Genomic DNA, 144,179 nt, shown 5'->3' with positions numbered 1-144,179 from the left:
CCACATTACAGATGGCGGTGAAGGATGCAGCTAGGTCAACCTTGGGAGTACCTAGGCAAGGAACGCGATCGGCGATGGGAGCGACAACTCGACTGAGCACGCCACCGGCCACTGCAGCGCAAAGGACAAGCGACGGATGGGTCGAGCACCAAGGCCCAACGACAGTGCTGGTTGTAGAGGGAGACCAGGAGTCACCCACACAGCACATGGAGCAAGTACGGCTGAAGAGATGAGCCTTTGCCACATCATTCCATGCTTCCAACATGTAAGTATTTGTAACCTTGATGTAAGCTAGCAATTTGCATTGAATATGATTGCCTTCTGAACTTATCTCGGATGTACTAGCTCGGCGTCCACCGAAAGTCCGGACTAGCTAGCCGAAAGCGACGTGGCGCCGCCAATAAGTGCAGAGCAGACTGCCCAGCAGCCGACCATTGAGGAACCCATAGCAGAAGATCCGTTGGGGCCTCAGCAAACAAATAGTCATACAACAGTCCCCGAGCAGGGGGTCGAGGGAAGAGCTGAGCCGAGCACGAGTGCTCCGAGCGATAAACCTACTGAGGGCAACACCTTAGCATCAAGGGTAATGGAATAGACCGAAGAGCAGTGGCCGGAGGTGAGAGCACAGACCACGTTTGTCGATGCTACAGCCCGTGGGAAGGCCATGGTGATCGCAGAAGCCGCTAACGCCGGACCAGCACCGAGACCCGAAGAAGAGCCCGAAGAGGACGAAGTGGAGGAGGTCCTGGGCCGTCCACAGGACAAGTGACAACATGTGTATGTGTTGCGTTGGCGGAACGACCAATGGGTTGTCCATGAGGAAATCCCGGAGGTCAAAGAAACCAAGAAAGTTGAACGGGTGGCGAAACGGCTGGTGACGAAAGTGCAGGTAAGCTTTGCTTCACCCCCTGATCTCGCTGTCTAGTCATAGCTGTCTTACTTAGCTATCTGCACACAGGACTTAATGAAGACCACAAGGTACCGCAAGAAATGCTTCGACCAGATCGAGGGGATCGCTGCAAGCAACAAGGAGCTGACGGCGGAGGTGGAATGCTTGCGCCAGCGACTTGAAGCCGCCAACCATGAAAAGACGGTGCAAGAGTCCCAAAATCAGAACCTGGTCGTCCAGCTCAGTAATAAAGAGCGGGAAAGAACAAGTAAGTAGCCACTTTATCACAACGACTACTGACAAGTGCTGTTGCGTTGTTGGAAGTAACAGCTGTAGTGTGCCACAATTTGCCATCGACGAGCAGATACTGCTTACTATGACACATCAGGCGTTCGTTTTCTATCCAATCGGTGTAACCGCTACCATCTGTCAGGTACTTGATGAAAGGTACTCTCCAGTCAGGCTCCTTAGTGGTCGGAGGTGGTTCGGTGGTGTTTGACGCCGGAACCGCAGCCACCAATAGCTGGTCTGGAGGCTTGTCGACCACGGGATCTTCTTCTTTGATGGAAGGCGTGAGCAGGTCTTGAACAAATACGCCATGTGGGACTTTGGCTCGGGATGATCCTAACTTTGACTGTAACAACCCAAAAATCCACACACTAAAAATACCAACTACAAAATTTTTCTTAGAACTCCCATGCGATGATGAGTGTCATGTATAGTAAACCAACCTAAGAGATGCATTAGGTCTAACCCCAACCCAAGTTTACACATAAGCATGGCATGTCATTAGTTAATGGTGTTTATTTAAATTCTAACAAATAAAGTGTTGCATACATTGATTATTCAAAGTGTGATATGGATTTCCATTTGAGATATGATATGCTTAACAACTCCAATAAATTAGGTGCACCAATTTGGAATTCAAATTCTAGGACCAAATTCGAATTGAAACAAAAGAGATGAAATGAAAAACAAAATAGAAAAAGAAGAGAAAGGATGTAGGCCTCGCAAACTGCCTCGGCCTGCTCGGCCCGTGCCAGCCAGCCAGCCCAACCGGCCTGCCAACCCTTCCCGTCTTCCCAGCACACGCATACGGCCCACGAGCCAGCCCAGCGCGTCACCCACGCCCGCGCACCCATCTGCCTCGCTCGCAGCCACTGCCCGTGGGACCCCGCATGTCAGCCACCCCTATCTATAGTGTCGTCTTCCTCACCCACGCCCCAACTGCCTACGCGACCGGCGCCCGATAGCAGTGGCAGGGGTGGGCCAGGGGGTCACGCCCGGGGCATGACCCTGTCCCCTTGCGCCGCGCCCATGCAACCCCGCAACACCATCTGATGCGATGCACATGCCTCCACCGCACGATGCCATCCGCCATGGGAGGCATGGCGCTCAGCTATAAAGCCAGCCCACACGCCGCTCACGCCCAGCGCCCTAGCCTCTCCCTCAGCCTCCGCCACCGCTTGGTGCCCAGTAGCCGCACCACACCGAGAGTAGAGGGCTGAGAAGGAGATCATGAGAGGAGGATCGGAGCCTCCGCGCACTGCCGAAGTCGCTGGAGCCGAGGGCGACGCCGTCGTCGTCATCACGGTCGCGGACAACACTACACGGCACTGCTTCCGGAGCTACACGGCCGCAACTCGTCACTGCACTGCCATCCTTTCTTCCACAGCACCCACGGTGAGCCCCCGATTTTTCCCCTACTCGCCACCGGACCCTGCTACTCCGGCCATGGCGCTCCATACCGTGAGCGCATAGGCCAAGACCATCCCCGGTCTCTAGGCACACAAGCACAGCACACTCACGCGCACGTCGCGACCACCCCCGAGCCTTTGGACACTGTAGGCCTCTCCAAATCCCATGGTCACCGTAGCTGAGCACGCATGCCACGCTCACGACGCCGCCGACATGGCACAGCCACCACTGGAGCACCAAACCACCTCTGAGCACTAGACCCCCAGTTCGAGCACCGGACCACCAGTCCGAGCACCGGACAACTAGTCCGAGCACCCGATCACCAGTCCGAGCACCGGACCACCAGTCTGAGCACCCGATCACCAGTCCGAGCACCCGATCACCAGCCCAAGCACCAGACCACCGATCTGAGCACCAGACCATCGGCCAGAGCACCGACCACCGTGGCCAGTACTACTGGGAGCACCTGGCGCCTCCTTGACTCGCCCGTCCTGTTCGCTGAAGCCACGGGTAACTCACGTGCACGCTGTGACCACCCCGCTGGAACCCCATAGTGACCCGTGTGCCTCGCCGTCGTCACCAGGTCGCCGTGAACTTGGGTCCACCGTGAGCCGCGCTCACGCCCACAGCCAGGAAACGAAGCCCAGTAAGAGCCCAACTGTGCCATGTGGCAGCGCCATAGCACGCCACGTGTCCGGGTCAGCCCAGCCCAGACCAGCCCAAATCCAGCCCTGTCTAGGCCCAGTTTGAACCCGGCCCGTATTGACCGTTGACCGGTCAACGTTGACCGTTGACCTAGCCCCACATGTCAGTGACACGGACACTCTGGACCCACACGTCATGCTGACGTCAGCTGGGCCCCACCTGCCAGTACCAGAATTGAGACGATGATGCCATGCTGACGTCATCATGACGCGTGGACCAGTCACAGCGTGACACGTGTCAGCCCAGAATTAATTCGGCCTTTTCCATTTTTAGAAATGAATTAAACTTCGGAAATTCATAACTAATTCATACGACCTCAGAAAAATACGAAACTAGGACCAAAATTCATCTAAAATCGAGCTCTACGCAATGAACCCCTGTTTGAGTGCATTTGGCTCTTTTGAATTTTCATTGCTTCTTTGTGCTATTCTATAGACGTCGCTAACGCGACTATAATGCGATCGTTTGTAGACTCGGAGGAGGACCAGACAGACGAGGATCGTGAGTACCATGAGGAGAACGGAGATGACTACACTGAAGGTGCCACATCCCACCCAATCTCGTAGCACCTATTACGCATGGCTAAAATAGAAATGCTAGTGCTTTACTTTATTGTCGTGATTACACTATGGTAGGACTTGCATGGTAGTATGCTTTCTTGATGGCCTTTACCTTGACGCAACCTTATCCCTGCTCACCCTACTGTTAGGCTAGTCACACGCCTGCTATTATATTTCATTGCTTATTACTTCTACTACGCTTGCACTACATTGATGCGTGGTGGAAACTGGTGTTAACTGGACCATGGGGAGAGTGCTGCATGTGTGACTTGGGTGCGTGGAAGGTGAGGGTTGTGTCGACCAAGTTGGGGTATACGACGAGCCTGGGGCAAGTCTTGCTATGGGATGCTACATGGGCACCCCTGGAAATGGATACCTGTGGTGGGTAAATGGTATATGAGGTGGTCCTGGGTGTGAACCTGTGATGGGAGGAGCCCGGGATGGAGGTGCTATGGTGGCATGATAAATGGAAACCCTGATGGAGACATTCTAGCTTGGTCATCCCTAAGGACTTACTAGTACTCAGATTCACCGGGAAGCCTTACGTACCACTCGCCCTATATGGTGAGGGACGACCGGACTACTTGGTAGGATATTGCCACTACTGCTAGGTTGATAGCGGACAGTGTAAGGAGGTACGGGGTGCGGTGGATTTCCCCCACACCCTTCTGAGACTTCATGGAGACCTTGTGGACCCGGCTCATGACTCATAGTTTCAGCCACCTCAGACTAGACTTGGGGTGTACCAGGGCTGAATGGTAGGGTGGCATTATCCTAGGCTAGCAAGCGGCCGGAATCAGCCTAGTTGATGACGGTCAGCGAGGAAGGCGGATCTTGTGGTTATGTAAAACCTCTGCAGAGTGTATGGTTGATCGATCGATACATGTGCCGACTTGTTGGCAATGGACCTTTCCTAGGTTTTGCTTAAATTGGATAGTGAGATGAGTCCTTCTCTTCTTCCCCCATGAGAGAGTGTCGGTCGTAGCCAGGGGCTATGGGCCTTGAGATAGAGCCGAGAGGGAGTTGGCCTGTCGACTGAGCGATGGTATGATTATAGTGATGGTATGGAGATGGTGGTATATCGATCCTAGGATTGAAACCTGGCTAGGGAAAAGGGAATGGAGTGGAATGTGTGTGGGAATGGTGTTAAAACTTGACAAAACTATTATTATTTACTTGATATGCTAATGCATAGGAAACCCCAGCTTTATAGGTTCCCTTTTGACTATATCCAACTTGCATCCAATATCCACAAAGCAATGCACATAGGGTTGGGAGTGGCCAGTACAAATCGTACTGATAAATTTTGGCACACAGGTTCTGCTAAGGAGTATAGCTCCGAGGAGATTGACGGTTGAGGGGTTCATGCCTACGCTCGAGTTTGGCGATCTTATCTTCAAGCTGTTCTGAATGAATGCTACTTTTGATTCCGCCAATGCGGCGATGTAATAATTTATGTAATTCCGCACTACTTGTACTCTGATATTATCATGGTATGGATGTGATATTCGACTAGAATTTGAGTAATATGATCTACAACGGTCTTATTACACTATGACGCTGTGGATTTCCCTTCATGGAAATCAGGGTCGTTTTAGTTGGTATTAGAGCCATACTTGACCTTAGGACGAAACCCTCAGAAATGGATGATAGAATAAGACGTGAACAGCCCTTCTTTCGGTTATATACCGACCCTGCATTTACTTTTATGCAAGGCTTATCTATTATGGATCTGCTAACACCTGTTCCTTAAACCTGCAGATGGCAACAAACGTTGACTGACCGCCTCTAGGACCGCTACCTCTGGACCACGCCAAGCTTACCTTCGATCTACGTGAGCTCGGGGGTTTTGCACAAACCCTCTGCCGAGTTCTTATCGCGTTAGGTGTCCCCGACGAGCTTGTCAAGGTCACCTGCACCGGGAAGCCAGCTCAGGGAGGAGGAATCGAAGGACCGATTGTCGCCTCAGTCAAGTTCCCAGCTAGCACTACCTTACCTTCTGTCCCAGCTTTTACCAAGTTGACTATAGAGGACACAGTCGAGGAGGGACTGCAAGCTATCTCACATAAGGCACTTCGCAGAGTGATGAGGGACCACTACGAGCGCCTGAAGATGACAGAGTTCCGTCTACTTCCCCAGGCCCTCGACCTCAGCCTTACCCCTAGTGAGCAGAGTTTCGCAGCCGGCAGAGTTATCCTTGCCGAGGAGGATAGATGCCTTTGCATCTCAGCTATTCACCTACTAGAGCAGGATAGGTACATGACCCAGTTGGAGCAGAGGAGATGTTAGGACCAGGTCCTTCGGTGGGAGTACCAGGAGCAAGACTCGTAGGGGGGCATAGGAGCGAGCTAGTCTACTAGAGACAGTTGCCAAGCTACAGGACGAGCTCAACCATCATGAGGAGGTCCACAGAGCCAAGGTCGCTGACTTATAGGACAAAGCAGCCGACCTAGGCAACAGGAACTGCTACCTTGACAGCAAGGTCTTGGAGTTGCAGAGTGAGTTGGATGACAAGAAGGCTAAATTCAGCCACAGAGGAGACAGAGAGAGATCCAAGGGGATTGATATGGTGAAGATCTAATCTCGGAATAAGACCATGACTCGAGAGCTAGAGGAGTTCTGGAAGAAGGCTGTTCATAACCAAGGTCACCTGATCGAGGCACTCAGGCAGACCGAGTACCTACGGGACAAGTGTGAGAGGACATGGCAGGCTTGGTAGAAGTCTAACAGGAAGCGCCTCAGGGAGATGAAGGGTATGTGGGATCAGCTACCCAAGGAGATTCGCAGCAAGACGAAGCCTAGGATAGAGGAGTTTGAGTTAACTCCGACTCGCCTTAACCTAGATGCCTGCCCTACCCTACCTGGAGCCAAGCCTACTGAGGAGCTCGCCGAGGCCTTGAAGTACGTGTCCCAACTTCACAAGTCTGACGAGGAGATCGAGATCGAGAATAGTCGCATCCTAGCTACGGTGTACGAGTTAGAGTAGAAGACCCTGCGCGGTCATGAGTCATGTCAGTGGCTTCCGTAAGTTGTACCCCGTGATGTACCCCTTATGAGATGTATTATGAGTCATTATGCGTAGTACGATTCTCGCACGTCTTCAAGTGTAGCTACTGGAGATGATGCTATGTAATAAAACCCATGTAATGAGTGTTTTGGATCTTATTGCATCTTATGGATATTATTGCATCTTTGTAATGAGTGTTGGATAGTATAAATGTTTTTCTTTAAATCGTCAAAAAAATCAAGTAATCATATCAAATTATAAGCACTTATGGCACAAGCACTAAAGATTCCTATGATTCGTGTTGCAGATGCCGAACCGCTGATCTAATCGCCTGATGAACCGTGGACGTGCGCCCACCCCTGACCCAGTTGAACCAAATGGGGGATGTGGTGGCAACAACCATGGCCGTGGTCGTGGCCGTGGAGGGATACCCTTCCACTTGGAGAATACTCCACCGCCTGAGGAGAACATTCCACCACCACCACCACCAAACCTGGCAGAAGTGATGGCACAACAGACCCAGCTTCTTGCAGCTCTTGTTGAAGGAGCAAACCATCGCCAGGGAGGTCAGCAGTATGACTTCCAAAGGAAGCTAGAAGGATTCCTGAAGCTAAGACCACCTACCTATGATGGCACCGACCCTGACCCGCTTGTAGCCGATGACTGGCTCAAGGAGATGGAGAAGAAGCTTGACCTCACTACTTTCACCGACGATGAGTGTGTTGGAGCAGCCACACACCAACTCACAGGTGCAGCACGCGCCTGGTGGGACAGTTTCAGTGATTCCCATGAGGACCCTGCCAACCTCTTATGGGATGAGTTCACTAAAGCATTCACTGAGTATCACATTCCCAAGGGTATCATGGAGGCCAAAGCTAAGGAGTTCCGCAACATCAAGATGGGAAAGGATAGGGTGACTGAGTACACTACTCGTTTCACCAACCTTCTACGCTATGCACCTTCTTATGTTGTGAACTCTGAGAAGGAGAAGCTATACTATTACCGCAAGGGACTTAACCCGCACATCAAGTTAAAGTTTGGCGGTATTGAGAGCAACACATTGCGTGCTCTGGTGGATCGCTGCATCCAGATCGAGAAGGATCATGCTGAAGCTAGAGAAGAGTACAGAGAGAGGAAGCATAAGCCTGAGGAGTCTCTCCGTGGACGTGATCGCAAGAGGTTCCGTAGATATGCACCATCCAGGGAACGCTCTTGCCACAACAGGGATGACAACCCTAGATCGAATAGGGGAAGTGGAGGCTACACCGCCAAATACTCCCGCCCTGCTCAGGATCGATACACCCGGGACTGTTACACTCAGGACCACAACACTCAGGACCATTTCAACCGTCCCTGCTCAGTGAATGAATGCCCAGCACAGAACTGCTCCGCACCAAGCACTAGAAACTGGAAGGCAACCGCGCCAACCCCTACAGGCGGTATGCCTTTCACCTGCTTTGCTTGTGGCCAGCTAGGTCACAAGGCCACTGAGTGCCCACAGAACTCAGCTACTCAAAAGTCTCAGTTCAAGGGATCTGCTACTTGTGGACGTCTCAACCATCTGGATGCCGAGGAAGCACAGGCTGCCCCTGACATTGTGTATGGTATGTTTTTAGTTAATGGCAATACTGCATCAATTCTATTTGACTCTGGAGCAACTTGTTCTTACATATCATCCAAGTTTGCACATGAACATGACCTACCTATAACCCCACGTGAAAAGCCTATCATCACCAGCTCACCTTTAGGAGACCTAAAATGCACTCACATCTGTAAGGGAGTGAGTCTTACCATTGAGGGTCTTATCTTTAGAGCCGACCTAACCCTGCTACCTTCCACTAACCTAGATGTCATCTTAGGTATGGATTGGTTAACCATTCACTGAGGTATCATATCATGTTCACCTAGATATGTCCAAGTGACCCACCTATCAGGCCAAGTCATTAGATGTGAACCCCAGTCCAGAAAGTCCACCTCTATCCTATGTGCCCTTAAAGCCAGTTTAGAATCACAGAAAGAGGAGAAGACAGTACATGATGTGCCTATGGTCAGAGACTATCCCGATGTATTCCCTGAAGAATTACCGGGTATGCCACCAGACCATGATGTAGAGTTCATCATTGATCTTTTGCCAGGAACGGGGCCTATTGCCAAGAGACCATATCGCATGTCAGTTGATGAACTGGCCGAGCTCAAGAAACAGCTTGATGAGCTCATATCAAAGGGGTATATCAGACCCAGTGCTTCACCCTGGGGATCCCCTGTTCTGTTTGTCAAAAAGAAGGATGGCTCAATGAGAATGTGCATTGATTACCAGAACCTGAACGCAGTCACCATCAAGAATAAGTATCCCCTACCAAGGATTGATGATCTGCTTGATCAGCTTCGAGGTGCCAAGTATTTCTCCAAGATTGATCTCAGATCCGGTTATTATCAGATGAAGATTCGAGAGAGTGACATCCCAAAGACAGCTTTTGTGACTAGGTATGGGCAGTTTGAGTTCACCGTGGTGTCCTTTGGACTCACGAACGCTCCCGCCTACTTCATGAACATGATGAATAAGGTTTTCATGGATGATCTGGATAAGTTTGTGGTGATATTCATCGATGGCATCCTTGTCTATTCATCCACCGCTAAAGAACACGAACATCATCTGAGAACGGTGCTTGAGAAACTAGCCCAACATCAGCTCTACGCAAAGTTCAGCAAATGCGAGTTTTGGCTATAGGAAGTTGCCTTCTTAGGCCATGTACTATCAGTTGAAGGTGTTGCGGTTGACCCAGCCAAAATTGAAGCCATGAAAGAATGGGATCAACCCCGTAATGTGACAGAAATCAGAAGTTTCTTGGGATTGGCTGGATATTATCGCCGATTCATTGAGAACTTCTCCAAGATCGCCCGTCCAATGACCAATCTTCTGAAGAAGACTAAGGAGTTTGAATGGATGCCTGAGTGTGAACAAAGCTTCCAGGAACTGAAGCTAAAGCTTACCACAACTCCTATGCTAGCATTGCCTGATATCGGTAAAGATTTCGTAGTCTATTGTGATGCGTCCCGTCAAGGACTTGGTTGTGTACTAATGCAAGATGGGAGAGTGATAGCATATGTGTCTCGACAGTTGAAAGAACACGAGAACCGTTACCCTACTCATGATCTCGAGTTAGCAGCAGTTGTGCATGCCTTGAAGATCTAGAGACGCTACTTGATAGGCAACAAGTGTGATATCTATGCGGATCATAAGAGCTTGAAGTACTTTTTCACTCAGGAAGACCTAAATATGAGGCAACGCCAATGGCTAGAGTTGATCAAGGACTATGACCTAGAAATTCACTATCATCCGGGAAAAGCTAATGTAGTCGTAGATGCTCTCAGTCGCAAGAGTTACTGTCACACTTTGATCACTGAATCCGTACCACCTGAGCTCAAGGAAGAGATTGATGATTTCCAACTTGAGATACTACCGCATGACTTGTTGAATGAGCTTCGCATACAGTATGATCTCACAGATCGCATTTGTCAAGCTCAGAAAGGTTGTGAAGAGATCGAATATCTTCATGGTCTGATGAAACTAGGCTACAAGACCAACCACCAAGAAGATGAACAAGGAACCATCTGGTTCAGGAATAGAATATGTGTTCCATCTGACCCAGTACTACGAGAGGAAATTCTGTCAGAAGCCCACGATTCCAAGTACTGTATTCATCCTGGAGGTTCAAAGATGTATCAAGACTTGAAGAAACACTTCTGGTGGAAAGGCATGAAAACAGACATTGCAGGACATGTGGCATGATGTGACACCTGCAATAGAGTCAAGGCTGAACATCAAAGGCCTGCAGGATTGCTAAAGCCTCTGGATGTGCCCAAGTGGAAATGGGAGAGCATATCCATGGATTTCATAGTTGGATTGCCCCGTTCACAGAAAGGCAATGATTCCATCTGGGTGATTGTCGATCGTTTGACCAAGATTGCTCACTTTGTACCAGTTAAGACCAAGACCAATGCTGAAAAATTAGCGGATCTATATGTTGAGCATATTCTCAGACTGCATGGAGCTCCCTCTAGCATTGTATCTGATCATGGTCCTCAGTTTGTGTCCCAATTCTAGGAAGCTCTGCACAAGTCCATTGGAACCAAACTTGATTTCAGTACCGCTTATCACCCATAGACAGATGGACAGATAGAACAAGTAAATCAGATCTTAGAAGACATGCTTCACGCTAGTGTACTGAATTATGGCTCTGATAGGGAGAAATGCTTACCTTATGCAGAGTTCTCTCACAACAACAGCTACCAAGCCAGTATCAAGATGTCGCCATTGGAAGCTCTGTATGGCAGACCTTGTAAGACACCTTTGATGTGGTCCCAACCAGGGGAAAGAATGTTCTTTGACTTCGCTAAGATTCAAGATGCAGAAGGAGTTGCGCAAGTAAAGGAAAATTTGAGAATTGCTCAAAGTCGATACAAGAGCTATGCGGACAAAAGGAGAAGAGAACTTGAGTTCAATGTGGGAGATTTTGTCTATCTCAAGGTATCCCTGTTACGTGGAACTGTCAGATTCCATATGAAAGGAAAGCTTGCCCCTAGATTTGTTGGCCCATACAAGATTTGCAAGAGGATTGGAAAGCTCGCCTACAAACTTGAGCTACCCGAGGAATTGATGGGTATACATCCCGTATTCCATGTCTCATAGCTACGCAAGTGTTTGAGAGTGCCCGATGAAGTAATTCCAACTGATACACTTGACATTCAAGATACACTTGAGTATAAAGAACATCCTATTAGAATTCTAGGCAGAGATACCAAAGAGACCCGAAGCAAGACTATTCCTATGTGCAAGATCCAATGGAGCAATCACATAGAGAGAGAAGCAACATGGGAGAAGGAGTCTGACCTCCGGCTACGATATCCTTACCTCTTCGAAGAGTACGTTACGCTTTAATCTCGGGGACGCGATTCTGTTAAGGGGGTAGGACTGTAACAACCCAAAAATCCACACACCAAAAATACCAACTACAAAATTTTTCTTAGAACTCCCATGCGATGATGAGTGTCATGTATAGTAAACCAACCTAAGAGATGCATTAGGTCTAACCCCAACCCAAGTTTACACATAAGCATGGCATGTCATTAGTTAATGGTGTTTATTTAAATTCTAACAAATAAAGTGTTGCATACATTGATTATTCAAAGTGTGATATGGATTTCCATTTGAGATATGATATGCTTAACAACTCCAATAAATTAGGTGCACCAATTTGGAATTCAAATTCTAGGACCAAATTCGAATTCAAACAAAAAAGATGAAATGAAAAACAAAATAGAAAAAGAAGAGAAAGGATGTAGGCCTCGCAAACCGCCTCGGCCTGCTCGGCCCGCGCCAGCCAGCCAGCCCAACCGGCCTACCAACCCTTCCCGTCTTCCCAGCACGCGCGCGCAGCCCACGAGCCGGCCCAGCGTGTCGCCCACGCCCACGCACCCATCTGCCTCGCTCGCAGCCACTGCCCGTGGGACCCCGCATGTCAACCACCCCCATCTATAGTGTCATCTTCCTCACCCACGCCCCAACCGCCTATGTGACCGGCGCCCGACAGTAGTGGCAGGGGCAGGCCAGGGGGTCACACCCAGGGCATGACCCTGTCCCCTTGCGCCGTGCCCACGCAACCCCGCACCACCGTCTGATGCGATGCACACGCCTCCACCACATGATGCCATCTGCCATGGGAGGCATGGCGCTCGGCTATAAAGCCAGCCTGCACACCGCTCATGCCTGGTGCCTTAGCCTCTCCCTCAACCTCCGCCACTGCTTGGTGGCCCAGTAGCCGCACCACACCGAGAGTAGAGGGCCGAGAAGGAGATCATGAGAGGAGGATCGGAGCCCCCGTGCACTGCCGAAGTCGCCAGAGCCGAGGGCGACACTGTCGTCGTCATCACGGTCGTGGATGACACTGCATGGCACTGCTTCCGGAGCTACACGGCCGCAACTCGTCACTGCACCGCCATCCTTTCTTCCACAGCTCCCACGGTGAGCCCCCGATTTTTCCCCTACTCGCCACCGGACCCTGCTACTCCAGCCATGGCGCTCCATACCGTGAGCGCATAGGCCAAGACCATCCCCGGTCTCTAGGCACACAAGCACAGCACACTCACGCACACGTCGCGACCACCCCCGAGCCTTTGGACACTGTAGGCCTCTCCAAGTCCCACGGTCGCCGTAGCCAAGCACGCATGCCACGCTCACGACGCCGCCACCATGGCGCAGCCACCACCGGAGCACCAGACCACCTCCGAGCACTAGACCCCTAGTTCGAGCACCAGACCACCAGTCCGAGCACTGGACCACCAGTCCGAGAACCCGATCACCAGTCCGAGCATCGGACCACCAGTCCGAGCACCTGATCACCAGTCCAAGCACCCGATCACCAGCTCGAGCACTAGACCACCGGTCCGAGCACCAGACCACCGGCCAGAGCACCGACCACCATGGCCAGTACTACTGGGAGCACCTGGCACCTCCTTGACTCGCCCATCCTGTTCGCTGAAGCCACGGGTAACTCACGTGCATGCCGTGACCACCCCGCTGGAACCCCGTAGTGACCCGCGCGCCTCGCCGTCGTCACCAGGTCGCCGTGGCCGCCGGAAACACCCTACCGGCCACCTGGAAACCAAAAGTCCTACCCTGAGCTCTGGATGCCCTCGCCGCGTCCACACAGATCCGTAGGAGCCTACACTCCCCACTGTGACGCCCCTCCGAGGCCATAGCCCCCACACCGACACCGCCAACGTGATCGGAAGACCGCCGCCATGGCCAAAGCCACCAGAGGCCCTAGAGGACCCCTCGACCTGCCCAATATGCCCGCTGGAGCATTGTGACGCCCACGCGCGCCACAGAACCAGCCAATGCCACTGCACCTGCGCCATCCCCGCACGTCGGTTGTGCTCGAGCCACCGTTCACCATGACCAGTGACTTAGGAAGCACCATCCGTCGCCCTGACCCCACCGTTGTAGTTGCCATGGTGCAGGGAGGTTTTCCCCACCTCAATTGGATGCCTGAGCCGTTGCGGGAGCTCACCGATGAGCACGTTGCCGGCGGGAGCGCGCCGTGGAAGAAACAGAGAAGAAGGGGCAAGTTGAGCGGCGCAGCCCTGCACCCGATGCACATGAGCCGAGCCGAGGGGAAATGGAAATGGACTCGGTACACCATGGACCCTGCTTTGGGTCCATGGACCGTGAACTTGGGTCCACGTGAGCTGCGCTCACGCCCACAGCTAGGAAACGAAGCCCAGTAAGAGCCCAACTGTGCCATGTGGCAGCGCCACAGCACGCCACGTGTCCGGGTCAGCCCGGCCCAGACCAGCCCAAATCCAGCCCTGTCCAGGCCTAGTTTGAACCCAGCCTGTATTGACCATTGACCGGTCAATGTTGACCGTTGACCTAGCCCCACATGTCAGTGGCATGGACACTCTAGACCCACACGTTAGACGCTGATGTCATGCTGACGTCAGCTGGGCCTCACCTACCAGTACCAGAACCAAGACGATGACACCATGCTGACGTCATCATGACGCGTGGACCAGTCACAGCGTGACACGTGTTAGCCCAGAATTAATTCAGCCTTTTCCATTTTCAGAAATGAATTAAACTTCGGAAATTCATAACTAATTCATACGACCTCAGAAAAATACGAAACCAGGACCAAAATTCATCTAAAATCAAGCTCTACGCAATGAACCCCTGTTTGAGTGCATTTGGCTCTTTTGAATTTTCATTGCTTCTTTGTGCTATTCTATAGACGTCGCTAACGCGACTATAATGCGATCGTTTGCAGACTCGGAGGAGGACCAGACAGACGAGGATCGTGAGTACCGTGAGGAGAACGAAGATGACTACACTGAAGGTGCCACATCCCACCCAATCTCGTAGCACCTATTACGCATGGCTAAAATAGAAATGCTAGTGCTTTACTTTATTATCGTGATTACACTATGGTAGGACTTGCATGGTAGTATGCTTTCTGGATGGCCTTTACCTTGACGCAACCTTATCCCTGCTCACCCTGCTGTTAGGCTAGTCACACGCCTGCTATTATATTTCATTGCTTATTACTTCTACTACGCTTGCACTACATTGATGCGTGGTGGAAACTGGTGTTAACTGGACCATGGGGAGAGTGCTGCGTGTGTGACTTGGGTGCGTGGAGGGTGAGGGTTGTGTCGACCAAGTTGGGGTATACGATGATCCTAGGGCAAGTCTTGCTATGGGATGCTACCTGGGCACCCCTAGAAATAGATACCTGTGGTGGGTAAATGGTATATGAGGTGGTCCTGGGTGTGAACCTGTGATGGGAGGAGCCCAGGATGGAGGTGCTATGGTGGCACGATAAATGGAAACCCTGATGGAGACATTCTGGCTTGGTCATCCCTAAGGACTTACTAGTACTCAGATTCACCGGGAAGCCTTATGTACCACTCGCCCTATATGGTGCGGGACGGCCGAACTACTTGGTAGGATATTGCCACTACTGCTAGGTTGATAGCAGACAGTGTAAGGAGGTACGGGGCGCGGTGGATTTCCCCCACACCCTTCCGAGACTTCATGGAGACCTTATGGACCCGGCTCATGACTCACAGTTTCAGCCACCCCAGACTAGACTTGGGGTGTACCAGGGCTGAATGGTAGGGTGGCATTATCCTAGGCTAACAAGCGGCCAGAATCAGCCTAGTTGACGATGGTCAGCGAGGAAGGCGGATCTTGTGGTTATGTAAAACCTCTGCAGAGTGTATGGTTGATCGATCGATACATGTGCCGACTTGTCGGCTATGGACCTTTCCTGGGTTTCGCTTAAACTGGATAGTGAGATGAGTCCTTCTCTTCTTCCCCCATGAGAGTGTCGGTCGTAGCTAGGGGCTACGGGCCTTGAGACAGAGCCGAGAGGGAGTTGGCCTATCGACTGAGCGATGGTATGATTATAGTGATGGTATGGAGGTGGTGGTATATCGATCCCAGCATCGAAACCTGGCTAGGGAAAAGGGAATGGAGTGGAATGTGTGTGGGAATGGTGTTAAAACTTGACAAAACTATTATTATTTACTTGATATGCTAATGCATAGGAAACCCCAGCTTTATAGGTTCCCTTTTGACTATATCCAACTTGCATCCAATATCCACAAAGCAATGCACATAGGGTTGGGAGTGGCCAGTACAAATCGTACTGATAAATTTTGGCACACAGGTTCTGCTAAGGAGTATAGCTCTGAGGAGATTGACGGTTGAGGGGTTCATGCCTACGCTCGAGTTTGGCGATCTTATCTTCAAGCTGTTCTGAATGAATGCTACTTTTGATTCCGCCAATGCGGCGATGTAATAATTTATGTAATTCTGCACTACTTGTACTCTGATATTATCATGGTATGGATGTGATATTCGACTGGAATTTGGGTAATATGATCTACAACGGTCTTATTACACTATGACGCTGTGGATTTCCCTTCGTGGAAATCGGAGTCGTTTCATTGACAGCGCATCTGCTGCTTGATTTTTGTCCTGGACCACATGTGTGTACTCGATGCCGTAGAACTTGCCTTCTAGCTTTCTGATCGATTTGTAGTATGCGTCCATCTTTTTGCTGGTCGTATCCCAGTCCTTGTTGAGTTGGTTGATGACTAGAGCCGAGTCTCCATAGACATAGAGACGTTTGACATCGAGCTCGACCGCAATGCGTAGACCATGTAGGCATGCTTCATACTCGGCGACATTATTAGACGCCGGGAAATAAATCATGAGGACATATCGGAGCTGCTCCTTGGATGGTGATACGAAAAGGACTCCTACTCCTGCGCTATTGATGTTGAGAGAGCCATCAAAGTACATCTTCCAATACTCAGCAGGCCCCTGAGAGGCAGGTGTGCTTAAGTCTGTCCACTCGACGATGAAATCGACAAGTGCCTGAGACTTAATTGTAGTACGGCTTGCAAATTCCAAGGAGAAAGGGCATAGCTCCATTGCCTATTTGACGATGCACCCATTCGTATCCTTGTTGCGAATGATGTCTCCCAGAGAGTACTCGGTCATGACCACCACACGATATCCGTCGAAGTAATGTTTCCTTTCGAGATGTTTCAGTATGGCGTAGATCAGTTTCTGAATCTATGGGTACCTGGTCTTGGATTCATTGAGTAGCTGACTAATGAAATAGATTGGTCGCTGTACCTTGTAGACGTGGCCGAGCTCGTCGCGCTCGACCACCATGGCAGTGGAGACCACTCGATTAGTTGCCGCAATGTAAAGCAGGAGGGTTTCGTCTTCTCTGGGAGCAGTAAGGACCGGAGGTGATGTAAGGAATTGCTTCAGCTGTGTAAAGGCAGCGTTTGCTTCCTCCAACCACTCAAACTTCTCGGTTGCTTTGAGCAGCTTGAAAAACGGCAGTCCCTTTTCGCCTAATCTTGATATAAAATGACTAAGGGCTGCCATGCATCCGATGAGCTTCTGAACATCCTTCACCTTTTTAGTTGGCTTCATGTCCAAGATGGCTTTTACCTTCTCTAGGTTAGGGCATATGCCGTCGTGACTGATGACGTTGCCGAGCAATATACCAGATGGAACACCAAAGATACACTTCTTTGGGTTTAATTTCCATTGGAATGTGTTAAGAGCTGCAAAGGTACGTTCAAGGTTGTCAACAAGGGTGTATGCTTCCTTGGTTTTAATAACTACATCATCAACATAAGCCTCGACAAGGTCATCTTTTATCTTGTCTTTGAGGTAGGCCTGTATGGCGCGTTGATAGGTAGCCCCGGTGTTCTTAAGCCCAAACGACATGGTCATGTAGCAGTAGTCACCAAAGGGCGTGATGAATGATGTCTTGATCTAGTCGTCCTTTTTGAGAGCGATCTGGTGATAACCAGAGTAGCAATCAAGAAAGGAAAGCAACTCACAACCAGCAGTTGAATCTACGACCTTGTCTATGTGAGGTAAGCCGAAGGGGTCTTTAGGGCAGTGTTTGTTGAGATCAGTGTAATCAACGCACATTCTCCATTCATTATTCTTTTTGCGTACAAGAACCGGGTTGGCTAACCACTCCGGATGATACACTTCTTTGATAAATCCGGCTGCCAAAAGCCGTGTAACTTCTACCCTAATAGCCTCCTTTTTATCGCGAGCGAGCCGTCGTAGCTTCTGCTTGATAGGTTTGGCCTTGCCATCGACATTTAAGGAGTGCTCGATCAAGTTCCGAGGTACACCAGGCATGTTAGCGGGTTTCCATGTGAACACACTCACATTGCTCCTCAAGAACCTGACGAGCGCGTCTTCCTATTTAGGATCCAGGCTGGCCCTGATAAGGGCCGTTTTGCTGGGATCACCATCGACCAGCTGGATCGCTTTGTGCTCTTTGGACTTGATGTTCTTGCATGGGGCCTCGAGCTCTGGGATCTCCAGGTGGTCGGCTGGGGTCTTCTTAGCGTCGAGCGTGGTCTCGGCCATGCGAATAGAGAGGTCGTGACCCTCTGCTATTTTGAAGCTGTCATCCTCGCAGGTGTAAGCTGCGTATACGTTGCCCCTGAGAGTTAGAACCCCTTTCTCAGTAGGCATCTTGAGCACCAAATACCTGTAATGAGGTATGGCCATGAACTTGGTGAGCGCTGGTCTGCCAAGGATAGCATGGTAGGTGCCTTCGAAGTCAGCGACCACGAAGTTGACGTAGTCGGTGCGGAAGTAGTCTGGGGTACCAAATTGCACAGGCAGCGTGATCTGCACGAGAGGTGTGGAGCTCTATCCAGGGAGAACACCCTAGAATTGTGCCTCATATGGCTTGAGATCAGCCTAGGTTATCTTCAAGGCTGGCAAACTGTTCTTGAACAGTATATCGATGGAACTGCCGCCGTCAATCAGCACTCTGTCGAACTAAACCTTGTTGATACAAGGATCGAGAACCAAAGGAAAACATCCTGGCTCAGGTATTGCAGCCCATTGGTCCTTTCTGCTGAAGGAGATCTTGCGATGAGACCAAGGAGGGAGCCGTGGATCGGCGATGAGGTTGTCAACGTTGGCCATGTTCAAGCAAGTGTGGGCGAGCAGCTTGCGTTCTTGTTTGGTCTCAATGGACACTTTGCCCCTAATGATGGTGTGGACGTGATCGGTTGGCTTGACGTACTTGTGACGGGGATCTGTGTCTTCATCATTGTTGTCCTTGTTATGCTGCTCCCCTACGTCGTTAGGCTTGTCGGATGTATTCGGAGCCTGTTGGCGCGTGTAGATAGATTTGAGAACATGGCAATTCTCCATGGTATGGTTTGACTTGGGATGGAGCTGGCAGGGTCCTTTCAATGCTTTGGTGTAGTCTTCTTCGTAGTTGCGACGTCCACCACCTTTTTTAATGATGTTGACCTCACCGTCGTCTTCCCAAGCATGCTTGCCCCTGTAATCATCACGGCGATTACGCCGCTGATTACGCTGGTCGCGGTGGTCGCGGGAATCATTGCGCTGGTTGTGGTGATCAAAATTGTCGTTCCGACCACGGTTGCCGCAGTAGTCGTCGCGGTGTGGGGGGTGGTCGGAGCGTGGAACCCTTGCTGCTTCTTCGATGATTATCTTTTTAGCATCATCGGCATCCGCATATTTTTTTAGCAGTGGCTAGGAGCGCTGTGACTGATTCAGGTCACTTACGGAGGAGCTTGTCCCTTAGGGCATCGTGGAAGCAGAGACCAGTGATGAAAGCCTCGATTGCCTCGTTGTCGGAGATTGACGAGACCTTGATGCGCATCTCCGAAAAGCGTCGGACATACTCGCGCAGTGGCTCATCTTTGCGATCTCGAATCCACTGTAGATCATATTTGTTGCTGGGTTGCTCGTAGGTAGCAATGAAGTTATCAATGAATGCTTGCTTGAGCTCTTGCCAAGAATCAAAGTAGTTCGCCGGCAAGCTGACCAGCCATTGGTGGCCTGCATGGTCGACGGTGACTGGGAAGTAATTAGACATGACGTGCTCATCAGCCATGGCTGATCTGCATGCAGTTTCGTAGAGCATGACCCATAATTCGGGGTTCTCCTTGCCATCGTACTTCTAAAGTTTTTTGAGCTTGAAGTTCTTGGGCCATATGACTTGGCGAAGGTGTGGAGTAAACTGCTTCAAACCCGAAGGGCCGTGGGTATTATCATATTCCATACGGCGATAGCTTTCGTGGGATGCACGATCGTTGGCTCTTTGGTTAATGCGATCGCGCAGATCGTGTTCTCCGAGGGAATGGCGGAGATCGTTATTGCCATCACGACGACCCCGATTGACACCCTGGTTAACCCTGCGACCGTGGTTATCACGATGATTGTCGCGGTTGTCTCGGCGGTTGTCATCCTAGTAGTCGCGGCGGTTGTCATCCCAACCACCATCATGACCACCGTTTCTGCCTTAACGATTGTCTGATGGGTCGTTGTTGCGCGAGCCACGTTGGTTGGGTGGCTGTGAGTGACTTGAGTACTGGCGGCTATGGCTTGATTCGACTGAGATGGATGGAGCCCGGGATTGATTTATAATCTCTGCGGTCTGGGCCATAGCAGCCGTCAGGTAAGCTTATATATCATCACGAACTGCCTAGATTTCCGGGGTATTGGGTAGTTATTGCATTGTCGCCATAGCAACAGCTACGTTGGCACTTGGAGTCCTGAAGACCTGCTTGTCCCCCACCCTATCGAAGGCATTGTTAAGGTCGCGTGGCTGGACCCTTATGCATCGTGCCTCCTCTTCTGCCTCGGCTTCGACTTGTCGACGATTAAACCAATCAATATTGCGTGCTTCGTGTGCCAGCCTTTCTTGTTCTATTTCGCCAACTACCGATGGTTCGTCATTACTGACAACATTGATCAAGTCTCCTCGCCTTGGTGGGAAGGATGGGAATTGTGGAAACCCCGGGGCATGGTCTGGGATGTATGCTTCCTTGGTTTTAATAACTACATCATCAACATAAGCCTCGACAAGGTCATCTTTTATCTTGTCTTTGAGGTAGGCCTGTATGGCGCGTTGATAGGTAGCCCCGGTGTTCTTAAGCCCAAACGACATGGTCATGTAGCAGTAGTCACCAAAGGGCGTGATGAATGATGTCTTGATCTAGTCGTCCTTTTTGAGAGCGATCTGGTGATAACCAGAGTAGCAATCAAGAAAGGAAAGCAACTCACAACCAGCAGTTGAATCTACGACCTTGTCTATGTGAGGTAAGCCGAAGGGGTCTTTAGGGCAGTGTTTGTTGAGATCAGTGTAATCAACGCACATTCTCCATTCATTATTCTTTTTGCGTACAAGAACCGGGTTGGCTAACCACTCCGGATGATACACTTCTTTGATAAATCCGGCTGCCAAAAGCCGTGTAACTTCTACCCTAATAGCCTCCTTTTTATCGCGAGCGAGCCGTCGTAGCTTCTGCTTGATAGGTTTGGCCTTGCCATCGACATTTAAGGAGTGCTCGATCAAGTTCCGAGGTACACCAGGCATGTTAGCGGGTTTCCATGTGAACACACTCACATTGCTCCTCAAGAACCTGACGAGCGCGTCTTCCTATTTAGGATCCAGGCTGGCCCTGATAAGGGCCGTTTTGCTGGGATCACCATCGACCAGCTGGATCGCTTTGTGCTCTTTGGACTTGATGTTCTTGCATGGGGCCTCGAGCTCTGGGATCTCCAGGTGGTCGGCTGGGGTCTTCTTAGCGTCGAGCGTGGTCTCGGCCATGCGAATAGAGAGGTCGTGACCCTCTGCTATTTTGAAGCTGTCATCCTCGCAGGTGTAAGCTGCGTATACGTTGCCCCTGAGAGTTAGAACCCCTTTCTCAGTAGGCATCTTGAGCACCAAATACCTGTAATGAGGTATGGCCATGAACTTGGTGAGCGCTGGTCTGCCAAGGATAGCATGGTAGGTGCCTTCGAAGTCAGCGACCACGAAGTTGACGTAGTCGGTGCGGAAGTAGTCTGGGGTACCAAATTGCACAGGCAGCGTGATCTGCACGAGAGGTGTGGAGCTCTATCCAGGGAGAACACCCTAGAATTGTGCCTCATATGGCTTGAGATCAGCCTAGGTTATCTTCAAGGCTGGCAAACTGTTCTTGAACAGTATATCGATGGAACTGCCGCCGTCAATCAGCACTCTGTCGAACTAAACCTTGTTGATACAAGGATCGAGAACCAAAGGAAAACATCCTGGCTCAGGTATTGCAGCCCATTGGTCCTTTCTGCTGAAGGAGATCTTGCGATGAGACCAAGGAGGGAGCCGTGGATCGGCGATGAGGTTGTCAACGTTGGCCATGTTCAAGCAAGTGTGGGCGAGCAGCTTGCGTTCTTGTTTGGTCTCAATGGACACTTTGCCCCTAATGATGGTGTGGACGTGATCGGTTGGCTTGACGTACTTGTGACGGGGATCTGTGTCTTCATCATTGTTGTCCTTGTTATGCTGCTCCCCTACGTCGTTAGGCTTGTCGGATGTATTCGGAGCCTGTTGGCGCGTGTAGATAGATTTGAGAACATGGCAATTCTCCATGGTATGGTTTGACTTGGGATGGAGCTGGCAGGGTCCTTTCAATGCTTTGGTGTAGTCTTCTTCGTAGTTGCGACGTCCACCACCTTTTTTAATGATGTTGACCTCACCGTCGTCTTCCCAAGCATGCTTGCCCCTGTAATCATCACGGCGATTACGCCGCTGATTACGCTGGTCGCGGTGGTCGCGGGAATCATTGCGCTGGTTGTGGTGATCAAAATTGTCGTTCCGACCACGGTTGCCGCAGTAGTCGTCGCGGTGTGGGGGGTGGTCGGAGCGTGGAACCCTTGCTGCTTCTTCGATGATTATCTTTTTAGCATCATCGGCATCCGCATATTTTTTTAGCAGTGGCTAGGAGCGCTGTGACTGATTCAGGTCACTTACGGAGGAGCTTGTCCCTTAGGGCATCGTGGAAGCAGAGACCAGTGATGAAAGCCTCGATTGCCTCGTTGTCGGAGATTGACGAGACCTTGATGCGCATCTCCGAAAAGCGTCGGACATACTCGCGCAGTGGCTCATCTTTGCGATCTCGAATCCACTGTAGATCATATTTGTTGCTGGGTTGCTCGTAGGTAGCAATGAAGTTATCAATGAATGCTTGCTTGAGCTCTTGCCAAGAATCAAAGTAGTTCGCCGGCAAGCTGACCAGCCATTGGTGGCCTGCATGGTCGACGGTGACTGGGAAGTAATTAGACATGACGTGCTCATCAGCCATGGCTGATCTGCATGCAGTTTCGTAGAGCATGACCCATAATTCGGGGTTCTCCTTGCCATCGTACTTCTAAAGTTTTTTGAGCTTGAAGTTCTTGGGCCATATGACTTGGCGAAGGTGTGGAGTAAACTGCTTCAAACCCGAAGGGCCGTGGGTATTATCATATTCCATACGGCGATAGCTTTCGTGGGATGCACGATCGTTGGCTCTTTGGTTAATGCGATCGCGCAGATCGTGTTCTCCGAGGGAATGGCGGAGATCGTTATTGCCATCACGACGACCCCGATTGACACCCTGGTTAACCCTGCGACCGTGGTTATCACGATGATTGTCGCGGTTGTCTCGGCGGTTGTCATCCTAGTAGTCGCGGCGGTTGTCATCCCAACCACCATCATGACCACCGTTTCTGCCTTAACGATTGTCTGATGGGTCGTTGTTGCGCGAGCCACGTTGGTTGGGTGGCTGTGAGTGACTTGAGTACTGGCGGCTATGGCTTGATTCGACTGAGATGGATGGAGCCCGGGATTGATTTATAATCTCTGCGGTCTGGGCCATAGCAGCCGTCAGGTAAGCTTATATATCATCACGAACTGCCTAGATTTCCGGGGTATTGGGTAGTTATTGCATTGTCGCCATAGCAACAGCTACGTTGGCACTTGGAGTCCTGAAGACCTGCTTGTCCCCCACCCTATCGAAGGCATTGTTAAGGTCGCGTGGCTGGACCCTTATGCATCGTGCCTCCTCTTCTGCCTCGGCTTCGACTTGTCGACGATTAAACCAATCAATATTGCGTGCTTCGTGTGCCAGCCTTTCTTGTTCTATTTCGCCAACTACCGATGGTTCGTCATTACTGACAACATTGATCAAGTCTCCTCGCCTTGGTGGGAAGGATGGGAATTGTGGAAACCCCGGGGCATGGTCTGGGATATCTAGATCATATTCAACGCCTTCATTGTCATGATGCTAGAGCTCGGTGTGGACGGAGCCATTAGATGCGATGCTGGATGGGGAGCTTGAGCCACCCTCTTGAACTGTGTGGATCGATCCTTCTTGATACTCCTCAATCCGGACCATGTTGATGAAGTTGCGCAGGCCGTAGGGCTGGGCCTGGTAGTTCTCCATCGAGGCTTCGTATTCAGAGAGCCGGAGACCCATCGCGGGGCTGGCCGGCGACGAATGGAGCGCCCTTCAGGAGTAGATGTGACTATGAGATCCGTACCGAGTCGTGCAGGACGACTGGCCCGAGTTGGTCGGGTAGATCTATTGTGGGTAGTGGTTACCTGCTCATTAGGTTGACTTTGAATCGAACTTACCAGAGCTAGGGTTTCAGCAAGTTTGGTGCTGACCCGATCGATGGAGTCGAGCAGGTCGGTGTTGTCGATCTGCCTCCCGTTGTAGCGAGGAAGCGGACGATGGGTTGTTGGCGTGGCTGAAGACGATGTTGGCATGGCCGGAGCCAGATCCACCGTGGTCGGAGCCGTAGCCAATGCAAATGAAGCAGTGGTCGACGCAGATTGAATCCGCGCCTCCTCTATGGTCATGGCGATGTAGTCGTCGGAGCCAGTGGTCCAGGTGATCTGGCCGATGGTGAACGTGGGGCCGTTCGGCGTAGCCATGGAACCAGGGATGATGACCATCTTGTTCGTCTGGAGAGCAGTACGCACACCCCCTACCTGGCGCGCCACTGTCGACGAAATATGGTCGGCAGTCTACCTAGGGGTATGCCCAAGGTAGTAGATTATCGGCAGACAGATGCGCAAGCTACAAACAAGATTGTGACGCAAGACAGACACGAGGTTTTATCCAGGTTCGGCCGCGAAGGCGTAATACCTACGTCCTGCGTCTGATTGTATTGCTGTATGTCAATGAGAGATATTTTTTAGAGGGGTCCCCTGCCCGCCTTATATAGTCCGGGGTGCAGGGTTATAGATCTGGAAACTAATCCTAACCAGTTACAATTGCTATAGGTGGCCGAATAAGGATTCCTATTCTAACCGACCAGGATCTTGCTTGATCTCCAAATCTGCCTTGATTCCTTGCGCGGGACTCCAAACAGATTGGTCGGGCCACGCGTCGTCTTCTAGTGGGCCAGACCCCTGGTTCGGGCCGGCCCAAGCCTAGCCGTAAGGGTATAGGGGTTAATACCCCCACAGCCACCGGATGTAATCGCACACAAAGTAAGTACTAGCTACATTTATATATATATATAATTCAATTAACACCATGCATGCTTTCAATTCACTGGATCTTTTTTCTCGTAAAAGTGGGTTCTGAGGCAAGAACAGGGGAACAACTACTGCGGATACTATGTTTGCGAGTTCATCATGGTGTACTAAAAAAGAACTCCTGAAGAGAACCTCAAAGTACGTTATATAAATATATTCATATATTTACAATTTTATTTTATTGCTCATATATATAAGTAATCACGTGACCAACACACACACACATATATATATATATATTAATACTTTTTTTTAACTTTTATTGAAGACTCTATGGTTGAAGGAAAAAGTCATACGACGTGATCAACTGAAAGCAATTCAAGAGACCATAGCAGGATTTCTTAATGACCAGGTCCTCAACCCCGCCGGCGAGTTCTACAATGACGTCAATGAAACATGAAAGCCAAACCAGATGTAGTGAATTTGTTATCCCAAGGATATGATAGAATAAACAATACAAGCTTTATTTGTATTATATATATATATATATATATATATATATATATATATATATATATATATATATTATATGTACATAAAATAGCGTACAATATATGTATATGCATGTAATATATACGTTAGTTTCATACTTTAGTTTGTACAAAATGTTCGAACATTATAAACGCGTAGAATACGTATATTATTAGCAGGGTAGAATGCGTATTCGAAAACCTATTCGAAAACCAAAACGAATCATCAATTGAAAATAGAAAAAAAAGAAACCTTTAGTCCCGGTTGGTAATACCAACCGGGACTAAAGTGCCGCCCCACGTGGCCAGACCAGGAGGCCTCTTTAGTCCTGGTTGGTCTTACCAACCGGGACTAAAGGTGCATCTTTAGTCCCGGGTAAGAAACCGGGACTAAATGAGGGGCCCTTTAGTCCCAGATTAGTGCTCCTGGTTGGGAAACCGGGACTGAAGGGGTTTCCCAACCGAAAGTAAAACCCGTTTCTGTACTAGTGACCACTGGCCTGTCCATAGAAATGGTTGATTTCTACATACGCTTTGTTAGAGCCGGTTGGGAAAACCTGCCTAGAAATCATTTTTAACCTCCCCAAAATGTCGTGTGTAGTAGTGACCCGACTTGAAAAAAAAATGCTTGATGAGACTTGCTAGTAGAGATCAGACGAGACTTGTTAATTAGGCCATGTTTAGTTGGCCACCGAATCGGCGCCGACGGATTTCCTGGCGCTACTGTAGCTACAGTAGCGTTTTGTTTTTATTTAGTAATAATTGTCTGATCGTTGACTAATTAGGTTCAAAACGTTCGTCTCGCAAAGTACAACCAAACTGTGCAATTAGTTTTTGATTTCGTCAACATTTAGTACTCCATGCATGTACCGCAAGTTTGATATGACGGGGAATCTTCTTTTTGCATAGTACCAAATTCAAAAATTGGGGGAACTAAACATGACATTAGTAGAGATCAGATGAGACAGTAGGATCTCGATGGTTGGCTTGATGTATATATCTCTCCATTTAAAAAAAAAAATCTGTGGCTATAACTTGGATTTGTATGAGTTGTCATTTGCTTGTGCGTTTTAATTTAAACTTGGTACTGGCTCTAGTTAGCTAGAACTGGGGCCACATGCTAACATGCATGTGATCTCCACTAGGCAATATCTAGGTGACTAGGTGTATGTGTGTATGCTAGCCCATTAGGAACACTACCAGCGCTGCTGCTGCTGGTACTGTGAAATTGTTGTGCTCCGGAAATAGGAATTGGCTTGTTCTGTACAAATTGCTAAACCAGGCTTGTCATGGGCCGGCCGGCCATGATAGATTAGCGTCAACTGTAAAGCTGAAGCTAGCTAGCGTTATCCATTGCTTAACTTAGACATAGTAGGAAAAAAAGAAGAAGTTAAAGAGAAACATATATACCGACAAAGCACCCTGCTTTTTGAGTTAAAACAAAAGAACAAATGCCCTGTTCACTTGATTGATAAGCCATGGCTGAAAGTACCGTTGGCTGATTTGTTGTGAGAGAAAAATAATGTTCATTGACTGAAAAAGTATGTCTTATAAGTCAAGCGAACAGAGCCAAAGCCATGTGGAAAAGAAAGGTAGGTAGCTACAGAGTATGTTTCTCTAAAAAAAAGGAAAAAGCTAGCCATGTTCATGCATGAAAGCAAATGCATAAACTAGCTAGTAGACGTATAAACTGCGTGCATCATGCAATCACGCGTCTCGATTAGACAAGATAAAGCTGCTGCCTGCACATATCGTAACAGTGTATTGTTTGCCTGCTTGCACTGTGGACCTTGTGGTGCATATGGTCAAGTTTTTTTTGACTCGAGCAAGTGTGCATCCCTGCTGACACATGTTGGCGCCCCGGCAGAGCACTACTGATCTTGAGACGCGATTTGCTCCTCTGCTCATCCGTTTTGGCGACTTCCCTTTCCATCAGTAAGAAAAAAGAAAGCCTGTCTTTTGATCGACCTATCAAACCAAAACAGTCCTTTTTAGCAGAAATGTCATGATAGAGTTGATGTACAATTTTACACATTCAACTAGTACAATTACAAGAACAACTCGCAATAGCCAAACAATGACAAAGTTCTATATATGCGGTATAACAGAAGTGATATAACAATGTTGTGTATATGTATATATACAGTTAGATGATGGGGAGCTAAAAGGAGGTATCATGGCATATGGCATGATGATGCACACGCTTCGGGCATATTGGTGTGGACCGGATAGATGTGTGCAGGTGCAGCACACCTTTTCACCTTTTGCAAGGTGAGGCATCGCTTTATTTCCATCTGTATATTTGGTTGCTGTGGCGTCAGCGTTGAGAGCAACTAGCTAAGGCGATTTTTTTTATTTTTAACACTTCTTTTAACTATTTTTAAAACTAACGATGTTTAATTTTTTTTAAACTAACACTTTTGGACGCGTCTGTTTACACGGCGCGGCTAATTTACGCCATGCATGGTGGCGTGGCAGGGTGCAGTCAACGGCTGCGGCAATCGCTGACGTGGCAGGTCTGACGCGCCACCCGTCACGGCGCGGCGGGCCTGCCGCGCCACGCATCACGGCGCGGCAGACCCCTTGTTAAGTGTCTCCGTCCTTAGATGAGAAAACGCGCCGCCGCGACTCCCGCCCGCCGCGCCGCCGCCACGCCGCGCCCGCCGCGGCCACCCCGCCCAGCGCGCCCGACGCGACCCCGGCTGCTGCGCCCCCCGCTCGTGCCCGGCGCCGTGTGCCCGTCCTCCCTCACTCCATCTCCATCTCCCCCGGTCTCGTTGCCTCCCTTACTGCCGCCGCCGCCCCTCATCTCCCCACTGCCGCGTGCCGCCCATCCTCGTCGCCGCCCCTCCATCTCTCCGCACTGTCTCGAGCCGTGAAGGACATTGCTGCGCTGCCCATCGTCGTCCTCCAGAAGGGGGGATCACCATCGGCCGGCCGGCCATTGCCGTCGCCCTCCAGAAGTAGGCCGCTGCCGACCGGCCATTGCCGTCACCGGCCATCTCCTTTCCATTGGTGGATTGTGGTGGCCCATAAGGGTGTATAGGCAGTTCAAAAGATTGCAGCCATGCCCACCGCCGTTGTACACAACCAACAGAAAGTTGTACGGGTGCAACGACTATAACATAATAATTTAGCAGTCATGTACATACATACAACCACTAACTTACATTAAACTTATAGGTACGATCGAAGGAATATGTACAAGGAGAAGAATTGGGCTGTGACGCACGTGGGTACATCCACGACTGGGAGAATAGGCAAAGGATCCTGATCGTCGAGAAACCGCCGCACGACCAACGCAACTTCGACCGCTACCTCCAATGGTTGCATAGGAGTACCCGCACACATATGCAGGCCCCCTACACTAACAAGCCAATTGATGAGGACGAAGACGAGGATGACACCGCTGATGCATACGACGAGGCCACAAGGATGGAGAGACAGCTTCAGAGAGCCCCACTACAGAGATACGTGGTAAGAAATTTGAATTTCAATACAACTGCACATCGGCGTTCCTAAGAATTGTAGTGATACGAACTTACCTCGATTGTGTATGCAAGCAACACAGTTGACAAGTCTGTCCAACGAAGCAGTCGTGTGACTTCACGAGACCAGAGGGGAACCGAACGGCATTCTACACGACTTCGTCGATGTACATTCTATTCTCAAAGCCATGACAGTAGTTAAATGGTTCCCATGACTCATCCATTCGTGTTTTTTGTAGAAAGTGAGGAGGAGCTGCAAGAAGCTGGCATAGAAGCTCAGCTGCGTGGATACTTCGTGGGAGATGCCCTATCACTCGAACCTATCTAGTTCTTTACGCTCAAGCACTATACCGACACGAGCAGGTTCCTCCGACACGATGGTTGCTGGGACCTCTTATGTTCGTACTCCCGGCAATGTAGGCAAGGGTCATGTGAAGCACGATGTTGAGGAGGACGAGGATGAGAAGGACGAGGACGAGAACGAGGAGGAGGACTACGATGAGATTGGGATGTCTCAGCTTGGTGATGCACCATTTTCTACATAGTTCGATGAACAGGTACTTGAAACAATTCTTCACCATATATGTCACAATTACTTAAACATTGTAAGTAACGATGCCTATATTGTAATTGCAGGGTCCTAGTTACACTCAGTAGTACCGCCGGATGTACCGTTAGCAAGACCGTACTGATGTTGGGTTCACCCCTAACGTGCTGCCTTCACGTCCGTAGAGGCAGCGGCGTCCGCGGTACCCATATACTCCTGGGTTGTAGGAGTTCTTTAGGATGACATGATGCACTTGTACTTGGACACCCATATACTGATGGAACATGTAGTATGCCGAGTAATGTCGAACTTATGTATTGACAAACTTGTGTCGTAGTTATGACTTGCTGAACTTATGTCAAACAGAGGTATTGTCGAACTTGCGATGAACTTGGGACGTGTACAAGTTAGTATTGCTGAACTTGTGTATTGATTGTCTTATGCACTTAACCTTCCTGCTAACTTATTCGTTATACCGACACGATGAAATAACTTGGCTCATGTGAGAACATAACAGAAGTGCCTTGTTCCATTTGCTGCCGCTTTGACCGCCGCGCCATGGCTGGGGGCGCGTCAGCCTTGCGGCACCATGGCAGCTAGCGCGTCAGTCTAGCCGCGCCGTGGACGGTGGCGCGGCAAACCCATGCTGGGCGCTGGCCAGACTCCCTTCTGAGCGCATCAGCAGCAACAAGATTTTGATGCATATAATTTAGGGGGTTTCGAAAGATCGCAATGGTGAGAACAACTTTTTATTTATCTTTTAAAAAAACAGAGCATAGACATGACACAAGGTCATTAGTGATTGGTACAGTCTTCTAGATAATGTTTGGACAAGATGGGCACCAAACTAAGACCCAAAAGTAATACCCAAATGTGTGACAATGAGAAAAGCAAAAGCATTATATACCGAGAACGTAACAAATACATGCAAATTGCAGCATTGTAATACCATTTTTTGTGGCGAAAGTTTTATGAGGTAACACAATGTTCGTTACAAAAATTAAACAATGTTTGTTATATAAACAGTGTTTGTTACATGGGTACAATACATAAATAGTTCAAATGAAACACAATGCAGCACCGAGAAAGTTCTACTACAATACAAATACCAAATCTAAAGCATTGAACTAGCACACATGTACCAATCCTCTACCACACCTCTATCAATCCTCAGTCTGAAACATACTGAGTAAGCAACTCGTCGTCCGAGTACCAGTCCTCTACCACTACCTCGTTGTTATGGCTAGGCTCACATGCATTGCCCTGGTCTGCCTGTCGCCTGTAGTAAGCTACCTCCGCTTCACCTGTGGCCTCTGCGGCCTGAGTCAAGAACGCGTCCTCCTCTATCTGGCTCATGTGGCTAGGCTCACCTGCATTGCCCTGACCTGTCTATCGCCTGTAGTAAGCGACCTTCGCTTCATCTGCGGCCTCTGAGGACTAAGAGAAGAATGTATCATCCTCCGCCTGTAAGCCCACATCTACTTGAGCAATAAGCTCACTAAGTCTGCCAGTGTCTTCCTCAGCCTCCTTCGCCTGCAAGCCCGCCTTCACTAGAGCGATAAGATCGCTCAACCTGGCAGTGTCGTCCTCATCCTCGTCCCCATCATCAGCCAACACAATCGGAGATTGGACGGTGCGACCAGCTCATGTTCTGTGCTCATCTAACTTCTCTTCCTCATACCTTGCATGGGCCACCTCTGCGGCATGATCCTCGCTGCATCCAATCCCTTCATGTATAAAATCCAACCAGTTAGCAACGCGATTATATTATATTTAAAATCAGGCAATGAAAATAAAAAGGCTTTCAAGCACTCACTGGCACACAATGCAACAACATGGTCATTCAAGACCTGCATCTGTACTCTTGTCTCCTCCCTTTCCTTCTTCCTTGCCCTCTCCTCCTCTAACGCCCTACGTCTCTCCAACCCCTATTTGTCAAGCCTAACGTCGATCGGGTTACAAATACCGCGCTGTCTAGCAAACTCACGCATCTTCTTTTTGTGATGTTTAATGAATAGGTTGACGTAGTCAGGTCTATATCCCCTCTTCCATGCAATTACTTGCCTCCCCTTCAGTTCATCCAAGAACTTAGCTTGACCATCATAACATTCCCACCTGCATTTCCTAGTGCTCTGTTCAAATAAAAAATTATATCATATATGTCCTAGCAAAAGAAACAAAATACGATTTCATGTTTACCACAAAAATAACCAACCTCATCATAGTCAACCATATAGCCGCAATAATGGCTTATTCCAAGCTTCAAATGGACTAGACCATAGTTGGATTTAACACCATATTCGCACATGACTGGAGGTGTTTTGTAAATTAACCTTTCTTTCTTCTTTTCCTTTACCTTTGGTGGCACCAGCCATTAATTCTTAGGACCGTAGAGCCACTCATTGAAATGACACTTCACAAATCCATAACGCTATAAGAGAATACATTAGTACAAGCACATATATAGAGATAAACATTTAAACAAATACACTTTCCACTTACTTCGTGCTTGTTGGGACACACAAATTCCAACGTATTCTTAGGGTTTATCACAGCTCGATCTCCGCAATCGCACAGAGGAAGTTCCTTGAGTCGCCTAACTGCGGCTAGGTGCTTCTCCTTAGCCATCATTGGCGGGGGTTAGGGGGGTGGAACCCACCGCTCGAAGTGATCACATGGATGTCTTCCTCTCCACCAATCGTCAAAAAGGAGGTACCTTAGGTCAAACTTGTCTGCACCATCGATCCACTGAAAGAAAAAACACCTCTCATGGGCCTACACAATAAGATTCCAACAAAATATTAGTAGCCTACTTACACAAATGAAGAAAAAAATATAGTGGAAATAATTACTTATATTAAAACAACTGCATGTGTAGAAACAACACGTCACTGCGTCTGGATGTCTCGATTGAAACACGTCGACTGGGAAATCACAGTCACAGTTAGGGACAGGGAGGTCAGGAGGGACAGGGGCATGTTTGCTAGACGCGTCGGGGTATAATTCTCTAGGACGACCCCGTTTTCGCCAAAACTCCTCCCGATTCATGTCTTTCATCTAACAAAACGGTTGTAATTTAACAAACAAAAATCAAAACATCATAAATTAATGTCAATGAGAACCATTTGCATTACAACAAATAAAATATAACCTACACTTTGGTGCAAACTCTCTTAGAGGTAAACATACAAACTATATAAAAACTATACTTTGGTCACTAAAAAATAAATTTTGGTACATCAACAGTGTGTCCATATATTTATTCACATATAAAAGTTGAGATGCAAACTCAAACAAGCAAAATTCATATAAAAATTGATATTAGAATACATGGTAATCATAATTCTAAATAACCAATTAACCTTAACATTGGTAATCCTAATCCTAATCCCCCAATCCAAAGTTCTAACGAACTCATATTTTTCTCCATACCCTAACTACTCATTCAAATCCTTCGATCCACCGTGGAGGCTGAGGAGGAGCTTCATTACCTTGACAAGGCTGAGGAGGAGCTTCGGAGAAGGTAGGGAAGAGGCCGGCAAGGGAGGGAAAGTCGGCGGCCGACCGTGGGGGAGCCGGGAGGCAATGGCGCGGGTGCTCGAGTTGGGCAGACAGACAGAGGGAGGGAGCTAGCGCCGCAACGGGTAAGTAAAGCCTCGCCACGCCATGATGCACGGCATGTTGGCCCCGCTACGTCAGCGGTCGCCGCGGCCGTTGACCGCCCCATGCCGCGCCGCCATGCATAGCACAACAGTGTGAATTTGCCGCGCCATGCAAACAGGCGCGTCCAAAAGTTTTAGTTTTGAAAAAAAAAATTAAACAGTGTCAATTTTAAAATAGTTTTAAAAAAGTGTTAAAAATAAAAAAAATCTGCTAAGGCTAGGCCGGGCCGGGGTTGGGCGTGGGCGTGCACTCACACTCACTCACGCCAGCAGAGATGCTCAGCTGCATGGTGGAGTAAGGTAGGATTGGGTAGCTAGCTTGGGCAAATCAGGAAGAGCTGTCGTGGCACAAGTGTCGGTCACAACTAGTTCCGAGTTCATTCTGGAGTGCAGTGCAGCAGTGTGGCATGCACCGTACCGCCAATTAGCTGCCCAATCCATTCTAAGGGCGCCCTGCGAAGTTTCCAGATCATCCTGAAACCTTTCAATTTAGAAACGTTGATCGCATGCATGGGAAAAAAAATACAATAAATCTTTTACATTACAGGACCCCTTTTTGTCTTCTTTTGTATCTCTCAAGCAGGCCAGAGTACTACTCCGTAAATCCGTCCCAAATCACTACTACACCCAGGCCTTTTAAGGGTGGCTGATAATTATTTGCAGAGGCGGTTTGGCCGGTCGGCTTTACGGAAGCGTTGCTACAAATGGATGATTCGTAGGTGCAGTCCGTTTTCAAAAATTATCGAATCTGGGTCAAAAAAATTGCAATTTTTTTTATCTAAAATAGTAAGTCACGGCATTTTTCACGTGAAAATCGCGCGCTTCGTGGCCGGCAAGATTCAAATCTGCGACCTCCCCCTCGCACGCGCTTCGTGGCCAGAAAGATTCAAACCCGCGACCTCCCCTCACACGTACCTTTCTCAACCACTGCACCTCACACTTACTTATGTCTATATTGGATTTTCTTTCCCCATGTATTATCCAAAATCAAGTTTAAATTGATTGTTTGAGGCCATAAATGAATTCAAATGAAAAAATTGTCAACTACAAAGTTGTATAACTTTTTGAGATCGACAACTTCTATTTTTGTAGTTTCTCCATCCGAGATCGTTTACAAAATATGAATTTCAAATTTAAGACATTCAAACTACAAGATGATCAAGAATCAAAAAGTTAGTGCCTCGTGTAAAAGATGTCACAAAGAAAATCAAGCCCACGTTGGTGCCACCCTGCTGGCCTCCCGCCTCCCACAGTCCCACATGTTCACAGCAGCAGGCCGCAGCCCACATGGTCACGAGCGCTATGAGTTTGAATTGGGCCATGCAAATCTCATTGTCGTCTTAGTGCAACTTACGCACGTGGGCCAGGATTTGGGCCACCAAACTACATAAGCCGTCCGTTAGCCTACCCTTGAGATTTTGGGCCTCACATAAGCCCACCAGGGCAGCCTAACAAAGAGGCCGAGCCTGTCAAGAAAAAAAGAGACCGAGCCCAACAACGCCAGAACCGCCTTACCAGCACGAGCCCAAATAGCCCGAGTCGCTCGCTGCTGCCGCTTCGCTTCAACTCATTTGCAATCGCAAAACGCTTCTTCTTCTTCTTCTTCCAGGCTCCTCCAGCTCGCCCAAACCCCTCGCCGCCTTCTGCGAACCTTCCGGCGATGAGCTCCCCAACCGCCGCCGCCGCCTCCGCGGAGGCGCCGCGGACGGTGGCCTCGGCGGTGCTCCGCATCCAGATGGCGCTCCTCGACGGCGCCGCGGCGTCCAACGAGGCGCTCCTCCACGCGGCCGCCTCCGCGCTGCTCTCCCGCGCCGACTACGACGACGTTGTCACCGAGCGCACCATCGCGGACGCCTGCGGCAACCCCGCGTGCCCCAACCCTCTCCCCTCCGCCGCCGCCTCCGCTACGGGGCCCCGCTTCCACATCGCCCTCAGCGAGCACCGCGTCTACGACCTCGAGGAGGCGCGCAAGTTCTGCTCCGAGCGCTGCCTCGTCGCCTCCAAGGCCCTGGCCGCCTCGCTCCCGCACGACCGGCCCTACGGGGTCCCGCTCGACCGCCTCGCTGCGGTCGTCGCGCTCGTCGCCGCCGCCGCCGCCGGGGACGGGAGCGGGTTAGGGTTTCAGGGCGTGGATGGGAGGAACGAGGACGAGGGAAGGAAGGTGGAGATCAAGGAGAAGGAGGTCGCCGGAGGTGGGGAGGTCTCGCTGCAGGACTGGATTGGGCCCTCCGATGCCATTGAGGGTTATGTGCCGCGCCGTGACCGCAGTGCCCAAGGTTTGTGTTCCATACTTTGCTTGCCCATACTTGCATTTCAATGAGAGAAGGACGAGAACAGCTTGATGGTATTACTGTCCTGTCCGCATGCTGAAGTATTGCATGGCGATATGTTGCTTTAGCTGATACATATTGCCATAGGTATTTGGTCATACATATTGCCATAAAGGGCGTACCTAGTGCAGAGAGCTCCCGCTCTGTGCGGGGTCTGGGGAAGGGTGTTAGTGGCCAGCCTTACCCTCGCCTGTGCAATGCGAGGAGACCACGACTCGAACCCGGGACCTTCCGGTCACAGGCAGTAAGACTCTACCGCTTGCACCAGGCCCGCCCTTCATGAATATTGCCATAGCTCATGAATAAATTGGGAAGGTTGGATTGGTTTCCAAAATAAGATATGAATCTAGGTTGATCTTGTTACTTTTAACATACAAATAATCTTTACCTGTGGTCGGAATTAGTAAGTTCACTTGCAACCTGTCAGTACCTCTAGTTATCAACCTCTTCGTATATACATGAAAACTATGCGGGTGAAAGGAATCAAACTCAACGCTACCTGTATATTGTCGATATGATTGCGTCTATGGTGTTTGACGCGTGCAATCCGCAGATGTAGGTGGTTTTGTTTTAAGTGTATCAACTAGTAGAAGTTAAAGAGAATAATTGAGCTTGTTGGTCAAGGATTTTCTGATTCTTACTCCATTCCTTTGAATGGAGATGTTGTAAATCTGCAAAACAGTAGGAAAAAATTGAGCAGGTCACTTCACCCTTGGGAGTTTTAGTCAGTACCCTTGACTTAGTATCTCTACTGCTGCATTTACACATCATAACTTTGCTACTGATGCAGTTCAACCTGCACCTTGCAGCACACTGACAATTTATACGGTCCTCAGCTTTGCTTAAGAGTGTTGTATTATTTTTCTTAGCAAACTTGCACACTAAAACTTAATCTGGGTTCTGCAAGCATCTTTGGGTTGATATAGATTTCACACACTAATTTTCTAGTCACTGGTGTAAGTAACAATGTTTATCAGAGTAACGGTAGTTTTACTTGCAGGCACATTTCTGTACATGAAAGATCATCTATTCCTTTGTTCGACCTGTCTTAAATTTCGAACAATTGAAGATACAGTGAGCTTATGTTCTGTTTTCAGGGCAAAAGCCACAGCCTCAGCAGAACAAAGTTGCTGGACCTGAGCTGTCCAGAACTGAAATTGTGGATTCTAGGACTGCTGCTTCTGGTGAAGATGGCATGACAAGTTCACCTTCATTGGTTGAAACACACATGAGCGCCGAAGTAATAGCTGAGAGAATGGGTGACCTGGTTCTTGGTGAGAATACCACACCTAGAAAGAAGAAAAATAAAACCCCATCAAAGATGTTGGAGCAAGAGGAAGATAACAGGATGCTGTCATCTTGCATATCTGATTCCATTGCAAAGCAGCTCGAGGATGTAGTTTTGGAAGAGAGAAAAGGCAGTAAGAAAAATAAAGTGAGTAAAGCATCATCGAGGACACAGAAGAGTAAGTCTAGAAAAAGGCCTGCTGGAAGCGATGGCCATGAGGTGGACTTTACGAGTACCATCATTATTGGGGATGCTTCGACAAACAGGGAGGAAAGTGCTATGAATCAGTATAACTACTTGTCAAGTTCTGTATTGGTAGACAATCATCCCTCATCATCTCAATCTTCAGCAAAAGATTCAACGCAAGCTTATGCTGAACAACTGTGCGAAGAATTCAGTGAAGCAATGAACATTGGAAATGATGAGACAACTGATGAAAAGATGAGGCCTGCATTGAAGTCTTCGTTGAAAGTTACTGGGTCTAAGAGCGGTAGACAGTCTGTTACATGGGCAGATGAGAATGGAAGTGTCCTAGAAACAAGCAAAGCATATGAAAGCCCTTCAAGTAGCATAAAACAACCCGAGGATGTCATAGACAGTTCACTAAGGCGTGCATCTGCAGAGGCATGTGCTGCAGCACTTATTGAGGCAGCAGAAGCTATTTCTTCAGGCACAGTAGAAGCAGAAGATGCAGGTGAGCATGTATTCATTATATTCCCACGGTTGCTATTCTTTGAGGCACACAACTTTTGTTATTGATTGGTACTCACGCAAGCCTCTCTAACGTCAGTTTCAAAGGCTGGAATCATCATTCTGCCTGACGTGCTTAACCAGAAAGAATATGACAATGCCAAAAACACTGCCGGAGATGATGACCCTGAGATAGATAGGGATGTTATCAAGTGGCCTAAGAAACCTGTACTTCTGGATACAGACATGTTTGAAGTTGACGATTCTTGGCATGACACGCCTCCAGAAGGTTTTAGTCTAACTGTAAGTATTATTATTAAGGAAAAAAGAAGAAATACCAGTTTTGCTTGTTTTAATCCTGTCTCGGCATAATGTACATTTCTTTTCAGCTGTCTGCTTTCGGAACAATGTGGGCTGCACTATTCGGATGGATATCCAGGTCGTCTTTGGCCTATGTGTATGGACTTGAAAGGGGTTCAGTGGAAGAGTTGTTGATTGCCAATGGGAGGGAATATCCTGAGAAGATAGTTCTGAAGGATGGGCTCTCATCGGAGATTAGAAGAGCTCTAGATTCTTGTGTTTGTAATGCTGTGCCAGTACTCATATCAAACTTGAGGATGCAGATCCCGGTTTCAAAATTGGAGATTACTCTGGTATGCTTGATGCTGCTAATATCATACCCTTTCAAAATTAGACTGATAGGTTAGCTCGATGCTGGTGGCTGACAGTTATATTGGTCTTAACACATGAAACTACACTGTATGTGCTTGCTTTTGGATTATCTAATGTGAGCTTTGCTTTGCCACCAGGGCTACTTGATTGACACAATGTCGTTTGTTGACGCCCTGCCTTCTCTGCGATCAAGGCAGTGGCAGGCTGTGGTTCTGGTAATGCTTGATGTGCTCTCTGTTCACCAGCTTCCTGCCCTTGCTCCAGTCTTTTCAAATTCAAAGCTTGTGCAAAAGGTGAGTAACCAATTTCACTTATCACTGACGATTTCTGTGCTTAGTTGAAGAATGTATCTTATTTTGCTTTGGTGACATCTGATTTGTTTCCCCCATCAATGATGTGTGTTGCAGATGTTGAATGCTGCTCAGGTTAGCAGAGAGGAGTATGACTCCATGGTGGACCTGTTTCTCCCTTTTGGAAGATCCGTCCTGGCAGCCACACCCATGTAGCCCAAAAACGAGAAGCCGTGTGAATCGGTATTCTGAAAGATGCGTGAATCGTCTGCTACTGTTCGTAGGATCTGATCTGATGTTTGGCTGAACTGACAGAGTAAATACAAGGCGCTGTCTAGCACGAGTCATGGTTATCTCTTCATCAAACTGCCCACTGGCAATTTCAGTGAAGCTGAAATACTTGCGACCTTGACGCCTGCTTGTCAGCTTGAGATATTCCTTCAGCGTCTGCTTAGGCTGTGAGAACAGACAATCTTTGCTGTCATTCGCACAGACTGTTAGCTTTAGTGTGGGGAGAGCAAAAGATGACTTACACGGATGTTTGGCAGTAATTCACAAGCTTTGAGACCTGAACTCTAACCTCCACTCCTGTTTATCCCTGCGTTTTTACTTTTATATACTCCATTCCAAATTATAAGACGTTTTAGTTTTTCTAGATAAATAGCTTTTGCTATATCGTATAATTATAAAACTTCTTATAATTTGAAATAGAATGAGTATGTAAATAATTGTGGATTTGGCAGCCAAACATATCCTGTCTCCTATACGACTTGTCTAACCCAGTTTGTCGCCGGAATTGCGTGCCCAGTGTCGCTGTGCCTGAAACTATGCTCAGCAGTTGGTCAAATGCAGTGGCTGTGCCCGCTCTGCCCTCCTTTTCTCACTGACCGAAGTTGGCGGCTCAGGTATAAACACATCCAGCCATAGAAAGGAACTTTGCTTGAAAGGCGCCTCTGTGGTTGGTGCAATGGTGCCATTGGCATTACTGAAACGCATGATCTTACGGCTTCACGTCGCCTCAAGGCTGTTCACTGTTTCTAGTTAACCCCCAAACTCTTAGCCTCATGTATGAGCCATGTCTGTTCAGCAGCCCCAACGGCCAACGGCCAATCTGCTGCAGTTCCAGCATTACAACAGAACCAACTTGGAAGAAGGTAGTGGCAATGGAGCATGTCATCAACATCATCAATACATATATGTACAACAGAGAGGTGGTGCTAACAATAACATCAACGGCTAAATAAAGGGTGAAAGAAAAAAAGAAAGAACGAACGAACGAAGCGAAAAATAACCTACAAAACTGCTGGCTGCTGCTACAGCTGACCTGCCTACGTAATCCGCAGCCGCCTCTCAACAAATGGCCCAGCGCTCATCATGCGTCAACCAGTGTTGTCAGCATAGTATTTACACATCCTGAACCCAACCTCCTCGGCACTCAAGCTGCCGCCACCAACGCCCTCTAGCGGTGGTCGGTCTCCAGCCAGCTCCTCAGGTTGCACAGCGCCTCCGTTGACAGGCCCTTGCAGCTCCTCGGCCTCGCGGGCTGCTCCTGCTGCTGCGACCCCAGCTCCGACGCGAAGCATACCACGATGACCGTGAGGTTGTCTGCCGTCTCCAGCCGCTTGGCCTCCATCACGAGCTCCCTCGCGCACCGCGCGGGGTCGTCGTGCTGCTGCAGGCCCCGCCGCACGAGGCTCACCGCGTGCTGGCTCGTCATCACGTCCCAGATCCCGTCGCAGCCCATGATGAGGAACTCGTCGTCCTCGCCCAGCGTGGCCTGCCGGAACTCGGGCTCCGCGATGAGCGGGGACACCGACGCGTTGGGCGTCTTCATGTCCCAGTCGCCCAAGGCCCGCATCACCGAGAGGACCCCGTTGAGGTAGCCGTCCTCGATGTATCCCCCCGACGCGGCGACCCTCTCGCACTCCTCCACGTAGTTTGCGCGGTGGTCTCGAGACATCTCCATCGCGACTCCTTTTCGGCATAAGACCGCACGGCAGTCCCCGGCGTTCGCAACCAGTAGTTGCCTGCAAGGAGGGGAAGGCACAGGAATGTTTGACAAGATCAATGTGGCTCAAGTGACTCGAAATGTTGTCACTGCTCTACAGTTTATTATACCTCCCAAAGACTAATGCAGTAAGCGCCGTGGTTCCAGAAGAGCGGCTGATGTCCAAATCATCGGCCAGAGCAAGATCCGCCTGCAAGAAAGCTCTGCGAACAGAGCTCTCAACAGACTGAAGGTACATCCCATCAACTTGAGATGCTTGTGGGAACTCACTATCCTCGAATAAGAACCTCATTGCATGCCTTTTCATGTAGGCTGCGGCATCCGGACCGCCATGGCCATCAAAAACCTAAAACACAGAGGGATACAATCAGTTGTGGCAATGTTTTAACATTAGGTGCTGGAGAAGTAATTTACAGAGAAAATGACTTACCCCATAGAAGGCACTAGGCAAAGGGCAGACCAACAGTGAGCCGAGATGAGCGGAAAGATCATCTATCCGGATGTGTTCGTCCTCCATGTACCTCCTAGGACCAATATCGGCAAAGCTACCAGACCGAATGGTGGGCACAAACTGTAGCACGTCCATAGACACACTTGGTGCAGCATCAGGCTGCTCCAACCCCTATATCACCACAAAAAAATAAAAGACAATTAGTCCCTTGATCATTGAATGGTAGAAAGCAGTAAGAAGAACAGTCCATTGTTGCATCCTGATTAGTAAGAAGAACAGCCCATTGTTGCTTCCTATTGCCTCCGATAATTAAAAAAATTAGCACCCTGTGTCCAGGCCAAACTATCTCAGTTTCCACAAAAAGTTCTTCGGGTCTACGCAGTTGACAAATTAATCACCTAAACAGGTGAGACATGCCACAGACTGTAACATATAGTTCACCCACTAATAACCCACTATACGCTGAATCAGGTTAAGAAACTAGAAGTGTATGTAGACCATCAAATTTTCTATTGCAGTAACAGGCACACAGTATATAAATGCCCAGATTAAGAACCCACTAAGAGCAACTCCAGCAGGGCCCCTACTCGAGCCCCCATAGCTAAATATGGGGGCTCAGGTCAAAAATCCAACTCCAGCAGGGCCCCTACTACGGACCCCAAATTTGTGTGGGCACCCAAATCTCTCCCTCGGACCCCATTCCTGTTGGCCCAACAGCTCGGCCCCCATCCACGCGGGCGCTACTCCTCGCCTCCTTCCGCATGCGCTGCTCCGCCTTCCGTTGCGTGGGCCGCTGCACCGACGCGCCGTCCGTTGCTCCGCCGCGCGCGCTGCCTCCCCTTCCCACGATGGTGCTCCCTCCCCTTCCCTCCCTGCGACACGCGACGGCGTTCCCTCCCCTTCCCTGCTCATCCATGCCCTATGTGTGTGGAGAGGATGAGGGGAAGAAAGGCATGGCTCAATGACACGCGGGTCCCAATTGTCATTGGCTGCTGATATGGATTTGGGGGCTTTGTTTTGGGGCTGCTGTTGGAGTAGAAGAGATTTATTGGGCCAATAAAAGTTGGGGTCAGCACCCAAATAAAAAGTAGGGGCTCTGTTTTTGGGGCTAGTGCTGGAGATGCTCTAAGCCAAACTCATCTGGTAATCTGAACTAGTGCGAAAGCACGCATAAACTCAACCACCACCAAACACTACTACAGATATGTATGGGTCCAATAATTCACCACCCACTTTTCTGAACCCTGATGAGGCCTACAACTGTGCAACCACCACACTAGAGCTCCTCCCCCCAAGAAAGAAAGGAGCTACTACTTTTTGGCAAGCAAGTGTATCAGCCTTTTGCATCCACAAGCAGATCTTTTTCCCCAAATCGAAAAGGGGATGGAAAGAGGACTCCAGAGCTTGTCCTACACACTTGAAGAACAGTATCACAACAGTAGTAGTAATTAATTGGTAGTAACAACACCTGACACGAAATTTGATTTGCAAACTTGCAAGCAATCTTCCAAAGAAAGGCTAAAATGTTCCCAGTCCGAGACAGAATTTTTTTCACCAGTAGCCTGAGCATGAGGAACTCACCATGAGAGGCACCTCCACGGCGACCTCGACCTCGACCTCAACCCCGACCTCCGCGGGCGTGGCTACGGCCGCCGCCGCCGCCGCAGCCGCGGACATCCCGACGACGTCCTCAACCCCCTTGGTCGTCACGCACCGGTGGTACTGCACCTCCAGCACTGGCACGGGAGCTTGATGCATCACCTCCGCCTCAGCCACCATCTCCGCACCTCTCAGCAGGCCAAACGACTCAACGACTCCCGATCCAAGACGAACGCCGCCGCCGCTGGCTCGCCGTCAACCAAACACCGCCCGATCCGCGAACTGACCGACCCGTCGCGCCGAAAAGAGCACGGAGACCTCCGAAGGCCGCCGTCGTTGGACGATCTGAGGTGCGGGTAAGGGCGATCGATCCCCCGACCGTTCCCAGGGGCAGGAGCAGGACACGGTTTCTTGATCTGAGGAGGTGGAGGACGCGACGAACAAGCGAGGGGGGAGAAGAGATGAAATGCGGAGACGGGAGGGGGGTGATTGTTATTTATCCGTGGCGTAGCGTGTGCGTGCGCGGAGGCGGAGGTGACCGGCGGCGACCGGTGGGGGTGGTTTGGTGACCGGGTGGTGGCAGTGCGTTCCGGGCGCGCGCACGCGGCTGCCGCACGGACACGTGGCCGTCGCGTGCCCGTGTGATTGGCTGCCGTTGCCGACCACGCCACGGTTTTCTTTTCTTTTCCGTTTTGTAGGAGGTCTATTTATGATAAATATTAGTGCTGGACTTATAAATAAAAAATCTGCATTTAAATTTTTAGTTATGGATATTGGTGGTTTAATGAAATGAAATGTTTACGTTGTTAGAGTTTGTGGTTGTCGAAGTGTTTTAAGGGCGTGTTTGGTTGGTAGCCAAAACACGCCACGCCTAAACTACGACCGTCACACTAACCGAAGCTGTTGTTTGGTTCTCCTCCACGTTTTGGCAGCCACAGATTTTTCTTCTTTCGTTTTGCTCCTCTTGCTCGTCGTTTAATGTGTGCTAATTATGGCGAGAGTGGCACATTTTTTTGGGCGCCATGGTTGCAGCGGCGCCACACCGAGCGTGGCTGTGCATGGCGGTTGGGAACCAAGCAACCCCTAACTTTGGTAAAAAAAAAAATGTGTTTCTGGTTCGATGAGAACATGTTTTTCTTTTTTTTAACTCCTTACAAAGGGAAAAAAAAGTCTATCTCGGTGTGGTTACTGGAGTTACACCATCCTCGTGGACTCGTGGTAACAGCATCAGCATGTCACTGTGCTTGTTTCCGTTCTTAACAAGGAACTAGCTAGCTAGCTGCTGGCCGGCTAATTAATTAATAATAATATAAATAATAAAATAAAATGCAGATCGCCAGGTCATATACATGCCCTTGGTTTTTGGCGGGAAAAGAGTGGCCGAGTGAGCACTAGCTGAGCGTGCTGTAGAAGCGAAGTGTTTCTTGCACGGCAACGAGTGAATCGCTCGGCTAGCCCCCTAATCTGGGTTTAATTTTGAGATAACTGAGAAAATGAGTCTGAGTTAAGTTGCATTTGTTGATTTCCTATAATGATTAATCTAAATTTTTTACCTTTGGCTTGTACTTCCTCTATTCTAAATTAGATGTGTTGACATTTCTAGATACATAGATTTAAATACATAGTAAAAATCAATACGTCTAGAAAACTCAAAACGTTTTATAATTTAGAATAGAAGGAGTAGTTTTTTTAATTCCATTTTACACGTTCTTCGGCCCTACTTTAGCAGTATTTTTCAGCGAACGAACATTATTTTTCTCTCACAATAAATCGGCATAAGCGTCAGCATTAGCCAAATTTCAACGAAACGAACAGGGCAAAACGGTCGAAAAACCTCTCAATCGTTTTCTACTTCTACATTTGAATACGAAAACGAAAACGAAAGCGATAAAGCCGGACACGAAAACGATTACAAACTTACGGAATATCAAGAATTTCGAAAACGAATTAACTCGGGCGGAATTATGTCGAACACGATTGGTATACGAAAAATCAATACGAAATATTGACCCGTAGGACAAAGTGCATAACAATTAACAAGTGAATAATAATTAACAAGTCCTACAACTTTCTTAAAAAGTATCTCCATTCAATACCATGTAAGGAAGATATGATTTTTCTAAGGCAACAAACTCTTGTACGCGATTAATATGCCGCTGAAACTTTGTTTAATTTTTTTGAACATCTTAAAGACTTAAATGAAAAAATTAAAAACTAGAAAGTTGTAGATCTCGTCGAAAGCTACAATTTTTTTTTCTAAGGTTGGACTTTTAGTGGGCCAAATTTGGTTTAAACCGAATTTCGAATTCGAGATATTCCGAATTAAAAGTAGAAAAGTAGAAAACGGTCGAAAAAATGTCTAAACCGTTTTCGTTCTGATTTCGAATTTGGTGTTTCGAATTTCAAACCGAATTCAAATTTGTCCGAAAATACGAATTCGATCGGATTAAATGTAGAAAACGATACGGTTTCGTACGGCGTTTTCATCCCTGCTTAGGAGATCGTACTTGTAAGTTGTAACTCTCAATGTACGTCAGCTGCATTCAGTTCAGTCAAAAAAGTGCACGTCAGCTGCGATGTATTACGTACGTCAACATATGGTAATGGCCATTTTTTTTTCAAAATTGTCGACCACACGGCCACATACAAGTACAGTACGGAGCAGGACACGCTGGTGGACGCACCAAGAGCACACATGCATGTCACTCTTTTGTTTTTTTTTTTTTTGTTTTTTTTGCATAAACAAAGTCAAAACGGCGACAAGAATTCTACTACGATCGATGCCTATCTCTTTTTTTTTTATCTCAGTAATCAATGCAGTCATGCTGCTGGATGGCATGAATTTCTTAGAATGGACCTTTGTAGACATTAGTTTTTAGTGGGAGGTTTCTCCCCAACTCGTGCCGAAAATACTCTTGTCGTGCTGATAACAAAGGTGTTATGTCTCCGTCAAAAAAAAATACAATTCTAGGCATGGACACTCACATTTGAGTATGCTTATGATGATTTCTGTCCACAAACACTGTACTATCTTGTTTTGTTAGTGGGGCACACATGCTATTTAAGATTGAACTTTTTAGTCACTACCACAAATTTTTTTGGGGTCCATGATTTCTTTGAGTGCCAAATCCAACCGCCAAGGAATTAATCACTTCCTTGGGGTCTAGTAAACTGCCAAGGTAATTTGTATCATTGGCGGTTTCACCTTAGCCTCCAAGTAAATGTGTAATTTTTCTTGAGTTTTATTGTGAACCGCCAAGGAAACAACCATTTCCTTAAGTGCTATTGTAAACCGCCAGGGAAAATTAATATTTTTATAAACTTTTTTAATGACTTCGGATGGAGAAGTGACCTAAACAAAAATTGTAGTACTCAAAGATTTCCAGTTCAATTTTTTTCATTTAAATTTGTTTAGGGTCTCAAATATGCATTATAAAATTCACTAAAGTGAATACAAAATAATGCATTAGGCATTTAGTCACATATTACTTTGAGGTACAGTGGTAAGGATGCAACACACGAAGGCTGAGGTTGTGTGTGGCCGTAGGGTTTCTAGGATTTTTAACTTTTTTGTAACATTTTCTTGGCGGTTTTAACATTTCCTTGGAGGTTTGAGGCCCTCAAGAAAAAAATATATACTTGACAGTTCACTAATTTTCTTGATGCTTTATAACTTCTACTATGGCCCAATTTACCTTAGCAGCCAAACCACCAAGAAATTTATCCTTGGGGGTGGACCACCAAGGAAATTGAATTTCCCTTGCTCTCTATACTTGGCGGCCATTGCTTGACGGTCAGCCCCCACGAAACATTTCCTTGGTGGTTTTTATATTTTTCTTGGCGGTTTTTGACCCTCAAGGAATTTTTGCTTTAGTGTAGCGAATCTTTATTAATGAAAAGTCTTAAATTTATATACTATACTCTATAATTTTGGTTATTGGATTCTTCTCCGCAAAGGTCTTTGTAGTCATGAAACATTATAATATAGGAGATATTATTAATGGTCAAAATTTGACATTAGAGACCCCATGTCAAACCATGCTCACAGAAAAAAGGACGGAATATAGTACATGGCCTAAATTAAGAGTTAAGCTGAATCAAATTACATCTTACTACATTATACGTATTATATTTTGAATTGGCAGACCTGCCTGTATGCCTTGGCGGCGGAGGGACTGCCACACTTGGATGACACAAAAATGATGGTATTCATCCAAATGGCCTTAAGAGTACTTCAGAACCCTTCCATTATTCAACTTATAGTATTTTATATATTCTCTCCTTTTTGGCCGGGACCAATGAGAGGCCAACAAGTGTATATCACCAAAGAATAGCGGCGGGTGACAGGTGAAGAAGAAAGATGCGCTTTCCCTCTTTTGGAGTTGCTTCCCTTTAATGACTACAGTGTTGGTTGAGAAAGATCGCCAAGCACAATTGTGTCGTCATCAACATCACAACTGTTTTCTTTTTCTTTTCCTTTTTTTTTTGGTCATTTTGTGCAAAAGGAGAAATAGCTAGGCGACGTGGCACTACTCCCTCTAGCATGATTTTGTCCCCTTCTAGCAATCTCTGATTCCATTGTTTGTGGTGACAAATCCAAGAAGAAACTTCTAGATGTTTGTCTTTATGTACAGGAAGGTTCTAGGATATTCTGCCCTGATTGTGGGAGAAGATATGAGCAAGTTCATCGTATTGGCTTGAATTTTTCTGATCACTGAAACATCAAGTTTGAGTGCATGATTATAGATTAGGTAACTGGATAGGAACAATGATTATAGTGTTTTTTGTAAGCAAACTCTGTTTTTTTTTACTTATGTACTTCCCTCCGTTTGTGTTTACTTGTCAGCAATTTTTTACTGTAGCAAATTTGACCATCTGTTTTTCCTTCTAAAAAAATCTTAGATACTTCAATGTATATAACACTAATGAAGTATGTTCAATAAAGAATCATATATGTGAAAACTTGATGTATCTAAAAATCTTTTGCAGAAAAAATCGTTTGGTCAAAATTGCTACAGTAAAATTTCGGTGACAAGTAAACAAAAACGGAGGCAGTAGAACTGTAATTTGTAACAAGCCTATGCAGCTGTTTTTTTGGCATAATAATACATATGTTGCTGAACCATGCAGGAATTAATTACCTGGTTCCTGAACTAGTACTACTATTATTGTTTGGGCCCTCGGTTGCGTCTTTACTAAACATTAGTGTTAAGCCATAAGAAATTTTGAGGTCAGTTCTATTATGGACTGCATCAGAGGCGCATCACCAGTTTCCTCCTTGTATTGTACAAGCTCCTTTGATCCAATGAACTTGCCTGACACTGACAGCAACTCAGGCAAATCTCTAATGGACATCATCTGACAACGCAATTTAACAACCCTGGCGAAAATGACACTGCAAATGGGATCAGTGTGGACGGCTACAATGGATTATGGTGGATAAGAACAACAATATAGAAGGGGCAGACCGCCGTGCTAGGCCTAGCCCAGCCCAAATGTCCACAATTGGCTCACGAAAAAGTTTAGTACCTGTGCTCAGCTCTCTAGTCTAGAATAAATTGAAGTACATGTACATGGATAATATTTTTGGGGGCAAGTATACAATCCAATTAAATCTAGTCTACATAATCTTAACAATAAAGCTACCCGTGACGGCCTCCCTTAAAAAAATTAGTCTACTCCTATATGGAGGGTTGCTTCATTTTTTATGTTTGTTTATTCACGTGGTATTCTTCTTCTTCTTTTGTGAATGTCACTAGCAATGCACGTATACTCACCCCTATAAGCACGTACGCAGGCCCCTCGCTGTCGATAAGAACGTCACCTACCACTGAAAACACAACGCCGTTAAATCCTGAAAATTCGCTCCCATGGAGAGTCAAGCACAGGACGTGAGGTGCTACTTAGGCTCTCGTAACCACTACGCTATAGGTCCTTCAGCAACTTAGGGCCTGTTCGCTTGGAGAAATTCTGGAGGAATTTGGATGGTTTGGAGGAATGCTGGAGGAATTTGTGAGAGAAAAACGCTGTTCCGGATGAAAAAAGAAACGGATCAAACCGGATTTAAGGGCACGCGATGTTATTGGACTGCTTAAGGGCTCCGAGCATGCTTAGGTCAAGCCCGTCCCTTTCACATTCTTACTTGCTAACTCCTTAACAACCTAATCCATTAAGAGCATGAGAAACACAGACACACACACACCAAAAGTTCAATGCATAGCCCCCTTTGTCAACTGTCGTGTCTTTTTGATGTGAAAGTATAACTACCTAAGATGCTGGTAGCTACTAGTATAGTATAGTAATCTGGAGTGGTTTTTTGGACCAAATAAATGCATTTGATAAACAAATCATACTAATAATAAGAAATCAGAAATTGAAAATCCTTTGTGTGATACGCTTGTTTATCAAAGTCACACACACATATGTATATTTTAGAGTGAGAAGACTGTACAACTCAGGCCACCCTCAGCAAGAAATAGCTAAAAGGAAAATTAGCCCTGTATTATATTGAGATGATCTCCGAGAGGTGTTCTGCTCCTGCCATACACCTGAGTGCCGCCTCTTTATCGACGTCGCTTCCGGTGTTCAAAGACAGATTGTTTTACTCAGACATCCCATCGCACCCCTTTCACTTTTGTTGACGAGGGCTGAGCAACTCCACCAGAAACCCTTAAATTAGGATTTCTATTTTAATTTAAGAATTCTTTCTACTCAAGTTTTTTTTTGCATCTATTCTAATAAAAGCCCTAAAATTAGGGCCTTTAAATTTACTCTAGTATACACTAATGTAACACATCTTGTGTTACGGGCTTGCTTAGCACCGAGATTGAGGCCCAAGAGGGATTAGTCAAACAAGTTTTCAGGTTTTAAAAATTTATAAGGCACATGAAATGATAAGCGAATCATATGTGACTCACTTTTGTGGACTCAAATAAATGTCCAAGTTGACTTACTTAGTGTATAAAAGTGCTAATAAAAATCTTAACGAGAAAAATGTGATAAATCGTTTTAATTGTTTGGCACGAAAAAAAATTATATAAACAAAAATAAAGTATAACTTGTGTGTAGTACTTAAGTAAAGATGATGAGCAAGTGATGCAACTTTAACTTTTGAAAACAAACGTTGTTAACTATTGTTCTTGAGAGCTCAAAAATCGAATCTGAAACTAAAAATCAGCCTTTTCGTTGAATCGACAAGAATTTGAACTTATGTTTAAAATGTCATTTTTGGCAAATTATATTGAGCAAAATAGTTAAATGGTGCTTAAGTATTTTATTCCTATAGTTTAGTATAAAGTATGGGCTATCGCATGTAGTATTTTTTGGTTGAAGTTACTAAGGTATAGACCTCTTAAAAATTGTGGCAACAAGTGTTCATGGATGTTAAGTCCAAATTGAACCATTGTCTTTTCTAAGTCGGAAAAGAGTGTTGGACAATACTATTTTGGCATTTGAATTCTAACATAATTTCTTAAACACTAGCTTCATGCTTTGGTATGGTTGGTTGCCTCTAAGAGAGTACTTGGGCATGGTATAGGTTGTAGTGGTGCTGGGCGGCACGTTGTTCTCTTAAAAATTTCCCAAACTTCCTTAGAACGTGCGGCGAGGCGTTGTCGTGATGCCGTGTGTCTTGGTCACAACCGCCCTCTCGTGCGCACGCGCTCTCGGCCATGCAGCTCACCTACCGCCGCGCCGCTGCTGTGTCCGGTGGCATGATCCCAGCCGCTCATTCCTTCTACCTCTGTTGCCACGACTGCACGTACCGCCTCGCCTATGAGATAGGGAGGAGAGGACGGGTTGTGTATGTCGGTAGTGCCAAGCCAGCACGTGGCCGGAATCGCTGTCGCATGCGAGGCACCACGCTCTCCGCCCCTTCAATTCGCCTAGCTCAAGGCTTCTCAGTCCAATTCCTCGCACTAGTGAGTGGCATAGGTAGTCAGCTAGACGCTCGATTCCCCTCAAGCCCGGCCAGTCACTACCCACCAACAAATTGGCGTTTTTGCTCGTCGCTGGTCAGGTGCGCCGCCAAATTGGTAGGTTGGGTGGTAAGGCACGTAGGAGTGGTAATAGTTCAATTGCTCGTAACCCTGAGCTCGCCTTGACTCCCTCCATCCGGTGCTCGCGCTATTTTGGCCAGGATGCTCGTCGATGGCGTGGTGACGCATCGGTGTCCATCGCGGAGCGCCGTCGTTCCGCTCGGTCGTACGTGGCCAGCACTGCACGGGGTCTCTCCCACTTCACGGATGGATTGGCTGTACTCGTGGTATGTCATTGGTGCTCGCGCACCACTTTTTCTCCCCCTCTATCCTCCTCTCTCGTCGGAACAATCGCGTCGCCGCCGCGGATAGCCTCTTGCTGCTACAGCTCGCACTAGTGCACCTCCGAGCCCCTGACCGCCACCCATCTTGGCGCATTTAGCCGTACATGGCGACCGACCCAATAAATGGACGCCACGCCACCATGCACGGGGTGGACGGGGTTGCGCGCGAGGAAATTTGGAAAATCCAGGGGGTTAAGTGAATTCGCTAGAGAGAGGAATAAATAGTATTAGGGCTCAGGTGTAGTTTGGGAAAAGTTTGAGGGCTCTTTTGCTAAAGTGCCAGCGCGGGGGCTCCCCGCTGTGGGCCGTCTCGTGCGTGGGCCGCGCGCCCACGCTGGGCCGCTGGGTTGTCGGACCGATTTGGATGTCGTCGGCCATTTTCCTTTTCTAAGCATTTTCTAAATTAGTTTCTAGGGCAAACTTGTAAATTCAAAATAAATTTGTGTAGTTGACCAAAAATTATGAAATCAATTTTGTTCGGTTCCTAAAATCATGATTTATCTGAGTATATTTTGTTCGCATGGTTTCATAGCATGTTCAAGAGTAATCTAATTAATTGGAAGCACTTAATATTGTGAAAGCATCAACTTGTAGGAATTATTGTGTGGAATTGGTAGTAGTGTTGGCTCTAGAATTTTTACAAAAAATTCCAAACATTATTAGATGCTCACTGTAATTTTTGTAGCTCCATAATAATTAATTTGCTAAAGTAGCTAAATGAGTCCTAGTTCAAATATATAAATTTAATCAATAAGAAGCCTCACCTTGGGATTGTAGAACTAAAATATTTTCTGAAAATAAAGCCTTACTTGATGGCGTGGATACGTAGACTAGTACGCTAGTCATTAGAGCTAGCTCGTTAGCTTGTGAGGCGTAATCGTGTTCTTAGAGTTACGGTTGCCGTTGGTTAATTATGTTTTCTGCGTTGCGTCTACATATATCATAATAGGGACAACGATGGATCGTGAAGTCGACCGAAAAAGTAGAAAAGATGGAGCCTTGGTGATCGTGTCGCCCCGACCGAATGTTAATCCTTGGTTATATCTTGCCCAAGCAAGCCCCGGTGCATAACTCCTATTATTCTGTACTTTATTTTATGTGTGTGCATTAAGTTTTAAGGAGTTGAATGAAAACCACTTGCATATATATAACCTTATCATATGAGTCCTACTAGTATGTCAGGATCATGTAGATTGCTATGCTAAAGGATTCCGGTAGAAGTCGAGTGATTACCTGTCACTCGCGGAAGATATGAAAGATATTATTGTTCTTATTATCCTATAACTATCACATGGAATATATATGAATGATAATTGGAGACTGGACGGGACTGTGCTTTGGATTTGGATTTGGATTTGGGCTTGGTTAGGCAACCGAGCGAGGCTCTGGTTGCATTTGTTCCATCTATGTCGATTGAGGACCGTTCGTTGCTGTGGATGGTAGTCAGGTCACAGACTTATTATCCTAAGCACATACCTGCTTATGGGAGCGGGAAGACTTATTACTCTCTTGTCATGGGTTCTGGCTCTTTCTGGACCGACTGATTAGAGGCGGGAAAAGATGGAGGTCTAAGCACCATATTGAGACCGGGTCTCAAGTGTGGGGGCTTGAAGTCCAAGTTTGGACGGAGACCTGGACCCCGTGACAAGAGTGGAATAGGTTGGTCTTGTTTGTGCCTAGGGTACAAACATGACGTGTGTTTTGGGGTACCCAGCTGGGATACATTGATTCGCAAATTGTCGTTTCTCTGAGACGGTACCGACTTGGCTATGGTCTAGCACCATAGTAAGAACTGGAATATGAAAGATGGTAAAATAATTCTGATTGCTTACATAGAATGGTTAGTTAATGAACTAATGATAACTGCTTATAAAATTGAATATAAGGACACACGTTTAGTAATGCTTCCTGTAGATGTTATAACCCACAAGCCAGATAGCCTTGCATATCTTTGGAGTCTTTTATTTTCCCCCTGTCGGGTAAGTCTTGCTGAGTACAATCGAGTACTCAGGGTTTATTCCCCCTGTTGTAGGTGACCGATGGATGGTAGACGACTTTTGTATGTGGAAACCTCCTGGTGGGCTCAGAGAGGATTCCTTCCGCACTACGGTCGTGGTGTTTATTTATAACCCTCACTAAAAGTTTTTAGAAAAAAAGTTTTATGAACTACCATCATATCTGGTTTATAAATGTTCACTATGTTAATGATTCACCATTAATCTTTATTTCCGTTGTAACTCTAATCATATGTTGTTCTCCGCTGCAAGATAAAAATGTAAACCTAAAATGTATAAACTCTTCTACATGTAAAACTGTCTTAATTCCGCTATTCCATTCAACTTGTTTAAGTACTCTAATATTGTAATAAAGTGATGTAAGAAATGGTTAAGAATGTTGTAAGCTTTCTTCTCTCATTTATGATCCTGATGGAAAAATATGGATTTTTTAGTTCTCCCTCGGGGTGTGCTTGACAGAACTGCATAGTTTTATATCCTCGCTTAGGTACTTAGTGTTTAGTGGAAGACAAGTACCTTTGAGAGAGCATTAGATTAGGCGGTTCTACCACAACTAACATATGGGATCCACTCACAATTTGGTCATATCCATTGCCATTTCTATCGACTGAGCTATGGGAACGGAGGAGAGGAGAGGGAGGAGCATCGATCGTTCCAATCGACTTGAGCTATGGGGACGGAAGAGAGGAGAGGGAGGAGCACCAGAGATGACAGAGACATTCTAATCTACTGAGCTATGGAGTCGGAGGAGAGGAGAGGGAGGAGCACCAGTCGTTCCAATCGACTGAGCTATGGGAACAGAAGAGAGGAGAGAGAAGAGCATCGTTCTAATCGACTAAGCTATGGGGACAAAGGAGAGAAGAGGGAGGGCACTGGAGATGGCAAGGAGAGGCCGGGCATGCGGAACGAGCCCTAGCAGGGTTGAGTACCTCTTGGAGAGGAGCCGCGCTAGGACAAGGGGCTTCGCAGGGGAGAGTTGAGATGAAAAACTGATGCGTGGAAGTGAGTTGGTGTGGGGATAATTTTACCAGAAAGAAGAAGGGAGCTCCCTACACGCCTTAAAAGATGGGACCGAAGGAGGAGATTTAGATACCTCCATAAAGTAGGGGTTGAGTTAAGGTCTTGTTGGATTAGGACAACCTCAATAGTATGAGCTGGTTACTTACTCTAAAACATCTATTCTAATAGTATTAACTTTTAGTACATGGGTCATAACATGAAGTGAAATTTTGCTATGGGAGAAACATGTTATTGCCCAATTCACACAGCAAACAACAAAATTTGCTGAGTACCATTATAAAAGTGTGATTATTTGTTGTAAGACACCACAATGATTACTTTATTCATTTCTCATATTTCAAGAGAGAGAAGACGATGAGAAAAATATGTTTTGTACCCTTATCTTCAACCTCCATCCGTGATCACCATCGTCCTCCGCCTCGGGCATGTCCTAGCTTGAAAAGACATTTCCCCGGTGTCCGCCACCACACCTCGACCGAATGAAAGCTTTGCCATTGTGCTGGGCTACTATGAAGACCTTCCCAAATTCTCAATCTGAATGGACAATTACAATGGACGAGGAGATGCACCGCGCAAGCTCGTCGTCCGTTGTCCCAAATTAATTGAAACTCACTGATTTGAAGCCGATTCACTGAAGATAAGCTGGAAATGGACGTGGAAACAAATCAAATCCATCAAGTGGTTGAGGATACTTCAAGTTGCTTGATTGGTTCAATTTGAAGAACTCATACACGGCCCCACGTACCAACATGGATGCGTTCTCGTACCAACGAAATGTCAGCATCCTCGATCGCTGCAGTCTGCTGTACCCTGTACGTACGTCATAAAATGCGGCCGGGTCTTCATTATGTCCCCCACGTACCAACTGTGCATGCAGCTGACAAATTAAACCAACGCTTTGGCCCAGCTGCATGCTGAAAATTTCAAAACGATGCATGGGACTCAAGTTGAAATGTAAGCTACCATGCCCTTCAAACTTCAAACTTTGAGGACTGCATGCTTGCCAGGGCAGGCCAGTATGATCTAATTTTCCATCAGGGCAAATTGTTGTTTGTACTAATACTAATAAATAAATAAATAAACAGAACAATTTAAGAACACGGACGTACTTCTCTGCCGTGTTCTGATTTGTGAATGAATTCTTTGATCCGGTCCACCGGCCGCCGTTCCGGCCGTGAGCGGCCGCCGGTGACGAACAGCTGCTGCACTGTCCACGTCGGCCCGGGTCCCCTGGTCTCCTGCCTGCCTCTCCTACGTGCTTCCTGATTCGTTTCCAAATTTTAAATTCACAGCTTCGGCCGGATTTATATTTAGAATTTAAGATTAGACCATGTTCACTAGTACTAGTTTAGTGCTGCGTGATTGGACAGTTAGTTACGCTGGCAGCAGAAGAATCCGTGCTGGTTTAATTTTATCGAGATTATTATTATGATCGGTGATGATGGTTAGTAGGGAGTGTAGCTAGTATACATACATACATATAAATTTCCAGCAAGAAACAGTGTTTTTCTCTCACACCAAACCAGCCAGCAGTAAATAATCCACGATCGTTTACGACCTCCCGAACAGGCTAAGGGACAATTGTCAGGCGGACATCCAAAGTGATGGCCGTTTGCTGACGGACACCCCGTTTTGAGCAGTTTGTCAGAAAACACTCTGGCTCGGTGAAATTAGGCCGCAAGACACCGCGGACCGGTTGCAGCCAGTTGAGGAGAGAGAAAATTTCGTTTTGGACATCCGGTGCCCCTGAGCCACAGGTGGGTCCGCCCCTCTCCCTCTCACTTGACGCGTAGGGCCAATCCACACAGCAATCCACGTAGGACGGAGCTGGGCCGGGTGCTCGGGCGGAAGCCGCTCGCACGCTGGCGCCCTCAGCGACGCTTTCGGCGGACCTCGCCCTCCCCTCCCCTCCCCCCGTCCCCAACCTTGTCGCGGACGAACCTTGGACGGGACCTGGCGCGGGCAGCATGGCGGTGCAGCGTGAGTGGGCGAGCACGACAACAGGCCTGGTGAGGACGGAAGGAGACCGATGAGCGAGAGTGGGCAACGTGGCCCACGCCAATGCGGCGCGAGCGGCGAGCGCGACGGCGGCAGTACAATGGCGAGCTCGACGGCCAAGCGGGGCCTCACCGAGGCGAGCTTGACCAAGCGCAACGGCGCGGTGAGGCGGGCGGCTCAGCGGATCCCTCGCCGAATCGGGCGGCGCGCCGGGGAGGAGGGATGTGAAGGTGGCCGGAGCGGTACGGACTCTACAGAGATCTTGCGACACCGCCGCAGACCACGTCGCCGCGCGGCCAAGGGATCTTGTGACACCGCCGCAGACCACGTCGAGCAGAAGCGGCGAGGACACAACCGCTCACGCGGGGCAGGCGAGGGCCGCTCCTCCAGCGCGGCGACACGGGAGGCCGCGAAGCCCAAGCGAAGCCGGGAGACGAGCGCGTCTTCCGCGGCGGAACAGGAGGCGGCGGAGGAGGAGGATGGGGCCGGCGCGGGCGCGGAGGCGAGGAGGCACGCGTCGCCGGCGGCCTGGGAGAGCGAGGCGGCGGTGGAGGAGTGGAGCGCGGCGGAATAGGAGGCGGCGGCGGAGGAGGATGGGGCCAGCACGGGCACGGAGACGAGGAGGCACGCGTCGGCGACGAGCTGGGAGAGCGAGGCGGCGGTGGAGGAGAGCGGCACGACGGAACAGGAGGCGGCGGCGGAGGAGGATGGGGTCGGCGTGGGCGCGGAGGTGAGGAGGCACTCGTCGGCGACGAGCTGGGAGAGCGAGGCGGCGGTGGAGGAGAGCAGCGAGACGGTGTGGAGGTGGCCGAGCCTGGGCAGGTACATCCCCTGCGGCGGACAGGAAATAGAAAAAAGAGAAAGAGAGAGGAAGAAGAAAGCGGTAGGGGCAAGAATGTCATTCCACCGCTGTTCTCTCTCCTCAACCTGCTGCAACCGGTCTGCGGTGTCCTGTAACCTAATTTCACCGAATCAGAGTGTCTTCTGGTAAACTGCTCAAAACGAGGTGTCCGCCAGCAAACGACCATCACTTTAGATGTCCACAGACAATTTTCCCATAAAAATATCATGAAGTTGTTTAACTCTGTCGGACACCGTGTCATGCATCCATGTACGTATAGTATAAGTATACTAATACAGACGAATCGTATTCTCACCTGATGTATGTACATGTAGGTGAGGCAGAAGTGGATGGCACGGGACGTGCCCTGCCCATATAGTTGTTTGGAAATTAAAAATAAAGAGGAAATTTAAAATTTCGCGGTGATGCTTGCTTGAACCTTCGAGATTTTGTTGCATTTATCAAATAAACAGGGAGATAATAATCAAGGTTAGTAAGGGTCTGTTTAGATCTAGAAAAAGTTAATTATTGTTAGCTGCTATAGTATAAGTAGTTTTTCTCTCACAATAAATTAGCGAACAATACTTTTCAGCCTGACTTTTCAGCGAAACGAACATGTCCTAAACCCGGCTGACCTATTAGCTGAGTCGGTTTGTATCCTCTAGCTAATATATGGTTAGTAGTAAAAACCAGCTAATAACTTTTCATTAGCTAAATAGTCCATTTTGAGATATTAGTTGGGCTATTAGTTGTAGTATTGATCACTAAAACTGATCTTAGCAGCTAACTATTAACTTATATGGGATTCAAATAGGGTCTAACTTTGTATAACCGAAGAGGAGCATGGGCGACCAGCTAGCTCATTTTGTGAACAAAAGGTTTATGAACACAAGCAAAAGTGCCATGAGAAAACGTGTATGCAGGAGTATAATATCCCAACCTTTTCCTCGACAGCCATGATCGCCAAGCATCAATGAGTAGATGCACTCGCAGGATGGCTTTACAACACATAGAAGATATAAGATTGCAAGGCCCAATAAACTAGTAGCAAAGAAAAGAGAGAGCCAAAAGGCTGTTTCAAGATTTTTCTGATAATTAGTGATGAGTCTGGTGGCTGGCCTACCTAGCTACTATATATCTATATATATTTATACAGGCAGTATTTGATGGAATGCCTCTTTTTTTTATCTCTGGATTAGTAGTATCTAATGGATTGTTTTTTTTTTTTTTTTTGTCTTTGAGCTGAGCTGCTTGCAGGCAGGAAGGAAGAGGAGAGGAAGAGGCCGAGTGGGGTGCATGCCCATGCCCCGACCATTACAGCCTGTGCCGGACCGCCAATCATTTGGTTTCTTCTTCACTTCAGCTTCAACTTCAAACCCCCTGCCCTGACTCAATCATGTAGTATGTGTATGAGTCTTCAACATACAAAATATACCCCCGTTTCATGGAGATTTACGCTCTACGGTAGTTTTTGTCAACAATTTTGCATAAAATGTTCTCAAGTTTATTTCGAATGGGAAGATGAGATGATAACGAGGGCGGATTTGCCCGTAAACCTACAAATAGACCGGTTCACCGACAAACCTGCCTGTGGATAATTTGATTTGGCTTAAGATGATACTTAAGAATGTACTATAGGTGCCACTACTTTTCTTTATTTTTCTAGAATGTATGTCATGATTTGAGGAATTGAGGAAGATGGCTCAATTTGCCGTCTCTTTCAGTGACACAAGTCCCAACATAAAAGTTTGGGAATACATACATATCTCAACGCATTGAATAGGTGAGCTGGAAACATGCTTTCAATTTACGTTGTTATACAAGATGGGACATATATGCTATACTCCTACTTTTTTCTAGATATAAATTGAGTAATCTCCTCCCATGAACTAGCATCGAGACTGGCCTTAGATTGGAAAGCTAGACGTCCAATAATTGCACAATAAAAACAAAAATGCATCCCTATTTTTTTTTAAAAAAAAGAGTAGGCAAAGTTATTACTATCAATGTCAGAGGGAACTTGACATTATTTTAGTTTTATTATAAATCAGAACTATTATAATTTCGGATCAAATTTATTAAAAGATAACTATATCTGTATTATATTACTCCCTTCATTTATTACAAGTCATTCGGCATTTTAGGCACGTAGATTTTACTACGTATTTAAATATAGGCTTAAATAAATAGATTCAAAATATGTATGCTTAGATTAATTATAGAACATATCTTTATAATATAATTATTTGGTACTATAATGTTGATAACCTTGCCATCAATTCGATCAAATTTAACATAGAACAAACTAGTACAACATTTAGTTTTTTTTTTTTGGAATCAAGTTCATTCATAATAAGTATAAAAGAAAAAGAGTTAGTAATTAATACTAAAAAGAAAAAGAAAAAGAAAAAGAAAAAGGAAAGAGGCGCCAGAACAAATCAAGGAGAGGATGAATGCAATGGCGCCGCTGGAACGAACCTTTCAACGGTCAAACAGACAAGATAATAATATATCAGTAAAAACTCCATCTTTTTCCGCTCTAATTAAATAAATTAACCAATTAATAATGAATTTATTGCTGCCTTGCAATTTTCTTGTGCGTTATAACTTGTCTTTCCCTCCCCGGCGTCGCCTCCCTTCTTCTTCCTCCATTCCGCCCCCACCTCTCTTCTTCAATCCTCCCTCCCCGCGCCGGAGTTGGAGGGAGAGGGGAGAAGCTTTCCGTCCCCGACTCCCAACCGCCGCCGATCCGCGCGCCGAGAAGATGCGGTAATCCTCCTCTTCGTGCTCGCACTCTGCGTCTCTTCTTGGATCCGGCGATTGAGGTGCGGGCGGTGGTGGGGGAGGGCGTTTGATTCCGCAGAGGTGCCTTCCGTCCCGCTGGCGATTCGTGAGATCGAGAGGCGGTGGCGTGGTGGGGCGGGTAGGCGCGCGCTTTCGCCGTTTCGGGCGTCTGGTTCGCTCGATTCGGGACGAGCAGACGAGACGCCAGAGTTTTCTTCTTTTTTTCTTGTTTTTTTTTGTTTCTTTTCTTTTATATATCGTTTTTTGCTTGTGATTTCCCGAACAGCGGTAGTTTTGGCTCTCATGGTTTCCTCTTGTTCGTTTCGTGTTGATTTTCCTCGTTCTCCGCCAACGTGAAAATAAATAAATGGAGATGGATTGGTGGGGAAAGGTGGCAGCTTTGGCGCGAATTTGGTGACATGGATCGAGAACGTTTTTCGTTATTTTTTGGTGATTTATTTATGCGTACGTCTGCCAGATGTTATTCACTCTGCTGGGATTTGTTCATTTATGATCAGAGCTGAATTGCTCTCGGGAACTGTGTAAAATCTGGACAAACAGAGTTTCCAATTGATCATGCTAGGGTCAAGAGACTTCCCGATTTGGAAGGGGTTGGTCTGTCCTTGTCAAGTCTCCCAAGCCTATCTACCAATACAAACATGTCTGCAAGTGAATGTGCTTTTTCAACAAACATTTCACTGAACCACAAATTTCTTGAGCTAAGCATCCCGGTCGTGTGTTTTTTTGACTCCCCATGATCATGCTCTTTGCAGGTGAATCAAGTGCATCACGCCTTTAGGGAAGTCCCTTGGAGGCTTGGACAGTGGTTTGTGCTGCACAATTGTATAGCTCTGTTGCACCATGGCCTCGGTGGGCGTGGCGCGCTCTTCTTTGGGATTTCAGAATGGCACAAGTTCTAGCAGTGACGCAGATCGACTTCCGAACGAGTTGGGCAATATGAGCATAAGGGATGATAAGGTAATCTCATCTCCCCCAAATGTTTCATCAATTATTGCTTTCTGGTGGGTGCTCAGTTTGTGTTTGGTTTTGGTTTTGGTTTTGTTTGGAAACAATGCAGGACGTTGAAGATATTGTAGTCAATGGCAATGGGGCGGAGCCTGGTCATATCATAGTGACCAGCATTGATGGGAGAAATGGGCAGGCAAAGCAGGTATTTTAAACAAAAAAAAACATGTTATTATAGAGAACTGAAGATCCCTTTCTTTCTATTTACTGATGTTATATGCGCACCGCAGACCATTAGTTACATGGCTGAGCGGGTGGTAGGTCATGGGTCCTTTGGAACTGTTTTCCAGGTTTGTTACTGTACAAATCATTATCAACTTGAGTTGTCCAGTTTTTATTTTAGTATTACACGTAGTTCATTGACTAATAGCTCCTTCCCCCTTTTTTTCTAATAATGATCTTGTACAGGCCAAGTGTCTGGAAACTGGTGAGACCGTAGCTATAAAAAAGGTTCTTCAAGACAAGAGATATAAGAATCGTGAGCTGCAAACTATGCGAGTGCTTGACCACCCAAATGTGGTGGCTCTAAAGCACTGTTTCTTCTCAAAGACTGAGAAAGAGGAGCTTTACCTCAATTTGGTGCTTGAGTATGTACCGGAGACTGCTCATCGTGTCATTAAACATTATAACAAGATGAACCAGTGCATGCCTTTGATTTATGCAAAACTTTATATGTATCAGGTAAAGCTTACTCTGTTGGGAGTTGTTGACAGATTCAGCATAACCGCATGATAATAGTAACCTCTAAAACCTTGTGATTGACAGATTTGTAGAGCTTTGGCATACATTCATAGTAGCATTGGAGTGTGCCACAGGGACATTAAGCCGCAAAATCTCCTGGTATAGTAATAATCTCTATCTGTTTGACATTAAAGGAGAAATTCATCTTTAGTTAAGTTATTAGCGCAGCTTCAGATGGTTTAATGCAATTCTATTTCTGTAACAGGTTAATCCTCATACCCATCAGCTAAAACTGTGTGACTTCGGCAGCGCGAAAGTTCTGGTATGTCATAAGCAACTGATATTCACAGGAATCTTCGTCCTTGTTGTGTGCCTAATTATTTTGTACTGTTTTAGGTAAAAGGCGAACCAAACATTTCTTACATCTGTTCTAGGTACTACAGAGCTCCAGAGCTCATATTTGGTGCTACTGAATACACTACAGCCATTGATGTTTGGTCTGCTGGTTGTGTACTCGCTGAGCTGCTTCTAGGGCAGGTAACGGATCACTCGATGTACATGGGTCATCAGTGGACTACCCCAGCTTATCTCTGCCTACAATCTAATTGTTCTTCTTAACAGCCTCTATTCCCTGGAGAAAGCGGTGTCGATCAGCTTGTTGAAATCATCAAGGTAAACTACTATCTTCATCCCAATTAAACTCCTGCCTATCGTAGCTTTTCCTCCAATTTAATCTCATTCTCTGTCAGGTTCTGGGCACACCCACACGTGAAGAAATTAAGTGCATGAATCCAAATTATACCGAGTTTAAATTCCCTCAAATCAAAGCTCACCCATGGCATAAGGTAGGAATGCTGTATTGGATTGTGCTCCCTCTCTTCCTATCCCTAACCTCCACCAAGGTTGACATCTTCCATTGCTGTCTTTTTGTGCTAGATCTTCCATAAAAGGATGCCTGCTGAAGCAGTAGATCTCGTGTCCAGACTTCTGCAGTACTCACCAAAACTTCGGTCCACTGCTGTAAGTGTAACTTCGTTATTGAGCAAAAAAGAGGCGTTGGCATTTACTGTCCTGTTATTAGTGCTGTTTTTTTTTCTTTCACTGCTTTAAGCATTATTTAGCACAAGTTGCTTTTATCAGTTAAAACATCATATAAACACTTCTTCAAAAAATCAGAAGTCCTGGTTATTGTCATTTATTGCAAGTTGGTTACTCATTACAGTTGGAAGCATTGATCCATCCATTCTTTGATGAACTTCGGGATCCAAACACCCGCTTACCGAATGGCCGCTTTCTTCCGCCTCTCTTCAATTTCAAGCCCCATGGTAAACCTGTTATACTGACTTCGCTTGCGCTGATAAAAAAACCTCGAAACAACTCATCAACTGATATGTTGTTGCAATGTTGCTACTCTGGTGGCATCGAAACAGAGCTGAAGAGTGTGCCGATGGATTTCCTGGTGAAGTTGATCCCTGAGCATGCGCGGAAGCAATGTGCCTTCGTAGGGTGGTGATCTCTGGCTGAGAGGACGGCTTGAAGATTAGTTGAGGACCAAATTAACGTCTGTTAGAAGAAACTGGTGGAGATCGACATTGCCAGCTGTGGTATAAGATAGGCAATATGTGTGATTATTTTTTGTCCGAGGTTATCACTCCCCTTACCCCCCAAAAAGATGAAAAGATGTCGATGTAACAAATCCTCTGCGGTTCTGTAAGTAGATGAGTGTTGCTGCATGTCCCTGAGTACATGTATCGGTTTGCGCTGAGCCGCTGAATTCAGTTTGCCTGGATTTGTACTAGTCGCCATGCAAGGATGTACCCTTTTGTATGACGATGTTCAGTCCAACATTTGTTTATGGATTCAGGCTATTCATTCATTTGTGCTCCTAGCGTCCTGTGGATGCTTAAGAAATATTTGCAATTTTTCTAATTGGTATATAGTTCTGGTAACATCCAAAGAAAAAGTTTTGGTTACAAGTATATGTTACTCATTATATTCAGTATGACATTGAAAAGGAAAAAATATAACGACAAGTACCAGCAAATTTATTAGTGACAAACAAAACACTCTTTATCAGTTATCACACCGAAGTAGTATCCAGGTTAATGTAGTATGAGCTATGCCCACAGATTATTTAACTATTTACCACTTTTTATGTACTGAATGGCAACACATCTGCCAGTCTGCCACAATGGCAATGGCTCATTGGCATTGACTCTGGTGTTCCCAGATGTTAGTGACACAGTAAGCCTCCTGCGTTAGACTGGGCTAGCATAGCACAAAGGCCTCAATAAGATTAGCTAAAAGAACACTTCCTCTTTAACATGGAAAACATTAGTTGGCAACCTCAAGATTCTGGTTGGGAGACAAATTAGATGTTAGCAAGTTCACCGTGCATATGCAGCGGAAGCCACTGTACAAGGTACAAATCCTTCCTATTTTGTAGATGGTGAGCAAGGAGAACTGCATACAGCTGCGACAGGTACTCATACTCTACGAACAACACAGCAGGAGCTCACAGGTACAGGCTTGAAAACCAGGATTTAACCCAAATGCTGAACCAGTTGCCTCTTCAGACTTCACCCAGGACCAAAATGCCATGGTAACTCTGTGTCAAAAAAGAAAGAAAGAAGCCATGGTGAACACAGGTGCTGCATCACTGCCAAATGGCACACCCCATTGGCTGGGCTAGGAATATTAACACATAATACACAATCTCTGATCACCTCAGGAAATTTTCATCAAAGCAAAAGCTAGAGAGGTGTACAATGTTCTGATGGCTGAATCTACAGCAATCTGGCTCAAGGCACAGGTTGCTGCATCTCTTCAGTTTACCAAAGATAATCAAGTCCTTGTCTCTGCTCTCAACAATCACAACATGCGGACTAAGGCCAAATACCCAATGCGAGCAGACTTCACAGCTCTCAACACAGGAGACAAATTCCGGCTAGACTTTAGAAAGCAATGGAAGATAAACAAACATGATTGCACATTGTCTGGCAGTAGAGGCTAAGAACTCACTAGCCAGTGCATCTATTCCTCTAATCACATAGGCCACACACAGATTGCATGACAAGAGGCAATCCAGACGGTAACCTGGGATTACCTTCATGTCTTGCATGAAATTTGTGTTTTGAGTTGAATGAAATCTTCTATTTGTCCAAGAAAAAAAAGAACAGAAAACTTAATCAGAAATCTGTTTTGGGAAATACCAAGCTGAAATCAACTATGAGATGGTTCGAGTTGCAATGATCCACATAGATCAACTGAAATTTTTGAGGAGAAACAAACAGGCAGTTGAAAGATTTTGAAAGGAGCAACATAATTATCAAAGATTAGAAGTGACCAACAAACACAAACCAGAATAAAGGATAAGTCAATTCCTTGCAATAATCAAGTCCCAAGACTTCTCAAGTTTACTTGTACCATCCTCTTGTCAAAGTTTACTCATAGCATCCTACATTTACACATCAGATGATTCTACATCCTCCTACAGGCTAGTTTTATGAAGATGTGCGATCTTCATCAAAGATGGACGCATCAATTGAGTCCAACTGCAGTCCCTTACTCTGTTAACAACACGGGCATACTCATAGAAGCGGTTGGAATCCATGCCCATTGTCGTATTTACTGTAGTACCACCTTTGCAAGAAGTATAATTCCCACCAATAATCAGATCAAAACCACCAAACTCTTTCACCAAGTCTTCAATCACATGTGTTTTGAGCTTCCAGATTCCCCCATACTGCCTTAGCATTCCAGTTTGTTCAGTTTTCGACCACCACCCTCTTAGAATTTTCCTATTCCCCTCAGATTCCTCAACAGATATTACACATTTCAAAGCAATGCCTAGCCGATGAAGTGTTACTTCTGCACCTCCAATGCCACTGTAGATGGATAACACTCTTATTCCATCTGGACACATGCCTTTCAGGACTGATAAAAAATATGACAATGTATCAGTCTGATGCATATTTCATGGCAGCAAATCGATCAGGTTGGTTTAATTCAAACAGATTTGTGTGGTTATGCGGGTAGCCTAGTATCCTTTCCACTTGACGAGGCTCCAAGGGGCACAACTTGTCCCGGCCAACCCAAATAAGGTTTGAAACCCTGCACTGGTGTATAATTTGCATCTGTCTTGCTTCTGAAAGCACTCCTCTTGACTCTCTAACCATGCTCCCCAATCTTTCACATGTCTGCTCAATCCCTGCAAACTCTGTAGTAACAACACTGATATGTTTTCTTGTATCCCATGAGGGCCACCGCTGTTTGGTGAATGGAAGTGCTTCTTCAATAGTCATTGGAGACTTTGGAACCACGACACGTCTTTTCTCCACTGGAAGATTGTGAATGTAACCTTCCTTTCGACTTAGAGTGGAGAAGGACTGACTGTTCACAAACTCAGGTTCCACATTGTATAAGAACTGTTTGAGTTGATACCATGTGTCTTTTGGAATGTCTACCACATTTCCATACAAGAAAAATGGGGGTTTAGCAAGGTCACCTTGTACATTTGCACGGAGGCCTGGTGTCATTGCTTCAAGTTCTACCTTAACATGCATATCACTTGTCCCTGCACAGTGCCCCATAGACCATGGATTGCCAGGGTGACTACTGGAGGTACCTGTGTCAGTCGATAAATATATGCTTAGCCCTTTTAACCCGTGTATTGTTGCTGTCATCGTCATAATAGCTTGCAGCAGAGTATGAGGGCTGGTATGAAGAATAATCAGGTTCTGCCTCGCCTAGAAAGTCAGATTCAATTTTTACCTGCACAGAAGCATAAGACGCCAAAATTAGAACACATAGCATCTGTCTAAGAGAATGTAACAAAATTTCAATAGCTATAAAGAGCTGCTTTAAAGAGCAATGTTTCATTGACCATGGAAATGAGTTGTTACAGAGATACATGTTCTAACAAATCAAGCCACAATCTAGGAAAACATCAGGGAACATCGAACCAGTACCATATACATCATTTGAATATGGAAGGCAACTGTAGATTCTGCACCATGCTATGACATAATATGCGAGTTTGGACAAGATTCTCCACATGAGATGATTTTTATCATGGCCATTACAAGCCTACAGCAGTAAGAATAAAATGCTAGTCAGTTACCTCTTTCTGCTCAATGCTATTGGCTATTCGCCTTGCCAAAATTGAGTCAGCCAGCTCCTGAACAGTTGCTCTCTGGTCTGAAAGAGTATACAAGTACCATTACAAACATTCTAGGATCTCATAAAAAAATGAGCAATAATCTTTTAACCCTTGACTTACCAAAATTGTCAATAACTGATGATACATCTTCCTCGGTAAAGCCCATCTGAAGTAAGCTAAGTGTTTTTTCCATTACACCATACAGTAATTCAGTCTTTCCCTGAAAAAAATGCCATTTTAATTTATAATTCTTGAGGTTAAGTTTTAGAAGTAGCAACCATAATACGCATATTCACTATATCAAAAATCCACAGCAGTCATTGGTCATTGAGTACCAAAATCAAGGAAAAGCACATAACATTCTTGATCAGTGTAACATGGAAATATTTCGAGTGTAGTCAAGGAATGGTGATGTAAGCCAACTGAAGGAGAAATAGCAGAAAAATAACAAGCGTCTCAGTTTACGTGACACTTGTTAAGGTATAATAGTTAAGAGTAATAGTGTAATCTCCTAGTCTAGGGTTTCCCTCTTGTGTTTCTCATGTACTCTATATAGTCCCCATTGGGCCTCAATACATCATCCAATTCAGTCCCCATTATTTGTAACATGGTACCACAGCTCTAGGTTTTGTGATCCAGGCATCCAGCCACCACCTTCGTCTTCGCTGCACACCCCCCCCCCCCCCCCCCCCCGCCCCGGAGGATCGTCTCTACTCCCGGGGGCAGCTTTGTAGATCTACAATTTGTTTTAGTCTTCATCACGTTCCTCGTCCAGCACATCATGCAAGAAGCATCAAGCCGTTGGCCTTCCTCTTCTTCAGCAGCAGCAAGTCATACAGAGGCAGATCCAAATCCAGCAGCCATCCCCTGCCCGTTGCGACTCCTCCCCCGCAGAATCATCTCCACCCACTACGGTCCGTGCATCATTGATCAATCTTCAGGCCACCGTGGATGCATGAAGCGGCGGATCAATCTTCAGGCCACCGTGGATGCATGAAGCGGCCCCACACGGACAGACGGGTGAGGGCAGACGATGAATCCAGGTGGAATCGACGATAGGCACAATGGCGGCCTGAAGATTGATCTGCAATGCACGGACCATAGTGGGTGGAGATGATTCCGCGAGGGAGGAGTCACAACAGGCGGGGGGCAGCTGCCGGATATGGATCTGCCTTGGGATGACTTGCTGCTGAAGAAGAAGAGGAAGGACTGGGCTTGATGCTGCTATATGACATGCTGAATGAAGAGCATGATAAAGACAAAAAAAAATGTAGATCTACAAAGCTGCCGCAGGAGCAGAGCGATCCTCCCATGGGGAGCGCAGCGAAGACAAGGTGGTTGAATTGGATGATTGTATTGAGGCCCGATAGGGACTATATAGAGTACATGAGAGGCTCAAGACGGGAAACCCTAGACTAGGATATTAAACTAATACGCTTGACTGTTATACCTTAACAACACTGAGCCAGGCCTACAAAGTGTTGAGATGAACACAGGGAAGTCTAAAAAATTGCTGGGGAAACATGAAAGCAAACTGCAGAACAGGGATGATGTATGAAATATAGTCCTTTCAGAAACACCATGGTACAAACTGGAACCATCAACTCAGAATTGAGAAGTATGCAATGTTCTACCCTCAAACTAATAAGAAGTAACTACAGTTTGCACCACAACAGATGTTGCAGAGTGATACATGTTACAAAGAATATTGCTTTAGAATGCAGATCCATATGTAGAAGACTTTTGTAATGACTAGGTCACTTTATGTGTCGCGGGGTAATTCAGATACATAAACTACATAGAATTAAACAAACAGGCAACAGGATAAACCTCATTTGTAGCATCACCATTTTCTGGTCCTCCAGAGGATACTCCTGATTGAGCATTGACAATGAAGTCCACGAGCTGTTCTAATGGTGCTTCATCACCTGAATTAAGCATATTATGGAGCATTACTGTATTGCATATTGGGAACATGTCCGTTTATCAAGCATGTCTAACACTGTAATGGCAGTGGGGGCCCTGGACAGGGGACACAGGGACACCAGTTCAGCAGCAGCAGCTTAGGCAACAAGGGATTATTTTGTTAGTTTATTCAGGTTTGTTAGCAGATAGGATTGATTAGTTGGATACGAGTTGTTAGTAGGTTTGCTAGGCGCCTAGTCTATAAAGGCAGCTGTGAATCCTAGGTTAGTAAGGAGAAAATAGATCAAAGAAGCCAATCTATCCTGCTGTTATTGCTGCCAGCATCAAATCAACAAACCATATCGAATACATATTTTTTAAGGTTTCAATCAGTACGGTTTGGGTCTAAGAGGACAATCTGAACAATCAATAAGAAATTTGTTAACTGCGCAAAAGTGTAGGTACCTAGTTGCTTGAAGGCCAAATCAACTTCTTGTTCGATATTTAGGATCAATGCTACAGAGAGATGGAGATATTGATGAAGATGTTAGCCATAGAATCAAAGCAGGGTGGATGAAGTGGCGCCAAGCATCTGGTGTCCTATGTGATAAAAAGGTACCACAAAAGCTAAAAGGCAAGTTTTATAGGACGGCGATTAGACCTGCTATGTTGTATGGTGCAGAATGTTGGCCTACAAAAAGACGACATGTTCAACAAATAAGTGTCGCGGAAATGCGTATGTTGCGTTGGATTTGCGGTCATACAAGGGATCGAGTTCGGAACGATGATATACGTGATAGATTAGGGGTAGCACCAATTGAAGAAAAGCTTGTCCAACACCAGTTGATATGGTTTGGACATGTCCAACGGAGACCTCCAGAGGCACCGGTGCGTAGTGGAATCCTAAGCCAGGATAGCAACGTGAAGAGAGGCAGAGGAAGACCGAAGTTGACTTGGGTAGAAGCAATAAAAGGAGACTTGAAAGGATGGAATATACCCAAAGACTTAGCCTTAGATAGGAGTGCTTGGAAAACAGCTATTCACGTGCCTGAACCTTGATTGCTTCTGCTGGGTTTCAACTCTAGCCTACCCCAACTTGTTTGGGACTTAAAGGCTTTGTTGTTGTTGTGAAAAGTTCATTGTTCCGAGTAAAAATGACCACTTCTCTGAGAAAGAATCAAGCTCTGGCTGGAGATAGTGAGATGTTTGTTAAGATTGGTTCAAAAGTTCTAAATGAGTAAGATAATGATTAATATCTTCTGCTAAGAGATCACCTTGATGTCTTTGATTCCTTTCCTAGACTCTAAAGAAGAATTGTTCTCTTCATTATCAGAATCAAATAAACTTCCAAAAGAACCCGATGACTTGGATCCAGACTGCTGATGGTCCTGTAACATAAAGGAAGGAGAGATTCTTCAAGCCCATACCTTCTTTCTCTTTCCCAATGCACATGGTCCAGTAAAGGATTATCATGGGGATGCAAATAATATCTTCATAAAATCTATAGATCAGATGCTTCATAGGGTACAAACTCCAGCTAAGTAAAACAACATTCCAATTACTTCAAGGTTCTTAAAGTAAAGTTAAGTAGTAATTAGCAAAAGTGTAGGAAAACTTCAAAAAAAAAAGGGATATAAAGAGTCACAGTGGACAATGAGATCCAACTGGACTTGTAGCGTTATTTCATACAGCAGAGTTGTGTAATGAATGAGATGTAAAGGTAACTACTTATGCAGAACAATTGGTTCTAAAACACAAGCACCATGCACTCTTCTGATATGAAGCCAGCTATCTATCAAGAATTTAATACAGATAAAGTAGCATCATGAGGATCACAATGGACTCTAGAATAGACAAGGAAATCGGCAAAGCACTTACAGAATAGGACAGAAGAGATTCCAAAATTGTGTTAGAATCATCGTCACCTGCATGAGATTTATATGCAATTATTAATTCATAGAGTACAAGGCAATGTTCATAGGGCTTTGACTTTGGAGATTGTTTCACATCACTATACACATTGAAAAAAAATATATTGGCATGTCGTCGAAAAAGGCATACCATGTCTCTGGAGAACCTTGTCTACCCGCTTGGCTCAAAAACCCATTCCAATAAACTGTGATCTTAGTTTACCGGATGAAGAACTCGGTTGACCTTCCTATTGTGAGCAAAATGTCAGTATTCTGACTATACCAAAACAGAATAAATGCACCAAAATAACCCTATTCTGATCAAACTATAATGTCTATCTGTTTGCAATTTAATAGCTTAGCATTCTAGTTACTTCCAAATATTCACTAACCAGAGAAACAAAAAAAATCTCAGCTTCAGTGATGTTAAATAGCAATCCGCAATCTTAGAAGTGTCACATTTGGAATAAAAGAATCCATTTAGGCCATTCTGGCTTGGCAATAGGACATCAGATACGTTGGTTCTCCAAAGCTAAAATGAACACTTAATCACCACTGATCGTCTCATTCAGTTAAAAGCTAGTTGCTTAACAATTAAAAGAAAAGGTCCATACAAAAAATATATTTAAAGATGTCCAAACATGGTATCAGATAAACTTCATATACTAGAAACAGCAAAGCGTAACTCGAGCACAGCTAGCAACTGGCACCCAACTGCAGAAATTTACATCATTCCATGACTACGAGCATGTCTCAATAATTTTGCCTCTACCACAAAAACCACATCCTACAACAACTATGGTGCGCATAATGTCAGTATCGTTACCAAAACAGAATCGATGCACAAAAATAACCCTGCTCTTGTCAATCTATAATGTCTATCTGTTTGCAATTTAATAGCTAGCATTCTAGTTACTCCAAATATTCACTAACCAGAAAAAACAACAAACAAAAAATATCTCAGCTTCTGCGGTGTTAAATAGTAATCCAAAATATTATGATGATATTTGGAATAAAATAATCCATTTAGGTCACTCTGGATTGGCACTAGGACATCATATACGCTGGTTCTCCAAAACTAAAAATGAACCCTTAATCACCACTGATCGTCTGATTCGATTAAAAGCTACTTGCTTAACAAATAAAAGAAAAGGTCCTAACAAAAAATATATTTAAAGATGTCCAAACATGATATTGGCTAAACTTCATTTACTAGAAACAGCAAGGCGTAACTCAAGCAAAGCTAGCAACTGGCACCCAACTGCAGAAATTTACATCATCCCTGACTACGAGCCCTGACTACGAGTTGTCACGATAATTTTGCCTCTACCAAAAAAACCACATCCTACAACAACCATGGTGCGCATAATGTCAGTATCGTTACCAAAACAGATTCGATGGACCAAAATAACCCTATTCTGGTCAATCTATAATGTCTCTCTGTTTGCAATTTAATAGCTAGCATTCTAGTTACTCCAAATATTCACTAACTAGAAAAAACAAAAAACAAAAAAATATCTCAGCTTCATTGGTGTTAAATAGTAATCCAAAATCATATGATCATATTTGGAATAAAATAATCCATTTAGGTCACTCTGGATTGGCACTAGGACATCATATACATTGGTTTTCCAAAACTAAAAATGAACACTTAGTCACCACTGATCGTCTTAAAAGCTAGTTGCTTAACAAATAAAAGGAAAAGGTCCAAACAAAAAATAGATTTAAAGATAACATGATATCGGTTAAACTTCATTTACTAGAAAAAAAGCAAGGTGTAACTCAAGCAAAGCTAGCAACTGGCACCCAACTGCAGAAATTTACATGGTTCCCTGACTACAAGCATGTCTCAATAATTTTGCATGTACCACAAACACACACATCCTACAAGAACTAGCTGTCGAGGAGCACATCACCTCCTCCTTCAAGCTGGCATGCACCGAGCCAGGCAGCGGATCCACAGCAGCCTCCCCGAGATCCATGGCATCAACGTCCGTGCCGCCGTCCTCGGCATGGTCTTCGACCTTAACCTGCATTCCCCAAGGACGCGACGAGTGAGCACGGTGTACACAGTTAAGAAACACAGACATGCAGACGGTGCGGAGCAGAATGTCGCCATCACCATTTTCCAATCAGATAGGATTCCAGACTTGCACGCCCCTGCGGAACACAGAAATAAAAAATCAGGCAACGTCGCCAGCAGCAGCAGCAGCGGGGTTTAGTGCGAGGGGAGGGGGGGAGTCTCCGGGTCTGGGGCGTGGGGATCAGGGGCGGACCCAATAAACGACATGGCCGTAAACATGTCCACCGATAGTTTTATGCCAGAGAGGAATCGAAGCTAGTAGGCGAAATGCTGCGACATGCATACTACGCTTGTATTCAGATCGAATTCGAGTGCGGATAGCATAGGGGAGGGGAGGCGAAGGTGTGGGCGTACCTGGTGGGTGCTCGTCGCCGGCGATGGGCCCGGATAAGACCTGTGCACCTGGCGTAGGGCGGCGGCGGCGGCGGTCGCCCTGTCGTCGCCGCGAGGGAGGTGGATAGAGAGAGAGAGAGCGAGCGCACGCGGGGGGAACGGAAAAAACCCCCGCGAGACGGCCGAGAGAGAGAGCGTACGCTGTGTGGCCTGTGGAAGGGGAAGAAGGGGGGTCGAATTTTTTTTTAGCCTTTTTTTTAAGATTTTCTCAAAAAATAGACCCCGACGCCATAAAAATTGGCACCCAGCTTACACGTCTGGGTGCCAATTGCTTTGGCGCCAAGGTCTAGAGTCATTTTCTACGTGTCGTTGACGTGGTTGCCTGGGTGGCGCGGATGTGGCATGAGTTCGGCGTCGTGGATCTTAGCGTCGAGCTATGGAAATTAACAAATTTTAATTTTTATCATGACTTAGATATTGAGAATTGTGGCTAACTCTAGAGTTTTTACAGTGACGTATTGTTTGATCACTTAAAACAATCTAGAAATACTTAAGATAAAAAATTTGTCTGATCAAATGGAACTACAGCACATCTAGGCGACACAGTACAGAGCTCGGCTCCTACAGCAGGCGAGGCGATGCAGGGCTCGGCTCTATGCGTCTATTGCATTGCTAACCGAAGATGCATCGGTGCATGCAACGAACCGTACGTGCATGTGTAGGCATGCAAGCACGAACGCAACACACCTCACATGTAAGCACGTCATGACTTTGTAAGCACGTGGAATATGGCTAAGTATAATTTATGACCGTGGCTAAGTCTGATTTTTTACCGTGGCTAAGTTCAAACTTAACGAGACTTGTTTTGTTGTCATCTCCTCAGAGAGTATTCAACCTCGTAGTATAGTATCAAATTGAGTTGCTATACAAATTTAGAAGACAAAATGTTACAAACATGTCAATTCACTACCGGCGATAAGGAAATTAGAAAGATTTAGAGGGGCCAAAATAGCTTTGTATTCAAACTTGTAGTCACAATTCAGTCATGTTAAAGACCGATTTAGGTTTAGGTCCAAAAACAAAGTTTATTGTACTCAACTCAATCTACAAGTTCTATTAAAGGAGTTAATTCTGCACATCATGAACCGATTTAGCTTCATATCTAGAAAAGAAACTATAGTTTTACCGTAGTCAAAACACCATCATGAAAAAGGAGTTAATTATTTATCCAACACTTACAAACATTTTTAGGCTAGTTCATGAACATAAACCCTAGATTATTTTTTATCTTAAGTATTTCTAGACTGTTTTAAGTGATCATACAACGAGTCACTGTAAAAAATCTAAAGTTAGCCACATTTCTCAATATTCAAGTCACAATAAAAATTAAAATTTGTCAATTTCCATAGGTCGGCGCTGTAGTAATTGGCGCCGAGCTTATGCCACGTCCGCGCCATGCAAGCAGCCACGTCAACGACACGTAAAAAATGACCTTGGATTCAATTGGCGTCGTGTAAGCTCGGCGCCAATTGTCATGGTGCCGAGGTTAGGGTCTATTTTTTTAAAGGATACTGCCAGAGCAGTATTTGTGAAAATCTTTCAAAAAAAAAGCTGAAAAACAAAAAAAATCATGGAGGGGGGGGGGACAAAATGCAGACGGGCGCCCGCGGGATCGCGAGTGGTGCAACTGGGACTGGTATGGTAACTGTTTGTCAGCTTGACATATCCTCAACAATAATTTTCTCATGCTCTCCTGTTTTTTTGCCATGTGGAATCTGAATATTCATGATAAAATGACAACATGTCATCTCCTTTTGTTCTCTTCAATCATTACATGATGTTATTTTCTTCTTTCTCTTAATAGTAGGCTGGTATTTGTAACACCATCGGTGTTACACCTCAAATCATTTATTAAAACATGTCATGAGCATTATGTTTATGTGTTAATGTATGTGATAGAGTGTGTAGATAAATTTCTTGTAACTTAAAATGACCAATAAAAATGTTAAATGAAAGTTGATTCAATAGTTCATATATATCAAGTAGGGTTTAAAACTAATTTTTAGTGAACAAAAATGCTATAGAACATGTGTGTGATACTTAAATAAAGTTTGAAGTACAAACTTTGTAGATGACAGTGAAATACTTGCTGTCGAAAAATGATATTACTAGCTAATATTTCTACTAGCCTAAAAATTATAAATTGAAATCAAGTTCAGCTCAAAAACTTAGAAAATGTCCAAGTATGTCAACAGCTAGATTTTGCTATGTTTAGTAAATTATTTTGAGAGATTGGGTTAAGGGATGGTGTAGTGTTATAACTCGATTTGGTAGTCTTATATGCTCTCTTGAGCATGGTGAAGATGGTTTGGCTTCTGAAGCAACCGTTTAGTTTTTATAGGTGCTTTAAAATTCGTGCATGACACAGTCTCGGACTGGTTGGCCGCTTGGGCGTGGTCACCACGCTAGAGCGCTCGGCGTTGCCACGCCGGCTATCTCGCGCGCACGTGCGCTACCATATGTGGCCGCCCACGGCTGCTCGGGCCTGGCTGTGGCCTGGCTACCGCTGACTCCTGGCGCGTGGAGTCGCTGCTACTGCTTGCGCAGCCAGGCGATGCTGTCGCTGGCCCCCGCCGCGCTGTCGCACTGCCTACCGCCCCATGCCGCGACGTAGCCACTGCCGATGCCATCGCCTCGCCGTCTTGTTCGTGCCTCCCTCTGCATCCTTGAGCTGCTGCTAGCCCAATGCATTGCCACCTCTGCCGCGCGCATGTGGTCAGGCTCGTCATCGCCTTGTCATTAATGGCACTGCAGCGCGCGGGCCACGCTAGTCGTGAACACGCGTGCCTGTCTACTAGCGCATGCGCGTGGGTCTCCATGATCTCATCGACCGCATCCCGCCAAGGCAAGGTCGAGTCGAGCCCACCTACCGCGTGCGTCTCTCTCTTTCTCTCTTTCTCCCTATATCGTCGCCACAAGCCGCGCCATCCAATTTATCCAGCGAACTATCACCTTCATTCAATTCAGCGCATCCATGACTTCACCATCATGTCCTCTCGCTGCCCGACCCCACCCAGCTTTGAAGCGAGCATGGCCAAGCTCCAATTTTGGAGTTTCCCCGCCGCCGTGCCGATAAGGCCACGTCCGGTCGTGGATGTGGGTAGTCTTCCTACCTGAAAACATCTAGGCCCCTAGTTGGGTTTCAGTGATTAATGACAATACAAGATTACTATGACTAACGTGTCTTTTGCAGATGCAATTAAGTTAGGTCATGGTAATGGAGATCAATCGGGCAATCAAAGTTGTCATGCCCCTACGATGGAAATCATTTCGGTTTTCAAAGGATGGACGACAAGGTTAAGGATGACTAGTTCTAAGTGTCGATTAGAGTTGGAGAGACACTTAGAGTAGTTTAGGACTTTGTTTTTCCTTTGGCTGTACTATTAAGGGGGTATGGATGGGTAGCTTGACCTAGTTGAGCCTAGTGAGTTAGGTGTGGTGCACACTTGTTAAAACTAGCTCAAGGTAGCTTTTATGAATGCCTAAGATCCTTTGGAGCAAACTTCATTCACATATGATCGAGAGTTGGAAGTGAATGGAGGGTCAAATGCTGACCGGATGCTGGCCCCGGTGCGACCGGACGCTGGCCGTAGGGTCCGGTCAGTTCATTTGATCAGCTGTCTGCGTTCGGTGCGACCGGACGCTGAAGGGGTCATGTGACCAGACACTGAAAGGCAGCGTCCGGTCGACTCCAGTAAGGTTCCAGAGAAGGGAATCTGCGACCGGACGCGTCCGGTCAGTGCTGACCGGACCCTGAGGGTTCAGCGTCCGGTCGAGTCGAGTAAGGTTCCAGTAAGGGTTTTATGCGACCGGACGCATCCGGTCAGTGCTGACCGGACCCTGCCAGCGTCCGGTCAATACTTTTTATTGGTTCGCGGGTTGATCTGACCGAAGCGTCCGGTCAACACGACCGGAGCGTCCGATCACCCCGCAGAAGCTCATAACGGTTCGTTTTTTAGGCTGCCTTATAAATAGAAGCTCCACTCGTGTGTGGAGTTACTTTTGCTCATTCCAACAGCTAAGAAACACGTTTGTGAGTGCGAAGAAGAGCAAGGTCCTAGTGAGGTGTTTGTGATTTGAGAATCCAAGAGTGAAACCTCATTAGTGAATCAAGAGTAGACAAGTGTGCATCCATCTTCTCATTAGGCTTCGCTTGGTCAAGTGAGAGTTCGTGCTTGTTACTCTTGGTGATCGCCATCACCTAGATGGCTTGGTGGTGATTGGGAGCTTGGTGTTCACCCGGCGGAACTTGTGGGTGACCCAACTCAAGTTGTGAGCGGCTTTGGGTGATTCGCCGCGATGGAGTATTGAAGAATCAACCCGTAGAGAGCACTTGATCCTTGCGCGAATCAAGGGGGAGCTACACCCTTGCGTGGGTGCTCCAACGAGGACTAGTGGGGAGTGGCGACTCTCCGATACCTCGGCAAAACATCGCCGCGTTCCTCTCTCCATTTACTTTGAGCATTTACTTTAAGTATTTACTTTGAGCAATTCAATACTTGTCTTTACACTCATAGAATTGCCATGCTAGAGTAAGTTTGGAACATAGGTTGCAAGTCTTTTGTGCGTTAATTTGATAGAAACACTTTTCTAGGCACAAGGGGTTAATTGGGCTATCCGTAGGATTTGATTATTGCAAGAAAATTTAGAATTAGCCCAATTCACCCCCCCTCTTGGGCATCTTGATCCTTTCAATTGGTATCAGAGCCTTGTGCTCATATTTTTAAGCTTAACCGCTTAGAGTAAGATGTCTCATGGGGATGGACCTCCTCTATCTTCGAGGGGGATGATTTTCCATATTGGAAAATTTGCATGGAGGTATACCTAGAAGCTCTAGACGTTGGAATACTTAGAGCCGCCTCTCAAGGGTTCCCAACACCTAAGAATCCCGCACAACTTCAAGGCGATGAAGTGAACTATGAAAAATGGAATGCAAAGGCTCACAACACCATCTTTAGAGGTCTTTGCAAAGATGTGTTCAACCGCGTAAGGAACCACAAAGACGCCCATGCACTATGGTCGGACGTTTGTACGCTCCATGAGGGAACTAAGAGTGAGCGTGAGGAACGCTATCATCTTGTGATTAAAAAGCTAAATTCATTTGAGATGCTTCCCAAAGAATGTGCTAATGAGATGTATTCACGTTTGAATGTTCTTGTAGAGGAAGTCAATGGGCTTGGACTTACTCAAATGTCACCATCCGACGTTGTGAGAAAGATCTTGAGTGTCCTCCCCATTGACAAATATAGCCATATTATGACCGTGCTACACCAAGGTGATCTTTCCACCGCTACACCGACACAAATCTTGGGAAAGATTAATGCTCATGAGATGTACATGCACATCACCCCACAAGATGGCTCATCCTCTACAAAGAAGAAAGAGAAGGACTTAGCATTCAAAGCAAGTCAAGATAAGGGCAAAGCTAAACTTGAGTATGAGAGCTCAAGTGATGAAGAAGATGATGAAGAAAGTCTTGCTCTCATGGTGAAGAAGACCGCCAAGATGCTAAAGAAGCTAAACAAGAGTGCGCATCAAGTTTGATGGCAAGAAGAAGTTCTTCACTAGCTCAAGAAGAAAGCCAATCTCCGAGATGGATTGCTACAATTGTGGCAAACTTAGCCATCTTGCTCATCAATGCACAAAGCCCAAGAAAGACAAGTTCAAGAACAAGAACAAGGGCAAGAAAGATGACTCAAGCAATGAAGATGAAGATGAGAAGAAAAAGAACAAGCCATACAAGAAGAGAGATGGCAAGAAGAGGGACTTCCACAAGAAGAAGAAGAGTGGAAAGACCTACATTATCGGTGATTGGCTCACGGACATAGATTCATTAAGTGGATCATCTGATGAAGATAGTGACGATGAAAAGGTGGCCGCTATTGCTATTGATCTTGCATCTTCACCGCCACCATCGCCATCATCCTCTACACACCTATGCCTTATGGCCAAAGGTGAACGCAAGGTAACTAAGAGTGATGATAGTAGTGATGATGAACATGCTAGTGATGATGATAGCGATAGCGATGATGATGACTCACCCACATATGATGATCTTGTCAAAATATTAAGAAAATACACTAAGATCATTAGAAAGAGTAGAGCTACAAATGAAAAGCTTGATGCTAAAAATGATTCACTCTTAGCTAAGTGTGATACATTGGAAAAGGCTAATGGTGAGCTTTGAGAAACTAATGATGCTATATCATCCAAACTCAAGGAGCTCAAATTCTCTAAGAAAGAGCTTAAAGATAAACATGATAAACTTGAGTGGGTGCACAATGAACTCATCACTAGCCACAACAAGCTAAAAGATGAATACACTACTCTTAAGATTAATCATGATACTCTTGTTATTGCTCAAAATTTTTTACCAAATGAGCCACATGATGCTACTAACCATGTTGTCAAGATTGATATAGCTACTTCATGTGATGATTTAATTGATGAAAGCATTGAGCATGGATCTAGTAGCAAAGGCAAGCAAGTGGTTGAGTGCAATGATTATAATGAGTATGTCAAGCTTAAGAGTGATAATGAGAAGCTTATGAAAGATCTTGAAGAGATGAAAAGCCACAACACCATTGTGCTAGAAACTCTTGATCATGACAAAGAGTTAATCCTTGAGAATGAGAAGCTCAAAGAAGAAAACAAGAAGCTCAAGGAAGAGAAGAACAATGATGTTCTCAAGGAAGAGAACAAGAAGCTTAAGATAGAAAAAGAGCATCTTAAGGTGGGATTGAGCAAGTTTGCTAGAGGCAATCATCTCCAAAGTGAGCTACTCATGAACACCGTCATGAAGATGGATAGAAGTGGCATTGAATATGTGGTAAGTGTAGAGAAGAAGAAGGCTCAAGCTCAACATCAACAATCAAAGCCAAAGCCAAAGCCAAAGAGATGTTTTGAGTGTGGACAAGAAGGCCACTTTGCTCATGAGTGTCAAACTCCACCGCCACAACCCTTGCCCAAGCATGCTAGACCTTTTACTTTCAATGCTCACTACATGCTTAGAAAAAATTCTAGTGGAAAGATGAAAGTTATATTCTTAGGACCCCCTAACAAGAGTAGGCCTAAGAAGATTTGGGTGGCTAAGTCACTTGTTGAGAAGGTGAAGGGTCCTCAACAAGTTTGGATTCCTAAAGTTTGAATCATATGTGTGTAGATGAACTACAAGACCGGTGGAAGTCATTGGGTTATTAATAGTGATTGCACTCAACATATGACTAGTGATCCTCGTATGTTCACCTCACTAGATGAAGAGATAGATGGACAAGAGAAAATAACATTTGGAGATAATTCAAAGGGCAAGGTTAAAGGATTGGGCAAAGTGGCAATATCAAATGATCATTCCATCTCCAATGTGCTATATGTTGCTTCATTGAGCTTCAACTTGCTATCCATTGGGCAATTGTGTGATCTTGGCTTCCAATGCTTGTTCACCGAGAAGGAGGTTGTTGTATCCAAGGTAGATGGCAATCAAGTGATATTCAATGGATTTAGATACAACAACTTATATCTAGTTGACTTCACCTCCGAAGATGCAAATTTGAAGACTTGTCTATTCACCAAAACAAATCTTGGGTGGCTATGACATAGAAGACTTGCTCATGTTGGGATGAGCTCACTCAAGAAGCTTATGAAGAATGATTTAGTGAGAGGGTTAAAGGATGTGAAGTTTGAAAAGGACAAGCTTTGTAGTGCATGTCAAGCCGGCAAGCAAGTTGTAAACACTCATCCAACCAAAGCTTTTATGTCAACCATAAGAGTGCTAGAACTCCTACGCATAGATTTATTTGGACCAACAACATACAAGAGTTTGGGAGGAAATCTCTATTGTCTTGTGATTGTGGATGACTATTCAAGGTACACATGGGTGTTCTTCCTTCATGACAAATCTGAAGTTGCCTCATGCTTCAAGAAGTTTGCCAAGAGAGCTCAAAATGAATTTGAAGTGAAGCTCAAGAAGATAAGAAGTGACAACGGCAAAGAGTTTGACAACACAAACATAGAAGCTTATTGTGATGAAGTTGGAATCAAACATGAAGTCTCCGCAACTTATACTCCTCAACAAAATGGTGTAGTTAAGAGGAAGAACCGGACTTTGATCACTCTTGCAAGGACAATGCTAGATGAATACAATACCTCCGAAGCTCTATGGGCGGAAGCAATCAACACTGCATGTTATGATCCAACCGCCTATTCCTTCAAAAGTTCCTTGGCAAGACACCTTATGAGTTGCTCAATGGGAAGAAGCCGGACGTCTCATTCTTTAGGGTGTTTGGTTATAAATGCTACATCTATAAGAAGCGGCAACACCTAGGGAAGTTTCAAAGACGTTGTGATATAGATTTTCTTGTTGGTTACTCATTGAAGTCCAAAGCATATAGAGTATTTAATCATGCCACCGGCTTAGTTGAAGAAACATATGATGTGGAATTTGATGAATCTAACGGCTCCCAAGGAGCACATGAGAATCTTGATGATGTAGGTGATGAACCGTTGAGAGAGGCTATGAAGAATATTCCGGTGGGAGACATCAAGCCAAAAGATGATGAAGATGATGTACAAGTCATTAACCAACCTTCTTCATCAAGTGTACCACAAGATGGTGAAAAAGATGGGAGAGTAGAAAATGAAGATACTCATATCTCCCATGAGCAAATGGTAGTACAAGCATAAGATGTTGATGCTCCACAACCTCCTCCTCAAGTGGTCAATAGAAGAAATACACCTCTCCTACAAGATCATCCACAAGATCTCATCATAGGGAGTCCATCAAAGGGTGTAATGACTCGATCTCAAAAACTTACTTCATTTATTGCTCATCACTCTTTTATCTCTTGCTATGAGCCTACCAAAGTAGAAGAAGCTCTTAAAGATCCAGATTGGATCAATGCCATGCATGAAGAGTTGAACAACTTCACTCGCAATAAAGTTTGGACTCTTGAAGAGCGACCAAAAGGTGCAAGAGTCATTGGAACAAAGTGGGTGTTCCGAAACAAGCAAGATGATCAAGGTGTTGTTGTGAGGAACAAGGCTAGACTAGTAGCAAAGGGGTTCTCTCAAGTTAAAGGTTTGGATTTTGGAGAGACCTTTGCACCGGTTGCAAGATTAGAAGCCATTCGTATCCTTCTTGCATATGCATCACATCATGAAATGAAACTATATCAAATAGATGTGAAAAGTGTATTTTTAAATGGCTTTATTAATGAACTAGTCTATGTTGATCAACCTCCCGGGTTTGAAGACCCTATATATCCTAGTCATGTTTATAGGTTGTCCAAGGCACTATATGGGCTTAAGCAAGCCCCAAGAGCTTGGTATAAGCGCCTTCGGGACTTCCTTATTGAGAAGGGCTTCACCATTGGGAAGGTCGATACCACACTATTCACCAAGAAGCTTGATGGGCATATCTTCATTTGTCAAGTATATGTTGATGATATCATCTTTGAATCATCAAATGAAGACTCATACAAAGAATTTGGTGAATTGATGTCGAAGGAGTTCGAGATGTCAATGATTGGTGAGCTTATATTCTTTTTTGGTTTTCAAGTCAAGCAAATGAAAGAAGACATCTTCATCTCTCAAGAGAAATATATAAAAGATCTTCTTAAGAGATTCAAGATGGATGAATGTAAGCCAATCAAGACACCAATGCCTACAAATGGACATCTCAACCTAGATGAGGGAGGTAACCCGGTTGATCAAACTCTCTACCGTTCTATGATTTGTAGCTTGTTATATTTAACCGCATCTAGGCCCGATATCATGTTTAGTGTGTGTATGTGTGCTAGATTTCAAGCTAGTCCTAAGGAAACATATTTAATTGCCATAAAAAAATCCTTAGGTATCTTAAGCACACACTAAGCATTGGCCTTTGGTATCCCAAAGGAGCTTTATTTGAATTAATTGGCTATTCCGATTCGAATTACGCCGGATGCAAAGTTGATAGAAAGAGCACATCTAGAGGGTGCCATTTGCTTGGTAGATCACTTGTGTCTTGGTCCTCTAAGAAACAAAATAGTGTGGCTTTGTCCACCGCCGAAGCAGAATACATTGCTACGGGTGCTTGTTGTGCACAAATATTATACATGAAACAAACTTTGCTAGACTATGGTATTGTTCTAGAAAAGGTACCTCTTTTGTGCTACAATAAAAGTGCGGTAAAACTTGCAAATAATCTGGTTCAACACTCTCGCACCAAGCACATAGATATCCACCATCACTTTCTAAGAGATCATGTTGCTAAAAATGATATATCACTAGAAGGTGTAAGATCCGAAGATCAATTAGCGGATATCTTCACTAAACCGCTAGATGAGGCTACATTTTGTAGATTGCGGAATGAGCTCAATGTACTTGATTTTAGCAACTTCACTAAAAATTGAGCTTGTGTTGTCCCTTGCATTCATTGTAATATACAACATGTTTAAATTTGTGGCAATACATATAGGGCTTGTCTAACATGGTTAAGATAACCACTGAAAAGCGTGTGAAGAAGCTTAACTTTGGATCAAACTTGACAAGCAACTAGATTTACTTACAAGTATTGCATATGCATGAATGTTGTTCTGTCATTTTGTTCTATTTGCCCTCTTGTTGCCTATTTTCTTAAAAAGAATTATAGCTTAAGGCAAAATATTTTGAAAAATATGAGGATTTGAGAGAGGTCACTCACATCAGTCCCAATTGGTGCTTATTTGGATCTTATTCAAGTTGGGACTTGATTGGGAACAGGCAGCGCAAAGGAACTTTGAAGATTTGCTGGAAAAGGTGCATCGGACGCTGCACCGGACGCTGCTGTCCAGTGTCCGGTCAGTTCATAGGAGGTGAACTGCTGCCGAAGAAGTGATCGGACGCTACGTTTGTGTGTCCGGTCAGGAGGGGATCCAGCGTCCGGTCGATTGAAGGAAGAATAGGCTGTACTGACCGGACCCTGCCTGTGTCCGGTCATGGACCACCGGATGCGTCCGGTCCCGATTCCAGAGGAATTGGACCTCTCTGGAATCGACCGGATGCTGGGTGGTAGCGTCCGGTCGCTACCACCGGAGCGTCCGGTCAGTGGATCTCGTGCGATTTCAGGACTCTTTTTGGTTTCCTTCTCTATCATGTTTGGGACCCTCATATAACTACGCCTTTGGGTTCTTTTCTCGTTGACCTAATCTAGATAGCCCCCAGCGCCGCTGAATCCCGCCGTGTCGTGCCAGCGCCGCCGCTCCTGCGCTCGAGCTCGCCGCACCGCCGCAACCTCCTTGCCGTACTCCTTACGCCAGCCGTGCTCGCCACCGCGCTACCGGAGCTGAGCTCGCAGCCGAAGTCGCCACCGCGCCTACCCTTGCCCGCGCTCGTCCCTGCTCCGCTGCAGTCCTGGGTCAGGACCGAGGGGGTCTAAGATTCAAGTGCCGCTGTTGGCCTCTTTGCCACCAAGGGCAGTTGCTTTGCCCTAGCTTCCCCCCTTTCGATTGGTAAGTGCCAATCCGTTCTTCCTCAAATTTCTTCGCACATGATCTAGTTCAAAGTTCAATGCACTGACCTAAATCATTCAGGGCTGCCGAATTCTTCGAAGCGGTTCGCGATCCCTAACCCTAGTCGGTTCCGAGGTTCCCCACGCGACGTCTTTTCTTTTCTCGGATCGCTGGATCGTCAGGTAGCTTGCCCGTCGTCTTAATTTCATACCTACATTGCTTGCTTCCTAGGTTTTCGCATCTATTAGATATATTGTATTTATTCGTATATCCATCTATTCTATCGTGCAGCGAGTCGGTTCCGTTGTGGTTCTTGTAGCAGTTGGCAGTCAACTCGGAGCCAAGCTCGCGAGTAAGGATCAAGGCCAAGCCTCGAGAGTGTCAGTTTGTCTGTTGATCTTCATTAGCGGCAGTTCACCCTCTTATTAGATCAGATGGCTCACACCAAGAACGTTGGTGGTGGTCCAGGTGATGATGATTGGAGGCCCCCCACCTCGCCAGCCTACAGGATCGAAGGGCAAGTCAACCAAGCAGGTGACATCCAAGAAGCGTAAGTATCCCGACATAGAGACAGCGAGAGCAGCAGCTATTGTAGAGGCCGTAGAGCGTGCCGAGAGAGGCGGTGCCCGTAGTGGAATCGTCATAGCAGATCAGCTGGCACCAGATGCGTAGGACAGACTGAGGGAGATTGAGTGGCTTCATGGTAGTCCACCTGGGACTATCATGATGGCAGGATGTCATCTAGTCATTGAGGAGCCTCAGTATTAGGGGGAGTCCCAGCAGGAGGCACAGCAGTAGCCCCCACCTGCAGAGCCTCAGCCAGCCCAGGAGACTCAGGAGAGTCAGCAGACCGAGGAGACCGAGCCAGCACCCCAGCTACGCCGCTCAGGTCGTACCAGTGCTATAGTTCCACCGAGGCCAGCTACACAGCGCAGGGGTCACGCCCTCTGCCCAGACCACAGGGTCCGCCTCTAGTGGTACACCTCGACTTGAGGGCCGCTACAGCTAGGCAGGTTCGCCAGCTACGCTTTGTTGATTTCGACATGTGGTTCCCTCCGAGGAGGGATGAGAGAGCAGCTGAGGGGTTCTATACACCGCTCCAGGAGGACTTCTACAATGCCTATATCAACACTGGGGCAGTATTCAGATCACAGAGGGTCTACAGTTTGGAGTCTATTGTGGCAGCAGCTGGAGAGCACATCCGCCCCTACTTGTCATATTTATCAGGGCTTGCAGATCTGATTGGCTGGACAGGAGTATATGTACCATCTTGGGTCCGGCAGTTCTATGCTTCACTCTACGTTGATCCACATCACAACTTCATTCATTTTGCATTCAATAGCAGAGATTACCGGGTGAGGAGCTCCAGGGCCTAGGAGATACTATGGCTATAGGATCAGCCTGTCAAGCTGCATGTGGTATGCTATGGATAGCAGGAGCCTCCCAGGCGTCCTCATAGAGGGTTGGTGCCCCCTATAGATTTAGTGCGACATTGCTTCAAGGAGCCCTTTGGTGAGGGGTCAAGCAGGAACCCCAGTGACTTGACTCCTACAGCGAGAGTGCTAGAGGCCATTATCAGGAGGACACTGCTTCCTAGGTTGGGATACAGGGAGGGCCTGACTCGCTTATAGCTCTGGTTTGTTAATGCCCTGATGCAGCAGACCGTATTCGACATTTGGGACCTCCTTCTATCAGAGATGGAGGATACTATTGCTGAGGGTTTCAAGGGTCACCGACAGCTTCCTTATGCACATTGGGTCACATTCTTGATGCTCAAGTGTGTGCAGGTCAGGACTCCTGAGTTAGTTGCCGAGTACAGGGCTGCCACCACAGAGTTTCTAGCATACAACATGGCATAGAGGATCAGGCACAACACTCCACAGGCACCAACTCGGCCTAGCCGTCGTCCAGATGTTCCTGAGTCAGCAGCTCAGCAGGACAAGATTATTAGAGGCATCGCCGCTACAGAGGAGGAGCAGCTTGAGGCATAGCAGGAGATGACCGAGTCTAGTGATAGCTCGGATGATGACTATCTGCCGATTCCTTAGATGCCTCCACGCAGATATGATGCAGAGGCTGGCAGTTCTAGCTCAGCTCCACCAGCACCGTAGACGGACCCCGCATTGATAACTATTCTTAAGCGGATGTAGCAGGACCAGGCACGATAGGCACAGGAGACCGCTGCCAACTTCGCACAGTTCTAGGCTCATCAGGACGAGTTCTAGAGGCAGCAGTAGCTTCTCCAGCAGCAGCAGCAGCAGATGCATCACCAGCAGATACTTATGCAGCAGCAGCTTATGGGCTTCATGCAGCATATCGTGACAGCACTTGGGGCCCCACTACCACAGACTTCGCCCTAGCTTGCTCAGCCTGCCTCCACCACGATGACTCCAGCTATACAGCCTAGCGGGCTTCAGAGTCAGGGATAGCCTCCAGCTCCATTTGCTTCACCTACAGTTTAGGTGTCCTAGTGGTTGTCCTCACCGGTGGTTGCCCCACAGTTCACTCCATATCACACGGGTTTCTCACCAGAGCAGTCACCCTCGCTATTTGTGCCTGACACGTTAGTCTCCAGGAGTCTTGGAGCATCTTTCAGCGAGCTGACCAGCATGCCTACACCGCCTCATATGCATACTGCCGGTCCATCCATAGCAGCTCCAGCCATAGTGACTACTTAGAGGCTCCCCTCGTCTGTCACCTCGTCAGATCCTACGATAGACATACTAGCAGCTTCACAGGTAGCACCAGTCCTAGCTCAGACCCAGACCGCTTCAGCGACACTTCCTGCCACAGAGGGTTAGTCAGTTCAGAGCTCAGGGTCAGATGATGATGGTGCCCAGTTCTAGCTTGCCCCACGTACTTCAGCGCCTGACTCATCCGCTGCAGCCCCGCCGACCGACCCTTAGTTTTTGGTGTTTGACGCCAAAGGGGGAGAGGGTTCGAGTATGTAGACTCAGGGGGAGCATGATCTAGGGGGAGCTAGTTATATAGTATTAGCGTATTATATACATTTGGAGTTTTATTTGTGAGATACACTTACTTATGCTTTCGTGTGATTACTTTCATGCATATTATTATATCTATGTGACAGTGCTATCTACGTGATTGTGATATATGATATGTGTGCTCTCTACTTTACATTATTTATGTGTCATATCACTTGTGTCATGCTCATTTGCCTTTGCTTCCACAGTTTTACTCCGATGCAAATGAGCTTTGTTACTCGTACTCATGCTTAATTCTTATTCTTTGAGTACACTGTGTTGGCTTGGGTCATATAAGCTTGACTAATACTTTTGTTCTTATCGACAAAAGCTTATATGAACTAAGCCCGTCAAAAACCTCACACTTTCACATACTCGAGGTGGTATTGTCATCAATCACCAAAAAGGGGGAGATTAAAAGCATCTAGACCCCTAGTTGGGTTTCAGTGATTAATGACAATACAAGATTACTATGACTAACGTGTGTTTTGCAGATGCAATTAAGTTAGGTCATGGTAATGGAGATCAATCGGGTAATCAAAGTTGTCATGCCCCTACGATGGAAATCATTTCGGTTTTCAAAGGATGGACGACAAGGTTAAGGATGACTAGTTCTAAGTGTCGATTGGAGTTGGAGAGACACTTAGAGTAGTTTAGGACTTTGTTTTTCCTTTGGCCGTACTATTAAGGGGGGTATGGATGGGTAGCTTGACCTAGTTGAGCCTAGTGAGTTAGGTGTGGTGCACACTTATTAAAACTAGCTCAAGGTAGCTCCTATGAATGCCTAAGATCCTTTGGAGCAAACTTCATTCACATATGATCGAGAGTTGGAAGTGAATGGAGAGTCAAATGCTGACCGGACGCTGGCCCTGGTGCGACCGGACGCTGGCCGCAGGGTCCGGTCAGTTCATTTGATCAGCTGTCTGCGTTTGGTGCGACCGAACGCTGAAAGGCAGTGTCCGGTCGACTCCAGTAAGGTTCTAGAGAAGGGAATCTGCGACCGGACGCGTCCGGTCAGTGCTGACCGGACCCTGAGGGTTCAGCATCCGGTCGAGTCGAGTAAGGTTCCAGTAAGGGTTTTATGCGACTGGATGTGTCCGGTCAGTGCTAACCGAACCCTGCGCAGCGTCCGGTCAATACTTTTTACTGGTTCATGGGTTGATCTGATCGGAGCGTCCGATCAACACGACCGGAGCGTCCGGTCACCCCGCAGAAGCTCATAACGGTTCGTTTTTTAGGCTGCCTTATAAATAGAAGCTCCACTCGTGTGTGGAGTTACTTTTGCTCATTCCAACAGCTGAGAAACACGTTTGTGAGTGCCAAGAAGAGCAAGGTCCTAGTGAGGTGTTTGTGATTTGAGAATCCAAGAGTGAAACCTCATTAGTGAATCAAGAGTAGACAAGTGTGCATCCATCTTCTCATTAGGCTTCGCTTGGTCAAGTGAGAGTTCGTGCTTGTTACTTTTGGTGATTGCCATCACCTAGATGGCTTAGTGGTGATTGGGAGCTTGGTGTTCACCCGGCGGAGTTTGTGGGTGACCCAACTCAAGTTATGAGCGGCTTTGGGTGATTCGCCGTGACGGAGTGTCGAAGAATCAACCCGTAGAGAGCACTTGATCCTTGCGCGGATCAAGGGGGAGCTACACCCTTGCGCGGGTGCTCCAACGAGGACTAGTGGGGAGTGGTGACTCTCCGATACCTCGGCAAAACATCACCGTGTTCCTCTCTCCATTTACTTTGAGCATTTACTTTAAGTATTTACTTTGAGCAATTCAATACTTGTCTTTACACTCATAGAATTGCCATGCTAGAGTAAGTTTGGAACATAGGTTGCAAGTCTTTTGTGTGTTAATTTGATAGAAACACTTTTCTAGGCACAAGGGGTTAATTGGGCTATCCGTAGGATTTGATTATTGCAAGAAAATTTAGAATTAGTCCAATTCACCCCCCTCTTGGGCATCTTGATCCTTTCACTACCGTCTCTCCCGAGTCAATTCACTTGCACCACCAGCATCGCCTTGACTCCCTCTTCTCCCTGTGTGCCTTAGCCAAACCGCTACTGCCTCCCCTTCATCGCTAACGTGACCGTGCCGCCATGGTGCGCCGCCGCACGGCTCGACCACACGTGGCCAACTTTCTTCCGTCATCCTCCGCCCCAACAGTCACCTCGGACTGGTCCATGATAGCCTCCTGATGCTCACAAGCTAACCAATTAGGCCTGTAGCTACCCCAGCCCATCGAAACAGTGGCGCCGCCATCACGGATGGCTGCGCGCCGCTGCACCCTTCCCTAGCCAGTCGTATCACCATGCACCGCCGCTTAGCGTAGCCGCTCGGGTCAAAGATGGCGATCGACCCGTTAGGTGGGCCCGCGTAGGTCCCAGGTGGCCCGCATAAGCGCCCAGTGCTGCCGCTCGCCGCGTCGCCATGCACTGAGTCACCAAGGGTGTGCGTGGGTGAATTAGGGAAAGGCCAGGGGGTTAAGTGAGAAGTTCTGAGGGAGGGGGAAATAGTGTTAGTGCACTGAGTCACCAAGGGTGCACTGAGTCACCAAGGGTGCGCGCGGGTAGAGAACGAGTTGGCGGAGATCATGACCATCGACGATCACGAGTTCGAGGAGATCGTTAAGGAGTATAAGGAGGAGGTCCCAGAGCCGCTACTGACTGACTCAGTTGACACCGCGCCTGTCCAAGACAAGCCCCGGTGCATAACCCTTATTTTTTATAATCACTATTTATATATGTTGTGTGCATTTATGTTACAAGAATTTTATAAAAACCATATGCATAGATATAACTGTTCTATGAGTCCTACTAGTACAGGTTTGAGTAGCTGCTATGCTTAGATTTTTGGTAGCGTGAGTAACCTGTCGTTACTCACAATAGGTGATTATTATAATTACTCTCATAATAAAATAATGAAAGGAAAAATAGAGACAGGGTAGGGATATGGTATGGGTATTGGTGGGTGTAACATGTTATGTCCCGTGGCCAACGAAACTTAGCTTGGTTACATTGTTTTCCCTATTTGTGTTGATTAAGAACCGTCCGTTGCTGTGGATGGTAGTCAGATCACAGACTTATTATCCTGAGCGCATACTTGCTTATGTGAGCGAGAATGCTCATTACGCTCTTGTCATGGGTTTTGACTCTTTCCGGACCGACTGATTGGAGGCGAGGAAAGGTGGAGGTCTAAGCACTATACTGAGACCAGGTCTCAAGTGTAGGGGCTTGGAGTCTAAGTTTAGACGAGGACCTGGACCCCGTGATAGAAGTGGAATGGGTTGGTCTTGTTTATACCTGGGGTACAAACGGGGTGTGTGTTTCAGGATACCCAGCTGGATTACATTGGTTCGCTAATCGCCGTTTCCGTGAGATGGTACGACTTGGCTATGGTCTAGCACCATAGTAAGAACTGAAAGATGAAAGATGGTGAAATGGTTCTGATTGCTCAACCCTTGCTTGAAAGTAGAACATGTGCTTACATAGAATAGTTAGCTAATGAAGTAATTATGACTACTAATAAAACTTGACAGTAAGGATGAACTATTAGTAATGCTTTTCGTAAGCAAAAAGAAAACAGCAAACCCATATTGCCTATCATACTCCTTGGAGTCGGAAAACTATTCTCATTAGTCGGGTAAGTCTTACGAGTACATTGTGTACTCATGGTTTATTTTACCCCTGTTACAGGTGTAGCTTGATGAGTAGCTCTTATGTGGAGGATTTTTCTGGTGGGCACAGACGGATCCTTGTATCATTTCCGCTAGATGTTTATTTTCATTCCGTAGTTTAATTATCGCACTCTGAACTCTGGCATTGTAATAAATAATTTTTAAGAACTCTAGTTGTATAAAATAGAGTAAATATTGTAAGCTCGTACTCATTATTGGATTCTAGATGTAAAACGTGGATTGTTTCGAGTTCTCTCTTGAGGTGTGCTCGACGGAATTGTCCGATGTAGCCAACTTTCGGGGTGCTTAGTGTCTAGTGGAAGACGAGCGCCTCCGGAAGCGTGCTATTTCGGGTGGTTCTGCCACAGTATTCCTCAAAAGCAGCGATGTTGTACGACAATATGTGAATTTCTTAGCATGTCTAATTTACTCTCCTGCATCATTTTTTTATTTGTTTTTAGTATAATAGAATGCTATACCTTCCATTTTATTTATTGGAAGGTCCATTTATCCCAGCATATATAAGAACCTTTTCTTTTCCTATGAATTAAGATGTTCATTCAGAGCGGCTTTAATTTATTTGTCACTATGAGAATAAAAACTTACTTGTATTATTTCAAGATTTATTAAGGTAGCCCGATAGCTTTGTTTCTTATCAATTTTGATATGCTTTCCTGCAGAGGGCACCTCAAATGTCAGGCATAACGTGTCAACGAATTGCGGATTACTCTTTTAACATCGATGGTCACTTAAACGCCATGTACTCTATTTTATCATGCCTGAATAATAAGAAAAGTAATTGAAAGTAAACTAGCACTCGATTTTTCTAATTTTATTATCTACTGCAGAGTGCTAGTCTACTTTCAATTTTGATACGCTGTGAGGCGGTAAGCTTTCAAGATTAAAATCATGTTTTTCTTTTGTGATCGATGCGTTGCATAAATGCATTATTTCATTCTTCCGTCCATGTTCATTTGAAATTCAGCATTGAATTCCTACGTGTTTTTCACTTAATTAGTCATTACCTGCTTTCCATAACAAGTAACCAACAACACCATGCAAAATTAAATTGACAACCATATGCCAACCTATTAGCATAAATACAAGATGAATATATATTGTATATAGAGATCTATATACTCCCAAGGCTATATACAAGCCATATAAAAATTAAGATATTTACACTTGACAATCTAGATGTCGTCCTCATCCTCCAAGCTACAGGCTCTCCCACTGAAAGGTCCTAATGGCTAGAGGGGGATGAATAGCCTATTAAAAATTTATACAACAACACTTAACAAACCGGTTAGACAATTATGAGGCGAAGCGAGTGTTGCGCTAACCTACTAAAAATCCAAGCCACCTACCACAATTCTAGTTTATGTAGTTTCTATCCACACAATAACTATGTCACTATATTAAGTTAGTGTGCTCTCAAAGCTAACTAAAGAGCCACACTAACCAAACTAACAAGCTCTCACAACTAGCTACACTAAAGAGCTTGACAACTAGTTTGCGGTAATGTAGAGAGAGTGAGCAAGATGGTTATACCGCCGTATCGAGGAATAAGCCAATCAATCACAAGAATGAATACCAATGAAGACCGATTACCTCGGAATCAAATGATGACACAATGATTTTTTATCGAGGTTCACTTACTTACCGGCAAGCTAGTCCTCATTGTGGCGATTCACTCACTTGAAGGTTCACGTGCTAATTGGCATCACACGCTAAACCCTCAATAGGGTGCCACACAACCAACACAAGATGAGGATCACACGAGCCACGAGCAATTCACTAGAGTACCATTTTGGCTCTCCACCGGGGAAAGGTCAAAAACCCCTCACAATCACCACGATCAGAGCCGGAGACAATCACCACCCTCCGCTCGATAATCCTCGCTGCTCCAAGCCATCTAGATGGCGGCAACCACCAAGAGTAACAAGCAAATCCCACTGCGAAACACGAACACCAAGTGCCTCTAGATGCAAACACTCAAGCAATGCACTTGGATTCTCTTCCAATCTCACAAAGATGATGAATCAATGATGAAGATGAGTGGGAGGGCTTTGGCTAAGCTCACAAGGTTGCTATGTCAATGCAAATGGCCAAGAGAGTGAGCTAGAGCCGGCAATGGGGCTTAAATAGAAGCCCTCACGAAATAGAGTCATTGTACCCCTTCACTAGACACAACTCGGGGTGACCGAACGCTCCGGTCAGATCGACCGAACGCACCCTGCCATCGTCCGGTCAACGGATGGCTGCCACATCATCCCTCTCTTCAAATACTGAGCACCCGATCCCAACGATCAAGTGATGACCGGATGCAGCACAGTGCCACGACCCGACGTAGGACCCTAGCATCCAGTCACTTCTAGTAAGGTTCCAGCTGCGACTGGACACGTCAGTTGGATCATGACCGGACGTAGGACCCCAGCGTCTGGTCATTTCTAGTAAGCCTCCACTCACGACTGGACGCGTCCGATCATGCCTGACCGGACTCACCCAGCGTCCGGTCACTCACTGTCTCCTCTATGTGCTGCCACGTTAGCAGGACCAGACGCACCCCGCCAGCATCCGGTCATGAAGTGACCTAGCATTCGGTCAAAGACCGACGCCAGCATCTTCACTGCTTCCACTGACCGGACGCACCGGTCCAGTTGAGACTAGCGTCCGGTGCATTCTATGAAATCCTGTGTTTTTTGTACAGGGCGCCGGTGGCACCGTCGGACTATACGCACTCTACGGGCGGACACTCCGCCGGTGAAGTTTTCAACCCTTGCTCAAATGTGCCAACCACCAAGTGTATCACCTTGTGCACATGTATTAGCATATTTTCACAAATGTTTTCAAGGGTGTTAGCACTCCACTAGATCCTAAATGCATATGCAATGAGTTAGAGTATCTAGTGGCACTTTGATAACCGTATTTCAATACTAGTTTCACCCCTCTTAATAGTATGGCTATCGATCCTAAATGTGATCACATTCATTAAGTATCTCAATCACCAAAACAAAATGGCTCCTACCATTTATACCTTTGCCTTGAGCCTTTTGTTTTTCTCTTTCTTCTTTTAAAGTCCAAGCACTTGATCATCACCATGGCATCACCATCGTCATGTCATGATCTTCATTTGCTTCACCACTTGGAATGTGCTACCTATCTCATGATCACTTTGATGAACTAGGTTAGCACTTAGGATTTTATCAATTTACCAAAACCAAACTAGAGCTTTCACCCACTCTCTCATCTTTCATTTATAAACAAGGCCATTGTTGTCTGCTCTATATCGTCACATTCACTCATGTAGTGGTAACCACTCCACTTTCCGTGCCTCTAATTGATCCTGCTCAACAACAACCTACCAGTTGTCAACAATGTCTCTCCAAACACTCCTAGCCCTCCTGTCATGCCACCAGTTTTATCCCTTAGAGCAGCTGCAACGTTAGAAATACGAGGATAGTGTTAAGTAAAGCCTACATTGAGGAGACTAGCCTAGCAAAATTCTCTCCAAAGTATTACACTAAATATGGGCACACCAGACCTTATAAGTAACAAAATAAAAAACCCTATCTTTCGTTGACCCATCACTCTCTCTCGCTCGCTCGCTCGCTATCACTCACAAAACACACATGCATTTGAAGCTGCTCTTATGTGGCATGAAAAGCAACCACATAAAGATCTTACTCTATAGTTTGCATAGGATATCAATTAAGTCATCAACAAAGGCAGAATGACTAACTATAAATACTACCTCCGTTTTAGAAAGAGTGTCATTCTAGGTTTAGTCTAAATAAAAAATAATTTAGCTAGATTTATCCAAAATATTATTAACATTTATAACTCTAAATAGATTGATTATTAAAACATATTTCATAATTCATGCAATGATACTTACTACACCTCATAAATATTTGTAATTTTTTTATATATTTTGGTGAAACTTAAGATTACATATCGAAAAATAAGAATGATACTCTTTCGAGGACATAGGTAGCATGTAGTATTATTTTTGGGAAAAAGTTTTAACTACCAACATACAATGTGCGTGTGTTTTAAAATGTTTAACGGTCGATAGAGCCGAAGGGAAAAAAAGTACACGTACACTACAAGAATCAATGCACATTTTCGTTACTCCCCAAGTTTTTGCATTTTGGCCCTTTTTGAAGAAAATTTATGTTTAACCCCCTGGGCGATGTAAACTGATCTTTGGACCCTAAGGGTCGACGCCGTTGCCTACGGCGCCGAGGTAACACGTCTCGGCGCCGTAGGTCTTGGCGCCGAGATGCCTGGTCGGGCAAAACAGGACATCCAAGTGACGTAGACATGGCAGGTAGGTCGACGCCACAGAACCTGGCGCCGACATTGGAGCCACAGATCTTGGCGCTGACCTAGGAGCCATGGGTCTCGGCACTGACCTCGAAGCCAAGATCCATGGCGCTGAGGTCGGATTCAAAACTCACGCCAAGGTTTCCTTGGCCAAGGCTCATTTCATTTGTTCCTCCTTGTTCTCGGGTTTTTGCTCTCCCCAAACCGCCTAATCTCTTGAATCGAGCAATTTGACCTTGGAAAGTTGGATTTGATCCATAAATCTTAGAGAGCAAGGTATGTTCTCTCCCCTCCTCATTTTTACGTATTGGTTTGGTATATATTACATGTATTTTGCAACCCTAAATACATTAGTACTTATTGTTTGAAGTGATTATTAATTTTTTGTATTATGTAACGGTAGGATACCAAGGCGTGGTAAAACTAGTAAACCAAGGTAATATCTGTCAATCGTGTTATATTATTGGTTCATTTATGTGCAACAAATGGAAAACCCTAGGTTTATGGTTTAATGGTCATTGCTTTCGGTTCTTAGAACGAAATTGGTTCATTTGTAGTTATGGCCGGATGACCAAAAATGCCTTCGACCCATTGCCTCTGTCTAGTGGTGTTCTAGTGCCCATGTGCTTTTGCGGTGATCCTTACAAGATAGCAAAGTCCAATGAAGAGGACACGTATAGGTAGAGGTATTGGATGTGTGCCAATTTTGCCTTTGAGCCTACACTTCGTCAGCGCCGTATTAACAAGATGGTGGGAAATTGATGTTGTGTAATAATTATTTTGTGTCATATGAAGTCATGCATAGTTTATTTGGTGTGTAATATTTAAATGTATTGTAGACCCCTCCACCGCTCTGTGATTTTGAGCAGTGGATCGACACTGAGATTAAGCTAGAAGACAAGGAGTGAATACAAAAATTCTTGCGGTGGGAGGCAGAGGACAAGGAGTTGATCGAGAGGAGACGCAAAGAGGTGGTTGTAGAAAAGGAGCACAAGGAAGAGGAGGAAAGGAGACATGTTGCTGCGTACAGGGAGAAGACGAAGAAGAAGCTTGAGCGTGCACGCTGAGCGAAAACAGCGACGGAGGAGAATCCCGATGCCCTGAGGAAGGGAAAGTGGCCTCGTTGCACTTAGTAGTCTCCATGACTTGCAAGTTGTATGGTTTATTCATAAACAATGTTGTCTAGTCTTGGACTTTTCATTGTGTTGTCATGTACTGCACTTTAATTATGGACGTACTTAGGCTATTTACTGCATTATTTAGTTTGTTGGCATGTACTTCTATTATCATGGTGTTGTGTAATGTGCCCTAGTATTGAACTTTTCATTGTGTTATTGTTTTCATTATTTATGGTCATAATATTTATTTTTATATTGCGGAGGTAGTGAAACGAGTTCACGTACTACAAATAAAATATAACGAACTAGTGCATTACATAATTCGACACGCACAACACATGAAATGGCATGTGAGAACATATGCCAAACTAGGGTATAGAGGTCCTTGACTAAACCTAACATACCTTAGGTGATTGAAGCGAACAACAAGCACATGAAATGGCATATGAGAACATGTACCAAACAAGGGTATATAGGTCCTTCGACTAAACCTAACATGCCTTAGGTAATTAAAGGAATCAACAAACACATGGATGTGACATGTGAATAAGATAGGTTCCTCCTATTAGTGTGATCACGTAGCAAATTGTGTTGCACCTTCTCTATAGTATCCTCCCATTGTTGTTGGTGGTGGTGGCAGGGGTGGCGACGGAGTCCCTTTGTTCTTCTGATTAGGGCAGGTGTAGTATGGATCATTGAATAGTGCCTCCTGTGCACCAACACCATTGTTGTTGCCATCGTCTTCATCGTCCTTGTAACCGCTGCTAACTTCCCTTTCTAGCTCGAAGATATGGTCTTGCAAGTAGTAGATGTACTACTGATGCGGATAAATTGGACGAGGATCGACCCATCTAGTGAACCCACAGTTTTCTTTGGACTCGGAAGACTACAATAAGTATGTCATGTAAGTTGTAGTGCAATCGAGAAACATATTTAACAAACAAATAGTAATAGTAATTACCCATACTCGCGGGCATTTGAAGAGGTCAACTATCGATGTTTCTGATTTAGATCTTTCTAGGCACAAGTGTGTGGACCTATAATTTTGGTGATCTTGAACTTCCCTATGGCCTTCTATTTTTGAGCACAGACCCTCCAATTGCAATCTACATTCTCGCACACCACTGTGTAACACGCGCTCCACGTAGGAGTGCCTCACCTTGAATGGTCTTTTATGTCTCACAGAATATTCATGTAACCACCTTCTCAAGGTGGGCAAGTCCTTGAAGACCATGCCCTTCTGAATTTCCACGCTGTCACCGGCCTCAGGAGCCTCTAGCAGCTCGTCATCTCTTCCTTCTCTATAAGCATGTTGAGAATGACTAAGGTTGCTAAATTCATGAACTAGTGGATCATGATTAGGACACAAACGCCTGATGAGCTCCATTTCTTGTTCGCTCAAAGGTGCAACTAGGCGGTCATCATCAGAATCAATGGCTCTTGCTGTGCCATAAGGCTCCTCATCATCCGCAATATTAACATCCCAACTATTAGATGCTATAAACCCTAGGTCCACATTGGTTGATGGAGGCACAGGAGGACAACCATCATTATTAGGATTGTCTCCTGCATATAAATCACAAATATGGATAGAATTGAGACAAAGGAATGGAATGAAGGAAGAATAATGAAAGCGAAAGTGTTACTACGTCACTTACTTGGATGATTCTGCATCAAAGGGATCTCCTAAGGGACAGCAACTCCATCATTGGACCAACATTCTACACGAACATTAGGACATACTCCAACCTCATTCAGGGCGGATTGAGCATCGGGCACCAGAACCACATCTTCCACATCCACCTCGCGGTTGGGTAACGAAAGGTCAAAAGGTGCCGGATTCTTCGGTTCTAGAGAGAACCCATGAGGGGATGAATGCCCATTAGGGGGTGAATACCCATGAGGGGTGGGATCATTGGACAATTTCTGCACAACCAAATCCAAATATTAAAACTCATTCTTCATGATAGTTTTAACATATTTGTTCCATTGAGCCTCTGATGCAATTGGGACCAACCGCCTAAAAATACGGCCTGATTTACCATAGTGAAGTACCCCCTCAACTGAGATGCCATCCTCATTTGAATTGCAATGAAGTTCATCACGAGCACTACCAAACAACTCAGAAAACAATAGCCGATCATCGAACATGAGAGGCACCCTTTGCATTCCAACAAAACTGATATTCCCAAACTCATCTTCCTCCATACTTCCTCTATAATATAGGGTGACTACGTTGTCCATCTAGTTGGTATGCACAACATCAAAGTTATTACGGGTTTAACTAATAAAGGTATAACTAAATTACATATATAATTAAGTATCTCACTGTCTACCTAAATAAATAAGTATCTAAACTACCTAGCTATCTATCTAACTATATAAGTAATTTTACTAACTACAGTTACTACAAGTACTACCTATATATAACTTAATTACCTAACTATCTAACTTACAAATAAACTAAATAACTAAATTAACTACCTACAAAAGTACATAAATAACTAACAATCAAACAATCTATCTAAATTACCTAAATATACAACCTCTACATAACTAAATTGTCTCACTAAATACCTAAATTAACTAACTAAATTACATCACTATATAACTAAATTAGCTTAACTAAACTATCTAAACTAACTAAATTGTAAAACAAAATTACAGAAAATAAAAAAATTACCTTACCTAAGGCTGATAGCTGGCCGAGGGAGAGGGGTGGCCTCATAGGGCGGCCGGTGGGGGGAGGGTGGGCGACGCCATCGCCAAGCACAGCCGTCGACCAGTGGTGACACTGGGGAGAGGCGGGGGCCACCCTCGCCGCCGGTGCATGTGGAGGAGGAGGATGGGGCGACGAGGGCGGCCGAGGGAGCGGACATGGGCGCGGAGCTCTTCGGAGCTGGTGCCGCAAACTGCTGCGGTGGCGTGGGTGGCTGGAGGTGGTGGCGCGAGCGGTGACCGGAATGATGAGAGAGAGAGGTCGCTGTAGGGTCGAGATGGCGACAAGAGGGGGAGTGAATAGTCATTACTAAAATCTAATCGCGTCAGCTAACCGAAACAAGTGCGGAATTAAAACAATCGGTCTAGCCAAGACTATACCCCTCTATCAATGTTCTCTAGCACCTTATAAATATCCTAATTAAGTAACTAAGGTGCCGGGCTAGCTAGAGCTCACCTAATCAGTTCTAGAAGCAAGGTCACACAAACCTATGCCACTAGTACTTTAAGCAACGGGGAGCTCCTACACATGCTAGTAAGCAAAAGCACAAAGCCAACTAAGCTCACTAGCAATGCTCAATAACAAGACAACCAATGCCAAATTAGAGAGCGTAAATACTTAGCTACATAAACTAAGCAATGTGACTAACAAGGTTACATAAACCAAATTAGTCACGCAAAGGAACTACTTCTATGCTACACAAGCAAGAAGGTGACTAGTGAGCTACACAAGCTAACTAATTACAAGAGCAACTACACAAGCACAATGTATATGAAAGTAACTACAAGCTTGTGTAAGGAGATTACAAATCAACAGGAAGAACAAAGTTGACACGATAATTTTTCTCCCGAGGTTCACGTGCTTGCCAACACGCTAGTCCCCATTATGTCGACCACTCACTTGGTGGTTCAGCGGCTAATTGGCATCACCCGCCAAGCCTGCACGTTGGGCACCGCAAGAACCTACCTCAAAAGTGAGGGTAGCTCAATGACACGCTCTACTAGAGTTGTTCTTCGCGGCTCCTGCGGGGCGAGCACAATACCCCTCATAGAGCTCTTCTCAGGAGCATCGCACAAGCTTCTTGCGGGCTTCGATGGAGACCACCACCAAGCCATCTAGGAGGTGGCAACCTCCAAGAGTAACAAGCACCACCGGCTTGTAACTCGATCACCTAGTGCCACTCGATGCAACCTCAGGATACAATCGCACTAGAATCGCTCTCTCACACAATCGAATGATCACTACCAAGCATATGTGAGATGGAGGGCTCCTAATCACTCTTAAGCATGGACACAAAGTCCCTCGAGGTGCTCAGCATAGGCTATGGCTGAGACCACCTTCTATTTATAGCTCTGTGGGCTAAACTAGCCGTTACCCCTTCACTGGGCAAATTTCGGGACGGCCGGACGTGCAGGTCGTTTGCACCGGACACGTCCGGTGGTGACCGAACGCGTCCGGTTGCAGCTGACCTACCACGTGTCCTATTAAAACTAGCCGTTGCCATCAATGGCTCACTCTGACATGTCGCATCAGATGCGTTGTTAGGAAATGACCGAACGCTGAGCCGCAATGTCTGGTCGAGTCCAGTAAGCTCCCAGGGCCGACCGGACGCGTCCGGTCACTCCAGACCAGACGCTCCCAGCGTCCGATCAATTATAGCGCTGAAACCCAACACTGCTGAGTCATATTGGACATGTCCTGTATAGCGTCCGGTCGCTGCGCCCGATCATAGCGCCCGGTCGCTGTCGGTGATCCTGCCTCGTGCTATGTCTTTTGATCGGACGCTGAACAGTAACTCCTCAGCGTCCGGTCACTTCTCTGAGCCAGAGTCCGGTCACTTTCACTTAGTCGCTCACCTCGGGTCCAAATATCGGACATGTTCGGTAGCCACACCGGACGCGTCCGGTCATTCCAGTCAAATTACTCGAAGTCTGGATGACATACCAGACGCGTCCGGTCACTCTGTGACCAACGCGACTAACTCTTTTTCTTCATCAACTTTTTCTCCTTTGCAAATGTGCTAACACCACCAAGTGTATACCACCATGTGTATGTGTGTTAGCTTTTCATAAATATTTTTCAAAGAATTAGCCACTCAACTTGCCACGCCACTCGATCCTAGCGACGAGGCAAAGTTAGATCACTCGAGTGGCACTAGATGACCGATATGCAAACAAGTTTGCCCCTCTTGATAGTACGGCCATCTATCCTAAACCCGGTCATCAACTTCTCTATACACCTATGACCGGTGAAATAAAATGCCCTAGGTTATACCTTTGCCTTGCGCATTCTATTCCATCTCCTTCAATATCGATGCAACATATGCACCAACACGATCAACAATAATATGATCCACTTCATATCATCACGAGATCATATTGGTTCATCGATCTTGACTTCACTTGCTTTTCACCATTGCCTTCGTCCATCGGCGCCAAGTCTTGCTCAAGCTTCACCGCCACACGGTCCATCGCTCCAAAGCCTCCGACTTGCCCTTCACGCTTGCAACCGGTCCATCAAGCTAAGTCTTGCCTTGATCTTCTTCGCCTTGATCACATGACTCAATGTCATGTCTCATGTGTAATGAGCTCCTTCATCATCACATATATGAGTTACAACATTTCTGAGCCATTTCAACCTTCATGGCATATGTTGCTCATACACATGTACCTGTGGACTAATCACATGTGTATCTCACATAAACATAATTAGTCCACCTAGGGTTGTCACTCAATTACCAAAACCACATAAGGACCTTTCAGTCGCGCGGCGGCTGAAAGAGGAAGACGGTGCGCGGTATAGGTATAAGACCTCGGCGCCAAGATCTATGGCTCCGAGGTCGGCGCCAAGATCTGTGGCTCCGACCTCAGCGCCAGGATCCGTGGCGCCGACCTACCTACCACGTCAGCGTTACTTGGATGCCCCGTTTTTCCCGGCTAGGCATCTCGCTGCCAAGACTTACGACGTTGAGACGTGTTACCTCGGCGCCGTAGGCCACGGCGCCGACCCCCAGGGTCCAAAGATCAGCTTATGTCGTCCAGAGGGTTAAACGTAAATTTTCTTAAAAAAACAGGCCAAATTGTAAAATATTAGGTCGTTACTTTACCCAGGACACGGAATTGGTACAGTTTCAGCGTTCCAGTGCCGTTTACGCATCTCCAGCTTCCCGCCTTCTTCCTCCTCCTGAGAATCTGACCGACCGGCGGTGGGGACTGCCGGACTGGGGAGCGAACAGAGTCAACTGAGCCACGGCATAGCATCCCCCACTCCCACAGTCTCACTCCCACCCCACCAAACCTCGCCGGAGCTCCGTCCTGCCCCCAAACACCACAGCATGTCGCTGGCGACTTCCGCCGCCGCCGTTTCCACACCCGGTGTCCTCATCCACCAATCCACGTGGACCCTGCGACCCTTGCCCCCCGCCCACCTCCGCCGCCTCCTCCCCTCGGGGACCGCGAGGCCGCTCCGAGTCGCCACGGTCCGTCGTCGCCTCCCAGTCACCGCTCAGAGCGCCGCCAACCCAGGTCAAGAACCCCTGTCCTTCTCCTTCCTCACCAAGATTACATTCTGGCGCCTCCGTTCGGCTCGGATTGCCGCTGACTGCGCTTGCCTCGCTGCTCGGTCTTTCTCAGGTTACCTGCCTGAATCGGAGTTCTACAAGGTCGAGGCCATCCTCAGGTGCGGATGCTTCACGAATTTTTCCCCCTTTATTATCGATTTGTGATGAATCCGGTTGGTCGGTGCCGATTGCTGAAACGTGCAGAGTCTGTGCAGGCCGTGGAGGGTGCCGCACGTGTCCTCGGTGAGTGTGGCGCTGGGTTCTTGAGTTGCACGCGACGCGAGGTGTTCAGTTCAGTCAGACAGGTTTGGGGATTGGATTCTGCAGGGCTTGCTGGAGATGGGGATCAGAGGTGTGACGGTGTCGGACGTCCGGGGGTTTGGGGCGCAGGGAGGGTCAACGGAGCGCCATGGAGGTAAAGGCTTGGCTCTACCGCTGACTGTGTCTTGCATTGTAGTTTCTGCATCCCTTATGTTTCAATCCTACAGTAAGTCAGTAACTGCACTGAAACTTGTTCCGCGGAGTCAGTGATGCTTTGGTCATTCTAGTATCATTTTTTGGTCACTCCTTGTTGACAAAAAATGATACTAGAATGACCACTGACTGCCATGTTTTGTTGTATGGTACAATTTGGATGAAATGATCAATGCTAAGGCTGCGGTAAAATTCATTCCAATGATAGGATCTTTATGTGGTCAGCATCGGGATTAGTTTCAACTACTGTACACATGACACACCATTGCGACATTGATTCATGCTTTTATCGAATTTGGCACCAATATCTTGATGGTTGGTGCACTGGCATGAAACATGTGTACTAGCAGGATTGGGGGAGCCAGGGAGGGGAATGGTTCTGTGATGGCTTTAGCATTCATGTCCGTAACAGCTAACAACACTTTTGACCTATGACATATCGGAATATTTTGCATTCCTGCACCATCAATCAGCTATGATAACTCTTACTGATGTTGAGAAACATATGAAATTCATACGGCTTCAAGATATCAATGCTGAGTTGCTGACGCTTGTTTTGGCTTTGGGTGTTCAGGGTCAGAATTTTCAGAAGACACGTTTATTGCTAAAGTCAAAATGGAAATAGTGGTCTGCAAAGAGCAGGTGATTGCTTTATCTACTTGTTTGACAGTAATTCTTCTAATTAACAATACCCATGAGTCGGCTATGCAGATGGCTTTAAGGGTAAAAGAGGATATCGAGCAAAGAAAGAGGGCTTTAGCTTGGGGAGGGGGCAATATCACGACACAAATTCTATAATCTTTTTGGGGGTCATGCCCCTTTTTGCTCTGTACATAAACCTCTTTTCCCTATCTTAATTGAAGGGCAGAGCTCCTGCCATTATGTTAAAAAAACAGTAATTCTTCTAAGAGGAGAAAATTGCTCTGCCATGCCTTCTATGAGAGATTGGTGTCATTTATTCCTTTTCTATTTTCGCTATCAATTTCTGTGACATTGTTAAAATGTTGCTGCGATCCATTCTGTATGAGTTTTCTCAGGTTCCTCTTGCATCATAATGAAATGGTTCTTTAAAATCCACCAGGTCGAAGCAGTAATCGACAAAATAATTGAAAAGGCAAGAACCGGAGAAATTGGAGACGGGAAGATATTCTGTAAGTGCACGGTGCTCCTTGTAACCTCGTCGAGTCATGCTACTGGGTTTATCTTTCTCCTAGTTCAGGACTCCTGCGTAACTATATTATTTCCTTTTTACCTGCAACATCTTATTACCAATTGTTCACTTGCATGGCCGTGTGGGCCTTATTGCCTTGTGCTTATGCTGGCATAGACTGGGAATATTAGGATCTTTCTCTTGTTCTACTCATTTTTCTTCCACTTATTTTATTTTCAGTCAGAGATAGAAATACTGATCAGTTCTTGCTCTTTTAAACTGCTGGTTGGTTTCAGCATTCTCAAATATACTAACGCTGTAATAACAGGCAAAGTAGTCGCCCCTGAGCTAGCTGCCTAGCTCACATGCTCAGATGTCTTTAGGATCGCTGCCATATCATATCATTCATGCACCTGCAGCATTTTGACCGACAATGATTTTCTGACATGGTGGTTTTCTTCGCCAGTGATCCCGGTCTCGGATGTGGTAAGAATCCGCACTGGCGAACGTGGGAAGGAGGCCGAGAGGATGACTGGCGGCCTGTCGGACAGGCTGTCCTCTGTGGTGTCTATCTCGTGAGCTGAGCTGAACTGTCATTGTGTCAAGTGCATTTTCTCCAGCAATGTCATTGTAACCTTGCGCAAAATAAATTGAAATGTGATCCATGCAACCTGGATCATGTATTGTGCACTAGTCTCATCAATAAAATTTGTTGAAGTTGATGTGAATTCAGCTTTTGCTGTTGTTCCTTTACCTGTGTAAAATCTAAGATGATGCGAGTTCGGCAACTGGGGACCCTTTTCTTAAGGTGGATCAGTGGATGCAGCGAGCCCGAACTAGGCCCTGTTGTATAGATAAAACTTGTTGGGCCCAATCTGTGTAGCCCAAGTCCGCTACAAAACGATTCTGCAGCCCACCCATGGTATCTGGCCCAAGTTACGAACAGTGTGGGCTTCAATGAGCTTGAATTAGGGGGCCCAAGCTACACACAAGATCACGGGGTAGTAGTGGATCCATCTGTGCTGTGTGTGCAGGATGATCCAATTTTTACGGAAGAAAATTTTTACCGCCCACAGCTATCGGCCGAGTAATTCTCAAAAAAAAAAGAAAAAAAAAAACTACCGGCCGAGTAGTAGCGGTTTCCTTCCCCCAGACTGAGGGCCTGTTTGGTCCAACGTGTCTGGACCCGGCATCAACGCCATTTCGAATGCCTGGGGTTGGATGTACAGCAGCTGCCTGGCGTTGCTCTCCAGGCAAGAATAGTAACCAAACACGTAATAATACCTTTTCAATTAATGATACGGAAATGACTGGAATAGGGCGTCCGACCATCCTGACGCCGATTTCCACATCGCGGAAAATGACCGCGCCGTCCGCTCGCTCCCGCCCGCGTCGCACGGCCCTGTCGCCATCCACTTGCTCCATTGCCCATGCGCCCCGTCCCATCCCATCCCGCGTCGTGCCGCGTCCCTGTTGTGCTGCGCTCAATCTCCCGCGTGTGCTCCACTCTGCCTCGTGGCCTTCTTCAGTGTGCAGTCCACCTTCTCCACTGAAGCGACGCACGGCGGCCTTCTCCATTGGAGCGACGACCGGTGAACTTCACGTATTGACGAGTCTCTATTCCTGAGCAACAAAGAGATGTACTAAAACATATGTTGTAAACATATGTTCTAGATGTTTCAGATGTATGTTACAAGTGTTTCGTATCGATGTTCCAAAAGTAGATCGGGATATTGCACATGTTGCAATGGATGTACACATTTATTTTAAGTGTATGTTGCAAACGTTTCGGCTGTATCGGACATATGTTGCAAGTGCTTTCATCTGGATGTTGCAAAAGTAGATCTGCATGTTGTATATACATGCATGTTGCAAGCGTATGTTTCAAGTGTTTTATACGCCTATTGCAAGTGTTTTATCTGGATGTTGCATATGTTTGCAATGGTTTTCAAGTTTTTTTCAGGTGGGTTTTGCAAGTGTTTCAGACACATGTTTCAAGTGTTTCATATGTCTTCTTTTGTATGTTGCAACAATTACATATAGATCTTTTAAAAATAGATCTAGTGTTGCACATGGGATACGCATAGGTAGTGGCTAGCGGCACGGGCAACGTCTAGGGTGGTGTGGGCCCTCTGCTGGGCCGCTCGCTTGTAATCCTGACGCATTGGGGTGCTCGCTCTCTCGACACTAGTGCTCAGATCGGATGTCAAGACGCTAGCAAGTGCGTTAATGAAAATATGAAATCGTGCAAGCTACCTCTCTGATCCTTCCAGAGGTGTTTTTTTTTCTCATGATGTGGGATCAATGTGTCGGTGGTTCCAAAATCATCATGGATATGGTGGTTGCGATCATACATGGACCACCATGGTGTGCATTGGTACCGTATAGCTAGGCAGCCAAGCCTATATGTCTGAGCTGAGCTGAACCTACCCAATCACCATGGATGATGGAAGCATGCACGCAATGCAAGTAGCTAGCTTTGCACTCTCTAGTTAAGCTAGCTGCACGCACGCACGCACGCAGCGCAGGGGAGGTCCGGTCAAGCAAGCAAGGCAGCAGAAACAGCACATCCTCTTTTTCAAAACCCTAAAGGACTTTGTTGAATTGAAGAATCACCACCTCCTTTTCTCGAGAGTCAAAACGAACTCATCAAATAATCCCAGCAAAATATATTATTACGACGCATATGATCATCGTCATCGCCATCTGTCTTCGATGGATCGATAGGATACAGTTTACATGCACGGATGGATGAATATATAAGATGATAGCGATCTCTGCTGCTGGTGTGGATAAGAGTATCTCTAAGAGTAATAAACCATCACAATCCTTGTTTTCCAGGAAGAAGGAAAAAAATCCATCTCCAACAACTCCCAAACTCATCTCACAATATTTTGTTACATGGAAAAAATCCCTCCATCGCGCGGATAAATGCGCGCACTCCCGACGCGCGTATCTTCCTTTCCCCAGCGCACCGTCTCCTCCTTTGCGCGCTTCCACGACATTTTCCCACGAGTCTTCTCCTTCATGCCAAAGCGTAGACGCCGTCCAGGGGAGCAGATATTCGCCTGCTGCCGACCTAGGGACAAGGTAATCCGTCGATCTACTTCTCGAACTTTGCCGAGTCTTGTTTTTGCCATTCCTAGGGATTGCTGCCGACCGGAGCCGCGGCCTAGATTGGCTGGCCAGTCGGTGGTCGCACCACAGGCAGGCACAGTCGGCCACCTAGAGGCCATGGCCAAGCACAGCCCGCCAATGGTCGCCCCAGCCTCTCTGTGGCCGGCCGCCCTTGGCTGTCCTTGCGTAACTGCCTCTCTTTGCCAGGCCGTGGCCCCTGTGGTCGGTTGTGGCCTGGCCATGGGTGGCTTCTATTGCCTGACCGATGGCCATGGCCTCGCCATGGTCGGATGTGGTCTGTGTGTGCATATTTGACAAAAAAAAAACAATATGCTACGTTTACGATGTTGTAAACATAATTTTTTACATGGCCATTGGCCTCGCCATGGTCGGATTGTAGGCTCGTCCTAATGTCCGAGGGTGGATATTGGACAAACATGGTCACGGGAGTGGATGATGTTGTTTCTTTCGAAGACTTTAGTATCCCCATGACACAGGAGACATAGGCAAATGATGAGGTTCGTACCGAAGTTGAAGCAGTTGATGTGCAGGCATGTGCAGGTGTTCCACGCCCTCGCGTTACAAGGCCAAATCAGAAAAGGCAAAAAAATTCGCTCAGAAGGAGGATGAAGTTGTTGTCATCATGTGATTCTATAGCATTCATTATGCAGTAGAAAACGCTCCCTACTCATCCTATCCCTGAAATAAACAAAAAAATTAAACAACTCATATAATAATTAACTACATACTATGTACCCATCACAAGTGAATGCACAACCTACGACGGAATAAATGTGGGCCGTATGTCCGGATCATCCGCCAAATAATCTTGAAATATCCTTGGTGGTTGTCTTCTCTATCTCGATAAATAACTATATGTCTTGGGATAGAACCACCATGTCTTCCTTTAGCATTCGAATATGTTTACACAATTTGAGCAGCTGACAAGATTGAATAATCATCTCGTCATCAGAAGATGAATCATCCAATTACATTTGAAGAAGTGATTTGGAAGCACTCATGACGTCTAGCCTACCTGCGAATGACGGCAACCAGCACTGGCCAGCCGAGAGACGCTCCTAGCCTGCTGTGGCTGGCCAGGAGAGGCTGGTGGCCGGCTGCGGCTTCCCGATCGCGGCTGGGTGAGGCTGGGCAGCCTGCTATGGCTGGTGGCCGGCTGGGAGGTCCTGGCAGCCGACTAGCTGGGAGGTATTGCCGGTCGACTACGAGAGACTGCAGCGAGCAGGGTGCCGATCGTGGCTGGCTACCACCGGCTGGGGCAGGCTGGGGATCGGCAGGAGCATGTAGGGAAGCGGTGGCGACGTAGATGCGACTGTTGTTCCAATCTCGCATGGAAAAAATAAACCGCCGTGAACAAAATTGTGTGTAGGACCAAAGTTTTGATATTTTGAAAGTGAAATATTGGAAACTCTTGGAGATAGCCTTATTTATTCCTCCTAATATTTATTTGGGAATTGGAAAACACCATGTTTTTTAGAACAAATTATTGGGTACTCTAAGATGCTCTAAGGCAGGGAAGATCCTATACGCATGGAACCTAAGTGTCAACTGATATCTAATCTAATCTCGTCTAAAGCATCTATGTGTGGTCTATGGAGGTTGGATGCTGTGGTATACTACTATTACTCTAGGGTTGGCGCTCTCTCTCTCTCTCTAAATCTCATTATTATGTTATATGTGTGTGTGTTTAAGGCCGTGGCATGTGATGACAAGAACAACATGGCCTAATAATAAGTGGCATCATGCATGATTAAATTTGCTATTGATCTTTCACCTTTCTATCTGCCCATGTCATGACTTCTGCTTATTTTGACTTACTGCAAAGCAACGCACATGAGAGATCGGATATTTCTACTCGGCACAGTGATATTCAATTCTGCAAAGCAACTATAGCGAAAGAACTAGAGCCGTGCCAAACAAGACCTTGGCTGGCTGAATCGCGCACGACCTGAAATCGAAACAACCCCCCCCCCTCTCTTTTCCAGTGGCTTTCCCTTTCGAATTTTCACTTCCATGAAATCGAGATGCATGCTCTAACAAATCTCCATTTGTCAAACACATATATCCCTACCCCTAGATCTTGACATCACTGTCGGTTCAAAAAACCCTCTTCATTGCTGGATTTTGAACCGGCAATGGCATACCGGTAGTAATGTGGGATTGACATCACGGCCGGTTCTTATAAACCAGTAGTGACGTGGTTTTCAGGAAATCCAAAAAATAGGCTGAAAAAATAAAAAAGAAAATTTTTTAATTCTGGGAGATGCCCCACTTGACAGCAACATGGTCGCGTGTGGCAAGTCACAAGTCAGACGATTTTTCAAGCAAAAAACACGCGCTTCATGCACCACCGACGCTCAAGCCCCTGACCTCTTGCTTCGCATCTTCAGCCCCTAATCACTTCACCTGCAAGTTGTTTGTGTCCAAATGAGATTTTCGTCTTAGCCATTTTATATTCATCTGATTTTGAAATGAGTATTCGAGGACCTTAAACGAATTCAAATGAAAAAGTTGCCAACTACAAAGTTTTATAACTTTTTGAGAACTACAACTTTTATTTTGGTAGTTTCTCCATCCGAGGTCCTTTACCAAATTTGAATTTCAAATTTAAGAAATTCAAACGTAGGTTTTCTATGACAAGATAATTTCAAATCAAAAAGTTGTCAACTACAAAGTTTCATAACTTTTAGAGATCTATAACTTTAATTTTGGTTGTTTTTCCATCCGAGGTCGTTTACAAAATTTAAATTTCAAATTTTAGAAATTCAAACGTAGTTTCCCTTGACAAGATGATTTCAAATAAAAAATGTGTCAACTATAAAGTTTCATAGCTTTCCAAGATCGACAATTTTTATTTTGGTCATTTAATCATTTATTTATCTGACATAAGTGGTACTAACATTGTTCACAAATGTTACATATCCCTCTTATAGTTTATGTAACATTTATAAACTATATTACTACCACTATATTGGATTAAGAAATGACCTAAAATAAATGTTATAGATCTTGATAAGTTCTACAACTTCTATGTTCATGATTTTTTCAGCTGAAATCATTTAATGTTCCAAAATGACGTTTGAAGTTGCTATTTTTTTAAATTCAAAATTCGAATAGATAAAACACAGTCACATGAAAAGATGGATAAAATAATAGCCGTAAGAACACAATAAATTGATAGAGTATGTGTCCGGGTTCATAAACCCGGGGTCCCTCATGGACCGGCTTCCCAACAAAAGGCTCGGCCCAGCAGACAATGTTGCAGGACAACGCGCAACTCATGGGCCGGCCCAAAACACCTAAACAACAGGCCAGAAGGACAATCCAATCTTCGACTGAAAGGCCTGGCCGAGGAGGAACGACGCCCGCTTCCGACTCCTGACCCGCCTCTCCGACCGAAAGGCCTCACAAAGGAGGAACAATGTTTCGCTTCTGACACCAGCCCACCTCCGGATGACCTCTCTGACCAGAATGTCTAGCCAAAACACCACTACCGACTCTGACCCGCTTCTTCGACCAAGAATACGCCGAACCCCTGCTTATAGCTCCTCTCCGACTAGCGCAATCAGAGCCAACTGAGACCTAATCGACCGGGGACGCCCGCTCGGTAAGGACCAGGGAACGAATGGAAAAAGTAAAGCAAGGCACCCAAGTCAAACTGTAATACCAAGGAACGTACCCTGTACACCTACGGAACAGTACCAATAGGGCATGTCAGAAGGATATCCCTGCAACCTTCCTGGCATATCAGAGCCCAAGCAGTGTTGTGGGCATCGACATTTGCCCTACAGTGTTATAGGCTCCATCAAACCCCATACCAGACAAACACGGTAAGGCTCCCCCTACATGCCTCTAGGCATCAACTGTATTGTGGGCATCGACATTTACCTTACCAGGTGAACACGGTAAAACCCCTCACATGCCTCTGGGCATCAACAGTATAGCAGGCACCAGGCATCAGCTATGTCGGAAGAAGACGACGCAACCTCACACATGCATCTGACATTAACAGTGTTATGGGCGCATACAATCATCTTATACCCGATGGCGTGGGCAACAAAGACTTAGCATACGTACTCTCTCTCTCTTGTAAGGCCATTCCCTTCATCTATAAAAGAGGATGCACTTTCTCCCAAAAGGGGACGACTCAGTTCATTCAGATCGATTCAGTACACCACAACAAAATCGCCAGGTTCAAACCTCGAGCACACGCTCGAACACTTAGCACATAGCGGAGCTCTCGTCACTCTTGTCCCTTTAGACCAGAGTCTGACCGGACCTCTTGTACCCCACATCTTTCTCCTTCTTGTTTGTAACCCCACAACAAACTTTGAGCACCTGGGCTCAAGAATAAAGTCACCGACCAACACAAACTAGACATAGGGCACGTTGCCTGAACCAGTATAAACCCTGTATCATTGAGTGTTAGGCCACCTCCGATCATAACGTACAACAAAACTACAAATATTTACGTGTTGGTCACTTTCTGCACCGACGGTTGGCGCCGTCCGTGGGGAAGACGCTGTACGTTCACACTTTTGGTCATCGGATGGCCCACTTTTCCATCACCTTCGCCTTGGCGGGCTCAAGCGATATGACTCGCTTTGGCTCACTGGAGTTTCCCGCACTCCCACCTATTGGGATGTGGGTTCCACCTATCTTTGAGCCATCCCAGGCCTTCCTCTTCGGAAGTCTGGACTTCGTCGCCGATCGGCTCGACATACTACACCTCTGCGAGGAGGCACTTGTTCTAGCACCCATCGAAGGGGCGCCCTCCATCGGCTCTAGGACGCACGACGACTTCAACGATGAGGCGCCTGCGCTTCATTCTGAGCAAACGCTCTGCTCAAACCCCATTGTGAGTAATGTACATACTGTTATTTACTTGCTATTTACTATCTTCCGCCGATTATCCAGAGGGACCTCGTTGTCCCTACCACGACTGTCATGCGACCGGTTACCCTATGGCCTTGCGTCCCCCATGGATGTGTATGCCTGGGGGCTCCGAAGGATGCTAGCGCCGCCCCCTCTTATGTCTGAATTCGTGGGGATGGTGAGCTATGCTCCTACCTATTACCTTGACCTTATGGATGACGATGTTAAGAGTGACGGCTCCAGCATCGACGACATGACACCTAGCCACCGTTCGTCCCGGGAGTACGCTATGGCGGACGCTCTAGGACAGCCACCGGTGGTAGCGGAGTCCTTGCAAACTCACACCCCTCTGGATCCTCATGCGGGGACCCTTGCGCTCACATGAGAGCACAACGTGGAGCTATGACAACGGCGGCAGAACCGGCTGCCACCTACGCCGGTGCGCTCGGCGCACCACACTACGCCCCGTGCGTATGACCCGACAAGCGTCGCCTAGGGTCGTGCCCGCTAGGTCCAGCGCAACATCATAGATGGGGAGAACGATCCCCCATAGTTCGCTCGAGCTAGCCAGAACATCGCTGCCGGGCAATGCTTCTGCGCGGCCTTCCCGAGTCGAACGACCCCTAGGAACAGGCGATCCACCGGAACCTCCGGGCACTGGTGGAGACCACCGCCATTCAACAGGCGGAGAACTCCAGGTCATGACACTGACTCATGGCCTCTCTCCCCACCAGGGGAGTGGGGACGCACTAGACGAATCACTCCACCCGCTCACCACTACAGCCGCCGAGCGCGGCACAGGAGGCCGCATCTGTGCCTCGGCTTGACCTAGCGCCCGCCCCGCACCGACCGCCTATACGCGAGCGGCTCAGACCAAACCAAGATGCTCGCAGCGTCATCAGCAACCGGCATTGGTCCCGGCATGATGATGGCATCCATCGAGCGACAGTGATGGCAAGCGACATAGACCCTGGTCGAACCATAGCGAGGAGTGGTCAAACACACCCCAGGCATGGTCGTCGGCCGAACGACCGAAGTCCTAGCCCGGATGGCCTGGGACCATGGGCCTTTGGTCGACACATCCAGAAAGCATCGTTCCCGCAGCGCTTCAATGGAGGCCGGGACAAAGGCAAGGCCAAGTGTGAGGATCAGGACAAGGGCCCCTCCACGCAGAGGGGAAAAAGAACAAAAAAGATCGTCGCCGGCCGGCCAACTGCGCATTGGTCGCCATGGCTAATCACACGGGCAAGCAGCCCTAGCAGGGCCTTCCGGACCACTTCAATGAACTCATGAAGAGCCCGTGCACCAAGCACACCTACCGCATCAGACACCTCTACAAGGACTACGAGCTCCTCAAGCGCCTTCTGCGACAGGTCGACGGGCCAAAGGAAGGAAAAGGCAAAGAAGTAGCGACCAAGAAAGGGGGCGTAGCGGGCAAGGATCCGGACGACTGAAGGTCCAGATGATCTGACCGGACGCCTACCGACTGAAGGATGATAATGGCAACGTTCTCACGACACTTGGAACAGCTACGTCGTTTCTTCCCCTAAAATTCAGTCTTATCATTTTCTACTTAGCGTTTGCTCCTACAGAGCGCCCTGACCCGAACACTTTTGGCTCAGGTCGCTCGGGGGCTCCACGGGGGTACAGTGCCACATCTCTTTTCTACTATCATATGGTAAAACTTTTTTACCCAAATGAAAGGGTAGTTCGTTCCTTCAATTACCTCACGTAACTTTGCTTTAAATGTTCCAACCAATCACACCCCGCCTCTACCTATGGTTATAGGCAGTTGAGACTTGCGGGCCACGCCCTAGGCTCTTAAGGTTGCAGCCTATGGGACGAACGGGTAGGTGCAAAAAAGAAAGAATAACAAACAAAGTTATGCTAAGGTAAAAATAAGGAACGAACGGGACAAGCTTCCCCGAATGAAGTAGTTCCATCACAAAAACACTTTACATAGGGGGCTCCCCCACGACATTGTCTTTTACATCTGCTAAAGTATCTCTAATCTAAAACTTCTATTGCGGCTCCTCGGTGGCATCGACTACCAGCTCGACCGGTAGGGGAAGGGGTGCTCGTCCTCCGACTAGGCAACATTCAGCTCGGTTGGAGGCGGGGCGACATCCACTCCTGACCCAGGCTCCACGCCATTCGTAGGCTGGGTGATGTCCTCCTGATGCACACTTCCAGCCATGTCCGCACAATGAGCATCCATCACCCACTGCACAGAGACTTGCTCGGCTACTAACTTTGCACGTGGTAGCAAGCTCTCCCCGAGTGATTGGATGTCCTCTGTGCTCCAGCCACCGACATACCCACTACAGATGGCGGTGAAGTCTAGGTCCGGGTGGTACATCGCCACCGAAGTCAACACCCCCAACGATCCATAGAACAACCCATCGGTGATGAGGCTCAAACCTCATCTGGAACCTCCACCAGCCGGATGGTGGGTGCACTGGTACTTGGTGCCGACCCGAAGACCTTCAAGACGACGAGCTGGGCAACATTGCATATCTGGTCAAGTTCCCCCTCAAGAGCACGTCGCTCTTCAAGGGACTTAGCCAGCGCCTCCGCATTCTGGCCAAACATCGCCTTGGCCGTCTCTAGGTCCCGCTCCAACAACTTCAGCTTTCCGCCTAGCTCTAGAAGAGGGACAACAAGCTCAGAAGCAAGCTAAAGAAAGAAACCAACATGTTGAAAGTAGAAAAGGTACTTACCGAGGTGGGTGTTCTTGAGGATAGAGAGCCCCTCCGCCTGCCGAGTCACCTGCTCGCGCAGCCGGGCGTTCACCTCCTCCGTCCCCATTACCCGGCCCCGAAGCGCAAGCACTTCCTGGTCGACCTCTGACCAGGCCTTCCGCTCTGACTCCAGGGTGTTCTGCTCCATCTCCAAGGTTTCCAGGGTACCTTGGAGTGCCCCCTCGATATCCACCAGGGACTTCCACAGTGTCGCCTCGGTCTCCGCCTTACGGGCCTTGGCTGCCTCAAGCTCTCGCTCGGCGGGAGTCGCCCGTTCCACCATAAGCACTTCCGCTGCCCATGCCTCAGCCGCCCAATCCTGGGACTCATGGCGGGCGGACTCTAGTTGGCGCTCAAGCTTGGCCATCCGGGCGTGCTTCGTCCGAAGGAAATGGGACTTGCGGCTCGACATCTCCTCTAGACCCTACAAAAATAAGAAGCAAGCATGCTGAGGCAACCAATGAAAGACCAAGGGGTCAAGGACAAGCGCGGGAAATTCACCGCCATGGCCTGGCGTAGGTCAACCTTTACCAACCGCTGGATGGACTCAACCCACTCCTAGGCCTCCTCAAGCTTCACCGACAGCTTGGCAAGATCAGACTCCATGGTGAATCCTCTCCCCTAAGGATGTCCTAGAGCTGACACTTCTGTGAATCTCGAAGGATGAACCGAACCTTCATTGGGTCCTCAGGGCAGGGCCACACCAGGTCAGTCTCCTCTAGCCCACTAGAGGGCCTAGCCTCCGACCGGACCACTGCCAGCTCCCAAGATAGCACCGGCGGCTCCACCTCGTCATCTGCTTCGCCGTCAGAGGGGATCTCCACCATCTCGATCTCACAGGCCACCGGCAGATGTTCTAGCTATAGCTCGGTCGCATCTCCCCCTAGCACCTTCAACTCCGATCGAGAGGGTGAGCCATGCGACCCTCCACCCGAGGAGGCAGGGAACTCGGTCTCCCTCTCCTCTTTCGCCGTAGCCGGTGGAGGAGGGGCCACAAGGGTTACCTCCGATGCAGCCTCCTCCATCACCACTGGGATCGTCGCCAATGCCACCACCACCACTACCGCCGCCGCCACTATCGCCGTACTAGCGACCGACCCAGGGGGCGCCGCCCCTGAAAGGGAAGGATCTGCCACCACCACCCTGCTCTCCCCGCTACTCAACGTGGCATGCTGCAAGGTGGGCCTCCAAACCTCCTACATGGGAGTTGGGGCGATGCTCAGCCCTGTCAGCATCCGGCTACTGTCGAAAAAGTATAGGTCAGTCATACTCCAAAAACTCAACAGCAAGATCGAAAAAACAAAGAAAGGCATACCGAGATGTAAGCGGTACGACTCTGAAGCCCTAACCTGACGTCGATGGGCCCATAGGGTGAGGACCACTCATGGGTCACGACCCGCGCCCCCTCGCTTCAACCGAGGGAGTTGACCCAATCGGCTCCTGCTCAGCATGCGAATCACCACGACCTTTGGCTCGGGGCACACTGACTGGAGCAGCTAGCAGGGCATCCTCCTATTATGGGTTGCACGTTGGTACTAGCCCAACGATGCATGGGTGCGAGCCCGCTCCTCTGACCGCTAGGCTTGTCCCGCCATGTCCACAATGGGTGGGGACAAGCTCGGTGACACCGCCAAAGGGCGCAGTGACCGCGTCTGCTTCGCCTCTCGTTCATCGACGGCGTCTGCGCTCGCAGCACACTTCCTTAGCCTAGGAACATCACCGTGCCTCTCTGCCTCCTGCTCACTGCCAGCAGACGCGGCCGCAGGATCACGACGCTCCGCCGAGGTCGCAGCAACCTCCTGATTTTCCTCCTCCTCGGAGAAGATCATATCATTGCCCACCTCTGTGGGGTCCTCTGAGTCAAGCTTGGACTCGACGTCGCTCCTATTTTCCCTAGCCCACACGTGCCGGGTGATCTCCTTCTCCTTCTCATACTTCCGCCGAGCCTCTTTGGCTTTCTTCTTCTTCTTGGCATCTGCCGCCTCCTTCTGGGCAGCCTATCAAGCTGCGCCCTCCGGCCCCTTTGGAAGGTGTGGCCGGGACTTGTAAGCTTCAAGTCCCTATGAAATAGGCGACTCAAAATAAAAAATAGGAAAGCAAAGGGGAAAAGAACACATGAGTAAAGAAAGGGGAGCATACCAATTTGGACACCATCGCAGCATTGAGAGGTTCGGGCTTTCATTCGACCTTCTCTTTGGGCTTCAGCTGCAGCACCCAGTCAAGGTGACTCCAGACCTTGTCGTTCAGTAGCTCCTTCGGCAAGCACACGGTCAGGTGTCTGTTGGGCCATTGTACTTCCACATCGGCCGCGTCCTCTCCGCTAGTGGAGCAACCCGATGGCAAAAGAGGGTGTGGAACACCCGCACCCTATCAAGGCCACGCCGCACGAGCTTCTAGAGCTCCGCCTCAATGATCTCCACCTTCTTCTTCTACCGACTGGCGGGGCCCCACGACCAGCTGTCTAGTCTCTCTGGCCTCCTACCGGTGAAACGAGGGAATGACGCCTCCACCGGGTTCCTGATGTAGAACCATTCCCTATGCCACCCCCGATTAGAATCACAGGGGTTATACACGGGGTACGAGCCTCCCGTGCTCAATTTCTTCTGTAGCGCGAAGCCCCCCACCGATACGGTCTTAGGCGGATTCCCCACCGACAAAGTTCGCTCGAAGAACATCCGCCGAAAGAAATCCACGTGCGGCTCCATCGCGAGGAAGGCCTTGCACACAGTGACGAAGCCGGCGATATGCAGCACCCAGTCGAATTGAGGTGTTGCAGCTCTAAAACCCACTCATTGAGGAGCCTGCGCAAGAACCAGTGCGTGGGGTATCCTCACCCGGGCTCATGGAAGGCAAGGATGGAAACAACCTCGCCGGCCCGAGGTTGCAGGAAATCCTCCCTCCCGGGAGTCCTCCAGTGCGCCACCTCCTTCGGCGGCAGGAACCCCTTCTTGGCGAAGGCAACCAGCACCGACTCCCTCATGACAGATGACCTCCAGCTAGACATTTCACTCCGGGTTCACGGATGGATCTATGAGTTTTCTCCTCTCCCTCGCTCTCCCCTTTTCTCTCCTAGAAACCGCATCGGCACTTAGACGCTCTTGGTGAGAAGGAAAAAAGAGAAGAGACGACAGATGAGGAATAGGCGAAGGAGCGGGGTGAAAGCCCTCTCCCTTCCCCTACTTAAAGAAAGGCAAAACAATGGGGGCAAAAAACCCTCTCCCTTCCCCCATTTAATGCGGATGGGATACGACGGGACGCGCCCTGACCGATAGGACGCACCCTGCCTGACAGAACAGCACCTGGTTAGATAGGACATGGCCTGGGTATGGCCCACCACTACCGCATGCTGGGCACAAGAAACAAGGCACCACTACGCGCAGGCGGCCCACCGCCTTCCTAGGCGGGACTTAGAAAGGCCCAAGAGACGGGATCTCCCCCAAGAGAGACCAATGGGCTTCCTGAGTCGATCGGACGGCTCAGGCGAACGCCGAGAGATAGGTAAGGAGCAGAGGGATGCCCCATACGGGCCATGCTGACTCCATCACGAACGACGAGCATGGATCCCTGTCGGACATATCCGATAGGAGCTCCTCAAAATCCTGTCACTCGAGTCATCAAGGTAACATTACCAAACCCCCACTATTTATTTATATAATCATTCATACATCCATACACGCATTCATTCATTCCATGCACCCATGCCCCCTAGATGATTCTACCCGAATCGCCCAGGGGCTCGGGGGCTAAGGCATCGCATATGCGGTTAAATGCATCACAACGCTCCGTGTTGCATCATGAAGCGGTAGTTGCCTCATTCAACATGAGCAACGACCGACTGGGGTTCGAAGGCCGGCCCACGAAGGGCTCGAGGCCGCCTTGCGTCAAACAGAGCCAGGGGAGAAAACGCAGATCAGCCCCAAAGCAGATAAGGTCATCTCAACCTTCTCGTTTGATCCTAAACCTCTGCCAAACCCATAGAATCTCCATCGAGGGGAGACCAGCGGGCCACCCGGGTCGGTCTCTCGAACGACCCAGGCATCTGTCGGGTTGCATGTTAAGGAGTAGTGGAATGTCACATGAGAGATATGCCAACCCTATCATGAACGACAGACCCGGATTTCACTCGATCATACCCGTTAGCGAGCTCACTGAGCATGTTACTCGAGCTCGAGCCATCGAGGCAAGCGATGTTAGCTCAGCCGCTCTGGTTGCGAGAAACCGCAGATGGGGTAACGCACAAAACTCAACCGACCCCTATCAAGACCAAAAAGGGCTCAGGGGCTCAAGACACCTAAACTGCCTCGGTTGCGCTCGACGCGTGCGCCCGATGCCAGGATCCACGAGCTTTGTCTTGCCCAATCTCTAAAAACTGCCCCGGCAGCGCCCGACGCCAGGATCCGCGAGCTCTGTCTCGCCCGATCCCTAAAAACTACCTGGGCTACACTTGACGCGTACGCCCGACGCCAAGATCCACGAGCTCCGTCTCGCCCGATCCCTAAAAACTGTCTCGGCAGCGCTCGACGCGTGCGCTCGACGCCAGGATCCGCGAGCTCCATCTCGCTCGATCCCTAAAAAACTACCTCGGCTACGCCCGACACCAGGATCTGCGAGCTCCGTCTCGCCCCATCCCTAAAAACTGCCTCGGCAGCGCCCGACGCGTGCGCCCGACGCTAGGATCCGCGAGCTCCGTCTCACCTGATCCCTAAAAAACTGCCTCGGCTGCGCCCGACGCCAGGATCCACGAGCTCCGTCTTGCCCGATCCCTAAAAACTGCCTCGACAGCGCCCGACGCGTGTGCCCGATGCCAGGATCCGCGAGCTCCGTCTCGCCCGATCCCTAAAAACTGCCTCGGTAGCGTTCGATGCGTGCGCCCAATGCCAGGATCCGCGAGCTCCGTCTCGCCCGATCCCTGAAAAGCTACCTCGATCCCTAAAACTGCCCGCTGACAAAACCCCCCAGGTGATTCAGCCCGAATCACCCGGGGGCTACACCCGCGGGTGCGCTCGCGCACACCCGCTGACGAAACGAAACTTTCTCCATTGGCAACACGAAACCCCCCAGACGAATCTACCCGAATCGCCCGGGGGCTCGGGGGCAACACCCGCGGGTGCGCTCGCGCGCGCCCACCGTCAAGACAGAAATCCCCCAGACGATTCTACCCGAATCGTCCGAAGGCTCAGGGGCTCCTGTCGGGTTCATAAACCTGGGGTCCCTGATGGACCAGCTTCTCAACAAAGACTCGGCCCAACAGACAACATTGCGGACAACGCGTAACTTATGGGCCAGCCCAAAACACCTCAACGACAGGCCAGAAGAACAATCCAATCTCCGACCGGAAGATCTGCCGAGGAGGAACGACGCCTCTTCTACTGTAGCAAAGGGGAAAGAAGAGTATGGAGAACCATATCTCCTCTCTTTTCCTTGTTATTTATCATTACAAATTTACAACCATGCAAAACCAGCTCAAGAAAGCCCTCTGGGCCCAATAAACACACAGGCATGGATCTGGGCCTAGAGTAAGAGCAATTCCAATGTAACTTGTGTTTAGTTCGTAGGAATTTAGATTTTGGGGCTATGGTAGTACGTTCGTTTTTATTTGGCAAATAGTGTTTAAACATGGACTAATTAGGCTCAAAACGTTCGTCTCGTAATTTTCCACTAAACTATGCAATTAGTTTTTCTTTTCATTTACATTTAATGCTCCATACACAGACCGTAAACATTCGATGTGACAAGGGCTTACAGCATGCAAGTGTAGCAAGTTCGTGTATGGTGTTTTGTGTACAGCTGGATTCTTTTCATCTTCCCTCCTAGATGGGACGGCTGCCGGAGCTTGACTGCCTGATGGTGAGTGAGACAGCTGGCGCGTGTTTAGTTTTGAGGGAGCTGGAATTTAGGGCTACTATAGTACTTTCGTTTTTATTTGATAATTAGTGTTCAATTATAGACTAATTAGGCTCAAAATGTTCGTCTCGTAATTTCTCACCAAACTGTGCAATTAGTTTTTTTCGTCTATATTTAATGCTCCATGCACGGACCACAAACATTCAATGTGATAGGTACTATAACACTTTTTAAAAATTTGGGGTGGAACTAAATAAAACAAGGCGTTGATTGTTGCCGGAGAAGTCCGGGTCTACCGGTCTACTGCTGCACAAGACTGTTAGGCCGGAACAGGGGTCAAAAAGACTACCAGTAGTAGCAATCAACGACGACGATGACTTGCCGCTGATTCAGACGTGAGTGGTGAGAGAGATCTAGGGAGTACCGTACCCGACACGCATACTGTAACTATGAGGCAGGTGGCACAGGAAGAATCGCTGGTTTGAACCGAATTATTGAAGCCAAGGCTTCAGTCAAGCACAGTACAAGCATGTCTACGGTAGTAGTACAGTGAAGTTCACACGGTTTTGACAGGACTAAGTGACGACTTTACGTTCAGGTTCATTGATCTATCTTTTCCTCCACGCGTACTGCTTCTTAAGCCGTCAGTTGATACTCGCCGTTGGACAAAGAATGCAATTTTAGCACATCACCATGTTTTACTATCTTAAGATTGGCCAACTATAGATAAAAAAATATCAATGTTTATAATTACGAAATATATTTTCATAATAAATTGATTTGCAATCATAAGTGTAAATGTCATTCACCGAAAACTTGATCAAATATGAACCACTTTAAAGGGCAAACAACTCATAGTTGCATTCTTGGTTGGACACTCGATCACGTGTACCATACCGTACATAGACTGAACATACACGCCTCAGTTATTGTGCTGCTAGTACTATCTCTCTTTTTTTAGTTAGTTTCTCTCCAAATTTCCGTAAGACTTCACTTAGTATACATCTCTATTACTAATTGGAGGCTTTATGAATGTTGCAAACATAATTAGATACGGTCTCCACAATGGACCAACAATTTTTTTTTTCCGTTTCAACAAACGTGCCCACATACCTCCAGTATATATTTTCATGAACTGCTCGCAAGGAATCCGAACAACTTAGCCTATTTTTCACGGATACTAATTTTCGAGCTAGACGAACTACCAAACATGTTTGCCACTAAATTAAAGGTCCTGATATTTACAATGCGCTCTAAAAAAATCGATGAGCATATGCGCATGTTTTGTAAAAATCTAACCATAAATAGCACAAATTTGTGAGAGAAACTCCAAAAACTCTCTATGTCCTTCATGAATGCTACGAATAGAGATTTTTGTGACAAATTACCCTGCAACCGCTTCTCTAAATGGTTATCCAAATATAGCCATCCTCTATTCCGGATTTTTCGCTAGCCAAAAATAGAAGACGAGAATGACTCTCTAGAGTAAGCACGAGACGATATAGAAAAACTATTGGAGAGTGAAAAGATATAGAAAACGATTTTTATGTAAATGACTCTCAAAATGATGATTTGGAGAGTGAGATTTAGAAAGACTTTTGGAGATGCTCTAACTATACCAGAAGAGGCACTTTCCAAATAAATATTAATCACACGATGGATCCATCGTTAGGGGTGAAAGTGACACGGATAATTCTCTGGTCTGAACCCGAGTTTTGAGGATATATGGAGAGAGGAGCTTTTAATATCCATGCAGATATGGATAGTCTAAATTCTATTGTGTGCTCTTGGAGGGTTGGATATGGCATTAACAAAATCCGGCGGATATAGATTATCCTTAAATTAAATCTTATGTAGATTATACAATGTTTAAAAATAGAATATCCGATAGTTTCTCTTCCTAGTCTAAAAACGAAAGAATTCAGGATAAAGAAAAGTTTGTTAGTTAAGAGCTCTTATTTTGTGATGTGGTTGTTATGTGCTAAATTTTGAACTAATGAGAACTTGTAGATTGTTATTACTTATTGGCTAATAGCTTATCATTTGTGAGTGTGCTAAGTGTTAATTGTGTCGGTGTAATAGCCACAACATGGACTGCAATGCAAGATTATTTTGTACTACCTGCTTTTGGCTCTTTACTATGAACATATTGCTCGACTATTGAAATCCATCTCCTATCCAATTCTGCTCTATCTGCGTACAATTTTTGACATAAAAAAGCCTTATCTGTATCTGAATTCGTGTATTATCCGCTCCTATACAATTCGACAAAGAGAAGTGGATTATGATATGACACTGGCACCGCTCCGTTTTCATCCCTACCCATCAAGAATGGCAAAAATAAATCAAACAGGGCCAAATGTTGACAATGAGTCCTGAAAAAATTCTTGTATTCTCGCCAAAGCTTCCAATTCCGACGCCTCTGTTCTGGTAAAAACGCCTACATCATCGGCATACAAAGAACAGCGCAAAAATGCTGCTTTTGGATGCTCACGCGCGCATCACGTGAGGAAAATAGCGCCAAAATCTCCCGCCTAGACACCGTGGCAGCCACATATCAGAGCTCAGGCAGCGTCAGACAAGGCTGTTGGTACACTAATGCAAGTTTAAGCTGCCATAAATAATACCGGAACCTACTTGAGAACTACGGATAAATTTAGGGACCGCTGTTAAAAATTACCTACTTAAAATATAGCTGAAGATCACACGCGCACGTAGGTATTACATTCGTTAACAGCCACTTCAACTCATGGCGGGAGCATCAGCAACGTTCTTCTGGCTATTCTCCTCGTTGCTGTGCTTCTGTTCCCACGGTCGGGGGCCTACCTCACCGGGGAGGAGCATCAGCAATGCCACGGCCACCGACGAGCTCGCGCTCCTCTCCTTCAAGTCCGTGCTGGACTCCCATGGTTCTGATCTGGATTCATGGAACACGTCCAGTCACTTCTGCAGCTGGCCAGGTGTCAGCTGCGGCCGCCGTCACCCGGAGAGGGTCGTCGCGCTGAGCATGCGCGCCTCCAACCTGTCGGGGCGCATCTCGCCGTCCTTGGGAAACCTGTCGTTCCTCAGGGAGCTTGACCTCCGCGACAACCATCTCGTCGGCGAGATACCCCCGGAGCTCGGCCGCCTCGGCAGGCTGCAGCTCCTGAACCTGAGCACCAACTCTCTCGAGGGAGGAATCCCCCTGGCCATGGAAGGGTGCAGCCAACCTCGAGGTGCTCGTCCTGAGCAAGAACCAGCTCCAAGGCGAGATCCCTGAGGGCCTCGGCACCATGGAGAACCTCTACGTGTTGGACCTTCAAGAGAATCGCCTGTCCGGGGAGATCCCCGAGTCGCTGGCAAACCTGTCGTCCTCCATCGGGTTTCTGTTTCTGTACAGCAACATGCTTACCGGCGCTATACCGCCGGCCTTGGGCAACCTCTCCGGACTCCTGCACCTCGATCTCATGGAGAACATGCTGTCCGGTGCCATCCCTTGGTCGTTGGGCATGTTGTCCAGCCTCTCCTGGCTCAGCTTGGCCTATAACAGCCTCAGCGGCGAGATCCCAGCGTCTATCTGGAACATCTCTTTATGGGGCATCAACATCGAAGAGAACAATCTCACCGGAACCATTCCGGCGAGAGCGTTCAGCAAGCTCTCCGAGCTCCGAACGTTGTCCATGGATAACAACGGATTTCATGGACACCTCCCGGCCTCGCTAGCAAATGCGTCTCAACTGCGGTTTGTTCAGCTTGGCCCCAACTCTTTCAGTGGCGTCATTCCTCCCGAGATTGGGTATCTGAGAAACATGGAAAGGATGCTGCTGTCCAACACCCTTCTTGGTGCTGAAGAACCCGGAGATTGGGAGTTCATGAGGGCATTGGAAAACTGCTCCCAGCTTCTAATCTTGGACCTGACTAACTGTAAGTTCTCCGGGATCCTTCCTCGCTCAGTCTCCAATCTTTCAACTTCGCTACAGAAGCTCTATCTCCCATACAACATGATTTCAGGGACGTTACCTGAACACATTGGTAATCTTGTTAGCTTGCAGTCTCTTGTGGTTGATAGCAACTCTTTCACTGGAACTCTTCCCTCTTCCATTGGTAATCTTAACAATCTTAGGCTTCTGTCTGCATCTTACAACAATTTCACTGGATCGATCCCATTATCGGTAGGAAATCTCACAGAGCTAAACATTCTGAACATCAAGGCAAATGCCTTCAGTGATATCATACCGAGCACGCTAGGAAACCTGACCAAGTTGTTGGAACTACACCTTGGCAGAAATTGTTTTACAGGCCCGATTCCAGCCGCACTGTTCAGCATCCCTACTCTCTCCATAATTTTGGATTTATCACATAATAGTTTTGGAGGCCCGATACCGGAAGAAATAGGCAACCTTATAAGGCCTTGTTTAGTTCGCGAATTTTGGATTTTGGGACTACTGTAGCACCTTCGTTTTTATTTGGCAAATAATGTCCAAACATTGACTAATTAGGCTTAAAACGTTCGTCTCGTAATTTCCCACCAAACTGTGCAATTAGTTTTTCTTTTCGTCTACATTTAATGCTCCATGCACGGGCCGCAAACATTCGATGTGACAGGTACTGTAGCAACTTTTTGGATTTTGGGGTGGAACTAAACAAGGGCTAAATCTAGTAGAATTTCATGCAGAATCAAATAATTTTACAGGTAACATCCCTGACAGGCTTGGGGAATGCCAACTTCTTCGCTATCTATATCTCCAAAATAATTTCTTAAGTGGTAATGTCCCATCACTCTTCGGTCAACTTAAAGGTTTACAATTTCTTGACCTATCAAGCAATAATCTCTCAGGACAAATACCAGGGTTCTTTGGTAACTTTAGCATGCTTTATTATATCAACCTTTCATTCAACAGCTTTGCCGGAGAGTTGCCAACCTTTGGCGCTTTCGCAAATGTTTCTGCAATCTCAATAGAAGGCAACAACAAACTTTGTGGCGGCATTTCTGATCTACACTTGCCCCCTTGTACATCTTTAGCACCAGCAAAAAGAAAACATAAATTTCTTGTGATTCCCATTGTTACTTCTCTTGTGATGATAATAGTCTTGCTTCCCTTGCTCTGCATACTTCTTACTTGGTATAAGAAAAGAAAACCAAAAATCCCATCAACAACCTCCATGCAAGGCCACCCATTGATCTCGTATTCACAACTAGTAAGAGCAACAAATGATTTCTCAGAAACAAATTTTTTGGGGTCAGGATCATTTGGTTCTGTATACAAAGGAGAACTAAATGATGAGGAAGGTGAAAGTACAAATCTTGTTGCCGTGAAGGTATTGCGGCTTCAGAATCCTATGGCACTCAAGAGTTTCATTGCTGAATGTGAAGCACTACGGAACATGCGACACCGCAATCTTTTGAAGATAATTACAGTTTGTTCAAGCATTGATACCAAAGGGAATGATTTCAAAGCTATTGTGTATGACTTCATGCCCAATGGTTGTTTAGAAGAATGGCTACATCCGAACACAAATCTTCAGGAGCGAAGGTACTTGAACCTCTTGGAAAGAGTGATCATACTCCTTGATGTGGCTTATGCGTTGGATTATCTTCATTGCCATGGACCTGAACCAGTTGTGCATTGTGATCTAAAGTCAAGCAATGTGCTCTTAGATGCTGATATGGTAGCCCATGTTGGAGACTTCGGTCTTGCTAAGATTCTAGTCGAGCGAAGCTCATCTGCGGAGCAGCCAACAAGTTCAATGGGATTTAGAGGAACAATTGGTTATGCTGCCCCAGGTAAGGCTCAAGCCTATTGATATTGAATTTACTTAGCTATTTTTCATTTACTACATTTCCTGCTTCACTAATCCCTGGAACCTACTTCCTCCATTCGAAATTACAAGATGTTTTGGCTTTTCTAGATAGATTTCTTTATTAAATCATGTATATGCCGCCTAGAAAAATTATGTTGCATTTCAAGAGGGGGGGGGGGGGGTTAGTTCAGGATTGTGCATTTCATAGACTAGCATATCCTAAAAAGTATTCCAAATGATTAATGGAACAGAGTATGGTGCTGGGAATATAGCGTCGACACATGGAGACATTTACAGCTACGGAATTTTAGTGTTGGAAACAGTAACCGGGAAGAGGCCCACTGACAGTGGATTTGGACAAGGATTGAGCCTTCGTGAATATGTTGAGGGAGCCCTTCATAACACAGTGATGGACGCTGTTGACATACGTCTCTCTACGGACCTTGAGAACAGTTTCCGTACCATGGGTGATTGTTCATACAAAAGTATTGTTTTACTGCTTAGACTTGGAGTGTCCTGCGCTCAGGAATCACCATGGAGCAGAATGCCAACAGGAGGTATCATCAAAGAGCTGCATGGCATCAAAGATTCTCTCCAAACAGAAAACAAAGAATGAAGATAGATCGAAGACATGCTGTCAGTCCAATCATCTCGGTGAAATCTGTGCCTTGCATGGCACATTCTTGAAATCAGGAAGATATATGCGTCAGTTCAACAAACGTTTGCGTGTGTGTGAACTATGTATTTTGGTGGAGAGTACTGTTATCTTTGTTCAAGTGTTTGTATGTATGATGTATCTGATTCCAGTAGCAAACCATTAAAGGCCTCAGATTTATTTGAGACATTGGGTTGTCCTGTATGCAGGCATATACTAGGAATATATGATCTTTCTCTTGTTCCACTCATTTTTCTTCCGCTTATTTTATTTTCCGTCAGAAGTAGAAATGCTGATCAGTTCTTGCTCTTTTAAACTGCTGGTTGGTTTTAGCATTCTCAAATATACGAATGCTGTAACAGGCAAAGTAGTCGTGCCTGAGCTAGCTGCCTAGTTCACATGCTTAGATGCTCTTCAGGATCATTGCCATATCATTCATTCATGCACCTGCAGTATTTTGACTGACGACGATGATTTTCTGACATGGTGGTTTTCGTCGTCAGTGATCCCGGTCTCGGATGTGGTAAGAATCCGCACTGGCGAACGCGGGAAGGAGGCCGAGAGGATGACTGGCGGCCTGTCGGACAGGCTGTCCTCTGTGGTGTCTATCTCGTGAGCTGAGCTGAACTGTCATTGTGTCAAGTGCATTTTCTCCAGCAATGTCATTGTAACCTTGCGCAAAATAAATTGAAATGTGATCCATGCAACCTGGATCATGTATTGTGCACTAGGCTCATCAATAAAATTTGTTGAAGTTGATGTGAATTCAGCTTTTGCTGTTGTTCCTTTACCTGTGTAAAATCTAAGATGATGCGAGTTCGGCAACTGGGGACCCTTTTCTTAAGGTGGATCAGTGGATGCAGCGAGCCCGAACTAGGCCCTGTTGTATAGATAAAACTTGTTGGGCCCAATCTGCGTAGCCCAAGTCCGCTACAAAACGACCCATGGTATCTGGCCCAAGTTACGAACAGTTTGGGCTTCAATGAGCTTGAATTAGGGGGCCCAAGCTACACACAAGATCACGGGGTAGCAGTGGATCCATCTGTGCTGTGTGTGCAGGATGATCCAATTTTTACGGAAGAAAATTTTTACCGCCCTCAGCTATCGGCCGAGTAATTCTCAAAAAAAAAAAAAAAAAAAAAACTACCGGCCGAGTAGTAACGGTTTCCTTCCTCCCTGGAAAACGTGTCTGGACCCGGCATCAACGCCATTTCGAATGCCTGGGGTTGGATGTACAGCAGCTGCCTGGCGTTGCTCTCGAGGCAAGAATAGTAACCAAACACGCAGTAATACCTTTTCAATTAATGATACCGAAATGCTTGGAATAGGGCGTCGGATCATCCTGACGCCGATTTCCACACCGCAGAAATGACGGCGCCGTCCGCTCGCTCCCACCCACGTCGCGCCGCGTCCCTGTCGTGCCGTGCTCCATCTCCCACGTGCGCTCTACTCTACCTAGTGGCCTTCTTCAGCGTGCGGTCCACCTTCTCCACTGGAGCGACGCACGGCGGCCTTCTTCATTAGAGCGGCGAGCTCTACACCGGTGAACTCCACATATCGACAAGTCTCTATTTCCAAGCAACAAGGAGATGTTGCTCTGAAACGCATGTTGCAAATATATGTTTCAAGTGTTTCTAATGTTTCAGAGACATGTTGCAAGTGTTTCGTATCGGTGTTCCAAAAGTAGATCGGGATATTGCACATGTTGCAATGGCTGTGCACATTTGTTTCGAGTGTATGGTGCAAACGTTTCATCTGTATCAGACGTATGTTGCAAGTGCTTTCATTTGGATGCTGCAAAAGTAGATCTGGATGTTGCATATACATGCATGTTGTATATACATGCATGTTGCAAGCGTATGTTTCAAGTGTTTCATACGCCTATTGCAAGTGTTTTATCTGGATGTTGCATATGTTTGCAATGGTTTTCAAGTGTTTTTCAGGTGGGTTTTGCAAGTGTTTCAGACACATGTTTCAAGTGTTTCATATGTCTTCTTTTGTATGTTGCAACAATTACATATAGATCTTTTTAAAATAGATCGGGTGCTACACATGGGATGCGCGTAGGTAGTGGCTAGTGGCACGGGCGACGTCTGGGTGGTGTGGGCCCTCTGTTGGGCCGCTCGCTCGTAATCCCGACATGTTGTGGTGCTCGCTCGCTCGTTGAGCGATACCGTCCGACACTAGCATCCAGATCGGATGCCCAGACGTTAGCAAGTGCGTTAATGAAAATATGAAATCGTGCGAGTTACCTCTCTGATCCCCAGAGGTGTTTTTTTTTCTCATGATGTGGCATCAATGTGTCGGTGGTTCCAAAATCATCATGGATATGGTGGCTGCGATCATACATGGACCACCATGGTGTGCATTGGTACGGTATAGCTAGGCAGTCAAGCCTATATGGCTGAGCTGAGCTGAACCTACCCAATCACCATGGATGATGCAAGCATGCACGCAATGCAAATAGCTAGCTTGGCACTCTCTAGTTAAGCTAATTAAGCTAGCTGCACGCACGCACGCACGCAGCGCAGGGGAGGTCCGGTCAAGCAAGCAAGGCAGCAGAAACAGCACATCCTCTTTTTCAAAACCCTAAAGGACTTTGTTGAATTGAAGAATCACCACCTCCTTTTCTCGAGAGTCAAAACGAACTTATCAAATAATCCCAGCAAAATATATTATAACGACGCATATGATCATCGTCATCGCCATCTGTCTTCGATGGATCGATAGGATACAGTTTACATGCACGGATGGATGAATAAGATGATGGCGATCTCTGCTGCTTCTGCTGCTGGTGTGGATAAGAGCATCAGAGTAATAAACCTTCCCAATCCTTGTTTTCCAGGAAGAATGAAAAAAATCCATCTCCAACAACTCCCAAACTCATCTCACAATCTTTTGTTACATGGAAAAAAATACCTCCATCGTGCGGATAAATGCGCGCACTCCCGACGTGCGTATCTTCCTTTCCCCGCACGGCGTCTCCTCCTTTGCGTGCTTCCGCGACATTTTCCCGCGAGTCTTCTCCTTCGTGCCAAAGCGTAGACGCCGTCCAGGGGAGCCGATATTCGCCGCTGCCGACCTAGGGACAAGGTAATCCATCGATCTACTTCTCGAACTTTGCCGGAGTCTTGTTTTTGCCATTCCTAGGGATTCCTGCCGACCGGAGCCGCGGCCTAGATTGGCTGGCCGTCGGTGGTCGCCCCAGCCTCTCTGTGGCTGGCCGCCCTTGGCTGTCCTTGCGTAACTGCCTCTCTTTGCCAGGCCGTGGCCCCTGTGGCCGGCTGTGGCCTGGCCATGGGTGGCTTCTGTTGCCTGACCGATGGCCATGGCCTCGCCATGGTCGGATGTGGTTTGTGTGTGTGCATATTTGACATAATTTTTTTTCAGTATGCTATGTTTACGATGTTGTAAACATAATTTTTTACATGGAATTTGGTATTGATTTATTCATCAATATTTGTAGGCTCGTCCTAATGTCCGAGGGTGGATATTGGACAAACATGGTCACGGGAGTGGATGATGTTGTTTCTTTGGAAGACTTTAGTATCCCCATGACACAGGAGACACATGCAAATGATGAGGTTCGTACTGAAGTTGAAGCAGTTGATGTGCAGGCATGTGCAGGTGTTCCATGCCCTCGCGCTACAAGGCCAATTCAGAAAAGGCAAAAAAATCGCTCTGAAGGAGGATGAACTTGTTGTCATCGTGTGATTCTATAGCATTCATTATGTGTAGAAAACGCTCCCTACTATCCCTGAAATAAACAAAAAAATTAAACAACTCATATAATAATTAACTACATACTATGTACCAATCACAAGTGAATGCACAACCTCCGAAGGAATAAATGTGGGCCGTATGTCGGATCATCCGCCAAATAATCTTGAAATATCCTTGGTGGTTGTCTTCTCTATCTTGATAAATAACTATATGTCTTGGGACAGAACCACCATGTCTTCCTTTAGCATTCGAATATGTTTGCACAATTTGAGCAGCCGACAAGATCGAATAATCATCTTGTCATCAGAAGATGAATCGTCCAATTATATTTGAAGAAGTGATTTGGAAGCATTCATGACGTCTAGCCTACCTGTGAATGACGGCAACCAGCACTGGCTAGCCGGGAGACGCTCCTAGACTGCTGTGGCCGGCCAGGAGAGGCTGGCGGCCGGCTACGGCTTCCCGATCGCGGCTGGGCGAGGCTGGGCAGCCTGCTGTGGCTGGCGGTCGGCTGGGAGGTCCTGGCGGCCAACTAGCTGGGAGGTATTGCCGGCCGACTGCGAGAGGCTGCAGCGAGCAGGAGCATGCAGGGAAGCGGTGGCGACGTAGATGCGACTGTTGTTCCAATCTCATGTGGAAAAAAGAAACCGCCGTGAACAAAATTGTGTGTGGGACCAAAGTTTTGATATTTTGTAAGTGAAATATTGAAAACTCCTTATTTATTCCTCCTGATACTTCTTTGGAAATTGGAAAACACCATATTTTTTAGAACAAATTATTGGGTACTCTTAGATATGCTCTAAGGCAGGGAAGATTCTATACGCATGGAACCTAAGTGTCAACTAATATCTAATCTAATCTCGTCTAAAGCATCTATGTGTGGTCTATGGAGGTTGGATGTCGTGGTATCTACCCTAACCTATAATATACCAGTTAGAATAAATCTATAGCCACACAGCAAATGCCTACTCCATAGTCATGACCTATGCTACATCCACACCTATAAATGCATTCAAAAAATATAATAACATCAAAACAGATGCACCAGATTATCTCTTAGCTATTCTCTCTCGTTACTCGTTCAATTCTAACGGTTCCCATGTATGTTTAGTGTCTGGCCTCCATCGCCCTCACGTGGACCTCCCACGCGCTGCGAGGCTCACGTTGATTTCGGTTGCCCCGACGCCTTCTCCTCTCCCACACGCGCGACTCACGGGCGTCGGCGATCCTCTCCCCAAGGCGCGACCAGGGCGACGGCCACCAGGGCAAGCCGGCCGCCGGCCCCATCGCCTCTGCCGGTAGAAGCAGCTGTGTCGCCCCTTCCGCGCCCCGCCGACACCGCCTCTGTCGAGGGGCTCGAGGCCACGGCCACATCATGCGACCCCAGGGACGCGCGGGCCGCCGCCGCCGCCGGACGAGGCCGCGCGGGGTCGCCAACGAGCGAGACGAGACCGCGGCGGGGCGAGCCACATCTGGGCTAGGCGCCGCCGCTCTTCCCCTTCCTCTCACCAACGCTGCCACAGCGAAACCACTCGCCGCCTCCGCGCCGCAAAACCAGCCCCCCAAACCCTATACCCCGCCTCCTCGGATTGCCCCGCGAGGCCTAAGTGAGGGAGCGCAACAGGGAGTCCTCGCCGTCGACAGGGAAGGGGAAGGGAGCCAGCAGTCGGGGAGGAGAGGAGGGCAGCGGCGGCGCGGTCATTAAGCAGGGGAGGAACCGGTCGAGTGGCGAGGTCCAAATTGAGCGACGACGTGATACGGCACTGCATCCGATCCGCCACAACCACTGCAACTTCATGGCCATGTACGTAGCCTTATTTTCCCTCTCTGTTCTTGTCTCGGTTTCAGTTTCTTGTGTGGTTGTTTCCGATGATAAATTTCTAACAATCGCTGTCAATTCAATTGTTCCTATTTTGCGAGAGAACTATATGTTACAATTCTAACCACATATTTGTATTATTGGTTATCATTTCCTATTATTCTTGGTGCTTATCCTTTGAAATAGCCATGGGAGGGCATATAATAGATTTTCATTTAACAATGCCCAGATCATCTATACAGATGAGGCCTAGAACTTGTGTGTGAATAACGATGTGCGATAGATGAATTCAGTTATCTGTATCAACCTGAACTTTTTCCCTGTGCTTGGAGGATAACTTTTTATTTTTCTGACTTTAATTAACTCATTACAAATGCTTTGGACACAATGTACTCTCTTGAAGACGTTGAATGAATATTTTGGGGAAAATTCATACGGCCTTGTATGGATTGGTGTAGTGAGGAGCTCTGTTGTGCGGTAAAGAGGCTTCTTTTGTGTTTTATATGCCATGAGTGCATACATGTTGGTGCGTAGTTTAAACACCATTCTCATTTTTTCTGGAGGCCTGCATGAGCTTGAGCAGAGCACCGCTCCTGTATGTTTATAAATGTCACTCTGAAATGAACTGTCAGTTTATTTAGCTAAATAAAAAAAAATCACAGAGAGATCACAATGGAAAAGGAGACATGACCAGATTGGTGCAGATGCAGATAGGTTCTTTGTCTGCCTGCCACCAAAGAGATGGAAAAGCAGGTTTTTGCATGACTTGAATAAACTGCAAGGTGAAACTATCTGTCTACTGTATCATGACAATTAATAGTCATTTGGTTGCTTGACAGAACTAAAAGATGTCAGATCCTTTTTTTTCAAAAGATCAGATCCTTTAATTTCTGACATACATGCTTATCCAACCATGTGTGTTTCTGAAACTTTGGGCTTATTGGAATGTTTGTTTATTGCCTGACATTTCAGGGGAAGGGACAGCCTGTGTTATGCAATGCCTATTTTTTGCATCTCATTTTTTGGTGCATCTGACACTCCTACAATTCACTACATACAGACACGATATGTTTACTTCAGTTTCTATTTTTGTATTTTTGGTAAGTTACCCTAAGCTTGGTGATTTGTGTTGGTTAGTCAATCCATGTGCCCTGACTTCAGTTTTAATTATTGCAGCTAACAGTTGCTGTTTTGGTGCCTGAATCTGTAATTTGGTGAATTGTTTCATTTAGCTATAATACTTCTTGTATGGTTCTGAACTATATGTCCATTTGCCTGTAGGTCACTCCGCGAGGAAATGACATTGCACAATCGGCACAAGCTAAAACCAGATGACTTGATTCGACCTTTGGAGGCTTCATGCTGCCTTATGTCAAAATTCAGGAACGGGCCGCACAAGTACATGATCTTTAGCGACCACTTCCATCTTGACAGTTTCTGAGACTGTTTCCTATGTCTAGACGTTCGTGTGTGGGGTGGTTTCAGTGAACCATCACTCCTTGGAATGGATTGTCCTACCATGCTAACTGTTGGGCGAAGAGCAGAAGCAAGTTCTGATTGCTGCTCATGCTCCAGTCCAATTGTTGCAGCCCTGTATGCAATGTCATAGGCAATGGAACTGCAGAAGAGAATTGTATCGATAGCTTCTAAAGTGAAGCATCTCTGAGTTTGTTCTCTTATCCCTCAACTGTAGCCAGTGATTCTTGTAAGATCAGACATAAAACCGTGTTATTGTTATATCATTGTTTCGTCATTTTCATGTGCATCCCTGAAATGATGCTGTAGCGTTATCACGGGCACTATACTAGTACTACTATAACTCTAGGGCTGGCGCTCTCTCTCTCTAAATCTCCTTATTATTATGTTATATATGTGTGTGTGTTTAGGGCCGTGGCGTGGTGATGACAAGAACAACACGGCCTAATAATAAGTGGCATCATGCATGATTAAATTTGCTATTGATCTTTCACCTTTCTATCTGCCCATGTCATGACTTCTGTTTATTTTGACTTAACTGCAAAGCAACGCACAGGAGAGATCAATATTTCTACTCGGCCCAGAGATATTCAATTCTGCAAAGCAACTGTAGCGAAGGAACTAGAGCCGTGCCAAACAAGACCTTGGCTGGTTGAATCGCGCACGACCTGAAATTGAAACACCCACCACCTCTCTCTTTTCCGGTGGCTTTCCATGAAATCGAGATGCATGCTTCTAACAAATCTCCATTTGTCAAACACATATATCACTATACCAGATCTTGACATCACCGTCGGTTCAAAAAACCCTCTTCACTGCCGGATTTTAAACCAGAAGTGACATATCAGCAGTAATGTGGGATTGACATCACTAACGTGGTTTTCAGGAAATCCAAAAAATAGGCTGAAAAATAGAAAAGAATTTTTTTAAATTCTAGGAGAGGCCTGGACAGCCATATGGTCGCGTGTCGCAAGTTTTCGTGCAAAAAACGCGCTCCATTGGAGCTCGAACACCTGACCTCTTGCTTCGCATCTTCAGCCCCTAACCACTATACCTACAAGTTGTTTGTGTCCAAATGAGATTTTCGTCCAAGCCATTTTATGTTCATCTGATTTTAAAATGAGTATTTAGGACCCTAAACGAATTCAAATTAAAAAGGTTGTCAACTATAAAGTTTTATAACTTTTTGATATCTACAACTTTCATTTTGGTAGTTTCTCCATCCGAGGTCGTTTACAAAATTTGAATTTCAAATTTGAGAAATTCAAACATCGTTTTCCATGACAAGATGGTTTCAAATAAAAAAGTTGTCAACTATAAAATTTCATAACTTTTTTGAGATCTACAACTTTCATTTTGGTAGTTTCTCCATCCGAGATCGTTTACAAATTTTGAATTTCAAATTTTAGAGATTCAAACGTAGTTTTTCCTTGATAAGATGATTTCAAATAAAAAGTTGTCAACTACAAAGTTTCATAATTTTCTAAGATCTATAATTTTTATTTTGATCATTTAATCATTTATTTATCCGATATAGTGATAGTAACATTGTTCACAAATGTTACATATCCCTCTTATAGTTTATGAAAGAGTGAAATACACTGGCGGCCCTTTAACTTGTCGGCCTGTGCTAGTTCGGTCCACGAACTTGCAAACGCGGAAAATGGGCCCCTGAACTTGTCAAGTTGTTCACCGCATGCCCATTTCCCATCCGGCGCGGCCTTCAGACGACGTGGCAGCGCTAGCGTGATGGACGAAGCACGTTAACCCGCTGCTACACCTGTCCCTGCTCCTCGCCGCGCGGGGGCTCCCCGTCCACTTCGCGGCGCCGGAGCCGCACCTCCAGGAGGCTGCGCTGGACGTGCCCACGCATGAGTCCCCGCCCTGGACCCATGCTCCCCTTTCCCGGCGCACATGCAGCCGCTCTTCGAGGCCTACTACGCCGGCACGTGGGCCCCACTGGCCGCGCTCCTGGCGGAGCTTGCCGTGTCGTTGTCCTCCATGACCGCATGGCGGTGTTCGCGGTGGCCCTCGGCATGCACTGCCTCGCCGCCTCCTACAACATCGGGTGGGCGGACCGGGAGCAAGCACTGCTGCGCCGCCACGGCCTCGTGTTCCACCCGCCTAATTCCTGCGCCACCCCGGAGTTCGTCGCGCTCGCCAGGCGGATGGGGCAGGAGCGTCGGCGAGTGCCCGGCGCCGGCATGGTCGTCAACACCTGCCGCGCGCTTGAGGGCGACTTCCTCGACGCGCTCCAGGGGATCCCATCTTTCGACGGCCGCAGGCTCCGTCGGGCCTCTCAGCCCGGTGCTCCTCCCCGGTGCCGGCGCGAGCAGTGGGATTGGCAGCAGGAGCTCGCGGCGGCACGAGTGCCTGGACTAGCTCGACGCGCAGCCGCCGTCGTCGGTGCTGTACGTCTCGTTCGGCACGACGTCGTCGCTGCACCTACTAGAGCAGGTGCGCGAGCTGGCCACCGCGCTGCGGGACAATGGGGCGCGCTTAGTGTAGGTGTTGCGCGATGCCGACCCTCTGTGCCGCCACGGCGTCCAAGCTCGGCCCTGGCGATGCCGGCGCTGGCGTGGTGGTCAACGGGTGGGCGCCGTAGCCGAAGATCCTGGCGCACGGCGCGACGGCGGCGTTCATGAGCCACTGCGGCTGGAACTCCACCGCGGAGAGCCTCAGCCATGGGAAGCCCATCCTGGCACAGCGACCAGCCCTGGGACGCCGAGCTCGTCTGCAAGTACCTCCGCGCCGGCGTGCTCGTGCGCCCCTGGGAGCGGCGCCATGACGTGACCCCGCGGTCGCGATCCGCGATGCCATCGACAGGGTTATGGCCTCGGAGGAAGGCGCCGAGATCCGGCGGCGTGCGACCGCGCTCGGGGAGGCCGTCCGCGGCGCCGTAGACGAGGGCGGGCCGTCCAGGACCTGGATGAGCTCATCACGTACATGACGAGGTGATCCATGGTTCGTGCGGCGACTTCGTTCGCCACGCTGGCGCTGCCACGTCGCCTAGAGGCCGCGCCGAATGGGAAATGGGCCTGCGGTGAACAACTTGATAAGTTCAGGGGCCTATTTTCCGTGTTTACAATTTCATGGATCGAACTGATACAGGCCGACAAGTTAAAGGGCCGCTAGTGTATTTCACTCTTTATGAAACTATAAGAGGGATATATAACATTTATGAATAATGTTGCTACCACTATATCGGATGAAAAAATGACTAAAATAAAAGTTATAGATCTTAATAAGTTCTACAACTTCTATGTGCATGACTTTTTCAGCTGAAATCATTTAATGTTCCAAAATGACGTTTGAAGTTGTCATTTTTTAAAATTCAAAATTCAAATAGACAAAACACAGTCACATGAAAAGATTGATAAAATAATGGCTGTAAGAACACAATAAATTAATAGAGCATGATTTTTGAAATTTTTAGAAAAAAATCATCAAATTTGAAGTTAATATAAGAGAGAAAGACTAGTTACAAGTTTTAGTCAGAGATTAAAAAGAGAAATAAGAGTTCTCCAATAATTTTAAAATTTAATTTCAAATAACATTTTGAAGTAGTAAATGATTTCAAATAAAAAAGTTGTCAACTACAAAGTTGCATAATTTTTTGAGATCTACAACTTTTGTTTTAGACGTTTCTTTATCCGAGGTCGTTTGAAAAACTCAAATTTTAAATGTTAGAAATCAATTCGTTAGATAGATGATTTCAAATGAAAATATTTGGACTTCCAAACGATATCAAATTAAAAAAGTTTTAACTACAAAGTTATAGATCTCGTTGAGTACTACAACTTTGATATAAAGTTCGTCTTCATCGAACATCATATGAGAAACTTATGACGTTTTCTTACAGCCTATCACAGTCGGTTCACCTTTAATACATATACGGAAATAGCATAGGAAAATGTAAGGTTTAATTGTTGTAGTACGTAAAAGATTTTTTGCACTAATCTCTGACAGTGCAATTACCGTTGCACAAATACATGTATGGAAATAGCATAGTTAGGTGGTGTTTGGTTGTCCCTCCTAAATTTTAGTCGCTATCCAATCGAATGTTTGGACACATACATGGAGTATTAAATATAGACTAATTACGAAACTAATTGCATAGTTTGTGACTAATTTGCGAGACGAATCTTTTAAGCCTAATTAATCCATGATTTGACAATGTGGTGCTACAGTAACATGTGCTAATGGCGGGTTAATTAGGCGGGTTAATTAGGCTTAAAAAAATCGTCTCGTGGAGTACCGACGGATTATGTAATTTATTTTTTTATTAGTATCCGAACACCCCATACAACATCCTCTGGATCCAAACACCACCTTAAATGTCAGGTTTAATCGTTGGCATGTACTGTTTTGTCGGTGCAATTATTCGGCGTGTTCACTGATTGGTTTCTAGGCTGGTTTGGGCTGGCTGGTGCTGGTTTGTTGTGAGAGAAAAACACTGTTGGCTGGTTGAATAAGCCTGGCTGAAACCAACAAGCGAACATGGTGATTGTTCTATGAATACATATATGGAAATAGCATAGGAAAATATAAGGTGTAATTGTTGTACTATGTAAAAGATTTTTGCACTATTATGTAACGGTGCAATTACCGTTGCACAAATACATCTATGGAAATAGCATAGAAAAATGCCAGGTTTAATTGTTGTACTTTGGAAAAAAATTTGTTTGCACTATTCTGTGTAATCTAGGTGTTTCACACGAATGAGTTGTAAAAGAACTTAGAAAAATGTAAGGTGCGCAAATGTAAAATTTAATTGTTGTACCATCTTAAAGATGTCTTTGTACTTTTTATTTTGTAATATAAGTGTCACGCTTGATAGGTATAAGCAAGAGATGGGAAAATAAAAAAATGAAAAGGGAAAATAAGAAAAAGGAAAAGGAGGGAAAATTAGAGAAACAGAGAAAGGGAAAAAAATGTGTGCTACATTGGCGGCGAACACTACTTGATACCGCGAGGGGAGAAAACCAAAGAAAAAGAGGGGAAAATAAGAAAAGGAGATCGAGGGGAAACTTAAAAATTTAAAATAAACAATTTTAAAAAACAATCTGAAAAAAAGAAAAAGAAAAAACACCTACAGTGCGATGAACAAAATTTAAAATAGAAATAAAAAATAAAAAAGGAAGGAAAGAAGGGAAAGACAAATTGCTACAGGTAACAGTAACTTCCTGCCGTACATCTGCACGTGTATATATATCTTTATTGATTGATTGATCAATTTGATGATTATATGAGGCTGTGTTTAGTTTGCGAAATTTGGGAATTTGGCTACAGTAGCATTTTCGTTTTTATTTGATAATTAGCGTTCAATCATGGACTAATTAGGCTCAAAACGTTCGTCTCGCGATTTACAACCAAACTGTGCAATTAGTTTTTTCGTCTACATTTAATGCTCTATGCACGTATCGCAAGATTCGATGTGATGACTACTATAACATTTTTTTGATAAAGTTTTTGGGAACTAAACACAGCCGACTAAAAGTACCGGTGGCTCTGAGACGGGCATCACGCCGCATAAGCACCACTAGCCCACTGCAGAGGCATTTACTTTGCATGCATGCGTGCATGTGTAATCTTTGCCCTTGTTTAGTTGCTACCCAATTTTCAAAAAGTTGCTACAGTACCTGTCACATCGAATGTTTGCGGCCCATGCATGGAGCATTAAATGTAGACGAAAAGAAAAACTAATTACACAGTTTGGTGGGAAATTGCAAGACGAACGTTTTAAGCCTAATTAGTCAATGTTTGGACACTATTTGCCAAATAAAAACGAAGGTGCTACAGTAGACCCAAAATCCAAATTTTGCGAACTAAACAAGGGGTTTGTCTCAGAACAAGAAAAAACTCCACTCCAAGATACGTATACAGCACCACTGTTCGGCTGCTCTTTTTTTCAGCGCTGCAGCGACTTCTTTTGCTTTTTGTACAGTGTTTTGTTCTCTGGTTCACAGCTGCTACAGCTGCGAATGAGGGCAGCCGTATTTCCACTATAGTGACTGGACGTATGAGATATGATGGGCTCCGTAATTTTCGGATCCGTCCCAGAGGCGATCTCGATCTCCTAAGCGAACACGATCCTGCCACCGTCCTAGCCCACCACACCTGTGACTCCTAGGTCTCCTCCGTGATCGGCGCGATCACGGCGTCCACGCCCGGCCTATCGACTCCTGCATTATCGCCAGTTAGTTGTTCCGGCGCCGATTAGGTTCGTAGGGTTGGAATCATGTTCTCTGTCTGCATCTTACAGGAGTGCAGATCACCCGTGGTTGTTTTCCCTTCTGACTTGATCACCTCATGGCGTCGCCTGGGAGCGGGAGAAAGGGGGACCGCAGCGGCTCTGGTGGCAGCAATGGAAGCGCCAAGGAGAATGTCGCAGATCTCCAATTGAGGCTAAACCTCACTGAGGAGGAAGCCGTCCTGGAATTCAGCGACGATGAGGGGGAGGCCGAACCGCCGCTGATGGAACGGGCGGTGGTGGGCAAGGTACTCTCGCCATCGATCGTGAACATGAACAGTGTCCGTTCGGCCATGAAACCTGCCTAGGGGAATCCCTATGGGCTAAAGTTTCGGGTGATCGGAGAGAAGAACGACAACATGTTCATTGCGGAACTTGGCAGTAAGATGGAGATGGAGAGGATTATGGCAGTCTCACCATGGATGGTGGGCAGACATGTCGTGATCTTGCAACCATATGATGAACGACTCAGTGCCTCTGAGATCTTGTTCGATCGGATGGAGATCTGGGACCCAGGATCTTAAACCTACCCCTGGGTTGGATGAATCAACAGAGAGGAAGCCGAGGCATGAGCCTGAAAGGCAATGTCATGAAGGTGAATGTCGATGGTGATGGTAAGGCCAGTGGGCGTTCTTATGTACCGGGGTTGGCAATTGAGATCGGTAAACCCCTACACCGAGGTGTTTTACTCCGGATAAGTAGATCGGAGGATCCAAGGTGGTTCGAAGCGCAATATGAGAGACTCCCTTTCTACTGTTTCTTGTGTGGCATCATGGGCCACTCCGAGATTGAATGTCCTAATCCAGTGCCACGGAACGAGCTAGCAAGCTGTCATGTTCAGCCGAGAGCACCAGAGGATCGCCGGAAATGTGTACAGTCGTTTTCTGAGGCTACGACGGTGTCATTTGGTAGTGGCTCATTCTATAAGGATCCCTGCTAAGCTTAGAGGGGCTGAATAGACTGAGCTCTCGATTCAAGTCCGAAGCTTGTGCACAAGTAGCGAACACGAACACGAACACGCACTCCGACCGTCGTCCTCACATCGTCGCCAGCTGGCAGCTCGAGCTATATATACCCCATCCTCCTCCCGGTCTCCGATCCCTGTCTGTCGAACTGTCGATTCGCCTCGATCAACCCCCTCAACTGCCACACCATCATCCACGTGTAGAGAAATGACTTTTGATCCACTTTGAAATTTGGCTTTAGTCTCAGTATTTTCCACGCCCGGGATTAGAGAGACCTTTAGTCCCGGTTGGTAGCTCCAACCGGTACTAAAGGTCCCTGCCCAACGGCTACTGCGGCAGGCTTTTGCTGCAGGGGACTGTCGATACGGGACCCATGGGGTTTCCCATGGAGAAGAGAGAAGAAGACCTAGTCCAACTAGGATTCCCTACATATAATCCTACTAGAACTAGATACACGTAATCCTACTAGGATCTCTACTTTGTAACCGACTAGGACTCCCGCCTCTCCTGGACTATATAAAGGAGGGCAGCGGTCCCTAGATCGGAGGGACATATAACCTACACATAACCACAACATACCTCGCAACACAACAAATAGCGCAGGGCGCAATATACTATCCACCCCACACTGGACGTAGGGCGCCGTGATTTTCCGGCGTACCGAACCAGTATAAATCGTTGTCTCCCTGCGTTTACCATCGAGTTCCTGCAAACGCCGATACCCCTCCGAACAAATCACCGTCCCGGGTACCCCGTGACGGGCTGCCGGTGGAAAAACATCGACAGCTGGCGCGCCAGGTAGGGGTTCTCGGCGCTTTGCGTTCGAGAGCTCGGTGGACCTCAGATCAAAATTCACCGCGGTTCTCGTCGGCCCTTGTCAACAAGACGCTGCAATTCCCGTCAACCACGATCAACAGCTCTCTACGGATCTATGCGCACGGCCAAGGTGTCCTGATTCAACAAGCAAGCAAGTGAAGCCGCACGTTCAAATTTGCAGAAGACTCAAGGCACCAGTCAGGAGTCAGTCAACTACTCGGCCACGACGAAGAGTCCGACATCACCACATGTTGGATCAGCTAGCATCAACTTCGGCAAGGAGTACGTCCCAGCGTTATCAACTTGGATACGGAGCTGGATCGGAGGACGACTGGGATTTATCCGAGAACATCCGAGTTCAACTCCAAGAACGCGACATCCGAAATCAACTCTGTATATCCGGAGACATCTGACTACATCAAGACATCCCACGGCGCCACAACAACAAACAAATACAAGGCGTATGTGTATATATACGTACAAGCAAGACCAGAAGCCATCCAAATTGATTACTGGACACATACAAGACTACAAGATGGATATGTGAACTAGTACACATACACAGACAAAGATCAACTTTCATCCGGCACCCGCGACAACTCCATCACACACGTCAAGCTGGATGGATGCACCGTACGCACACTGTCGGCAACGACCACGACAAAGGCTTCAGAGAACACGACGACAGGTTTCGAGTTGTTCCGAGTACTCGACATACCGGCCACTCAACTGGTTTACCCCATCAACAAACGACTCGGCCATAAACCAAGCTAAGCCACGTCTCATTTTTTATATATTCCGGATATTATTCGTATGCCTCTGTGGCCATATCATCTTCCCTTAACGGCTGTTAATTTTCTCGGTTAGTAAGCCTTAATTCGTGAAGCTTGTTTTCTCGAATGGATGGTCACGTCAATGAACCTCTGAACCATACGGATGGTCACGTCAAAGAACCTCTGAACCATACGGGTGGTCACGTCAATAGACCTCTGAACCATACGCGAGATTCAAGTGCTTAAACGTAACATGCTACTACCCAGGAAATTAACCGACCTAGCAAGGGAAGACATAAAAATCATCATGCGAGCAAACATAGTGCTCTAGGTCTTCTCTTAACGGTCGCCGAATTCCTCAGGTAGAACACGCCTTAATCCGTGAAGCTTGTCTACTCACATGGACGGTCACGAACCGAGTGCCAGGCTCACATGGTCACGTCATGAACCTCTGAACCATACGCCAGAGATTCAAGTGCTTAAACGTAACAGGACACTACCTGAGGAATTTGCATGGCCTAGCAAGAGCAAGACGCAAAAAGTTTATATGCATTTCATAATGCCGGGGCCCGCCCCTAATTGATTATTTAAATATGGGACATGCTCCCCACTTTATATCCGGAATGTTATTTACAACATATTTTTATGTTTAACATGCAGGAGAGCTACATCGGTACCATGAGATCAGGAAAAACACGCTCCTGAGAGCTAGCCCAGAAAGAACCTGGATCGAAGAAAAACAACCCAGATAAGTTGGGAACAGAAATCAAGACAAGAAAGAACCCGGATTGATCAAAAAAGAACCCCGACAAGGTGCGGCAAGAACCAAGACAAGATCAGAAAGAACCCGGATCGAAGAAAAACAACCCAGATAAGTTGGGAACCGAAATCAAGACAAGAAAGAACCCGGATTG

General features: G+C 46.7%; 4 protein-coding genes and 3 pseudogenes across 5 annotated transcripts; 5 read left to right on the top strand and 2 right to left on the bottom strand.

The window, feature by feature from the left end:
* Positions 1-34,169: 34,169 nt before the first annotated feature.
* On the top strand, positions 34,170-39,470 carry LOC136513154 (putative RNA polymerase II subunit B1 CTD phosphatase RPAP2 homolog). Its single transcript, XM_066507145.1, has 6 exons — positions 34,170-35,748; positions 36,900-37,784; positions 37,881-38,083; positions 38,170-38,433; positions 38,590-38,745; positions 38,860-39,470. Exons 1-6 carry the CDS (start codon positions 35,133-35,135, stop codon positions 38,956-38,958), a joined length of 2,223 nt encoding a protein of 740 aa, XP_066363242.1. The 5' UTR covers positions 34,170-35,132; the 3' UTR covers positions 38,959-39,470.
* A 427-nt stretch (positions 39,471-39,897) lies between these two features.
* Positions 39,898-43,275, bottom strand: LOC136513156 (probable protein phosphatase 2C 47). Its single transcript, XM_066507146.1, has 4 exons — positions 42,783-43,275; positions 41,181-41,372; positions 40,861-41,096; positions 39,898-40,769 (listed from the first exon to the last, which is right to left on the bottom strand). The coding sequence occupies exons 1-4, from the start codon at positions 42,978-42,980 to the stop codon at positions 40,202-40,204; spliced, it is 1,194 nt and encodes a 397-aa protein (XP_066363243.1). The 5' UTR covers positions 42,981-43,275; the 3' UTR covers positions 39,898-40,201.
* Positions 43,276-59,607: 16,332 nt separating this feature from the next.
* On the top strand, positions 59,608-63,420 carry LOC136513871 (shaggy-related protein kinase alpha-like). Its single transcript, XM_066507848.1, has 13 exons — positions 59,608-59,763; positions 60,552-60,756; positions 60,857-60,949; positions 61,035-61,094; positions 61,213-61,485; positions 61,570-61,644; positions 61,751-61,807; positions 61,882-62,022; positions 62,107-62,157; positions 62,235-62,330; positions 62,422-62,505; positions 62,708-62,810; positions 62,916-63,420. Exons 2-13 carry the CDS (start codon positions 60,640-60,642, stop codon positions 62,996-62,998), a joined length of 1,233 nt encoding a protein of 410 aa, XP_066363945.1. The 5' UTR covers positions 59,608-59,763; positions 60,552-60,639; the 3' UTR covers positions 62,999-63,420.
* Positions 63,421-64,618: 1,198 nt separating this feature from the next.
* LOC136513870 (probable inactive DNA (cytosine-5)-methyltransferase DRM3) lies at positions 64,619-73,047 on the bottom strand (annotated as a pseudogene).
* Positions 73,048-102,417: 29,370 nt separating this feature from the next.
* LOC136513209 (nitrogen regulatory protein P-II homolog) lies at positions 102,418-105,134 on the top strand. Of its 2 annotated transcripts, XM_066507199.1 has the most exons (7): positions 102,427-102,747; positions 102,856-102,901; positions 102,998-103,025; positions 103,110-103,197; positions 103,831-103,898; positions 104,338-104,407; positions 104,873-105,134. In XM_066507199.1, exons 1-7 carry the CDS (start codon positions 102,558-102,560, stop codon positions 104,983-104,985), a joined length of 603 nt encoding a protein of 200 aa, XP_066363296.1. In that variant the 5' UTR covers positions 102,427-102,557; the 3' UTR covers positions 104,986-105,134. The 2 variants fall into 2 exon arrangements, with proteins under 2 accessions (XP_066363297.1, XP_066363296.1); XM_066507200.1 differs by lacking the exons at positions 104,338-104,407; positions 104,873-105,134 and adding an exon at positions 103,968-104,120 and having other exon boundaries at positions 102,418-102,747.
* Positions 105,135-123,746: 18,612 nt separating this feature from the next.
* LOC136514198 (receptor kinase-like protein Xa21) lies at positions 123,747-127,627 on the top strand (annotated as a pseudogene).
* A 6,967-nt stretch (positions 127,628-134,594) lies between these two features.
* Positions 134,595-137,416, top strand: LOC136510407 (cis-zeatin O-glucosyltransferase 1-like; annotated as a pseudogene).
* Positions 137,417-144,179: the final 6,763 nt, after the last annotated feature.

This window comes from Miscanthus floridulus, chromosome 16 (assembly GCF_019320115.1).
Source record: "Miscanthus floridulus cultivar M001 chromosome 16, ASM1932011v1, whole genome shotgun sequence".
Lineage (NCBI taxonomy): Eukaryota > Viridiplantae > Streptophyta > Magnoliopsida > Poales > Poaceae > Miscanthus > Miscanthus floridulus.
This window is presented reverse-complemented; position numbering and strand designations above follow the sequence as displayed.

Coding starts and splice junctions, on each gene's coding strand:
- LOC136513871 (XM_066507848.1), top strand. CDS start 60,640: ATGGCCTCGGTGGGCGTGGCGCGCTCTTCTTTGGGATTTCAGAATGGC. Junction 62,023..62,106: donor CTGAGCTGCTTCTAGGGCAG/GTAACGGATCAC, acceptor TCTTCTTAACAG/CCTCTATTCCCTGGAGAAAG. Junction 62,506..62,707: donor CAAAACTTCGGTCCACTGCT/GTAAGTGTAACT, acceptor TACTCATTACAG/TTGGAAGCATTGATCCATCC.
- LOC136513156 (XM_066507146.1), bottom strand. CDS start 42,980: ATGGTGGCTGAGGCGGAGGTGATGCATCAAGCTCCCGTGCCAGTGCTG. Junction 41,097..41,180: donor TGCCTAGTGCCTTCTATGGG/GTAAGTCATTTT, acceptor TCTGTGTTTTAG/GTTTTTGATGGCCATGGCGG. Junction 40,770..40,860: donor ACTGCATTAGTCTTTGGGAG/GTATAATAAACT, acceptor CCCTCCTTGCAG/GCAACTACTGGTTGCGAACG.
- LOC136513209 (XM_066507199.1), top strand. CDS start 102,558: ATGTCGCTGGCGACTTCCGCCGCCGCCGTTTCCACACCCGGTGTCCTC. Junction 103,026..103,109: donor GGGTGCCGCACGTGTCCTCG/GTGAGTGTGGCG, acceptor TGGATTCTGCAG/GGCTTGCTGGAGATGGGGAT. Junction 103,198..103,830: donor GTCAACGGAGCGCCATGGAG/GTAAAGGCTTGG, acceptor TTGGGTGTTCAG/GGTCAGAATTTTCAGAAGAC.
- LOC136513154 (XM_066507145.1), top strand. CDS start 35,133: ATGAGCTCCCCAACCGCCGCCGCCGCCTCCGCGGAGGCGCCGCGGACG. Junction 37,785..37,880: donor AGTAGAAGCAGAAGATGCAG/GTGAGCATGTAT, acceptor CTCTAACGTCAG/TTTCAAAGGCTGGAATCATC. Junction 38,084..38,169: donor CAGAAGGTTTTAGTCTAACT/GTAAGTATTATT, acceptor ATTTCTTTTCAG/CTGTCTGCTTTCGGAACAAT.